The sequence below is a fragment of the Vidua chalybeata genome, chromosome 22, assembly GCF_026979565.1.
Source record: "Vidua chalybeata isolate OUT-0048 chromosome 22, bVidCha1 merged haplotype, whole genome shotgun sequence".
Lineage (NCBI taxonomy): Eukaryota > Metazoa > Chordata > Aves > Passeriformes > Viduidae > Vidua > Vidua chalybeata.
This window is the reverse complement of record NC_071551.1, coordinates 7,578,869-7,701,657: the sequence shown is the minus strand read 5'-3', so window position 1 is coordinate 7,701,657 and position 122,789 is coordinate 7,578,869. Positions and strand designations below refer to the sequence as shown.

The 122,789-nt window shown below is 47.5% G+C and overlaps 5 protein-coding genes across 10 annotated transcripts in view; 1 reads left to right on the top strand and 4 right to left on the bottom strand.

Moving 5' to 3' along the window:
• Positions 1-11,445: 11,445 nt before the first annotated feature.
• On the top strand, positions 11,446-41,570 carry CLSTN1 (calsyntenin 1). 4 transcript variants are annotated; one of them, XM_053963023.1, is made up of 19 exons: positions 11,446-11,628; positions 20,484-20,606; positions 24,374-24,403; positions 25,765-25,960; positions 27,469-27,677; positions 27,922-28,071; positions 28,167-28,352; positions 29,458-29,706; positions 30,562-30,683; positions 31,434-31,596; positions 32,701-32,751; positions 34,481-34,638; positions 35,237-35,385; positions 35,851-36,077; positions 36,419-36,589; positions 37,159-37,304; positions 37,941-38,076; positions 38,333-38,517; positions 39,163-41,570. In XM_053963023.1, exons 1-19 carry the CDS (start codon positions 11,562-11,564, stop codon positions 39,355-39,357), a joined length of 2,913 nt encoding a protein of 970 aa, XP_053818998.1. In that variant the 5' UTR covers positions 11,446-11,561; the 3' UTR covers positions 39,358-41,570. The 4 variants fall into 4 exon arrangements, with proteins under 4 accessions (XP_053818998.1, XP_053819000.1, XP_053818999.1 ...); XM_053963025.1 differs by lacking the exon at positions 32,701-32,751; XM_053963024.1 differs by lacking the exon at positions 24,374-24,403 and having other exon boundaries at positions 11,447-11,628.
• An 83-nt stretch (positions 41,571-41,653) lies between these two features.
• PIK3CD (phosphatidylinositol-4,5-bisphosphate 3-kinase catalytic subunit delta) lies at positions 41,654-65,479 on the bottom strand. Of its 3 annotated transcripts, none has more exons than XM_053963020.1 (24): positions 65,400-65,479; positions 59,766-59,839; positions 59,256-59,419; positions 57,663-57,891; positions 57,017-57,246; positions 56,053-56,232; positions 55,297-55,446; positions 54,931-55,020; positions 53,112-53,333; positions 50,222-50,318; positions 49,795-49,925; positions 49,121-49,180; positions 48,788-48,955; positions 48,221-48,342; positions 47,918-48,061; positions 47,236-47,335; positions 46,450-46,628; positions 46,153-46,262; positions 45,830-45,908; positions 45,410-45,577; positions 44,956-45,079; positions 44,651-44,796; positions 44,310-44,442; positions 41,654-43,776 (listed from the first exon to the last, which is right to left on the bottom strand). In XM_053963020.1, the coding sequence occupies exons 3-24, from the start codon at positions 59,394-59,396 to the stop codon at positions 43,639-43,641; spliced, it is 3,141 nt and encodes a 1,046-aa protein (XP_053818995.1). In that variant the 5' UTR covers positions 59,397-59,419; positions 59,766-59,839; positions 65,400-65,479; the 3' UTR covers positions 41,654-43,638. The 3 variants fall into 3 exon arrangements, with proteins under 3 accessions (XP_053818995.1, XP_053818997.1, XP_053818996.1); XM_053963022.1 differs by having other exon boundaries at positions 56,107-56,232; XM_053963021.1 differs by lacking the exons at positions 59,766-59,839; positions 65,400-65,479 and adding an exon at positions 60,366-60,635.
• A 15,191-nt stretch (positions 65,480-80,670) lies between these two features.
• On the bottom strand, positions 80,671-81,429 carry LOC128799099 (forkhead box protein E3-like). The gene has a single exon (XM_053963204.1). It carries the CDS (start codon positions 81,427-81,429, stop codon positions 80,671-80,673), a length of 759 nt encoding a protein of 252 aa, XP_053819179.1.
• A 686-nt stretch (positions 81,430-82,115) lies between these two features.
• TMEM201 (transmembrane protein 201) lies at positions 82,116-106,459 on the bottom strand. The gene is made up of 11 exons (XM_053963031.1): positions 106,386-106,459; positions 101,115-101,235; positions 100,420-100,614; positions 98,845-99,021; positions 97,843-98,246; positions 97,271-97,474; positions 88,820-89,037; positions 88,220-88,291; positions 87,046-87,327; positions 86,769-86,900; positions 82,116-86,339 (listed from the first exon to the last, which is right to left on the bottom strand). The coding sequence occupies exons 1-11, from the start codon at positions 106,457-106,459 to the stop codon at positions 86,242-86,244; spliced, it is 1,977 nt and encodes a 658-aa protein (XP_053819006.1). The 3' UTR covers positions 82,116-86,241.
• A 3,733-nt stretch (positions 106,460-110,192) lies between these two features.
• SLC25A33 (solute carrier family 25 member 33) overlaps positions 110,193-122,789 on the bottom strand; it is a 14,059-nt gene continuing 1,462 nt past the window's right edge. The window contains exons 2-7 of the mRNA XM_053963042.1: positions 117,468-117,647; positions 115,110-115,187; positions 113,919-114,019; positions 113,070-113,136; positions 111,389-111,669; positions 110,193-110,751 (exon numbers count right to left, since the gene is read on the bottom strand). Coding sequence (XP_053819017.1) covers positions 110,549-110,751; positions 111,389-111,669; positions 113,070-113,136; positions 113,919-114,019; positions 115,110-115,187; positions 117,468-117,647 — 910 coding nt within the window. The 3' untranslated portion in view covers positions 110,193-110,548. The remainder of the gene's footprint in view (positions 110,752-111,388; positions 111,670-113,069; positions 113,137-113,918; positions 114,020-115,109; positions 115,188-117,467; positions 117,648-122,789) is intronic.

Here is a 122,789-nt window from a genome sequence, read left to right as displayed (position 1 = left end):
TCCTGCTGTATGTTGTAAACAACCTGGCTGGTTTCCTTTGTAGCCCGAAGAACTTCAGTTTGGGGATTGTTTATTTTGAAAAAGAGAAAAAAAAATTGGAGCTTTATAACCTGGCCTGCTCACAAGCTGCCTCATGTATCAGCATGAAATGGTTCTATGCACAGAGCTTTTTGCTGCCTTGACATTTTCCAGGTTGACTCTCCTTGGTACTAAATGGTGCTCTGTGGCCAGAGGCATGTGAAACTCAGAAAATATACTTTCAGCCTTGTTTTACAATTGTAATAGTGACTCCAACCCAGATGTGGACTGACGCCTCTGTACTTCAGTTTTTCACCAGCTACAGTTCCTGCTGCTCTCTGCTGATGCAGTTACAAGTGCAGCAATCCCCACAGGGGCAGGAGAGGATCCTGTCTGTCCCATGAAATGGAGTGCAGGGAGTTCCTCGATCAAGGAGGGACACAGGAGCTTGTGCTGCTGCTGACTGGGCTCTGTAATCCCTGTGCAGCTTTGCCTGTGACCGCCTAATCGGAGGGCACAGTGTCAGTGGCCTTGACTGTGATTGGAATGGACAGTGGCAGCTGAGCATTTGCCTCCAGCCCTTTGTCCTGTGCCTGGAGCAGCCCTGCTGTGTGTGCCCTGCTCCTGTGTGCAGCCAGGGCCTGGGCTGTGCTGCTGCCATGCCTGCAGTGGTGCTGCCTGAGCACAGCAATGCAGGCCCTGCCTCCTGCCAGGAGAGCAGCTCACAGCGTGGTCTCGGTGGTGGATTTTTTAATGGCTTGATTCTGCAGAATCTCTGGGGTGTGTGGGGAGGGAAGCCGGGGCAGGTCAGGAAGGGATGAGTTTCTGTAGGTGGAAGCACAGAGGAGAATTCTGCCGCGCTGTTGTGTTCTCATAAGCTTCTTTGAGCCTGCAGAAAGATGATAATTAAGCTAGACAGAATCTTAAGCTTTTGCCTTGCCTTGCCAGCAGCACTTCAGAGTCTCCCTCTAAAAGGAGCTGTGCCTTGTGCTGGTTCTGTACATGCTTAACTGCTCTCACACCATATGGGTGTACAGCAGTGCCTTTGTTTTAGTCTGACCTTGACCTTGGAGGTCACAGGTTTCTGAAAATATATGGGACGTGTGGACTTAGCCTGGCTGTTGTAGCTACATCATCATTTTTACCTGATTTTTTTTTTCTGCTCTCTAAATGTAGCCAAGTCTAGATGCCAGAGGATTGGAGCAGTGCACGGAATTAAATTAAATCTTTTCACTTTCAGTGCCATTGTCAAAAGGAGGAGGGGAGACTTGGATAATTGAGAAGTGTTTAGATAAACTACATCCCAGTAACAACGAGGGTTTTGCAGAGACCAAAACCAGCAGAGCTCAGAGTGTACCTGCTCTAGCAAGTAATAGACTAGCCTGGTACCACTGCATATACAAAGATTGCCAGCTCATATCCTTCTGCAGAGAAGGTCCTTGGGGGTTTAAATAGAGAATTTTTCAGGAACAGCACCTTGACTTAAGTACTGGTGAGATGGATCACAGAGAACGAGATCTTTGGAATAGTCAGATCCTGGACCTGGTCATGCTTAAAGCTGAAAGTCAACACCTCAAATTCTGCCCTGACAGAAGGAACATTAAATTCAGCTGTGTCAAGCTGCTGCAGAGCAAAGACTCAAAAATACTTTTGATACACAAGTACTATTAAATATCACTGAGGGATCATAACGTTCTATCTTCTAGATTGGGTTGTGGCTGAGTTGAGCCTCAGTCACAATTAAATTGGTTCTGTAATTCTAAAATGACACTTACTGACATCTTTGCAAGAGCGGCCACACTGCTTTTGTGATGTGTTTGAGTGTGTTCTGTCACCTGGGTAGAAAGAAGAGGTTGTGTGTGTTGTTTTTTTAGTCTCCTGTCTTGACAAGAGTGCAGAGTTGGTTTCTGTCTGGACCTGAATAAGTCTTTGTGAAGGTTATTAGCACCATTCTTGCTCAGAGCTACTAAAAAGAGAGGGGAAGCAGTAAGGGAAGAAAGAGAGAGATTAAAGGGGAAAACCCAGTGGGTTATAAATGTATTTTCCTCTGTGCTGGAGGTTAAATAATATTTTATGTGTGCGACAGATACTGTGATTAAGGAGCTGTTAGGCAGAATGAGAGCTGGGAAGCAAAGGGAGCAGAGATGCTTGAGGGAAAAGGGTACTAAGATGTTCTAGTGCTGAATTCTCTTGTGCATATCTACTGTGTGATATGTGGCTTTGTGTGCCTTTCAGTGGAGGAAAAAAAAAGTATATTCTACAGACATTTAGGGTGTTTTTCCCTTTTGTTTTTTCGTATCTTTTCTGTCTGAGATGTGTCACTGGTTACTAGTGACATTGCTTTAGAAAATAGTCAGAGGCTCTAATCTCTGCTGCTACTTCAAGGTCTAGGATTAGGACCGTAGAATGGCATATGATAATCTTGTACATAAATCATGGCTATAACAAATGGAAGAGGTTTATCCTGTTTACTCTGCTGCAGACAGACTCGCCCCTCTGCGTCTTGCTCAGTTTGAGGCTCCTCAGTCACTGCAGAACCTCTCGAGTTTCAGCTGTCATCATATACCCCTCATTCAATCCAGTGAAACCTGGGCACTCAGACTGGGTTTTAGATCAGGTCAATAAATACTTGACCTATGCTGGGTTGTATTTTAATGTTCCAGAGACGCCTGTCATTTCCAGAGGCTCTTCCTCACGCCGCACGAAGCTGCCTGTGTAAGCTGGGCTTCAGACAGGATGATATGCCTGTCTCATCTCATAAGCTTTTTACTTCCACTCAATGGACAATGTCTCATTGAAGCAGCAGTAAACAGGGAGCAGTGTGTGCTGTTAGCATGCACTACAAAGCTCTGTACTTCAGTCATTTAACACAACATGGGATTTAAAGCTCCCCCTGCTTCCTTTTGCAGAAGACAGTGTGTCATTCCACTTCTTCAGCTGATCCACTTCTGACAGACAGCAGTGGATAGAGCAGAAGGAGAAAAAGTAAAAAGTCTCATTTCGGAGGCTCTTTGTCCAGACTGAAAATAAGAGAAAGCCTGCAATGTTATAAGGTCCAGGTGAAGTGGAAATTCATGAATGTTTGTGTGAGTAGTGGGATGGTCCTTGAGATCCTGTGGGGTCCAGCAGAAGTAGATCCCATGAAAGAGGTGGGCATATAATTTTGCAAAAGGTGAATCACTGGAAATGTTTTATCTTCCCTCACAGAGCAGAGGAAGCCATGGAGTTAACAATCTAATGGACACATTAAAGCAGCACACTGGGATGGGGTAATTATTCTAAATCCCTCTGATTCATTTGCATATATTAGATTGGTTGGGGAGGGACCTGCTGAGTACCGAGGTTTGTTCTGCCTGGTATGTGAGCCTTAACTCAGTGGATGTTTGTTTCCTGCTTTGTTAAGACCAAACAGCTCTTTGCTGTCTCCCTTTTAAGGATTAATGTGTTCATGAGATCTGTTCAAAAGCCACAGAATGGAATTCTGCTGTTTTCCTGCTGGTGGTGGGTCAGTGGCTGAGGCAGTGATAGCGACAGCACTTTCTGTACGTTCCCAGAACCGTGTCCCACTGCTTCAACACAACCTCCCACCCGGGACGGCTCGCTGCCAGCGTTCACCCATCTGAGAGCAGCCAGCTGTGCCGAGGGCAGCCAGATGTGTCCCGGAGGGAGGCTGTGTGCCAGGGGCTCCCACAGGGAGGCCGTGGGGCTGGCTGGTCGGGCTGGCTGGTGCCTGATCCCCGCTCTCTGTCCGAGCAGCGCGGGCCGGCTTTGCGTGCCCTTGCCCGCTCTCGGGGCCGCTCTGGCGTGCGCAGCAGCGATCACACTGCCGATCAAAACATGATTAGCAAAGCTGCAATTAGAGAGCAGCCAGGAGGGCGGTGGCTTACTGCAGGAAGGGTCAGCACTGGTATCTGTCAGAACAGAAATAAATATGGGAGATGACAAAGGATTTAGCTGCACTCGTGTCTGAGGAGACTGTAACTTAAATAGCCAGGGCACTGCCAGGAAGAAGCTGGGAGCACTGGCATTTTAGACAAAGAGCAGGGGGGCAAAGAGAGGAAAAAAAGAAAACCAAAACTGGGTTTTCCTCCTGGCCAGATACTTTCAAAAGGGACTTTTAAAAACTAAGAGGTAGGTTATGTAGGTAAAACATTGCCTCAGGGGGCTCTGGGAAAATTATCCACAGTGCAGATCCTGGAAACTGATTCAGTGATACCAACCAACATCATGGGGTTTGTGCAGAGGGACTTGTTCTTGGGATTGTGGCTGCAGCCTCGGGTTTCCTTATTGGTAAAATGTGGTGAAGCATGTACCAGAGAGCAGGAAGTGAGGAGTGCCTGCTGCTGTCTGTGGGAAGGAGCAGGCACAGCGATTCTTTGGGTGACACCCCACTTACTACACACGAGCTGTACTGCAGCCAGAGCTGCTGGACACCTGGACACGGGACTGGGAGGACAGGCTGCTGAGGAACCTTCCACCAAGTATTCTACTGTTGCAGAATGATGCTCCTTCTTTTCCTCCTTTCCAAAAAAACAGAGAAGGAAACTGCTGCAATCTTTCTTTCCATTGTTGGGCTTTTTTAGCCATAGCAGATGAGACTGACTGGAGGTTCAAGATCTGCTTTTAGAGAAAACCACAGAGAAACAGTAACTTGTTTTTAGAGGAACAATAATTTGTCCTGAAGATAAAACCCCAAATCTTAGAGGTGCCTGTATGGACTTAATTAATTAAAATCTACCCACCTCGATGTTTTACAGCACTAAGAGTGCTTGTTTTGTTTTGTTCCTTAATATTCCTTTGCAATATCTGCCAAGTGTTGGCTTGTGGATGACCTGTGCAGTTGTAAATCATCTTGGTTGACCCTCTATCACTTTTGTTTTTGATAAATGGCATTGAGTTTCACAGATGACAGTGGGAGATCAGAGGTTTTGGTACCAGGGAGGCTTTGAACGTGTGATGGCATTGGAAGAGCTGTGTGTGGCAGTGCCAGTACAGTTCTTATGGCCCTGCTGCTTCAGGCTGATTGTCATGCTGGATACACAACTAGAGGATAGTAATTTGGTTCATTTTGGAATCTCTGAGATAGGCTACAGCCCAACAAGAGGCATCTGCTTTTCTTTTTGCTGAAGAACACTGCTGGAACTTCTCTGTATAAGAAAACCCGTTGCTTGATTTTATTAATATGTGATGATTTGGCTCCTTTTACCTACAGAAAATTACTTTTCAGAATAAAATGCAAGAATATTGGCTATGAAAGGGGAAAATAAAGAGTGTAATTGTGTTAATTATCAGAATACCAGACATGTAATTAATATGCCACAGGAATAAAGAGCAAATGTACTAATAGCATATAATTGGACTTAAACTACACCCTTGGTAGAAGTCTCTGCAATGGAACTGTTGTGTTTGTGCTCCTTTTCAAATTAGCAATAAGGAATAAATTAACATCCATTTTCTTGCCCGTACAAAGGCAGAATCATATTGTGGGGCCGGGTAATGAATTCAGAGAATGCCTTTACATTCCCACATGGCTCTCGGGGAGGGGAATACTCATGCACATGGCTCTTCTCCCTTGCAGGGGAAGGCAGAGAGGAAAACCTCATTGTGTGACCAGATGTTTGCAGAATACCATGAGCCTAATGAATACAAAACATCTGTAAGCTGAGAAATTCAAACATTGTCACCAGTACCTGGTGCAAATATACGAGTTGGTTTATCCACCCACCCTTTTATACCAGGTGTGTTACTGGACTGTGTTGTCAGACAAAGAAATGGGGTAGGGGCAAGACACTGTCCCAGAGGGGCATCTGTGATAGAACTGGGGAAAAAACCCATAGTTCAGCAAATAGTTATGTTAATAAAGCCTAAATATTACTGAGGTCCTTAACAAGTATTGCTTTTCAGGTAAAGACTTGAAAGCCAGTCTGTTCAAGATATTTCAAGGTATTTTCAGTATATCTTGATTCAAGGTATTTCAAGCTATTGCAGCACTTGTTAATTTTCCCTCCCTTCTTTGTTCCCTTCTTTCCTAAATATGTAAATGGAAAGCCTAGAAATTCTGTCTTATTCAATTGTAATGCACCTGTCACCACAGTATCCAGACACCTGCCTTTTGCTTCACAGAACTATTGTGAGGGTGCATTAATTAACGCTTGTAAATGCTCGGAGATCCTGGGATGGAAGGTGCTAATGAGTTGTAAAATATTATAATGATGATGCAGAATATTCAGTCTCTCTTTGTAAGGAAGGACTTGCATCTCCCCTTTATTGCTTTAATGTTTCTGGATGCATATTTTGCTACAGAAGGTAAGTCTGAGCAGGAAGAAGAATTGAACAAGATAGATTGCTAATGCTGCTGGCTTTCTTGTGAGGGAGCTGGTTGGTTTCATGTACTTCTTTGCTTATTGAATTTTCTTTTTGTCTCTCTGATGAACCCCTACTTCAGTGGCTTGTTGAGAATTCTCTGAACATTCAGAAATGTCAGGGGAGAAGATTTTCTTCTTCAGATTGCCAAGGCCTTCATTTGCATCCCCTAAATCAATTCTCATACATGATCAAAGCAGTTCTGGAAATTTTCAAGTGTGGGGAAAACCAGTCCTGTAATTTTTTCTCCTCTAAAATATACATTCAGGTTCCAAAGCATAAAAAAATAATAATAAAGTCTTAATCTACCGAATCTAAAAACACTCAAGTTTTATGCCTGTGTTCAGAGTGTGTATATTGGGGACAGCAAAACTAGAAATTATCTAACAGGTCACCTATGTGTGTTTTGTCTTCCAGCTGGCAGGGGCATTGCTCTGGCATTGTGTTGTGGAGTTTTCTTTTGAATGACCCAAAAGATACCACTACTGTCTGTTGCTTTACGAGAGTATTCTGGGGTTTCATAGACCTCGTGCGGAATTAATCCTTTATATTCACCCTGAATTATCTTTTTCTTAGCCTCATAATAGTTTTCTGCTTCTTCAGCCATGTCAGAACCAGAAAACACCAAAATTCAAATGCCCCAAGTATTTCAGGATTGTCCTATTTCCTTTTCCAGTGGGGATGGGAGCAGCTAGAGTGGTGCTGTTACAGCTTCTCAGAAGCTGCTCTCTTGTTGCCCTCATCTAATATTCAGCTTGGGTGTGCATGCAGCTCTCTCATGAGTTTAATTACTGCATAGTCTCTGTGGCAATTGGTCCCTTCTCAGAAGTGGTTTCAGGGCAGCTGTGATAAACTGGTGGAGGAGATAAAGCTGGGTTTTAACTTCCCATTAAAAGAAATCATCATCTGCAAACACACTACTATGCAGACATTAATTGCACTGAGATGAAAAACAAGCCCACACTTGGTTCCAGACTCTTTATTTAAAGATAACCATTTTCTCAATGCAGTTCTAGACTATTTGAAGTTTGGGCCCTTTCCCTATGCATATTCCTTTAAACAAGAGTCAAGTCTAATGTCCAGAAGTAACAGTGAATATTCTGCATGTATTCAAAATCGTTTATGATCCTGAGCTCTAACAAGCAGATCCAGATTTGATGTTGATGCACCCGAGCATGTCCTGCTGCTCCCTGTATTCAGTGTGCATCGCCTGCCTTTCAGGAGCAGGCAAATGCATTCATTTCTCCCTATCACCCTATCTTTCCTGTTCTGGCTGCTCAGCTCCACTCTGACAAGCACAATAAATGTGTCCTCCTGGGTCCTTGCAAGCCAGGCATTAGTCACACTGTGCATTTCAAGGACATCAGGCCGATAGGTTTTCAGCTGAAACAGAAAACATGTTCTGCCAGGAGCCATTTGTTCCAGTTTTGTTGCTTACCAACAAAATAAAGATCAATGGTTTTTTGGAACCAGAGAAGCAGGTCAGAGAGTAGGAGGGAGATAAGTGGTAAAATGAAGTTGCTGAAGTTAGTTCCCTGAATTTCTCTGAAATAATGGCATGTGGCATTTGGGATAGAGTGAGGATCTCTGTCAGCGTGGGAAATGCAGTTTCCTCTGGCAGACAGGAGGAACAGGACAGGTCTTGCCTAACAGCAAGCAGGACTGGTGCACAGCAGGTCCCACACTGGGTGATTGAAATCAAATTGAGTTTTGTGGAACAAAATGAGAGGATGTTGTATTTGCCGCACTTCCAGAGTAAGTGCCAGTGGAACATCCGTGGTGACAGGGATCAGGATTTCATGTGGCTGCCTCACCTCGTGTGCAGGGCCTGTCCTGTCTGTATCAGCCTCTCAACTGCCTGGTCAAACCTCTGTCACTCAAGGAAACAAAGCCATTGAATTGATCCTAAAATACAGGCTAAAGAATTGTTTGCTTTACTGAATCAGTGCCTTAGTCACAACTTGACTCGGAGGAGTTTTGCTTAGAAAGTGAAATGCCATCAATGCCTTCTCCTTCCCTGGAAATTTCCCAGTTTCAGCATGACTGATTCAGCTGATTAATTCATCTGAGCTGGTAGTGTCATTGTGTAATAAATAAGGTTTACCCAGACATAGCATTTCATCTCTTAAAAGTGTCTCTTCTTCCTAATTCTGCAGAATCAGAACAACTTAAACAAGTCCTGATAGTAACACTGAAGTCCCCTTCTCACTGTGGTCCATGGTGCTCTGCTTTCTCCTGTTAAAATGCATGATACAGCCCAAGTGAAATGCAAAGCTCTTTTAAAATGTGTTTTTGCCACACCTAATGATAACTTATTTTGCAAAAAATGTTTAATAGAGAATGTGTATATGAATGCTGACTGGCCAGACATTCAGCCCTCTTCAGATACCTTTATATTGACATTAAAGCTCTGTCCATAGTTAGATTCCTAATCAAAATCCAGTATTTGGGTGAGTACTGGATGTGTGTTACGCCGTGTATTCATCAATGGGCAATTATCTTTCAACTGACGAGATCTGGCCTAGCAAATCTTTACTAATGGGGTGGTTCTTACTCAGTACATTAGTAAGCCTAGTTTGAGAGTCACACTGTGCTGGACAATCCTACTCTCCATACAAAAGAAAAACACATCATGTAGCACCCTGTCAGCTGAAGCTGCGTTGGCAGAATGTAAAGACTCAGCTCTCTGGCAACAGATGGGCTCCAGGCTTCTTCTGACATGATCTGCCATCCAGCATATGTTAGCCAGGCTGAGAAATCAAGGAGGTTTAGACTGAGGCTTTAGCTTTATTTAAAAAAAGGAAGATGTCTTAGCTCTTGACAGAGCAGCTGCCCTACAGTCCATGGAATACATGTGGAGTAACTTGGCTAAGGGAGAGCTCCAGAGCACAGGATGGAACTGGGGATGGTCACAGCCTCAGGGTGTGGCTCTCCAGGTTCCTGTTCGGCTCTGCAGAGTGAACAGCGAGTAAAAGGTTGGTTTTGAGCATGGAAGAGGAAGGACATTTTTCCTTTGGGCACCCAAATGCAGTGGCTCATACAGCCCAGGTTCTGTCACCTCGTGAGGCCCGAGTGGCTCTCCAGGGCAGTCAATAGGTTGGTTTCTCACCTTTGCTTTCTCCCCCATCTCGGGTGTGGGGTGACCGGGTAGTGAGGCCTGCGCTTGCCTCAGGAGGGAGGAGGAGGCTTTTCCAGCACAGATCAATCTTGGTATTTAAACTGCACAGGAAATAAGGAAATACCACATCTCTAGGATCCTGAACATTCTGGACTTTATTTTTATTTCACTGTGGGAGTGAAATGGCTAATAGGTACAAAGCATGAATAGTCAGATCCAATTATAAAATAAGTTGGTTGCATTTTAATTGTCAAAACTCAGATCACGGTATTGATTATTTTTTCCTTTGTTGAAATATTTTCTCATTGGAATTTTGGATAGTAGAGCAAAGAACTTTATTATAGGACAAGTTCTGTGCAACTTAATGAAAATTCTTAATTTAGATAGCACTTGGAAATTTTTCCAAACAGAAGTAATCTTTTGCTTTGATAGAAGTCACTGCACAAAAAAGGTTTGTTACTCTGCAGGGCAGACTCAGCGATGCACCAAGGTGTGTTTGTGTTTGGACACATTCCTGCAGGATTGCACTTCTAGAGCTGGGAAAACAGCAAGGTGGGGGTGCTGGCTTAATGGTTGGATTTGATGATAATAAAGGTCTTTTCCAACCTAAATGATGCTGTGATTGTTTGTACCCGATGTTTGTAGCACCAGGTGTTGGCAGTTTGTTCCATCCCAGCTGCTGACTGGGTCTGTGCGTCCCATTCCCAGTGTGTCCCTGTACCTGCCTGCCTCTGGCACCAGCTTTGGGTTGGGTGAAACCCAGCGGTTTAATCTTTTTTTCTGAAAAGATGTGCCAATGTTAGGGCGAAAGCATTCAAGTAGCTTTATATGGGGTTAATTATTTCTTAAATAGCTTCATACGGGGTTTAACGCTTCCCAACGACTTGGGGGCTTAATCAGCATTTACTAAATCAGCTGTGTGAGGCTTTGGACGGGCACCAATTTAAATGAGCTGTGTGAGGCTTTGGAGGGGCAGCAGGTCCCCTCAGCTGTGTGACGCGTTGGGGAGGCCCCTCTGCTCCCTGCCCGGTTCAGCCCGCGGTAAGGAGCCAAACGAAGCCCAGAGCGCCCGAAGCAGCGGCGGCGGAGGCGCTCCGGGCCCGGCGGGCGGGAGATGCCCGTGAGGGAGCGGCGATGCCCGTGAGCGGGGACCATGGCAGTGCCCGTGAGGGAGCGGCGATGCCCGTGAGGGAGCACCGCGGCGATGCCCGTGAGGGAGCACCATGGCAGTGCCCGTGAGGGAGCAGCCGTGCCCGTGAGGGAGCACCATGGCAGTGCCCGTGAGGGAGCGGGATGCCCGTGAGGGAGCGGCGATGCCCGTGAGGGAGGACCATGGCAGTGCCCGTGAGGGAGCGGCAGTGCCCGTGAGGGAGCACCATGGCGATGCCCGTGAGGGAGCGGCAGTGCCCGTGAGCGGGCACGATGGCGGTGCCCGTGAGGGAGCGGCAGTGCCCGTGAGGGAGCACCATGGCGATGCCCGTGAGGGAGCGGCAGTGCCCGTGAGCGGGCACGATGGCGGTGCCCGTGAGGGAGCGGCGATGCCCGTGAGGGAGCGGCGATGCCCGTGAGGGAGCAGCAGTGCCCGTGAGGGAGCACCATGGCAGTGCCCGTGAGGGAGCAGCAGTGCCCGTGAGCGAGCAGCAGTGCCCGGGAGGGAGCACCATGGCAGTGCCCGTGAGCGAGCAGCAGTGCCCGTGAGGGAGCACCATGGCAGCGCTGCCGCAGTGCCCTCAGCGCCGGGGGCGGGGCGCGCCGCAGCCCGCGGGGGTCCGCAATGGGCTCTCCCGGCGCCCCCCGCCCCGCGCCGTTGGTTCGCTCCCTCCCCCGCCTGGTGCCCGGCGCGGGCCCGGCCGCCATTTTAGGAGCCGCCGGCGGGGTGGGCGGGGGAGGGAGGGGAGGGACGGTGAGCGGAGCGGGGCCGCGCAGCGCTTCTCCTCCCTCCTCCTCTTCCTCCTCCTCCTCCGCGGGGCCGAGCCGAGCCCTCCGCCCGCCGCACAGCGGAGCCCGGACCAGCGGGGGCGCCAGCCGGGGCTGCGCGCTGCCGTCCCCGCTCCGCGCTGCCATGCCGGCCCCCGCCGCCCGCCTGCTGCTCGCCGCGCTGCTCTGCGGAGCGGCCGCGGCCGCTCGAGGTAACGCGGCTGGGGCGGGCGGGGGAGGCTGCGCGGCACCTTGGCGAGGGCGACGGTCCGGGTCGCCTGGCGAGCTGCGCCGCGGGCGGGCGAGGGGACGGTGTCCTTGGCGCCCTGCGCAGGGGAGGGAGCGCGGAGGCGGGCGGACATCGAGGGTAGGGGAAGGGGGGAGGATGGAGCTGGGGCCGGGATGGCTCCGCCGCGGCCATTGCACCTGCAGAGGGGACGAGGGGATGGCGGCTCGTCCTCCCGGCTCACCTGCGCCCAGCGGCCCCGAGCCCTCCCAGCCGCGGAGGGCAGAGCCCGGCCCGGCCCGGCAGGGGATGCGCGGCGGCGGCGCTCGCTGTGTCCGCCCGCCTGTTACATAACGGGGCCCGGGGCGGGCGGGGGGCGGCACTTGTTGCCGGGAGGGTCCAGCGGCCGACCCGGCCGGAGCGGGGCCGGGCAGAGCCGGGGCGAGAGCGGGGATTAAACCCCTGGCAGCCGGGCCTGGTTGGGCTGGCGTGGGAAAGCTCCATGCGGGGATGAGCCGGAGCAGCGCCTGGGCCAGACCGTGCGGGTTCGCGATGTGAGCGCGGGCCTGGTGGCTATTGATTGATCCCGAGGAGCAGCAGCATCATACGCATTGCGGGGCTGCTCCCCGGCAGGCTTCAGTGAGAGGCTCGGAGACGCTTCCTCACCTGAAGGTTACCCCTGGCATCGGGAATGCTGCTTCTGCAAGATTCAGCTGATCGCATGATGAGATTTAAGAGCGTTGAATAGCAGCGTACATTAGAAGTACGGCTGTAAAATGGCTTATAAATACGTTGAAGGGGAGTTCTTGATCTGAAAAACAGCTCGTTATGGATACATCTTGCTGCAGTTTCCCAGTGTGGGAAGAAGGAGATGATGCTGTAGTATGTCTAGGAAGTCCTGTGCCAGCTGTTCTGACAGTGGCCATCATTTGCCTGTGTAAGATCCCTCAAGTACAATCTGTTCACCAGCGTTTGTGGTATTGCTAAATGTAGTATTTACCACACCAGTACACAAGCATAGTGTCTTTGAATTCCATCGTTTGAAATTAGGAATAAGATTAAGATCAAAAGCCATTTTCCAAGAAGGCTGCTTGGAAACAAATGGCAGATTTAGGCAGCATTACCCAGGACAGCGGTGGTAGGCAGATTTTCTGCAGCTTGTTGGAGGCAGTACCTGTTTTCAGTCAGACCTACAGAGCTGCTGGACTGCAGGTCCTGATCTGTTTAACTTCATCACACATAACTGAGTTACAGAATGAGGGCTGGTCCCACACAGTATGTGCAGTTGCCTTAGTCCTTGCAGCGTTTTGGCTGCTGTAGGTAGGCCTGGTAATAATATTACGCGGAGATGCACTTAGTGACAAGTAAGCTCTGGAGGACACCTGGAAAGCTGCAAGGGCTGCTCGTTTTGTTTCCTTGTTGTTAGGAAAGGTATTTGTTTTGAAGCATTTATGGTAAGCTTTCCATTTTGTGCTGTATTGCTAGTTCTTTTTTTTTGGTTTGTTTTTTTTTTTTTTTTTCCAAGTACAGTTGAACTTGCCAGTTCTGCCTTTCCTGTCGCTGGAACAGGGGAGTGAAAAGTGTTTTTTTTTTTTTTTTTTGATGATGGAAAGGAAGGGAAATAGCATTTTGGGGATGTGATCTTGCACAAAAGGCAGGTGTGAGCTAGCTGACCTACCGTCTTCCCTGTAGTTATTTTAAGGGGTGCAGAAAGTGATTTTGGGTTCTAAAGAGGCATTTTCCTGTCCAGCTGGTGCAAAACTATTAATCTAATCAAATTTGTTTTGTAATTGATCAAGCTGGCCCAAATATTTCTAAGCTTGTTGCGGTGGAGAGGCCGTACCTAGCCGTGCATTCCAGCTGTGTTTGTGGGTGAAGCAGTTGGATGTCTCTGAGCAGAGCAGGACGGGAGTGGAATGGAGCAGTTCCTGGGGGAGGCGGCAGCGCAGCTCACGGCTGCTGCTTCCATGGGCCTGACCAGGCAGAGTGGTAGAACCTCTGTTGTCTTGGGGCCCTTCCAACTCGCTATCATTTAGGAAGGGTATTGATGGAAGTAATACTATCTTGAAGAAACTTTGCTGATCTGTGATTATTTCAGGAAGTTATGTGGTGCTGTGAATGTCTTAAATCCAAACCACAAACCACTTTGTTACTACCACAGTCTTGCTGCAGATGTTTCTTTGACACAGGAACAGCCTTTTTAATATAGGGCTGGGGATTAGGTAGGTTTCTTTCTCCTTTCTAGAGGCAAGGAAATGTAACACTACCCTAAAGCATTATGTAGAGACAATTTGGCTATTTATGTGGCCTGTTCTTTTTTGTTCTTCAAGTATTTATGAAAGTAAGAAGCCACTGAGAAGAAACCTCTGAGAATGAGAGAATTAACTAGTACTAGACCTCTCTACAATGTATAGTGATTGGGAAAGCATTATATACAGCCATCTGTTCACGTAAACAATTTTAATCTCTTTTTCTGTATGTGTTATTTAAAATAATGCACTGCTGTGGAAACTGAAATGGAGATGGTCTGGGCAAGCATGGTTTACACTGCATTTTAAATACTCCTGTGCTGGTTGTCTTCTCCCATGTTACCAGGCTGCAGGTTGTGCTGTCTGTGCTGAGGTAGCTGGAAAATTTGTCAACAGAAACTTCTCTAGACTTAATAAATGTATCTTTGGTTTGAGGTCGTAATGTTACTGCAGACACAAAATAACCAGTTGCAGATAATTGCAAAGATTTTTTTAAGGAGAAGGAAAGAAGCTGGGCTCATGGGCTTCAGTGTGCCATGAAAGTTAGAAGGGTTGAAGTCCAGGTCAGGCCACAGCTCTGCATAATGTGACCATCCCACAATTTAGAATTCTGGTATTCTGGGTAAAGCAGTGTTTCCTGCCATGAAGCCCAAGTATATGGTAGCTGAGTGGCTTGTGGCTCTGAAACTGTTATGCAGAGAGGAAGAAAATTCTATGGTCATTAAAGTTTTCTGAAGAAAAACTCTTCTGCCATTTTTCTGAGCCTTATCTCATTCCCTTTAGTTCCATTGGGAGAAGTCTCTCTGAAACATGGTTTGTGGTGTCAAGGGCCACATATCTTGTAGCATTATCTTTGCTGTCAAAGACAGAAATGACGCCTCAGCATGAGAGAGTTCAGTGAGGCGGAAGCCTTGGTCTTAAATAAATCTTGTTTTGCGCTCTAATTTATTTGTTTTGTACTGATTGACTCACATTGGCTCCTGTAGGGACTAAACCTCCTTAGGAGTCTTTAGAAGGGATTATTGGAAACCTCAGTGCCTTTGAAGAAGTGTCTGTCTGTCCTTTGTTTATAGTATTAGGTCTCATCTCACTTGCTTTGTATCTGATTGAAAACAAGTTGCAGCTACTGCTCCCAGTGGGTTTCTCTGATTTTAAATAGAGTCAACAAGTAGAGCCAGAAGTGCCAGCTATACTGGGGTGATGTTTGCTGTATTTCTAAATACTGTTTCCTTTCAAGGAGCAAAGTTTGTAAATATGACAACAGCTAAAAGGAAAGGGGTTTCCACTCTTGCACTATAATTAACAACATTTAAGATAACATTTATTAAATTAGTGTTTGTAGTTAAAGGCTTATGTTTTCTATTTCAGTCTTCTGTTTAGTGTAAAACATTTTAAATTTCACTTGAAATTAAGGCTTTGTTTCTTAATCCTATTTAAACTGTTTTGTGGTGGAATCTTTGTTTTCTCTGCCAGGCTTTTATCCAAATTCAAATTTGGTCAGTATATCCTCTGTCTAAGGTCTTTGGTGCTCTGAATGTTTCTTCTGTTGCAGTTGTGGATAGTAAAAATTGCAAATAGGTTCTAATCAGTCATTTGCATGTCTCTTAGTTTCATCAGGCTTATAGCAAAACTTCCATGTATCTTTGTACAAATAAAATCAGATTTAGACAACTGGTTCAGTGGAAAACATGAAACTTTCTGTAAGTGGTGACAAACAAATGATTTTTCTCTGGGCAAAATACAATTTAATAAAACCCTGTTGAATCCCTACAGCTATTGGTTTGAATGTGGTCTTTGAAGAGTTAGTGTTAATTGTACAGGCTGATAGTGTGGGCAACTGATAGGTTATAAATGTTATCTTGTGCTCCAGTGTATGGCAGTTGAGCTTCCAGAGCAGGAGTTAAAAGTGCTCCTTAACTGTGGCAAAGAATCCAAGACAGAGATCTGAAACTGTGGGATGAATTTCAGCCACTGGGTTTTCCTTCAGCCAGGAGCCATAGAGGGTAATGGTGGATGTCCTGCCCTTACTTAATCTGTGTCCTGGGGCATCTCCTGGATATTCCAGGTGAGTCTCCTGGCTTCACTCCCTCGTGCTTTGCTGCTGCCTTCGATTCCCAGCAGTGGAAATGGTAGCTTGTCTTGGAACCTCATACTGTGGGTAAGTTCCACGCTATCGAGAAGGTCAGCATTGGAGCAGAACTTGTGTCCAGTTTTATCCCATTGTTTGGACCTGGTTGTAGGATGATGACTTTTGATAAAATTCTAGGTTTGAGAAGACCTAGTTAAATAAACAAGTACAATACATCTTTTCATTATCACTGGTTTATTTCAAGTTGCTTATATCCAAAGTTAATCCTGGGTCTTTTTTCGTGGAGACTGGAGGCAGGAGCTGTGAGTGGCAGGCTGGGCAGGACAGAACACACATTGTAATCAGGCCAGGCTGCGCCTTCTCTTATTCAGCTTTGCTTTCAGGGTGGAGAAGGCATATTTTATTGTGTAGCTCTTCACTCCTTGGCTGTGGTTAGGTACTACACAGATTTGTTCTTTTAATGCTATGGCTTGAAATTTCATCAGAACAGTACTAAATTACTGTTCAAGGTAAGACACGTTGAAGTTTTTATTGTCTCACTGGAAGGCGTCCTTGTGATCTCTTGCATCCAGAGGAAGACAATTAAGCAAAAGATACACAGTAATCAGTTTTTGTCAGACCATCAGGACAAGTAAAGGACTCTTTACTAGTTCATCTGTGTTAACAGAGACTATAGTTCTCTTTTTGTGAATTTTCTATGCATTTTTCATGAGGTCTCAAAGGTACATTTTCAGAATGAGGATTTTGTGGTTACTGTCAGATTGAACAAATAGCTTTCAAACTCTAGTACTTGTTATTGAGTTTAATACGTTTAACCAGTTAATTCTTAAGAATTTTTTTTACATTAATCATCTAGATTCAGTTCTAACAATATGCAACATGTCTAGAAATCATTTTATATTAGAGTAGTTAACTAGAAGAAAAAGGGTTCCAACTACAGTCCGTTCTGGGTGAGGTGTGTTTAATCTTTGGTCATGTATGTGCCATTTGTATGTGCTCAAACCCATTTGAGTTAAATAAACTTCTGACCACTTGTAAGAAGAAAATGGATGTCCTCAGAAAGGGCTTTAAGTACATTTAATTTTAGTATTTGCTTTCAAATTACAGAGCTGAATTAATCTGATTGACTTAATAGCCTGTGATCAGAGTTTCCATACTAGCCCTAAACCCAGCTGCCCTGCCTACCTGTTAATTTACATTTGTTAATTCTTTTAGGCACCAGGAAAAGGTTGCTGCTGGTTATGTGCTGGATTGTGTCCTGCAGCATCAGCCATCGCTCTTGGGAAGGAAGCATCCTTGCTTTGAGGAGCATTCCCTTTGCTGCAGAACAGTCAGGCTGGTCTGTTCTGGTTCAGGAGACAATAGCAGATGGTATTTTCAAACCTGGTGTTGGAGGCACACGTGCTGTTCCTCCCCCTGTAGCAGCAATTACCTGCCGAGAGCAGAGCTGGGAGTGGCTGGTGCTCTCCTCGTGGGACGTGTTCTGTCAGGCTGGGCAGCAGGGAGGGCTCTGCAGGAGCGTCTCCGTTCAGAGTGACACCCGGGAAATGCCTGTGCTTAGCTGGCCTTGGAATTTCTTTGTGCCCACTAAAAGGCAGGCAGAAGTCTTCAAGCTGCCTGTGCCAGCACGGCTCCCCCCACTCGACTAGATTAAATGCTCGTTGGGATTTACAGCAGATTCCAGCTGAGGCGCTCACAAATAGTGTGAATATTGTATTTCAAGGAAACTGGTGTGGTTTATCCCAGTTAAATGGCAAGAGATTAACAGCTCAGGGCACTTTGTTAGTGTCGAGCTTGGGATAGGCTGCTGTGCTGGTTTGAAATTACCAGTCTGTCTTTGAACAACTTCTGTAGATTGCAGGAGTTCTGTGACAATTAAACTACCCCTTCACAGTCCAGCACTTAATGCTATTTAAGCAGCTGAGATCACGATAATACTCAGTTCAGTTTGATTGAAGGGAAGCAGTGATGTATTGCTCATGAGCTGTACTTCATATTTCAAATGCTAGCTCGAGAATTCCTTCCAGTGTGTGGTTATGCTGAAGTCAGTAGATCGCAAATACGGATAACGGGCCTTTCCTGGATGTTCAGCAGTAAGTTTGGTGTTTTAAAATCCAGTGATGTTTAGCCTTCATACACACAAAGGGATTTAAGCTTTATGTTTTAAAATCTGGTGATGTTTTAGCCTTCCAAAACACAAAGGGGTTTAAGCTTTATGATTTTATTGTCTGCAGCACAATAAAAAGACATGACTTTGCTTTCAACTGGGCCTGTTGTTTGAAGGTTCACTAGACTCTGCAGATGCTCAGCATACTCAAAATTCTGTTCATATGTGGTTACAGTACTTCAAGGTTTTATAGAACTCCCTACCCAGCAGTAGTGGGATTTAGGAGGTTGCTAAATTAGGAGAAGATTTCTCAGAACATTAAAAAAAACCTAAGTATTTTTGTAATCCACATTCAGAAGCATTAGAATGGAGATGGAGGGTTTTTTCTGGCAGAGATCTGTTCTGGCATTTTATACCACATCCTTGCAAGGATGAAGATGAACGGATGAAAGGACTCAGATTTTCAGTTGGGGTATAACTGTCCTGGATGTGCTGACAGAAAAAAATACAACTGTGACCTCCTTGTACTCCTGAAGCCAAAGCTGTGTTGGTGACGCGGTTTTCTTGAGACCAGGTTTGAATTGTGGCTGGGTGTTCCATGGGAGCCTCAGACCTGAGCAGTTCCTGGCACCTTCCCTCCGAGGGAGGAGTGAGTGCTAGCAGCTCTGAGAGGAGCAGGTTTGTTCTGAAACGCCGTGTTCCTGGGAGGGTGCTGCAGCACCGGGCTCCTCTGGGTGAATAGAACAGTGTGCTTGGCATTTACTGCCTCTGGGCCGTGCTGCATACTGGGAGTGTGCCTGTGTGAGCCTACCGAGGCAATAAAGAGAGTGTTGCCGTATTAAGTAAAACCACATGGAGTAATTAAACACAGTTTGCATTAAAACAGTTCCTTGTGAGATCTTTCTTGCTGCATTGTTATGGATGAAGAGATTATATATCCTGACTGCTGTTGCTACTAACTAGTAAAAGATTGCAGATGAAAGCATATTGGGAGTGTTATGGTTTCCTGTATGAGTTCTCTAGGTCTAACCATTTATTGAAGTGTCCTTTTATCACTGTTTTTTAATTGCCCTAGGTAAGCATATGGCACATGGCACAAATCCATTTTAGTTTGTTGAAGAGGCAGGATCCAAGAGTCTGGGTTAGCCTTCCATCTCTGCCTGTTTTGACAATCTGCTTATATAATTCTTTAGAGGTGAAATAGCAGGACTCAGCTGTGTGGTAGTGTTCAAGCTGTAGTGTATATTTTGCTGAAATTGCACAGGCATGCATTTCATATGTTTTAAGTTCTTGGTCTCCTGCAGACCAAAACCTGGGTGATGTTGCCTATGGAATGCTCTTTGGTAGGTTTGTTGTAACCTCTAGCAAAGCATTTCTTATGTGCATCGTTTGCTGAAGATTACTTGGTTTTGTCTGGTAAGGGCAGTTTTCAGTCCCTTTAAGATGTTCTTCAGTAGACTCTAAGCAGCTGGATACATGCAATTTTCCAGAACTGCATGTGGGAAAATTGCATGTGCTATTAAGGAAACTTCCAGGAGCCACTCATGCAGTCACGCTCTACCACCTGAACTGGGAATCATAACATAAAGCCAAATATTTAATAATTAAGGGACTCTCCTGCTGGTTTGTCACACAGTAGTTGACAACCTAGTAGATAACGTGATTTGATCTTGCATCTTTAGTGATGTAGTAGAAAAAACTCCTTTTGAAGCTGACAGGGAAAGAGACTGCATTTCTTTGCAGCAGACGAAGACCAGTCAGTCATCTTGACACAGGCTCAGGTGAACAGTTTGAGGCTCTTCTGTGCAGAGGTGAAGGATGCTCTTGTGTGACATTTTTTAGTGGAGTTTCCCAATATCTTGAAACAACTACTAAAGAGATGAAGTTTGACCTTTTTTCCACGTTTTCTTAATGATAGTGAAAGCCCCTATAAGGACACAAAGCTGACATGAGAACAAGTCTTCCTGTTCTGAAGAACAGTCCACCGGCTGTATCTCAAGTTTTCCGTGGTGGGGGAAGCAGAGTGTAAACAAACCCTGGTGTTTCGTGTTCCCTAGTGTGGTGCTGACTGAGGTTTTGCTGGTGTCACACTTGGCACCATGGCAGCAGCTCCCCATCACTGTTATCAGGTCTTTGAATTGCACTTCAGGGGCATCTTAAATCCCAGCATAGTTTGAAACTAATTTACATTCTCTGAGTTACTTTTGAAAAGCCTACAGGGACACTCAAATTTCCTGAACGTACTTAGCCAGGATTTTGTCTCAAATCTTTTCGTTTATTAAAACCTTGATTCAGAATTACAAAAGAGGAAAATACTGAAATTAGTATTATGAAGCATTTTTTAAAGATACTGTCAGTTTCAAATGTTTTGACTTTGCATTTCGTTTTCCTTTCAGTTAACAAGCATAAGCCATGGATTGAAACAACCTATCATGGCATAGTTACAGAAAATGACAACACAGTGCTCTTGGACCCCCCTCTAATAGCCCTGGACAAAGATGCACCTCTGCGTTTTGCAGGTAAAGAATTAATCTGCATTTCTGTTTGAAGATGTGGAAATGCTTTCCTGGGGCAAATACTCTGTGTTAGTGTGCTTTCCCTAACAGTAGCATAACATTTCAAGGCTTTTAGATCCTAGGAAATGTGTGTGCATGGACCAGTGTTTTATTTCAGGTTTGCAGCTGTATCCAAGTGTTCAAACCAGAAAGTACTTTGCTTCTTTCAATTTCATGTGTACATGGTAATTTTTCTGGTGGTTTATTTTTGTTTTCGTAGTGTCTATCCTTTTTCTCAATCCTCTAGATTCCACATTTCACAGCATTCAGCGTGGGAGTTCTGAAACAATGATTTTCTTACCATTCTGAAGAGAGTTTTGGTTTCCTTAGCATTTTTAATTTGTGTCTTAATAAAGTGAAAATACTAATTAGTAGAATTAAGATTGCATGTCTATGATAAGTTTGCTTAACAGTCTAGGGTATTTTGGAACCTGAACAACTTCCTCTGGCTGAAGAAAAGGCTTTTTCTCCTCTAGCAAAGAATATAGAAAATTATACACAAGATATTTGCCAAGGGTGGGCTAATTGTCAGGGCTGACAATTTTCTTATAAACTTCTGCAATAGATTTTTTTCTGAAAACTTTTGTTTAGGAATACTGTATTCATTAATTGGATGCAGTATTATGGAAAGTTATTTTTTGTATTTTGTGTTAGACAGATGTATTTGAGGAATACCACTAAGCATCTGCAGGTATTTAAATTACTTCTAGTGGATAACACAAGCTTAAATTGGATATTTGGAGAAGCTTATTTGGTTAAGCAAAGTTTGAGAGTTAAGAATCCTAGTGAAGTACCTAAAGGATGTGACATGAGGCATTTTTGGGAGCATTGCTTAGCCTGGCTTTATGGAGGAAGAGCTAGGAGAGTAATTAAATTAAGAGCCATTTGAAAGGTTCAGCAGCTGACTGCATTGAGTGCTGCAATTTTATGGCAGTTTGGTCACAATTTTCTTGAGGTACTGCTTAAAGTAACAGTTTTGTTGCATTATCATAAGGCTGTAATTATCTCCAATGAAGTTGAAGATAATGGAAAATTTGCTATTCAGAAGTTGAGAGATAATGCTAAACCTCTGAAATTCAAACTTCCTCATGTATTGGGTACATATGGCAGAGGCTCTTCCGCTATCTTAACTGGAAATAAAACTGCTGTCTATGGACAAAAAACTTTCATTGCCAAATGAAGACACTTGTGTTGGGACACACAAAATCTGTTAATTAAGAAGAGGAATGGGAAGCCTGAATTGTGTTCTCAGGGATGAGGAGACCATGAATCACCTCTTGCAGTTCTTAAGTGCTTTAAATGTAGGTGCTAGTAGTTCAGCAGCATTGAACAGATTCTGAGAATGGCAGTTTTATACTTCTTGGATAGGAATGTTTTCAAGAAAGTACTGTCAGAGTATTGTCAAATATTTTGCTGTGTTTGCAGAGGAAAATCCAATGTCAAAGCATTTCTTAAATGAGACTTTTCCCGTTGGGTTGATCTAAATTGTATTTAGATCTGCTTTCATTAAATGAACATTTTTATCAACTGGAAATCATATAAACAGAATATATTTGTATAAACAATATATTTTGGCTTTCAAAAATGGACATTTCTTAAACAGCAGGAGCAGACCAGTGGATTTAAAGAAATTAAGTTTTGAGTATGGCACCTGAATGTTGTAAAGAAATTCTCAGTATGAGACTGTAGGGTTTGAATTGCATAAATGTTGAAGGACGGTGCCGTGGGGCTCTGTGGAAGTGTTTGTGGGCCATCAAATGGAGCAGTCCTGCAGCCTGTCCTTGAGGAGCCCCGGGTGGGTGAGTGCTGCCTGTTCCCAGCTCTGCTGGAGCTGTGCTCACGTCCTGGCACAGATCCTGCTGGTGCCCAGCACGTCTGGGGGGTTCCGTGTGAGGAGCCCACGGGGCCAGTGATGTGCTTTCACAGCAAAACAAAGCACTGCTCAGGATTAAATGGCTGCTTCAGCCCTTACTGCTCTACTCCTACTTATAAATCAAATTTATTCATGCTTCAAAAGGCTGGATATTTTAATTAATTGTGCCCTCTAGCTGAGCTGTGAAACTTCTGAACTGTCTGCAGATTTAAAATACTTTAAGTAGAGCTTTCTTGCTTTATTTCAATTTCGAGCGTGTCAAAACATCTCGAAACTAGTTCATTTAGATGCTTTGTAGTACATGAACTGTGGGGCCAGTAAAAGTAACATTTATTGCTTTGCTCACTCCGTGCTTGTGGGTAGGATCCTAAAATTCGGGTTTGCAAAAATAAGCAGGGTTATGTAGATGCTTATTTCTCGGGTTATTTGTATGGTTTTAAATCCGAAATGACACACTTTTGGAAACAGGGTGGATATAGTCATGCCTTGTCAAACTGCCTGGCACATAGGGACAGGATGGAATCAGTCTTCTGCACCATCACTGTTATAGATCTGCTTGAGAAGACAGTGACCATTCTTGTTCCTCAGTGACTCTTTTCTTTTACAAATTGAATCACGTTGGAATTTGAGCCTAAGTGGTTTTGCTGAAAAAATAAAAATAAAGGACAGTTACATTTTTTATTGTACATTTATTGTTTGTGCCTAAAACCAGTCTGATGGCTGAAGCTCTCAAGCTGGGATTCCCCTTTACTGTGCATAAAGGAACTGAATTTCTATTACATTTGAAACAGGCTCTACTATATCTGGATGCCTTCACACAGCTGAATGTGCAGCAGAGGGTCTCGTAGCCAGATGTTTGAAGTGTTTCCCTTGATTTTTTGATGTGCCTATAACAGGGCTTCAGTCCCTCTTCCCCCACCCCTAGAGAAAACCACTTCTCAGCCACAGTCCTTTATTTCCCTCTTGCTATTCTGGGATGCAAGTAGTATTTTGTGGGGGTTAGGAATTTTTAATTTAAAGCATGAATATGGGGAGAGCTTTGAAAAGGATCTTGCAGAATCTCTATCGATTATTTTAAAAAATCCCCAGAATCCATCAAGCCCTTGGGGTCCCTCTCCCTGGAGGCAGCTTCCCGTGTTGGGGTGGGGCAGTGCTGATGCCACCAGCCCCAGCTTGCTTGGGAAGGGAGCTCTGCTGCCATGGGCAAGGCAGGGCTTGCCTGGGGGCAATTTCTAGAAAAGAAGTGTCCTGTAGAGGAGATGACACTGTAAGCAAACAGATTTTGCTCTTCTGTGGCTCACTTGCTTAGCTGTGCAAACCTAAGAGGAAATTTTGTTGCAATAGAGTTTCATCCATTTTTTTGTCAAGTTTTATGCTATACTGCTAGGAAAACATATAGCTCCCCCTCCACATTCCTTAAATTAAAACTTGTGTTCATCAAGATTACAGTTTAATGTGTATCATTTTTAGTCACAAATTATGGCAATACTTTATACAGAATAATGTAAATAAATTCAGATAAATTCTACTTTATGGGCAGTTATTCATCAACGTACGCTTTTGAAAATACCTTGTTTAGCAGTTGGTATTATTAAAAAAAGAAAAGGAGAAAACAAAGCCTTGATTGTATGAAATATTTCAAAATTCTCAAAAGGAAATCCTGGAGTTAAAAGATTAAATCATATTTACCATAACTAAAGCTCTAAAATTGTAACAGTTACAGCAAATCACCACTGGAATTTTAAAATACAGTTTTTCCAAAGCTTTTCTGTGTAATGTGTGCATCTTTGCCTTTTCCTTATTTGCTCCCATTCAACCTTTCCTGTTACTGACATGGGTTTGTCTTTTTTCCCTTTAGAGAGTTTTGAGGTGACAGTCACCAAAGAAGGTGATAAAGGGTTCTTTCTATCCCTTTTATGAATATTAACCTACTAACTTTGGTTATGAAATGGGGAATCAGCACTGAAACAGAAGATCCTGTCATGCTCTTTTGTCCCATTTATTCTCCCAGTTTTTTTCTATTTTAAAATATATTGATAAAAAGTGTTATGTAACCAAACCCTTGGTTAGAAATATCTGTAAATCAGACATCCATTTGAACCATTTGGGGTTACTGTAAATTGTGTGGACACTGAAGAAGTTGTTTGGGGAAAATTAGCATTTTCTGATATTTTCACTCGTAGATCACTTCTTTGGGACAGCTGAAGTTTTCCCCACGTTTTGTGATGTCGAAGTGCTGAAGCATTACAGCACCTAGCTGCAGCACACACCCTTCAGGACTGACTTCAGTGGTTTAAAATATGAATCACCCCCTTTTTTAATACCTCTAGACATGTTTTTGTTAGGAGTGTGTTGTTGATACTAAGAAGCCACTGCAACTATAATAGCAAAATAGTGGGGTTTGTTGGTGTAAGAAAATCCCCATCAAAATATAACAAGTTGCAGAGGTAAAAACACAGTGTAGGTGGTCAAACAGTTTATTGAGTGGCTTTTGTTGTGTGCTGGGCTCAGCCAGCTGTGCCAGCCGGAGTTGTGATGTGTTTAAAAATGATGTGCTGGGGACTTGTCTTCCAAGTTTGTAGGGTGAAGAGTTTGACTAGAAGGAAAGCCTTCTAAAACATTTCCTGAGAGCCTCCTTGACTAACATTTGGCCTGTGTTAGTAGATAGCTGTTGAAATGGATGCCTGAGAAGTTGGTATTTCTACCTTTCTCATTCAGTAGTTTATTTTGATTCCCTGATTTTAGCCAGGTACATTGCACAGGAAGACTTTGTCCTTTGATCTGTTGACAGAATTTCTGTAATTATGGTGCTGAACCTGTACTCGAAGCCTTTTCATCCCTTGACTTGTAACTGTGCATTTTAACCTCTTGCTCTGGTCAAAGTGAACCAGCTGCCCAGCTATTGCCAGTAGCTTGGCATAGAAGATATTACCAGTGGCCTTGGCTGTATGCTCACATAAGATCTACTCTTGCCCTAGAGCTGTCTCAAGTACTCCTGTGAAATGCCTGTCTACATTTCTCTTTTTCTCTTTTGTACTCCTGCATGAATGGATGCAAAGTAAACAAGTTGCTTGGAAGGCAGACGTTTGCTTCTTTTTACTAAAGTTCCCAGAATTCACCCATTTTAAAGCACAGTGCTCTTGCTTTGTCCACAGACCCTCACAAACCCCTGGCTGCAAAATATTTGGTCATTTATTTTAGAAATGTATCATCATGTTGACCAGTTCTAACCTGTCTTTAACTCTGTAGGTGAGATTTGTGGATTTAAAATCCACGGGCAAAATGTTCCCTTTGAAGCAGTGGTAGTGGATAAATCCACTGGTGAGGGAATAATACGCTCTAAGGAAAAGCTTGACTGTGAGCTGCAGAAGGACTACACGTTCACCATCCAGGCCTACGACTGTGGGAAGGGACCAGATGGAGCAAACGCAAAAAAATCCCACAAGTAAGTCAGTCTGGGCTGGGCCGAGGGGAAGTTTGGCTCCGAGGGGTCTCCTGCTTGTGGTGGTTTACGGTCTGTGTGCTGAGAGTAAACATGAACCAAGTTTTCATACAGGAAGGCTTTCTGTGGAACCACAGAAAGGGTCAGCTCGGAAGGGACCACACTGGGGCTTCTGGTCCAACCTCCCTGCTCAAGCAGGGCAGTCATAGTGATAAAAAGAGCAGCAAAATGGACAAGGACTGCTTGGACATCCCTTCATTTGTATTTTAGGTGCTACTGCTTTATCCTTTGGTGTCTCTGGATTTACATTATAAAACCAGGTGGGGATAGAAGCAGGGAAACTGCTGATACACTTAAAATCTGTCTTGAGTTGATAGAGTTTGCACTGGGGTACCAGGCCTCGATGTTGTTTTGGAATTCAGTTTCTAAATCAAAAAACCTGGTTCAGGAAGTCACTGTATTAAGCTTAACAAAATGCCAAAGCATTCATGTTTCTATCGTTTCCAGACAGCCCCACCAGAGAACCCAAGATCAATAGCATGGGGCTCATCACTGCCTACATTAAAGAATGGGAACAAAGCAGTCTTTAGCTTATCTTTACCTAAGGAAAAACCACAATATAAAATAGTCTCTAGAAACCCACTTGAGAATAACTGTTTGACACTCTGGTGTAAACATCTGCAGAGCATGTGGGAGATGAGCAGTTGTGTGAAGCAACGAGAGGGGCATAAATAAGACGAGGAATAGAGTAGCAGAGGTCATCTTGGTGACAAACAAAACCTTGCTATTCTATAACTCTGCAAGGGTTTGAGTTTTATTTGTAAATAACCAGTGGTAGTAAACAAAATGTATTGAATTATAAAAAACCAAAACTGAATTATATAACAATACACCGGAGAAACCCACTGCTTTCCTAGTTAGGGTAGTTGAGATTGTTGGTTATTAGTCAGTGGTTGCTTGTTTCTGAGAGCTGGAATGCTGAAGGATGGCTTCATGTGAAAAAGAAGATGATTTAGCAGAATCTGTAGTACCCTAAAAGCATTTCTTTGAACAGGAGAAAAGTGACAGCCATTCAGAACCAGGTGCAAATATTCCTATTAATCAAACCCCAAACCTTCACATTCATGGAAGTAAGTGGTCTGGAAGAAGAAAAGGCAAATGTAAAATGCAGATTTTTCCTTGTTTAAAGTACCCAGGAAACAGACCTTCAACACAGGTTTTCCTTTCTTATTCCTTGGTTAGACCTATCTGTGTAATTCTTGCAACAGCTATTCCCTGGTAGTATAAATGCCATTTACCTTAATTTCATGGTGTATTATATGGTATGGGGAGGCTGGGTCGAGCTTGGTAGGAGGGAGGCCATTTGGGACCCATTGCTCAGGAGCAGTGCAGTTCCAAGCTGTCAGGCTGACAGGCTGACATGGCTCTGGTGGCAGAGAGGGAGCTGCTGTATCCAGTGCTGGCTGGAGCAGGGTTTGCAGCCCCTGGGAGCTCTCTGTGTGTCGTTGCAGGGCCACAGTCCACATCCAGGTGAACGACGTGAACGAGTACGCCCCGGTGTTCAAGGAGAAGTCCTACAAGGCCACGGCCATCGAGGGCAAGAGGTACGACAACATCCTCAAGGTGGAGGCCGTGGATGCAGATTGCTCCCCCCAGTTCAGCCAGATCTGCAGCTACGAGATCGTGACCCCGGATGTGCCCTTTGCCATCGACAAAGACGGTGAGACACGGAGCCGGGCGCGGGCTGACTCGCACTGGCCTCCCAAAGAGCAGGAGTCACCCTGCCAGCAGGGCCTGGGCCTGGAGTCTGGCACTGCAAAGTCAAACAGTGCAGGGTAATTCACTTGCAGATGTGTTTATTCAAGTCTGTATGAAGTACATAAATGGTACCTGGATGCGTTTTATGCAGTAATGACCCTGAAGAATTGTCTTGATGTCTGACAATTGCCTTTTTTCTGTGTCAGGTTATATAAAAAACACAGAAAAGTTAAGCTATGGTAAAGAACACCAGTATAAACTGACAGTAACAGCCTATGACTGTGGGAAGAAGAGAGCTGCTGAGGATGTGTTGGTTAAAATTAGCATTAAGCCTACGTGCAAGCCTGGCTGGCAAGGTTAGTTTGCTCTCTTTCCTCTCTGCTTTTAGCATTTGCTGGTATCTTCAGTTAAACACGACACATCTTTAATATTGTTTCTTTTAAATACTCAGGTTGGAGCAAAAGAATAGAATACGAGCCTGGCACTGGTTCTTTGGCTCTGTTCCCTGGGATGCATTTGGAGACATGTGATGAGCCAATAACCTCAGTGGAAGCAACAGTGGAACTAGAAACCAACCATATTGGTAAAGGCTGTGATAGAGACACCTACTCTGAGAAATCCATCCACAGGCTCTGTGGTAAGAAGGCTTTTGTTAAAATAAAAGTGGTCTCTCTTGCTTACTAGTTTTACTTTGAATTTTGTGTTAGACCAGAAATCAATGAGTAGATCTGGTCTTCAATTGCACATAGTTTCCTTCAACTCATTTCCTCACTGGTAGCAAAAGGCATGAAATTGCCTGAAGGTGACATCTACAATAATTCTCAAATGTGGTAAAGAATCTCTTTCTTCTGCCTCTCTGCTGTCTTACGTAGACTAATAATGTCCCTTGCATGAGATTCATATTCAAGAGCTGGAAGAATTTGTGTGGAAAGGTATAGCCTTTAAAGCCTCTGTTTTTCTGAGCATGATATACGTAATGGCTGCAATCTGAGAAATAAATGATGAAAAACTAGAGAAAACAAGAAATAGTGGTTTGGAAAAAACCCAGTTAACTTGTATCAGTTAAATTTGTACTGTGCTTGCCCCAGGAGTAAAGGCCCTCAGCATCCACTTACACTGCAGTTAAAGGTCTTACAAAAAGCCAGTGGAGTCCTTTGTAGCCATATGGAAGAACTGAGATTACAGGATAAATTATCACTCGTGATTTATGTATTCAAGTGCAGTTGAAAGTAATTGAAAGTCTGAGTAGCATGTAACCCCAGAGAGGCAGGCAATTCTGATTGAGGTCAGTGTGGTGTTCAAGGTACCTGCTGCTGACTGTGCTGCGGGCAGGCAGCGAGCTGGGAGGGGGTGCTTGTGCACTATCTTCAGCTGCATCACTTCTGGTCTCACACTGAGTACAGTGTCTAGAGAAAGGCATCGTGCTCGTGGGGCAGAGGGACAAATGGCATTAATGAAAGGGTTCCTGAGATAGAGGCAAAATACCATTCTATAGCTGTGGAGGTTGAAACTGTTTTGCTTATTATGAGATTAGTTGACTACCCAGAAGTGAAATTTGTGGAAGTTACCATGGTATTAGATGCCTGTAATTAGTGCCACATTATTTAAAAGGAGAATTGGGTGATGGTAGTGCATAATCCTGACAGTTGGTGCTGAGAAATTAGTGCTGAGATAAATAGTTGAATTTGAAACCAGTGCTGGTCTTTTAAATTTCTGTTTTCATTTGAGCATTTGTGTTGTAGGTGCTGCTTCTGGCACAGCTGAGCTGCTCCCCCCTCCAAGCAGTGCTGCTAACTGGACTGTGGGGCTGCCCACGGACAATGGCCACGACAGCGACCAGGTCTTCGAGTTTAATGGCACACAGGCTGTGAAGATTCCAGATGGTGTTGTCACAGTCAATCTGAAAGAGCCCTTCATGATTTCAGTATGGATGAGGCACGGGCCCGGAACCAAAGAGAAAGAGACAATTCTGTGCAATTCAGACAAGACAGGTTTGTCAATACTTCAATTATAAGCAGTCTTTTTGGTTGGTCGGTTTTTTATGTGCTCTGGCAGCGCATGTGACAGTGTTTTCTCTACCTTAAAGTTTTCTTGGAATGTATATGAAGTTGACTTTAAAAATCACTGTTGTGCTTATGTTTAGGCTCGGCTTTAGATTATGTAGCTTCAGATTGGGCAGACTTGTTTTTCTAATTCTATTTCAGTTTACATTATGCACTTCTTTTGCTGTGGTAGATTACTTATTCTGGCACTGCAGCCTCGAGTTTGCATCTCCAAAGATAGCCTTGTTCTTGATGCTGCCTAAAAACATTAAGACACACATATCAGGTCTAGTGACAGCATTTGGTGCTGTATCTTTATTTTCCTTAGGAGGATAGAATTTCTCTTTCTCCAGAGATGAAGCTTTTTTTAATTCTGTGCATAATTTCAGTCTCTGCTTATGACACAGAAACAATAATTTGGAAAATGCCATTAATAAGAAGGAAATGTGATAACCCTGATTCCATAATTGCCATTTGTATCAAAAGAAGCTCTTCTGTTTGCAAATAGAGCTCTTTTTCTCCTGCTGGCAGGTTTTATCTCTGGCTGCTCAGTGCTGTGCTTTGGTTTAGGTTGGGTTTGGATAGAGACTTCTCTGTCTGTTCTGCAGCCTCATGGGTTCTTCAAGAGTGTTTGCCCTCACTACTGCTGCAGATGTTCTACATTCCTCTTACCACACCTGATTTGCTTCTGCATTGATTGCTGCCTGTCAGTGACTTTGATATTTCAGTGTGAAATTGCAGAGCAGGTGGATTCTGTCGGTAAGGTTTGCAGGCATTAACGCTGTTAATTGGACTGCCGCGCAGATATGAACCGGCACCACTACACCCTCTACGTGCACAACTGCCGCCTGGTCTTCCTGTTCCGCCAGGATCCCTCTGAGGGAAAGACCTACAAACCCGCCGAGTTCCACTGGAAGCTCAATCAGGTGAGGCTGCAAGGCTGATGGGTGGAGTGCCAGAGTGAAAGCCACCGACCAACGTCCCTGGCAGTGTACTTAGTAATAAATACTTGCTGCCACTCCACACTCCTGGCTCCTGTTCTGCAGAACCCAGCAGTGCTTGTTCTACTTGTGATCAAGTGGCAGGTTCGGCTTCAGCTTTTCATCTTGAATATAAAGTAGAAAATACAGCATCAGTCTTACAGCTGTGACATCAGTTGTCTTCACTAAATGCACTCTAAGGTGGAGTGCATGAGAAAACAGGACGTATTTATTCCAGGTTGATTATAGCATTCAAGTGCTTCTGAGCTTGTGACATTTTCTCAGCCCCCTGGATCTGTGATAAATAGTCGTGGCTTTTTAACAGTTTCTCTCAGCAAATACCTGTCCTTTGTCAAGTAAGGTTGTCTTATAACAGTATTTCAGGATGTGCATGCATGTAGATATGTATTTTTAGATTGAAATATGCTGTTATTTAGCATAAAAATTAAAGGAAAGGAAGTATATGCAGCTTCCTGTATTGGCAACAGAATAAAGGAACTTTTTATTAATGTTTGGCAGTCAGTTTGCTTTTCAGATGTGTGCCATGTGTGTGAAAGATCAGCTGTGTCTGTACAGGCTTGTGTTGTAGGTCGTTTGTACATCTGCATGTATGTTTATGTAAAACATGGCACCAGATCAGTTACTGAACTGTAGTGGGAAAAAAAAAAGACAGAATTTAAAAAACTCTCTATTCAGGTGTGTGACAAAGAGTGGCACCACTACGTTGTCAACGTTGAATTTCCCGCGGTGTCTCTTTACGTGGATGGGGTTTCCTATGATCCTTTCCCAGTCACTGAGGATTACCCACTCCACCCTTCCAAGATAGAAACACAGCTGGTGGTTGGAGCATGTTGGCAAGGTAACTATTGGCAATTGTTAATACTTCTAATTAACTCTTTTAATGAAATCTTGGTGGTTATCTAGAAGCACCCAGCAGATCTTTTTAGTGCGTGAAATGTAATTTGTTTTGCCTCTTGCAGATGGGTTTTGCTCCAAGCTGGTATCACATATTTCCTCTGAGTAATTTTTCCATGAGTGTTTGTTTTCTCTTTGGCCACAGGTGTGTGAAATACAGGGCTGCTCACCAGCCTGTATTCCATCAACATGATTTTTGTGGTGGCCATGGGGAATACTGTTAGCTTTGAACAGTAGTTGTAGCAATACCTCATATACTTCAGATTACCAAGCAGAACACTTCATGTCAAGTAGGTTGAAAAGCATCTTGTAGGAAAAGTGTTCTCATCAAGGGAAGCCTGTCCAGCAGACAGCTCTGCAGAGCAACACAGCAGTGCTGTCTCTTGGGTATTTTACCATTTCTACTTAGAAAAATAGACATCTGCTTTATTGTCTGTGCTATTTAAGCTGCTCTAAGTTATATATACAGCTCCTCTCCAAGGAGAAAAAGATTTTATCCTTCTGAAGAAGTTCTTTTAACATTTCTTTTAAAAAATTAAAAGCCGATTTTCATTTTTGGTGCTTCCATTTGATAAATTGACTGCTCAATCCATGTGATTCTATTATTGATAAAGGAATCTGTGTTGATAATGGCTTCTTTTGATCAGCTTACAATACCTTTTGGTGATTTACTGTATTAGTCTGGATCTCACATTAATTTCCCCTGCAATGGAGCCAGTTGTTAGACTTGTGTCATCTTACTAAAGGTGGTTTGTGTGAGGTTTCCTCTCTTGGTTCTGCAGCTCTTGCTGGTGTCACTGCTGCTTGTGCGTGGGGCTCTTTGGGCTGTGGTGCCATGACTGTTCTTGTAACAGCACAGTGATGTGTCTTCCCCTGCACTGCAGCTCTTTGTGTTTCCAAGAACTCATAATCCTTGAAGAGCTGGGTCCAATATAAGCAAATTTTGGGGGATGTGCTGCTTTGTGTTTTCTGGGGTTTGAAAGTTTGCCAAATTATAACTACTTGGTCCTTTCCCTATTGTCCTATTCTTTGTCTTGCTTTTCTACAGAATATACAGGAAGTGAAAATGACAATGAAACTGTGCCCGAGACCTCTGCAGGTTGCTGGAGATTTTTTCCCTACTGTTTTATTTCATTTTTAAGCCAAGACATTGCTTCATCTCGCACACAGCATGAAATGCAGGCATTGCATTTGGGCCATTGACCTTCACATAATCCTCTCCTAGGCTTGTGTCTTCATTGTGCTTCTATTTGCAGAGCATCATCAGCTGACTTCTGCTTGGGTTTGGGTTTTTTTTTTTTTTTTTTTTTTTTTTTTTTTTTTTTTTTTTTTTTTTTTTTTTTTTTTGTTTGTTTTGGGTATTTTTTTGGTTGCATCCAAATGTACTTCCATGTACAAATCTGCAACGGTTGTGATTGCAGTGAAGTGGTGAAAAAAGCTGCTGTTGTATAATATCAGCTATAATCTCTTTCATCCAATTTTGTTAAAGCATAAACACACGTCATCCTATATAAATGTATGTATTTATGCATGTAGGTATGTGTCTTTACTATAGAATTTATTCAGTATATTGGACAGGAGCTCTGGAACTCAGGTACCTTTGCTCCTCTCTCAAAACAAGACTGATCTCATATTTAGATCAGGCTGCTCATAAGCACAGACCTGTAATTCACAAGGGATACTCACTTGGTCAGATATTTATACAAAATTCTAATTGTGAATGAGCAAAAAAGCTTTGGCTACCAGGTATTTCACATTTGCTACAGGGTTATTTCATCATAACAAATTTTATTGATAGTTCAGTGGGTTTTTTGTCTTGAGTTGAGATACTTAAAATTAGTGTATATTTTCAAAAGTGAATTCAAGATATGTACCCTTTCTGTAAAGTTTAAGAATTGCTGGAATAGTCTGGATGTAACTGGCAAGAGGTTTCTAGCTGTGCACCACATTTTAATTTGGCAAGGAGGGAGCAGCATCCAGGGGCTCCAGAAGCTGAAGCTATATGAAAATTGTATAAATTGTAACAGGACATTTCACCACTGAATATTTGAGTTGTACCAAGGATCTTTTATCACTTAGAACTTCCAAAAGAAGCTTAGACATCTTTCTAAAATCAGGTTGCTTAGTAAGTAATGGGCTTGAAAATAGACATTTCCAGGTGGTGTTTTGTGGCCCCAGGATTTAGCAAGATGGACTAGCTGATCATTGTGACATCATCTTCAAAAACACTGAGGAATAAAGAGCTTGTCAGGTTGTCCTTATCAGACTTAACTCAGCTGAGGTACCTGGGTTTAACTGCTCACTTGAATCTGCAGAGAGAAGATGGCACCTGTAGAGGGGGCAGGTAACTCTTGGACACCTCTCTCAGAATGAGCTGAATGAATTTACAAAGCTCCTTTCTACCCTTGGAGCGTAGGGAGAACCTGCAGTGCTGGTTTAGGTGGAGATCCCTCACACCTGGAGGGATGCTGTCCTGTGTCCTGAGTAGGAGGAGGTGTTACCTCAGCAGGAAGATTGAGGCTTCATGGCTCATCCCATTGTGTTTGATTTCTGAGCACCACTCGCTGTATGGGGCTTCTTTTGAGCCGTTTGTCATGGAACAGGCAGTTCAAGGTGGCCACAGCTGTCTGAAGGCCACGTGCATGGTGAACTGTTTAATTCTTTCTTTATGCCTGACCATAACCACAAGGTTAACACCCAGAATGGATGAAAACTAACCCGCATGTGTGTAATACTGTATGTGTCAGCTGGCATACTTCTTGTTTTACAAAAGAAAAAGCAAAAAGAATCATAACAAGTAAAGGTTTTTCCTCCCTCGTGTTTTGAAGGTGGTGAACTGCGCATGGCTCAGTTTTTCCGAGGCAATCTGGCAGGGCTGATGATCCGTTCTGGTAAACTGGAGAACAAGAAGGTGATTGATTGCCTCTACACCTGCAAAGAGGGGCTGGATTTGCAGATGGCTGATGGTGTTGGCAAAGGTGTGAAGGTAAATTTGCATATAAACAAAGGGGAACATATTCCTTCCCTGATAAGAGTTACAAGTTTTACTGACAGAGTTAACAGGGTGTCCCAGATATAACCAGCTCATCTCTTGTGGCATTCTGCATTAATGCTACATAAAACTTGTATAAACCTGATCTTAGGAATGAAAGTTACTCTGCTGTCTTTTAAGTCTTGAAGAGAAGACTTACATATTTGTAAGCCTCTGTTTTACCAGCTATGCAGATTGTCTAATAAGAGATCTTTAACAAGCAGCTTTATAAAATGAGATTATGTGGCTTTTTCAGTAGCAAGGTTGTGTGAACAGAGCTAAATTTCTCTTATATGTTAGCTGTCTCTCTTCTAGAACCAGAACTATGATATGTGCTTAGATTTTTTCTTAAAGAATGAAGCACAAATACATTCTGCTGGGGTATGGCAGTGAGTAGGGAACTCAGCCTCTGTGCCACAAGGCCAGGAAATAATGACCCTGTTGCTTTGAATATGGAAGCAGTTTTCCTGCATTTACCATGAACTCCAGTTTGAATTGCCAGATAATGTCACTCAGTTGGGCGTTTTCTTACGGTTTTCTCCTTTTTTTTCAGATCCACATGAACCCGAGCCAGTCAACGCTGACCATAGAAGGGGATGACATTGACAGAGTTGACAAGGCCATGCAGCACATTTCCTACCTGAACTCCCGCCAGTTCCCAACACCTGGCATTCGGAGGCTGAAGATCACCAGCACTGTCAAGTATGTCCTGGTGCAAGGCTGGTGGAGCCTGGTGTTCATGGATCTCACTTGGGGGAAACAAAGGAGTCCTGGGCTATGTGACCATCCCACATTTCAGTACAGCAAATGTTTTCCACACCAGAGCTCTGCTTTCTGCCAGAGAATGGAGCAGGGAGAGCGTAAGATGGGGAGGAAAGTACTGCCAGAGTGATGGGAGTGTCTCCAGTGTCACAGCTTCATTTAAGGGGTTACCTGTGGCTCTAAGTCAAAATGTAGAAATGAGGCCAAATGGTAACTGTAAGAAAAAATTAATTGTAAGATTGCTCCCTTGGTGGCTATTCCATACTTTCCAGGGCAGCTGATGAATTTATCTAAGACTCTTGTGTCTGAGACAGCTTTTCAAAAATTTATAAAGCAATTACTGTGTGTAATTGTGCTTCCCTCTGGAATAACCATCTTGACTGCAGAACTGCTTCTGTCTCTCAGGTGTTTCAATGAAGAGGCCTGTGTCTCCATTCCCTCTGTGGAGGGGTATGTCATGGTCTTGCAGCCAGAGGAGCCAAAAATCAGCCTGAGTGGCATCAACCACTTTGCCCGCTCTGCCTCAGAGTTCGAGAGCTCCGAGGGCATTTCCCTCTTCCCGGAGCTTCGCATCATCAGCACCATCACCCGGGAGGTGGAGCCCGAGGGAGATGGGGATGAGGATCCTACAGGTAACAGCCACTGTTGCCCACCCTCACCTGACTCAGTGCTCCTGGGGGAGCATCTTCCTCTTGCAGAGAGGTGTGGGCTTTTAATACAGAATCCAGGAAGGGCGAAAATGGTGTAGATCCTCTCTGGTCTGGGCTAACAAAAACTTATGTGGAAATTATAATGAGTCCAGGCCATTTTTCTCATGTAAATATCCCTTGATTGTATTTTGTATTTTATTTTTTAAATCATTATTTTGTGAATACTTGTTCTCCTCAGGCCTAGATTTTAATATTTGTTGTGGTGTTTCTGCTTAAATCTTTGGCTTTTTCTCTGAATTATGTAATTTTTCTCTAATTTTTAGTCCAAGAGTCTTTGGTATCTGAAGAGATCATGCACAACCTGGATATGTGTGAGGTGACAGTGCTGGGAGAGGAACTAAATCAGGAACAAGAGAGCCTGGAGATTGACATGACACGATTGCAGCAGAAAGGCATTGAGATGAGCAGTTCCAACCTGGGCATGATAATCACAGGTAGGGCTTCCTGCTGCTGCTCTTGGGAGGGTCTGAAGGGACTGACAAAGGGAGCAGTTCTAGTACTCCAAGTACTTTAATTTTTTTTAGAATTTCAAGCTTGGACTACCTTTAGAATTCCGAGCACAGCAATTCTGTGGAAAGCTGTGATTCTAGAAAATACAACATTCTAGAACCTTCCTTCTGTTCTTTACTCTGTTCCAAATAGCAGATCACCTCTGGACTGTGGGACTGCAGTTAGACTTTGCCCCAGAAAAGGCTTGTTCCTTTCAGGGGTACTCCAGTGCCTAGGAGCATGCATCATTCTTTTCTGTTATGTTAAAGTATTCCATAGAAAAGCTCCCAGAATCCTTTCAAAGACTCGCTGGCTTTAGGATTTTATCACAAAAGCAACCCGCAGGATTTCAGTGGAGCCACACGTGTGTGTCAGTGGTGTTACCATTTCTGTATCCTTGAAAATCTGTTGGCCAAGAAACCTTAGGTGGAGCAAGGGAGCAATATCTGTCTGGGGTATGAAGTGGTGCCAGCCCTTTGCAGAGCAGCTGCTGTAGCTGTGTCTGTCCCCACAGGGGTGGACACCATGGCTAACTACGAGGAGGTTCTGCACCTGATCCGCTACAGGAACTGGCGCACGGCGGCTCTGTTCGACAGGAAGTTCAAACTGCTCTGCTCCGAGCTCAACGGGCGCTACGTCAGCAACGAGTTCCAGGTGGAGGTGGGTCACTGCCCCGAGGGGCTTGGGAGCCTGCTTGCCTCAGCTGATAGACAATTGACCAATTATTGATTTAGGTTTTGTCCTGTAAAATAAGTATTAGGAAATGTGAGCATTTCAGGCAGTATTTTATATATAAATGTGATTTTTGTCCTGTATTTCAGCTTATAAAGTATATAAATAAATTAAAAAATTGTAATTTTATTTATAAATGAAATTGTTTGTAGAAGAAATAGTGTGGCTAATGGAGATGTGAAGGTGAAAAGGTTGCATTGAAAACACAGAATTATTAATTTAGCAAATGGAGTGAGAGTGGTGCTACCACAGAGCTGAGTGGCCTTTGTGTGTCACTTCTGGGATGCCACAGATGGGCGTGCTGGGCCCTTTGCTGTTTCGCTTGTGATGTATAAATTTCTGATACTAAGGGATTATGTTAAAGCACAGAGAGGCTAAAATTGCATTTCCTCTGCAGCAGGGTACAGGTTAATTATTATTTAGTATGCTTACATCAAATAGATGGAAGTACAGCAGAAAATGGCATTAAAAGCACTAAAATTTTAAATTTTTTCTCTTTATTTTTATCTCTTTAGAATGAAACTATTGGGTTTCTGGAGTTTAACACTTTCTGTTTATCTCTAGGTGAATGTTATCCACACAGCCAGCCCTGTGGAACATGCCAATCACATTGCTGCACAGCCACAGTTCATTCACCCAGTGCATCATTCCTTTGTTGATCTCTCTGGTCACAACTTGGCAAACCCTCATCCCTTTTCAGGTCAGGATTCTCAGCCATTGAAGCTGGTTTTGTCTTTCAGATTGATGTGATTATATTTAAGGAAATGAAGCCTAGTTCTTACTTTCCTACTGACTTTTTAAATGGCTGTAGACAAAGTGCCTTTGTATAATATATATGAAATATAATGATATACATGAAATAGTTGTGTAAAGCCGTTTCCTCTGGCAGGTGATGGGGAGGGGAGCAGTTGTTAGCCCAGTGTGAGAGTTACCCCTGTTGTGTTTTCTGGCTGCAGTCGTCCCCAGCACAGCCACCGTGGTGATCGTGGTGTGTGTCAGCTTCCTGGTGTTCATGATCATCCTGGGCGTGTTCCGGATCCGCGCCGCGCACCAGAGAACCATGCGGGACCAGGACACGGGCAAGGAGAGCGAGATGGACTGGGACGACTCTGCTCTGACCATCACTGTGAACCCCATGGAGGTAACCCTGGGCTGCTGCTGGCCTCTTCCAGCTGGGATTGGCCGTGGGCACGGGAGGAGAGCAGAGCCAGCCCTGAGCACAGGGCAGAGGCATTACCTGGGAATTTAGAATGAATGTGCCAGATGCCAAGAGCAGTTGGCTGGGATCATGCAGGGGGTTAGAGTTTCGTGATGGAGAATGGCATTTTACAGGCCAATGTCCAGCACTAGTGTTCATCATGTGCACAGTGCCTGAAACACAGCCTGCTTTTGTCTAAACTTGCAGGAATTTATTGTCATAACATCTGTGATTATGATGTTTCCTTCTCCTATGGCTGACACCTGAATTTTTAGAAAATTTGGAACAAGAAAGATGTGTGACCTTCATGCTTTATGTCCTATTGTAAGATCCTGTCCAGTAGAATTTGCAGTACTGGATCACCCTTCAGAGCCACTTTGTGTAGAGTGCCAGGATTGACAGCAGTGTCTCAGAACTCTTTTACCATGTGCTACTTCCTTTGTCTTTTCTGGTTTCTGCCTAATTCCTGCTGAACTTCTAAATCCAGCAAGGAATCTGCAATAGCTCTTCCTCAATATAATACCTTGAATAAAGAACAAAAAGAATTTTGGCCAGTATGGTAATGACAGCTAATTTTTGTCTGAACAGACTTATGAGGATCAACACAGCAGTGAAGAGGAGGAGGAGGAGGAGGAAGAAGAAAGTGAAGACGGAGAAGAAGATGACATCACTAGTGCAGAGTCTGAAAGCAGTGAGGAGGAAGAGGGAGAGCAGGAGGAGGACCAACAGAATGTTAACAGACAGCAGCAGCTGGAATGGGATGACTCTACCCTCAGTTATTGATTCTAGCTGCTCCCTTTGTCTTTATGTTCCCGCTCTAGAAGACTCCACTGTAACACACTCCATTGGTACCAAGGATTCATGGTGTTTAAAACAAAAAAAATCATTCTGGCCAGTAGATTGACCCCCCACACAAGCCGTGTTTGTGTTCTGTCAGCTAGTTCCTGATGTTTAGGGTTGTAGTTAGCACCTCTTCCTTCAGCCATGCCTCAGTGACTGGATTTTTTTTACACTCTGTGAGGAACCACCTTGCACTTTTTTCTTCATGTCATCTCAGCTAAGTGACTCTACAGCTCTGTAGCCATTGCACATGAATTTCTGAACTGTCTTTTTTTGCTCAGTGAAACAAACTTGGCTTTGTTCCTTTTTCTCTTTCTAAAAGATGCAAAGATTGCTTGTTGACAAAGGGTAAAGCTGCTCATTTCAGCCTGTTGATTTCTTTTAATTTTTTTCCCCAAATTAGTGCATGTGTAAAGTGGCAGAATGAGGTTAATATGTAGAAGATTAACAAGACTTTTTAATATTTTGTAAATATACTGGAATTATGTAATTACGTCATTTGTGGTAGTGAAAACAGGGATTGGGGTTTAAAACATGCTAAAGTGAAAAATCATGCAGCATGAACTATTCCAAGTCTCATCCTACTGCAGCAGGAGCACGGGCACAGTTCTTAGTGTAGATGTTCAGTAACTCTGTCTTGGCCTTGACTGCGATGTGTGCTCATGCCCCGCTCTCCTTGAACTCCTTCCTTTTCTTTCATCTCCTTTTTTTTGCAGAGGGAACAGACAAGCTTGTGAGAAGTTGTAAAGGCTTTAGGAGCCTCGGCAGAGGTTCAGCTCCCCTGTGCACTACAGTTTGTTTTTAGTTTTATTTTTATCTCCAATTAAGGCTTGCCATAAAGGCTTTTAAGTTATTGGGGAAATAACACTACATGTATGGTGGGCAGATCTGTGTGCTGTGGCTGTGGGGTGCACACAGCTCCTGGTAGTTCTGGGGAGAGTGCCTGGAGTCCAGTGTGGGCTGTGCACACTGCAGACAGGTTTGGGTGTAGGGGAGTCTGAGAGCTGGGCACCTGAGCACCTGGGCTGCCAGTCTACATGGATAGGGATTTGGGGGTTTTTTGTTGTTCATTTTTTCTAATTTGGAAGTGGGAGGGTTTGGGGTGTAGCTGATACCACTGAACACTCCTGCTCCTTCCCTGCAGCCCCTTGTACAGTAATTCAGATTGTTGGTGTTTTAAGCCTTTGTTTACACTTAGTAATTGTGTTTTCCTGCTGGTGAAAAACTGTAGCATAAATCATCCAACCAGAAAACCTTGGGAATCATATTAATTCATGTGATCTGGGTTGTTTCTGATCCCAGTTCCAATTTGGGATTGCAGAGGGCAGCAGCTGGAAGGTGCAAACAGGGGGGGGGCTGTTTTTTCTGTCAGGCAGGGTTGTTTAACTTTATTTGGTCTGATGCAGAGTCGTGAATAATGAATTTCTGCTTGATCTCTGTGGAGGTGGATTAAAGAGTAACTTGTTCTGCCTGTAACAGGAGCCTGGGACTGCATTCCCTCCTGAGCACGGTAAGCCAAGCGCCAGCGTTTGCTCCTGGGTGTGGGTGCAGAGCCCAGCGTGCCACAGCCAGGGCAGGGCAGGGCCAGAGAGGGGCACAAAGGCTCCTGAGCACCAGAGGGATAAAGGATCAGGGTTGACCACGTGTTTGTACAGCTGGATTTCCAGAGCAGCCCTGCTCTCACCTACCGGGCTCGATGGGGGTTTGCTCTGGGGGAACCTGACTGAGGAGTGCCTTTACAATAGAGATGGACCTGGCAGCAGGGGAAGAACCCACACCAGAGCTTACTGTTTTTTGGGGTTGTTTTGTTTTGTTTTTTTTTTTTTTTTAATGTAAAATTTTAGATTTCTAAAATGGGAAAATGGTTTTGACTACTTATGTGGTAATTAACTGCTAGTTTTAAGTAAACTGGGAAACTTTTAACTTATGTCTGACAGTTGTCCTGTGTTAATGTGTAGAAGACTTATCCTTCCATATACTGTTGCTGTAGCTGCTGTATTTTAGACCAAAACTGATCATGACTTAATGGTAATACTGAGGGGTTGTAATGTCCTGATGCAGTTTGTAGCCACTGTGGGTATAACTTTTCAGATGTGTATATTGGTAACAGGTCAGTTTGGAAAGTCTATAAGCTACAATAAATTTCTGGTTCTAAAGGTTGTTTGCATTTTTATTTTCCTGAGTGAAACAAAATAGAATCCACTTATATAAACTGTGTTAATTTGCCTCTGCTGGGGGAGTAGGAGAGTTCTGTGGTCATTGTTCTCAAGCACAGAAGGACTTGGCAGCATTTGTGTACAATTTGTCAATATCTTTTATTTCTTATTTACAAAACATGTACCTAATGCAACTGAAAAGCTAAACATGTAAACATTCTCTTCTTGCAGAACCACGGTTTGGCTTAAAAAAATACTTCTTTTTCAAAGGCAACAGAATAAGCACAATCAGTTTGTACAGAGTTAAAAAAAAATAATGACAGAAACATCTCTAAATAAATAGAAATAGGTCTATCATTCTGAGCATATTTATAAAAATGAGAAGCCACTTGTAATGAAATGGAACATTTTTGAAAATTCTAAGTTTCAATCTTTAGCACAGTTCAGCTTGCTGAACCATCAGGTGAGCTGCTGCTGCTTTGTGAATTTGGAGTCAAAGGCTCTTTGCTGACCCAACAGAGCTTCAGAGATTTATCCAAGATACTCTCCCAGGGTGTACAAGGAAGAAGGTCCACACGATGACTCAGTGAATTTTTACTGCTCGTAGGTAAGTCCAGTTTTCCAGACTAAGTAATCTCTGTAAAACTGTGCTCAGTTCTTGCAGTTGATACTGATACACCTTTGTGTTATTGCACTTCTCAAAGTGAGGGACAGGACAGGAGCCACTGCTCTGAAATCTGTGAGGGCCTGGCCTTTCTGCTGTGAGAGTTGGAGGGACTGAGGAGAGCAGGGTGCCAGTGCAGGCTCTGGCACTGTAAGAGAATTGCTTTTGCAGCTCTGGAATTGTAGTGTCTTCCACAAGAACCAGATCGGGGCTGTGGTTTCAGTGCATCTCACCTTGCACAGCACCCAAGATTTTTTTTTTGCATACTTTTTGCTCTGTAAATTAGTTTAATAAGCAAGGAAATAGCAATATTTGCTCTCTAAAATGGAGCAGAGGCACAGGACTCACTGATCAGCCTGCACAGAGCTCTAAATCCTGCAGTACTTCCCTCTAGTACCAAAGCAGCTGTTAGAGCCTGAGTGCTTCAGTCACAGTATCATCTGAAGGTGGAGGAAAAGGGGCTCTCCCAGGGTTAGATTAAATTGAAATGAGGTGTCTTCTGTGCCAGAACTGCTGCTTCTACCAACAGGTGCTTGAGAGGCAACAGGGTTTGTATGAATAGATCCAAACCAGAACAGACCTCACAGCTTAACATCTTTTATGAAAAGCAGTAATTACTTTAATGTGAAAATGCAATCTTAGCGTTTTCAGGTTTGAAACCAAAATAAATGCAGAAATGCAGGAGTTACTTGAGGCTCAACTGAAGCCTAACTTTGGGAAGCAAAGTACCTGATCCAGTGGCCACCTCAAAGCTGCTTTTGTGCCATCAGTTCTAGACAGCAGTAGCTGAGTTCCAGCTCAGTTTCAGAACACTTTGGCCTCTGGAGCAGACAGAAAGCAATATAACAGCATGGATGTTTTTATCCTGTCTCAAGGCAGAGTAAAACCATTTGTCCAAGTCAGCTTTGGTGTGCTTTGACCCACCTCAGTGGACACTGACACAGGGCAGGAGTGACCACATGCTGAAGTTAATGCCTCTAAGCTGTAATAGTGGTGTTCTAGAAGATAGGCTACAGGCATTGGGGGATCTCTGCTCAGCTAAATTTTCCAGAAAATAGAAATACAGACATTAGCACACTGGAGGGATGTTACAACTGCCTCAACTCTTCCATTGAAACATGTATTTGAAGCTCAAGGAGTTCTCAAGGGTACAGTACCTCTACCTACCTTTACTGTATGCAGTAGTTTTATTGCCTCACGTCTCTCCCTTGTCCCCCAAAGATGTACAGCAGCCACAGTGGTGTGGCTGAGGACAGGCCAACAGTTTTTCAGTCACGCAGCAATGTCTGATCTCTGGGAATCAGAGGTGGGGGATCTTCCACACTGCACCACTGTTCAGTCTTTAGGCACCTGTCTGTCAGTGCTGGGGCTGTTCCATTCTCCTGGGCAGGGGCAGCTCCTGCTCTACTGCCTGTTGTCTTTGGACACGTTGTGTGCCAGCCAGTTCACTTTGGTTTTCCAGCTCTCCCGCAGGGCTTCATTAAACTTCACTCTGAAGTGCTTCAGTGCCTCCTCATCAGTCTTCCCAAGGGCCAGGGAATCCTGTAGGCAGGAGGCACAAATCAGTGCACAACTGAACAAGTCACTGCTCAACCAGTAAGATGTTTATTCATAAGAAATTACTTCACTGAAAGGAGGAATGGAGTAGCCATCAATTATTTTTAATTGTTCCTGAGGTTGCAGGAGGCTTTTTCTCTGATAAACACTTGCACCCTCTGCTTCTGTTGGTGCAGGGAAAGAGCAGAATCTGTATTGCTCTTGTACAAAGTGTTCTGCAGCTGCCAGGGATGGGTGGTTATGACTCAGGAGGCAAACTAGGAAATGAGAACCAAGGGCTGTGCCTCCTTCCCTGCCAGTGGGCACCTGCTGCCTTCATGGTGAAGAACCTGAAGAGGTTTCTGAGCACCAGGACCTGGCATTTCTGATGTCCTGCACAGGGGCATTGGACATCCACTCACCGTTCTGGAGCTCATCTGCTTCTAAGAATCTGGCCTTGCACAGTGAACTCCTCCTCCTCACCCAGCCACAAAAGCAGGTGCTCAGTTTCAACCCCTTGCGTGGGCTCTGCCTCTTACCTTTAGGTACTGGATGTCTTTGGAGCAGCTGAGCTCTGGCAGCCCAGCAGCCTTCATCAGTGCAAAGAGGTGCAGGAAGAGGAGCCCGTGGCGCCGCAGGATCATGTAGGCCCTTTCACAGTAACCCCTGAACCTGCAGGAGCAAAGACCAGCCAAAGGAGTGAGGACTGCAAACTCCACCATTTTGTAAAGCGTTTTAGCAGTCTGAACCCTGCTCTCGCCAGTTAATAATTTATTTACTTTCATCTGTACAGGCAGCTATAAGCTGCATATTGGTGGAAATAAATACTAAAAATTCAGAGTTTCAAAAGCTGAAGTCAAGTTTAACTCCCAGCACTTACCTTTCAAATTTCTCATTGTTGTTAGTTTTTCCTTGCTGGATGACATGCACAAAGTCGTAGGTTAAGATGAAAGGGACTCGTTCTCTATTAATACCAAATTTAGTCTTGAAGTTCCCCAAAAAGTGACCAAAATCAATATGGAAGAGCTACAAAAAAAAAAAAATATTTTCAGGATATTACCTCTTTCAGCTGCTCAGTGTTGAGTTCTCTTCAGTCAGTGCACTGAGCAGATGCTGGCCACAGGGTTTTGGGAGAGAAGGGTGGCCTTGCCCAGGGCTCCCCCGTGCCCAGGTGCTCTGGGTTACCTGCCCCGTCTCCCGGACCATGATGTTGTCGCTGTGCCGGTCCCCAATGCCCAGCACGTAGGTGGCCACGCAGTACCCAGCACAGGACAGGGTGAACTCCTCGATGGCTTGGTCCAGGGCATCTCTAGAGAGGGTAAGAAAGAGTGAAAGGTAATTTTACTTTGGAGTCCAGTACTGCCCCATGGGGAGAGCTGTTTTCAGCTGCAGGAGAAGGGAGGGAAGCTTGTTTGGACTCCTGTAGTGCTCTCTGGAGGCTTTACAAAAATGAGCTGCAAGAACTGTCTGTAACTGAAGGGCTCTGAAGAACGTGGTGTCCACGATCTCAATGGAAAGGAGATCCACACGAGGCCTCCAGGTGTGCCAGGCAGGGGAGCAGCCACAGCCCGGGTGGGACAGCCTGGAGGTGTGCAGAGCTGAAGGAAAAGGAGCAGGGAGGGAAAGGTGAGCCCCTCACCCCGGGTTCTTGGACTTGAGCCAGTTCAGCAGAGCGTCCTTGTTGAAGGCAGCCGTGGCCACCATGTTGCTCTTGTTGAGCTGGATGTTGGCGATGGTGTCCGAGTGCATGACCACCTCAATCAGCCCCGTCTTGTCTCCTGTGGAGAGGCAGCCATAAGGGGTCATCCTGCAGAGATGAAAGAAACCCTTCCACTGAAATCCTGCCCACAAAGGCGTGGTGGTGATTTAAACCTTTCCCTTGCCTGCCCTGTCCCCTCCCTTTCTACTCTGCAGTTCTGCTCCCCAGCCCCACAGCAGCTGCCCAGCTGCTCCCAGAACACCAGACAGAGCTGCTGGGGGCAAAAGGAGCTTGCAGAGAAAGCAGCCTGGCCACCCCTGAGTGTCAGGGCAGGAGGACAGCTGTGTGCACTCTGCTCACCTCAGGTCCAGGCCCTCCTGCTTCCACAGGATGTCCATCAGCTGGATCATCTGCAGAGTCAGCATGTCCTGGCGCAGATCTGGGCAGCATTACAGAGGAAAAGGTATCCAGTTACCACTGCACTCAAATCTTAATTAAAGGGGAAGCAGGTGAAATATAGACGGGAGTTAATATATATTTTCAGATTACTACCAAAAAAGTCCCCCCAGAATATCCAAGTTCCTAATTTACACAACATCTTAATGGTCCAGATTTAGGCCCACTCACCCCAGTAAATACTTGAGACTAAAAGGTATCTTTTCACAAGCATAATAAAGACTTACCATCTCCATTTTTAAAAATTATACCCACTCCACCTCCAGCTGTCTCTTCATTATTAAACACAATCCACAAAGGTTTCATTTTGGAGTCCATGAAGGTGCACTGATCCACACTAGAGAAAATAAAAATATTACCCTCAGTTTCCATCTATTAAAATATCAGCCATGCAAGCTGCCAGTCCTACTGATGGACTTGGGACCTCCATGAGGAAAGAACCTTGGGATGACCCAAAGCCTGGCTCCAGTGTGAAACAAAGCACAGAATTCACACAAATTCAGAGGTGCAGATCTCTCCCTTACCAGACTTCAGCGAGGATAATGTTGGGGTTCAGGGGGCTCTGGAGGTGGGAAAGGGCTTCCCTGTAGGTTTCCTGCTTCATGCACATATGCATCATCTCCTTGGTTTGAGGCTTGGTGGCCTTCTGAGAACTCACTTTCACAAAGTCATTCAGAGCTTTCATCTTGTTCAGTGCTTCTCCCTGAAAAAAGGGAGGGATGAAACAGGGTTAACAAATAGGAAATTCCTGGAGAAAGTTGAAAAAGCATTAAAATCTCCTGTGAAATGTAAACCTTGGTTCCATCTCTTACTTCCTCTTCAATTTGTAGCAATTTCACACACTGCAGCAAAACAAATTTGGTAGTATCTGCTTGAGGAAGATCCAACATTAATTGTGGATACTGTGCTGGGCACAGATGCATTGCAAGGTAATGACTGCAGCAGGAATAAAGCACATGACCAAACACCAAAGGAAGAAGTGAGGTGCCCTGGCTGGCAAAGCGCAGAGGATGAGCCCTAGAGCCCAGCATTAAACTTAAATGCTTTTGGGGAGTTGTGGTTGTGATCAGCTCCCACCTCACCCAGCTGATCTAACAACAGCAGTGTCTGCACATTTCAGACCGTTCTGGACACAGACTGTGGGTGAGCAAGGCACGAGCAGAGCCACACGTGCTGGGGATCTCCAGGACACACCAAAACCAACAGCCCTCCCCAGGCTTTCCTCGTAGCACTGGTAACATGAATTTGGGAAAGCCAAGAGCTGAGAACTAGCTTCCCAAGCCAGAGGGAAGGCCCAAAGCAATCTGTACCTGCTTCATCAGCACCTTCATGTGGTGGGTGCTGCCCCGGCAGTACGCTTCCAGGATCAGCCCAAACCTCAGGGACACGGCGGGCACGTGCATCTCTGACCTGGGCAGGGAGCAGGCAGGAGGCAGTTAGAGCAGAGCTGGCTCCCTGCAGGGTCACTCTCTGTCCCCTTCACTGTCCCCTTCACATGGCACCAGCAACGGGGGAACCACAGCACAGCACTGGCTGCTGGTTAGACCCTGTGTCGTGGGGAAGGAAAAAAAATGCCCCCACCCCAGAAGGTGATGGAGGAAAACCATTGCTGGAGGTGATGAAACATCTTTCTGGGTGATTCAATCCCCAACCCCTCCTTTGGGAACATCACCTGGGGAGCAAGAACAGCTCAGAGCTTATGGCTCAGAGCTGGCAGGTGGCCATGGAAGCACAAAGCAAATTCCAGCTCAGAGGCGTGTGTGTATATACTCACAAATATATAGAAATTCTGAGAACAGAACCTAACCCAAACATCACCACTACGATGACAAAACACAAAAAGAAATTAATAAAAAAACAATAGTGTGTCCTCCTGGAATAATTCTTACTGAGTAAAAAAGTAGCAGTTCCCACATCACAAAGCAATGAAGGACTCAGTAAATGCTGGTTTCCCTTGATTACTGAGAAAAAGCCTAAAACATTTCTCTTCACCTCAGGTGCCAGAAGAGGAAGTGGCCGATCTTGCGGTTGGATAATGCCCTTTCCAGCAGGAACTTGGTTAATTCACAGTCTAGGTAGGATTCATACTTGAGCACCTGGACAAGCTGCAGCAGGTATTGGAACACATCATCATCCCTGTGGACAGAAAGGAACACGAAACACAACCTTGTCTTCACTGCCATAACTGTTCTTGTAAGAGCTGCAAAGACAAGGCTGTCACTCCTGTTCACAGCCCCTCAGCAGCCCTGGGCAGAAATAGAAAGGGCTCTGCTCTCCCCTGGGGACAGCACTTACGTCAGCTTCTTCAGGGAGTTGATAGCAAAGGAGCCAACGTAACGGTCAGGAAAGCTGAAATCCAGCAGCTCCAAGGCATTCAGGACAGGCAACTCTGGCCAGGTCTGAAGCAGGGAAATCATCTGTAATGACCAGAAAGAAAAGAGCTAAAAAAAGGAACAAGGTTTTTATGACAATCTGAAATTCTACAGATGAAAGAGCAGCTCCTTACGGAGGGTCACTATTTATAGATGCCTCACAGCAAGTTTGCAGATACCAGGTCAAAAACTGATCCTTTGAGGTGGCTTGTGCTGATCTCTTACTATCATTTAAGAATATTCAATCCAGATATGTTTTTTTCCAAGAATTATACAGTTTGTTTGGTTTTTTTTTGCCTCCAGTTTCTTGAAGGGATAAACAAGACCTTGCTGGCTAGTAGTGAATCTGGGACAGCCCCCAGAACCAAACAGAGCCCAGAAGAGCCAGACCTGTGAAACATCCCAGCTCAGCCGGGCTCCCAAACACAGCACAGGAACATAAAAGATGGACCCAAAAAGGAGCCCTGGCTGCCAGCCCCAACATCCTCACCTGGGCAACATCCTCGTGCTTGTTCCACTTGGTGATGACGAGCAGCTTGGCCAGGGCCTGCGGGTACTGGTCACGGATGTCGTACCTCATCTTCCACACCAGGTCCTTCTCGTGCTCGTACAGCTCCGTGTGGCTCCTCCGCTCCAGGATCTCCTTCAGCTGCAGCTTCTGCACAGCAAAGAGCACACTCTGGGCTTGCTCAGCTCACAGAGACCCCGCAGGGCTGGGGCACGACCCAGCTGGGGGAAAAATGCTGGGAGGGGGTAAGGTGGAAACAACCAGTCCACAAAACCAGGCTGGCAGGCAGCTGAAAACTGATGCCAGAAGACTCACCTCCTCAGAATCCTCTGGGGCAGCTCGGGGCTGTTCTCCATTCCTTCCCAACTCCAGCAGCTGGGACACAAATAAAGATAAATTTAAAAAAAAAAAAGATAGGGTGAGAAAGGCTCCTCACTTCCCCTGTAATTGCAGTCACCACCACTTCAGGCATTTATGCTGCGATGGAGGTCAGTCACCTGCCATCTCCCCTTCCTCCCTGGCACAGCCTCTGAGCCAGACCCTGCCTCCTGGGGAGCACAGAGCACATCTCCTTCCTCCCCTCTACAGGCACATCTCTTCCTCCACTTGTCTGGGCAGTTGCAGTGACAGATGGAAAATCCCCACCTCACACACAGCATGTTATCACTCTGCTGCAAGGGAGGGAGCTGCCTACTTTCACTCATTCCCCCTTAACTCCTCTTCCTTCCTACAGAGCCTAATGCAGTCTGAAGGCAGCTCAGTTAAACCCATTTTTTAAACAAATACTCATTTATTTACCTCAGTAATTCAGAGCTTGGATAAGTATTCACTCAAAGGTCCATTAGGTAAGAGGAGAAAGTGAAATTTTCAGTTAACAATATCTCTTCATCAAGTCTGCTTGCACCCAGTCCCTGTAGATGGCTGCCCCAGAGGTTCCCCACTGGAAGGGACAGCCCTTTTTTCTTCCTCAAAGTTTCCCTGTGCCCCACCTGCTCAAAGGATGGGTAGTACACAGGATGTGCTGCCACGCTGGGGAAGCAGATGACCAAGGCTGCTGCACTCTCTGTGTTGGGGTTGCACTGCACTGTGCCCATGGGGTTCAGAAGTTCCCCTTTCTCATCTGAAAAACAAAGTACACAAAACCCGTGAGCCCAAATGGTGCGAAGCTTTGGTGCAGAAAGCAGAGCAGAGACTGTCCCTGGGCACTGCCTTGGGCACTGTCTGGCCACGAGCACTTCACCCTCCTGAGCCTTCCCCAGTGAGGGCCAGGTGACAGCCCCAGGTGAGCAGCGCCAAGCTCAACAAAGCCTTGCCTTGGCAGGGCTCAGCTGCCATCACAGCACAGAGCAGTGGCCACCCCGCTTCTTGGGGGAGACTGAGGATGCCAAAGGACAGCAGCTCCCTCTCCTGCCATACCTGGGAAGGAGGACCACATGTGCAGGCAGCACTCCCCTGTTTTCAGCTGGTCCTTGTAGTCGAAGAGCATCACGTTGACCCAGGCGATGGGACAGTCCTGCGGGGAGAGCACACTCGTGGGGAAGCACTGACACAGATCCCCCTGCAAAGGGACACCCTGCCTGCTCACCTGCTGAACTCTCCACATTTAAGAGTACAAGGTGGCATCAGGCACTTGCCAAAACCTGGGGTCTTTTGTGTGGTGCTGAATGGCACCAAACGCTCCCCACAAATGTGTCTGAAACTTCACCACCTGATATCTGGCAAAGCTGAAGGGTCTCTAATTTTCCAATAGGGCTTTGCTACTCTACACTCAATATTTGAAGGAACTATTACATATTTCATATATTTCACAATTTGAGGGCAGGGGGAAGAACTTTAATTTTGAAACAGGGAACACAGAGTAGGCACGATTTTGGAAAACGAGACAAAGGATGCTGGAAAGAGTTCATAATAGGAAAAAGAGGCTTGGCTTCTTTGTACAATAATAAATACTATCTATAAAAAACAAATTTTATGCTGCCAATCCCTCACCACACCCCCAAAATAAACCCCACAAATCCCACCCAGCCTCATTTTGGAGGAGGAAGACTCCAGCAAGTAAAGTGACTGGGACATGGCCAAGACAAAGAACCCATCCCCTGCCCTCACCCAGCTCCCAGCCCCAGAGCAGACACATTCCAGGAGTGAGCTCAGCTTTCCTGCAGTCAGGTTCCCCAAATGGAACACTTTACCTCATGCAGCAGCACTCAGATCACACCATGGCCCAAGCACAGAAAGCCACTGGAAAAGGGGTTACATGGCAGAAATTCTGCATCTGCACCCACAAACAGGGCCACGATGGAAGGAAGCACAGAGACACATCTGGTTCCACTGGGGCACTCCAGACAATGCAGCAGCCTCACCCCACAGAACACCCCAGCACGTGGGGGAGGTAACAGAGCCCCCATTTCCCTCTAACGTGACAAAATGAGTCACTTCCAAGCGGCCCCTCACAAGCCTTGGAGCTGATTTGATTACTCCAAATATCTTCAGTGAAATCACATTTGAGACATCAGCTTCCAGACAACAGGGAAAAGCCAAATAAAACACCACTGCCAGCAATAACCTTTTCTAACAGAGTAAATGACATCTAACCACAGCTCAGAGCCTGCCAAAACACAAGGCAAGATCTCTGGTGGATAAGGTCCAGCAAAACAAGGATCCAGCATTCTAAAGACAGCCATCTCCTGCATGATTTAGAGAAAGTCAACCCTCTGGGTGACATTAACCCTCTGACTCATCCAGTCAGCCTGCAAACATGCCTGCTTTTGTGGTAGTAAATTATTTAGTCCCAGCTATCTGCTCTGGACACTCTGCATATAAGCAACATGTATGGAATTAACCTCTGAGTAAGGGGAAAAAATAACAATCAAAACAAACAAACAAAAATCAGGGTGCACTCTGTAACCTGCCCTTACCAATCATTTGAAATTATTTCTGGGCACTTCACTCAGAGCTGTAGCTCACCATGGGGAAAAATTCCTTTTTGCAGTGCTCAGCTGTATGAATGTTGTGATTTTATACTAAAAGCTCATCAGAATGCACCCACCTTTTCCCAGCACCAGAACACACAGGAATGAGAACCTCCTAACAACTCAGCTAAACAGACTGATTCTGTTTTGTCAATCAGAACAGCAAGATTGCCTTCTGACTGCTTCAAAACTGAAAATTACTCCAGTGTTACCACAAACATCCAGCCTGTGGATGAATCAGATCTTCTGTCCAGCAAAAGCCTCCAGCAATAGCTGGGGTTCTGCTATTCTTAAATAAAAAAGAAACCCAACAATAAAACTGTTAATCCTGATCCTGGCCTCAGAATGTTTCCAGTCTGAAGTCTTCAACCCAGAAATCAGTCCCCACAAGCAGGATTCACGAGCTGGCTGCTGCTCCCAGACATGACTGCACAGTAACCCTGAGAACCCCACTGATGTCAGCACAACAAAGCTCAGTGAACCTCCCAACAGTGAGGAGGAGTGAGCAGAACTGAAATCTTGTGTCACACTCATCAGTGCCTCATTCCTCTAGCACAGATGGCATGAGTAACCCTCTCCTTAAGGCACGAGAACAGGCTTTGTGGTCACAGAAACAATAATTTGCAGAGGCACAAATGCCTTTGCTGCTCATAAAGAAAAGAGCTTGAGGCTTACGTTACAACTCTGGGAAATCAGCAATTCAATTACAGGCTGCAGTTGGATCTGCTTTCAGTTACTGAATCATTAATGGGCTAGAAGTTTTGGAAAGTGAGAAATATCACTATCTCTGATTGAGATGCTCAAATCAAGAGCTTCCAAGGTGATTTAACACTTTCTATGGTCAGTTTGCAACACCTGAACCTTGAAGAATCTGCACTTTAATTTTACCTTGCCTAAGGCTTTGCCATAACCAATGTTTACATTCCTCAGTTCATTCCCCCTCCCTAGCTGGTAATTTGCTCCACTGGGGATTTGCAGGAAAGACCTTGTTGGAAAGAAAATGCAACAGAGGTGATGGTTTAACCTCAACTACAAAACAAGGAAGTTGCAGAAGAGCGAAACAGGGACACCAAGATAAGTGATTCCTCTTTAGGTCCAGTCAGATGCTGGGTATGTTTCTCAACGGTCTTTCTAGAGAAATTACATATAAACAGCCTTTCTTACAGGCAGCCACCTCTCAGCTTCCTGTTCCTGCTGAAGAAGTTATTGGCCATTGCTCTGTAAGCTGCTTTATTAACGTGAAGTTTTTGGAAAGCAAAGGCCACTCGGTTCAGGTTGGTGTCCCGTGCTCTGCAGCCCCGGCCAGCCTGGCTCAGCCCCAGGCTGGCTTCACTTACAGCTTTCTTGGACTTCTTCTTGGTGGAACGAGCCTTCTTGGCCTTCTCGACGACGGCGTAGAGGGCGAGGCAGAGCCGCGCCATGCGGGGCAGGTCGCAGACGCTGATGTCGAAGTCCAGGCGCTGCCTCCACACGGGCTCCGAGCACACGCTCACCTCCGAGCTCGACACGGTCTTGCACAGCATCTCAGAGCCGTGGAACAGCCCTGCCTGCACCACCAGCTGAGGGCAGGAAGGACAGCACTCCGTGAGCCCACGGGACTTGCCTTGTGTGCTGGAGGGAACGGGACAGGGCAGCTGCTCCCCTGAGCAGGGTGTCCCACTCCTGAGCAGGGTGTCCCACTCCTGAGCAGGGTGTCCCACTCCTGAGCAGGGTGTCCCACCCCTGAGCACAGTGTCCCACTCCTGAGCACAGTGTCCCACTCCTGAGCAGGGTGTCCCACTCCTGAGCAGGGTGTCCCACTCCTGAGCAGGGTGTCCCACCCCTGAGCACAGTGTTCTACTCCTGAGCAGGGTGTCCCACCCCTGAGCAGGGTGTCCCACCCCTGAGCAGGGTGTCCCACTCCTGAGCACAGTGTCCCACCCCTGAGCAGGGTGTCCCACTCCTGAGCACAGTGTCCCACCCCTGAGCACAGTGTCCTACTCCTGAGCACAGTGTCCCACTCCTGAGCAGGGTGTCCCACTCCTGAGCACAGTGTCCCACCCCTGAGCACAGTGTCCCACCCCTGAGCAGGGTGTCCCACTCCTGAGCACAGTGTCCCACCCCTGAGCAGGGTGTCCCACTCCTGAGCACAGTGTCCCACCCCTGAGCACAGTGTTCTACTCCTGAGCACAGTGTCCCACCCCTGAGCACAGTGTTCTACTCCTGAGCACGGTGTCCCCACTCCTGAGCACAGTGTCCCACTCCTGAGCACAGTGTCCCACCCCTGAGCACAGTGTCCCACTCCTGAGCAGGGTGTCCCACTCCTGAGCACAGTGTCCCACTCCTGAGCACAGTGTCCCCACTCCTGAGCAGGGTGTCCCACTCCTGAGCACAGTGTCCCCACCCCTGAGCACAGTGTCCTACTCCTGAGCAGGGTGTCCCACTCCTGAGCAGGGTGTCCCACCCCTGAGCACGGTGTCCCACTCCTGAGCACAGTGTCCCCACTCCTGAGCACAGTGTCCTACTCCTGAGCAGGGTGTCCCACTCCTGAGCAGGGTGTCCCACTCCTGAGCACAGTGTCCCCACTCCTGAGCACAGTGTCCCCACTCCTGAGCACAGTGTCCTACTCCTGAGCAGGGTGTCCTACTCCTGTCTCTTTCCCAATTCACTGAGACGCTCAGTTCTGGAGTCTCTCTCTTTACTCAGCTTCAGTGAGGGCATTGTTATCTCCTCACTTCATGCAGACTTGCATATTGATTAATGTGACACATTCTTGCCCAGTTTCCTCCCTTTCCCAAAGGGCAGCTTCTCCTCATTTTCCTGCTCCCCCTTCATGGCAAACACCCCACATATCCCAGGCCTCTGCTGCCTCCTGCCTTCCCTTTTTCAGTCATCCCTCTCTTCTGAGCTGGGTTTCCCTGCCCTGCCCAGCACTGTACATTACCTCAGGGCAGCAGCTCTGTTTGCTGTGCAGCAGCTCTCCTAACGCTGGGCTGCTGTCTGCCCACTTCCCTCCCCATTCCTGTTGTGCTGCAGTTCAGAGACTGCCCAAGGGCTGAATGGAGCCCCAGAGCAGCAGGTGAGATCACACTGCCAGCCAGTGTCCTCCCCACACAAACCAGAGGGGTGTGCCTGGGAAAGCACAGATACAAACCCCCCGAGTGAGGCAGTACCAACCTTCATTCTCTCATCCGCATTGACCTTGCTGCCTTGCACCAGCTCGATGTAGAAAGGCTGCTCTAAGGACCAGAGAGAGCCATAGTTTGGCTGGAAAGAGAAAGGGGTTCTGATCAGAAACAGACACAACAAAGGCCTCTCAAGTCAGCCCCAGAACTCATCTCCCATTCCATGCTTTTGGGTCCCGCAGAAAAGAGCAAGAAGCCTGGGACAACCAGGGAAGCTGTGGAGGGGGCTGGAAATTCCCACCCCAGACCCCAGCTGGGAACCTGTCCTGAGAAGGGCAGGGAGCACCCACAGCCACGACCAGCACGTCCACCCACCCACGAGCCCAGGGAGAGCCCAGGGGCCCCTGTCCCCTTTTACCTTTTTCTTGGGGAGCGGGGGGGGCTTGGAGGCCGCCTTTGGGGGGCTGGTGATGCAGTTGGTCTGCTCGTCCCTCATGGCAATGATGGCAGAGGAGTGCACCATGGTCAGGTGGGGGGTCAGGCCCCGCTGCAGGCAGCTGCGGATGTGCTGAGAGGGGACAGGGTCAGCCAGGCCACCCGCCAGAGCCACCAGCCCAGGCAGGAACCCCTGCAGGGACCCAGGGAAGGACACAGCAACAATCCAACTCCAGCTCTCAATTATCTCCTCTTGCTTTATAAACCTGCAGCTCGCTGGCCTCATGTTGCCAGAACTGAGAATATGAAGTGCCTTTTATAGCTGGCATTTCATCAATGGACTCAAATGGCTGCATTAAGGGAAAACACTGAGGAGGATTCAGCGCTCCCAGCAGCAGTCTGCCCTGCCAGAGGAGCACATGATTCAGGATTACTTGCCCAACTTTCAATGGGAGAACCCTCATCCCACCATACAAGCCAGCAGATATTTCCAGAACCACAGTCTGTAAATGTATTTACACAGCACTTGGCACCCAGGGACAGGCTTAGACCCTTGGCCCCCCAAAAATAAGGATTGGTTAGGTTGCTGAAAGTAGCCTTTGTCCTGAGTAGCATCCAGGTGCTGTCTCTGATGTGCTGCACTCCTGCAAACAGCACTGTAAACATGTCCCAGCCCACGCCCCCAGCAAGAGAAGGCCATGTGGGAACAGCCACTGATAAAGCAAGACACGAGGCTCACCTGGAACTGGCACAGGGGGTAGTTCCCATAGAGATATTCACATTTCCCATTCACCTGCAGGGTGTAGTCCTCTGGCTTCTGCACGGTCTCGTGGCGGAACACAGTGGCCTGTTTCTTAATGGCATAGCTCATTAAGGTGATGGGGAACTCCCAGGGGGAGATCTGGAACGTGAAGCTCTCCTGCAATCCCAACAACACAGCAAACTGTCAGACAGCAGCACAGGGCTGGAGGGGCACAGACAGGGAGCAATATTCCTGCTGCTGGCAACGAGGAGCAGCATGGGAAGGTACAACGACACACACACACCAGCCTATGATAAATAGGGACGTTTGCCAAACTGGGCAGGAGCAAGTTTCAGCAGTGTAAGCACAAGGCTGGAAATCAGGAACTTCAGTTTTCAGCAGAATCACCAGTTCATGTGGTTGCCAGTCATTAGAAACCTTCCCACAGTCATTCCAGCAGCAGGGCAGAGGCTGGAAGGGTCCCCATGCTCAAACACACTGCTCTGAAGGCTGTTCTCCTGCCAGGGTGACCTTGCTCCAAGCCCAGGCACAAGATGCAGAACATGAGCCAAGGCAGGAGGCAGGAACAGGGGCCCGTGGGCAGCACAGAGCAGTGCCTGCAAGCAGCGTTTGCTGAGCACGAGCTCAGCAGGCTCCTGAGCTTCCAAAGCAGTGTCAGGTATTGGATTCTGTGCTCCTTTCCTACCCAAACCCAGAAAGGTTTCCAGCCCATGTGCACGCAGCAAGCTCAGCTTCCAGCTAACCAGTACACCCAGTGCACTTTCAGGAGGGAGAACAGCTCCCTCCCAGCCATCTCCACAGGCAAAGCAATCTGGGGAGTGAGCACTGAACACATGGAAACGCTGTCCAGGCACACATTACTCTGTCTCCACACGCGCAGAGGTTTCCAAAGGAAAAGCATGAACCACCAAACACTGTGACAGAAAAGTTTGTGCTTTACCCCGCCAGACTGGAACTTGATGTTGACAAAAATGTTCTTGGTGGGGATTTGCAGAGAGCCAGTGCCGAGGCCCTTGGCCATGGGCTCCAGCTGCAGGGGGAAGTTGTACTCCATCCACGCTGCCCAGCTGAGCTGCTGCCGCTTCGCCGCTTTCTCCTCGCAGAACTGGCACATTTTGGCGCGGAAATCGCTCACCTCCGGGTCCTGCACAGAGTCAAACTCGTGCAAACCTGGGTGCAGAGCAAGAGAGCAAGGCAAAATAAGCATCTGCAGCCAAGGGGGGAAATGAGCCTTTTCCTCAAACGTCTGTGAAAGTCTCCCTGAGCGCGTGTTTAACACGTGGCCCAAAGCAGAGTCAGCCAAGCTGCCAGCAGCCCTGCTGGACGATGTGCAGTGGCACTGTCCCCGCAGCCCAGGGCTCTCCAGCAGGAAGCACCACCTTCCCTGGCCGTGCACAGACAGAGCTCCCTCTGCATCCCCAGCAGACGGATCCTGCCGGTGTCCCGGTGCCCCCGGCCCCCAGCACGGCCCCGCGGGCAGCCAGGCCACCCGGGACGGGCTGTGTGCCACCCGGGACGGGCTGTGTGCCACCCGGGACGGGCTGTGTGCCACCCAGAGCCCCCTGTGCCCCTGGCGGGGAGCTGACCTTTGCCGATGAGCAGGCTGATCTGGGAGTTGATGACCTTCTTGGCCCTGTCCCCCTCGCGAGCCACGAGGCGCAGGACGGGCAGGAAGGGCTGGATGTCGCAGAGGCGGCGCTGCTCGTCCTCCAGCTCCTGCTGCTCGGCCGTCTGGTTGATGCAGGTGAACACGTAGGCCTCGGGGTCGCTGAGCATGTGGAACAGCGGCTCATACTGCGCGTGCTTCCAGAGCACCTGCAGGAGGGTCCCTGCTGTCACCTGCTGCTGCCACCTGCTGCTGTCACCTGCTGCTGTCACCCTGCTGCTGTCACCCTGCCACTGTCACCCTGCTGTCACCTGCTGCTGTCACCCTGCCACTGTCACCTGCTGCTGTCACCCTGCTGTCACCTGCTGCTGCCACCTGCTGCTGTCACCCTGCTGCTGTCACCCTGCCACTGTCACCCTGCTGTCACCTGCTGCTGTCACCTGCTGCTGTCACCCTACCACTGTCACCCTGCTGTCACCTGCTGCTGTCACCTGCTGCTGTCACCCTGCCACTGTCACCCTGCTGTCACCTGCTGCTGTCACCTGCTGCTGTCACCCTGCCTCACCGTGCTGCTGTCATGCTGTGCTGCTGTCATGCTGTTGTCACCCTACCACTGTCACCCTGCTGTCACCCTGCTTCTGTCACCTGCTACTGTCAATCTCCCTCTGTCACCTTGCACACTGTCACTCTCCCTCACCCTGTTGCTGTCACCCTCCCTCTGTCACCCTGCACATCGTCACTCTGCCACTGTCACCCTCTCTCACCCTGCTGCTGTCACCCTCCCTCTGTCACCCTGCACATCGTCACTCTGCCACTGTCACCCTCCCTCACCCTGCTGCTGTCACCCTCCCTCTGTCACCCTGCACATCGTCACTCTGCCACTGTCACCCTCCTTCACCCTGCTGTTGTCACCCCCCACCCTCAGCACACGCTGTCACCCTCCGTACTGCCACCCAGCTGTCCCCAGGGCCTGTGCCAGCCCTCACCCTGCACACCGTCACCCTGCTGCTGTCACCCTCCCTCTGTCACCTTGCACACTGTCCCCCAGCACACAGCTAAGGCAGAGCACAGCCCAAGCTCCTCACAGCCCCCTGGCCCTGGGCTGCTCCTCAGCCAGGTCTGGTGGCTCCAGCTCGTGCTGGGCAGGTTTATTTGGAGGAGCCTTTAACTGGCTTCCTTTCTTCGTGCTTGCCTTTTGTTTCGGGCAATGTTAATCCCTCAGCCTGAGCATTCAAACAAGTGCCACCTGAACATCTCACAGTAAGCACCTGCTGACTCTGGTCCTGTGAAACTCAGCAATTACTCACACTGGAAACAAAACTGGGTTAAGTAACTTGCCCCCAGTAACATGAAATCTGTCAGGATGCCAAGGATGGGAGCCAAGAGCTTCTCAAGTCTTGTCAACACTACCCAGTTCCCAAAGATGCTTATCCCTGTGGATAGCACTCTCACATGACTTCATATCCCTCTTTTTACTCTCATCCTAAGTGCCTGCTGTTGGAGGCAGAACTCTGGAGTAGATGGGCCCCTGTAGCACAGACCTGTCACCCAACAGCTGGTACAAGGCTGTTACCTGCTTGATGGTGCCCAGGCTGGCATTGCAGGGCACTGAGAGGTTTAAGTAGATGCCTGTGGGCAGCAAAAAGTCCACCTGGATGTTTTGGTTTTCCCCCTTGGACCAGAATTCCGTAGGGCAGTAAATGCCTGGGGGCATCCTGCTCACTGCTTGGCTACCACCTGCAAGACAAGGGAAAACTGTTGCTGTTGACTACATATCATTTGCTCAGTTCTGTAGAAAATTAATGTGCAAAAGAACCCAAAGAAAGGAAGGTCAGCACAGCCTTAAAGCTCAGGATAAATTAGTAAATTAGTAAAATTCCAGTTCAGTGCCTTTGAGCCACATGTAACTATGGCATTTGCTTCTATTTCAGTACAACAGTTTCTTAATCCCTTCTAGGCCGGGATTAACATCTACACCTGCATTTGACAAAAAAATAAGAGAATGAGCTTCTCTGGAGAACAAAGACATTGTCCCAATAGCTCATCTATGACCAAGGAGCCAAGAGAAACAGTAAGTTCCTACCCCTGGCTGTGTAAGGCAATCCTCAGGCCACATGCTCCAAGCTCCAGTTTGTTTTTCCAGAGCTCATTTCCAGTCTGCAAGAGGGAAAAAGAATTGTTGCTGGTTCCAAGTATGCATTCATTTTTATACATACAAACAAATAATACTCTGCTGTACATCCCCCCTCTACAAGTATAGAAAAATGAAGTTGAAGGGTGAGGCAATCAGAATAAGTTTGTTAATTCCATCTGCAGCCTGTCCCTTGGCAGGATGCTACAATTTATCTTCAGCACATCCAAGGAATGCAAAGAGAAGGAGGATCTGAACGCTATCAGGTACAAACTGCTGTTTTCAAACACAGGAGGAAACAAAAGGCATTCACCAGCAGCCTGTCAGACATTTCCCTTCTCAAAGACCTGTAACAAAGTCTCCATCCATTTGCCCACAAGCAAAAAGCCACAGCAATAAAACCTCCGGTTTCCTGCGCAGATGACAAGTGGCAGAGCCTGGTGTCCCCACGTGCTGGAGACTCTGGAACTGCTGGCATTGGCTCCCAGCAAGAGACGGGGAAGTGGCTCCAACTAATTCTCTGCAACCACCCCAGCAGAGAACCCAGCTCACCTCAATTCCCTCGCAATTGCCCTGGCAGTTTTTCTGCCAGGTCAGCAGAGGAACATCCCAGTGGCACAGCCTGGAAGGTGCTCCAGAGCCCCGGCTCCAAACTCAGCCCTGAGCAAGTCTGAGTCCCTTCTCCTCAGCCCATGAAACCAGCACTACATTTCCCCATTCACAACTTAAAATGCAGCTTGGAGCCGTGGGTGTAGGGACTTTGAAAGGAGCTGAGCAAAGTGCTGCTGATTCCCAAACCACAAAGTCCTGCTGGCAGCTCCTCAGGAGCCAGCCCTGGGCTCCAGCACAAGGAGCCCAGCATCTTATCTGCCAGGTCCTGGGAGCACACCACTTCCCTGTCAGCAGTGAGGTCAGGATTCCCAGAAACATGAGCTGTGTTTTATCTGTCCTGCTTCCTCAGCACAGAGGCTGCATCACCACAAACCACCCCCGGCCTTGCAGGGAGGGCAGCAAAGGGGGAGGAGGCAAGGCTTACGAGTTTGAATAAAGCAAAGCAAGCTGGCCTTGTTCTCTGCCCATCAACAATAAAAACAGCAGGTTTCTGGTGTATCTGCTACCCCAGCCTGAATCAGCAAACCACCACAACTCTACTGACCAGCAGAGACAGAGACACAGCCATGGCTGAGCTGCTTCCTTCTGCTGAGGATTTCCATCTGGCACCACATCCCAGAGAATATGAAGTGCCTGCCTAAGCCATGAGCACTACAGTGTCAGTTCAAGCTCAACACCTTGTCTTTCCAAACTCCCTGATTTAGAGGATGCAGGATTTTTTTCAACAGAACCTGGCATGAATATACCAAAGGAAGAATAACTCTGGACTTTCATGGTTTCTAATACATCATTTACCAAGTCTCTCCCCTTCCCATTGCTAAATTCAGAATGTTCTACTCGTTGGAGCCCAGATCTGATGTGACAATTCTTTCATGAGGCCAGCTCTGGGGTGTTCCTGCACTGCCTGACTTCCCTCTTCCCCTTTGCCTTGGGAAACTGAACAGAGTTCTCCAACCTTGTTTGCACTATCTTGCCCTCATGTATACAAGTAATTACAATTCCCTTTTCTCTGGGTCCTTCTGCCATTTGTGAACAGCCAAGTGCAGCATCACTCCTTTTTGGCAGGGTTTACTCTACTGGAGTAAATTGAGATATACTCTCACTGCAGCAGTCTTCCAAAAAAAAAAAAAAAATTCTCCAATAGAATTGTCAATTTTTAAAGCCCAGACCTCTTCATCACTGGGCAGGAAAAGCAGATGAGACAAAATTTCACTTTTTAGATGAAGGCAATTCCTTCCCCTGTGGCCTTTGCCTCAGTTCATTATTCTTTACTCTGCAGGAAAGCTACAGGCTGCTCTCCCCTCCTTAAGGTTTCCCCTTGCAGCAGTCAGTGTGCAGGTAATAAAAGTGTATCCTTAGCAAAGAGGGGAGCTGGCCGAGGCAGAGCTGATGTCCACATGGGATGAGTCCATGCACCAGGACAGAAATGAAACCTCAATTTCACTGGATGCCATGTAGAGAATAGAGGCACAGCATCAGCAATAGGAGGGAACACAGCTGAGCAATCTGAGGAAAAGTAAATTTGTGCAGAGTGTCAGGGTCCAAGAGACACATCTGAAACCACCCAGCCAGTATTTAACAAGCCAGCAGCCGACATAAAACCTACTAACACAAATTTCCTCTTGTGAAGTTTATCAACCACAGCTCTGGTGTTTACAACATACAACTGCTTTGGAGAGGAAAAGGCAAAAAAAAACAAAAAAAAAAAAAAAACAAAAAAAAAAAAAAAAAAAAAAAAAAACAAAAAAAAAAAAAAAAAAAAAAAAAAAAAAAAAAAAAAAAACAAAAAAAAAAAAAACCAGCAAGATCAGACATGGAGCAGCGTTGCCCAAACCTCTGTGAGGCTGCAGCATCAGACAGACATGGAAGCTGCAACACCCACAAACAAATTGCAAAATTACAAAACCCCAGGACTACCAAAATACCTCTCGAGCTTATAGGAAATGAGCAGTGCAGAGCTCACAGGTAATGTGCTGCGTGGGAGACTGCAGGAAGTCACTTTCATTGCAGGCATGGGTTAGGCTGGGGGAGGAGACCACGGAATTTTGAGGCACACACGTGTTTGACATGGCTTTAGCACACAATCAGTACACTCAGCAGAGCTGAACCAGCTCTGAGCTCTCACAGCACTTCAGTGTGCTCTGAGAGTGTTTTGAGCTTGGTCTTGATTTTTTGGTTGGGGTCACAGGGTAAAACAAATCCACACTGCAGACAAGTCATTTGAGCGCTGACTGACAGTAAAAGTACCCCCCAAATTGCCCTTCAAGACAGACTGGGAAGAATCCTGCAGCAGGTAAGTGTGTCAAGCTGTGCCTGCACATGGGAGCTCGGAGAGAGGGGGCTCCCCCCTGGCAGGGGACTCCCACCCAGTGCCAGTCACTTCATCACACAGCAGAACCTCGCTGGAGCTGCTTCCCTTTGGTGCAGCAGGTCAGACTCTGCTCTTGTGCCCACAGATGTTTCCATCACAGCTTCCTGCAGCCTCCTGTAAAACAGGATCCGGGTCTCAGCCGTGCCATGGGGCCATCTCTGCTCTCCTTCAGCTCTGGGACAGGCACCTTCAGTCCAGACCCAGGCTGCACCACAGCTCTGTCTCTGGTTCCTCCTTCAACACACCCACGAGGGCCAAACTCAGGTCATGAACTAGGCAGGAGAACACTGGGGACCCCTTAGAAAAGTGTGGAAAACCATCCAAGCACTGAACAACCCCTAAAATCAAGAGCCTGGCTTTTTAACTTCCTCAAACCCTAGTTTAGAATATTTGAATTTCCTTAACTCAGTTTACAACCATATGACTTCTACCTCTACCAAATATAAAAATCAAATAATTTTTTTTTTCATATTATCAGCTTCCATTTTGTACACTGATCTCTCCTATCCTGCCACATAGTTGCCTGCACTGATTCACTCATTCTTTCAACAGCAGCTCATTGTTCATCCAGCTCTACATACCAGACACACAGTTATGTTGCTTTGACAATGCCTTTTCTTGGATAACCCTTGATTAATCTGACTTTTACTTACACAAACCATTAGATGGATGTTGCTGTACCATGAACTGTCCCTGGCAAGGGATGAAAATGCCCACAACCTATCTCTTCAGGCCTCTGAGACACTACAGAGCATCCCCTTCCCTACCAGAGGTGCTGATACAAACCAGCACTTAATTAACAAAAATCAGCAACTTCTGTGCATCAAGATGTCACTGGAGAACCATGGATTTTCCCACCTTCCATGGATGTGTTCTGGTTATGTGGAAACTGCAAGGATCAAGCTTTAAACAACCACTGGGGCTAAAGAATCCCTTGGCTTGGGCCCTTCCCTTAATGAAATAAAGACTCCTTTGAGCTTTTAAATTGTTCAATGCCCACCTTACACACACACACACTCCCACAAAACAGACTCACAGTGAAAAGTAATGGAAGCAGAACTACACTAATGTGATCTGAACTGGGGATAACCTTGTTTGTGTGCAGGGCTGATGATGAAAGGGGTTGTCAGCAAGAGAAGAGATAGGAAAGCAGAATGTACGTGTGGTGATAAAAACAGGCTGCAGTTTTTGGGCCTCCCAGCTCCAGAAGAGCATCAGAGCAATACGCCATCGTTCAGGCTCAGCAGAACCTTAGATCCAACCAGAAGCAATAGCCAGAGGGAGGGAAAGAGGAGTTCAGGTGAAGCAACTTAAGAGAAAAAGAAATGTAAAGCCATTCCTCATCCTGGAAGTAAAACAGTGGCACCACAGAGAGACATCACAGAGTGAGAAAAGCATCTGATGGGAGACTTGAGAACCTTGGTGGAAACTTCCAATCAGCTTTTAGGCAAGTTCACAGTATTGCCCGAGGAACTACCTAGTGGGAAACCGTATATTCAGTGGTTAAAGCAAAAGCTTAAAAACCAACACTGTGCAAAGCTCTGCTCCCAAACCTGACAATTGTTTGCTGCACAACATCAAACAACAAACTCCTCCGTGTTTCAGCTTTCTCACATGCACAAGTACAGCCTGTAACTCATGAGGGGTGTTGTAACTCTTAAATGCTGGCAAAGTGATATGAGATCCTTGCACCCTTGCTATTACTGCTAACACAGGCAGAGCCTGGGAGTTGGAGGAAGTTGTGATAAACGAAAGCTTCCAGATGAAGAAGTTGCTGAAATCAGGTTTTTTCAACTGTTCCCAACGGCTCCACAATATCAGAAACCCGAGTCCATCTTGTTGATGGAAACAAAAAACAAGTCATGCATTTCTAATGACTGCTATCATGACATTCAACCTTCAGGTTCCCATCTCAGGCACATACAGCGTGCCGTGCTCAAGACTCTCTTCTGGGAGCTCTTAAAAGACTCTCATGCCCTGCCAAAAACATGATCCAAAGCTGACCCACAGCAGAAACCCACACGGCTGTGAACAGCTGAGCCAGGCACCACAAGCCCTACACCGGAGAAGGTCTGGATGACCAGGTGTTGCCACTCCCCAAGCCCGGGAGTGACAATTGTGGCGACAACGCGCCATGTGCCAAAGCCACCTGAAGGCCAGGCAGGCACCGGCAGCACCCCGCGGGGTGGGCAGGCAGGTGATGAGTGGTTACTGGCCAAAACAGCCGGCCCACTGCCTGCCATCCATCCATCCATCCATCCATCCATCCATCCATCCATCCATCCATCCATCCATCCATCCATCCATCCATCCATCCATCCATCCATCCATCCCAGCCACCAGCACGGGGGACACAGCGCCAAGGGCGGCCCCCGGGCGGCTCCGGCCGCGCAGCCCGCAGGTCAGCGGCTCCGCCAAGCCCCGCTCTGCCCACGGCAGAAGCGCTTTTCCCGAGAGCAGCGCCGCTCGCTGAAGGCGCCCGAGCGGAGCCGGCATTTGCCGCAGGCGGCCCCGCAGCGCCGGCCGCGCTCCGCGGAGCCCCCGGCCCGCCCGGGCCCCGCTCCCGGCCCCGCTCCCGGCCCCGGCCCCGTCCCGGCGCTCACCTGCGCTGGCGGCCGGGGGGTCCCGGGGGCTGCGGGGCTCCCGCGCTCCCGGCCCCGCTCCGGCGCCGCCCCGGCCCCGCCTGCAAAGGGGCGGCGGAGCGGCCGCGCCCGCCGTGCCCGCCCCGCCCCGGGCCCGGCCCGGCCCCGCGGGTCCCGCCGGCCCGGTGCCCCCCGCCCCGCCCCGCACGCACCGGAGATGCCGGCGCTGGCGGCCCGGCGCACCGGGCGGCCGGAGCGTGACGTGGCTGCCACCCTCTGCCGCACTGGCGGCGAGCCTGAGGCACACGCGGCTCGCTCCGGGGCCGCGGGGCCGCGCAACAGCCGAGGGCAGGTCCTGCGTGCCCGTCTGTGCGTGAAACTGCCCGCACGGGAGATGGAAAATGGCTCGGGATTCGCTCCTTCCCTGGAAAGCGTTCCTCTGACAACCTCTGTCATGCAGCTGTTCTTTCTTCGTCTAGAAAAATGGGAAGCCTAGAAATTGGCTGGCACCGAGTCTGGGAGAAAAAGAGGGAGAAGGGCATATAAAGGGAAAAGACATGGACTGTAGGAGAAAAGGAGAGAGCCCCAAAGAGAAGGGGAGAGACCCTGGTGGGACTTGCAGAGTGCTCGCAGTGGGTAACAGTGCAGTAAGGGTGGGGAATACCCCAAATCCCAAAGCAGAGTCAAGCGGATTTGGGGGATGAGAAGAAACACCTCCAAGGCAGGCAAGGTGCCCGTGGGTCCAAAGTAGGAGCAGGGCAGGTTTTAACACACCTGGTGCTCCACTGCCACCTGCTACTCATGGGAACGGGACCAGGCCCTCCTTTAGATGCTGGATACCAAGGACACACACAGGGTTATCCACTCGGTTCTTTCTCTCCCCAAGCTGTTGTACAGGTCCATGGACTGCAGGGGAAGCCCACCCAGGCACTAAAGCACTGCAGGGTCTCATCCCACCACTTCCCCATGGCTCAGCCACTTCTCACCCCCCCGGGGCTGCCATCACCCCTTGCTCAGTGCAGCTCTCCCAACTGTCACGGGAAATTAGTGGTTCCAAAGCAGCAGCAGATGGGACAAGAAATGTTTCCAGTGTTCAAAGACAATCATTCCTCTCTGTCTCATTAAATTTTCAGCAGCAATTAGATACTCAAAAGCCATGTGCTCATCTGAAAAGTCTCCCTCTTTTCATACATCTCCTCTGAAATGCCCACCATACTTTGGGTCACAAATGAGAAAATAGTGGGAATGTGGATTTGTGATTTTAATTATTTCACTGCCACAGATGGAAACAAACAACCCTGGTACAGTGCATGGTTTCTGCTACTGCATCACCTCGACTGGTCCTGCAGTTTTATGACTCCCAGAATCACCATTTTCCTAAAGCTTTTGCTGAGGTGTGATTAAGGTACAAATTCTTTTTTTTTTCCCCTCTATGTTATCATCCAAGAAAAGCTCATTATTCTTGCAATCTGACTCATTTTTTTCCCCTGAACATTACTAGCTGGCAACACAGATATCTTGCCAACAGTACAAGATGTGACTGTTGAAACATTCATTGTTCGACTCCATTTGAATCTACTATCAGGTCTCCATGTGACCTTTTAACGCTCAGAAATTGTCTATTTTAAATCATCGGCCCTGACATGTGTTGAAGATATTTTTAACAGACTGTTTACAGGAATTCTGGTTTCTGTTCTGTTTTTTTTTCCCCTTTTCAACAGCTTTTCTATTCATCATCTCCAAGTTTCACATGTACAGCTGTACTGAACACCAACAGGGCATTTGCCCACATGGCCTGTGAGAAATTGGACATCAGAAACTGAAGGGAAGGGAAAAAGGAACTCAGAAAAAATAGCTGCAACCTGCTAAGATTAAGATCTGAGACCTCCAGGAAGAATAGAAGGGAGGGTTACTTAGTTTTTATTCTGTGTTAGCGAGAATCAAACAGGGCTAATGTATGTGAAGAGAACACTGCCAAGAAGGGCAAGTGGAATTTTTTCAAATGCACCCAACGTGAGGGACATGCAAGGCATGCCAGTTCACAACATCCTCTTCTACTCCATGCCAGTCTGGTTTACATTTACCCAGATGGTTCATAAAACCCTGAAAGGTTAATTTTGTGTTCTCAGCTCTCAAGCTCTCCAGCTGCCTGTGGGCATGTGCTCTATGCCACTTAATCTGGTGAATCTGCGGAATCACACAATTCCACGCTGCTGCTGAGTCAGGGGGGGCTTTGTCCTGCTTGGGGAACGATGCAGACCCCAGCCTAACAGCCACCACCGTCCCACGATCAGGAAATTTAGCCAAGGATGAGACGTGGTCAGCTTTTACAGGAGAAACAGCAGGAGGGAGGATGACAACGAGCCACGGAACCACAACACCTCGGTATTTCCAGGATCACCCAGCAAGAATGCTTCCACCCAGAGAGACAAACACCCTGACTGCCCTGCTGGGTCCCAAGCCACAGAGATGCTGGCAGATGTGGTGAATAGTGACACTTCTGAAGGTGTATTCCCCACTTCCAGACGGGGCCAGATGAGTTTCCCTCGTCCTTCACCGGCACAGGACAAACAAACAAACAAACAGAAAAACAAACAAACACAAGTCGCTGCATTTCATTGCAACACAAGGCAAACAGGAAGCCCAAGCAGCCTGATGAGAGTTGAGGCTCTCTACTCCATGTGGTTAGCACTACTCAAAGTTAACACTGCTCAACAGGGAAACCACGCCGGGCTGCAGACACGGCTGGGAGCCCGCTCGCGTTTAAAACTCAAAAGATTGGGGTTCTTTGTTTGCTTTTTTTTGCAGCAAGATCTGAAATAGGATCACAGCCACCCAAAGTGCAGCCCTGATCCACACTGGCTGTCAGTGGTGAGCAGTGGGGCTCACCTGCCTGAGCACAGCCACGGGCCACACCAAATGCTCTGGCCAAACCACACTGCTCCAACATTTGAAGGTCACTGTTTGGTTTTGCATGTTGCACAAAAGCTCTCGGTGCTGTAGAATAATAGTGCACTGCTACAGGCTTTGGAGATTTATTTAAACACACACACGCATCTATCTATCTATCTATCTATCTATCTATCTATCTATCTATCTATCTATATTTGGGGCACCCAGGTCCTCTTGCAAGCAAGCAACATACATGTCAAGGGACATTAGGAGAATTAGGATAAATTGCACTAAGTATTGTAACTGCACCTCACAGAGCACAGGAACAGGGTCTAGGGCATCCCCCGAGCCCCCAGCTCTGCTCCCTGGACTGACCACTCCATACACCCCTAACCTGTCACATCCTGACACACAGACATCCTTCACCCACCCCCAAACCAGTGCTGTTCCCTCTCTTCTCCATCTGCACTCCAGCAACCCTCTCAGGAGGGCATTGCCCTGAAGACAAACGTGACACAGCTCAGTCTTTGGGGCAGCTGAGGACACTGTGGTTATAATATGAGTTGTTTTTCTTTCAGGAACAAGGCCACAGTTTACTTGTTGATATTGCCACAAGAGAGATTTCAGAGACTAAAACCACAACAAAGCTTCAGCACGTTTTTCTCTTTGGTGACCGTGCATTCAAACAAAAATGCCATGAAGCAAAACCTTTCCACAAGCTGTGAGGGGCTGATGGTGAAGTATTAGGGTGTGGAATTCAAGGACCCGAATAGCCTGTTTGTTTGAAAATCTTCTGAAATGGTGTCAATCTTGCGACCCCAAAATGACAGAGAGAAGGGAGAATGATGACAAAGATACTCATCCCTCTTGCTGAAGGCCAAAGTGGCCTAATTTGGTGTCCTTGCCCAGATAAAAATACTGTTTTATTTGTGTGACTATGTATTTAAATGAAGGATACTGCGGACTTGAGAACAATGTGTTCCTCTCTGGCTCCCCATAAATGTTTGCAGAGCAAAAATGCAACAAGGCATGACCTGAGTCAGCTGCAGTGGCAGCCGAGGTTCCCCTCCTGACCATCAGCAGCACCACAGGCTTCGACAGGAGAATAATCCCGGGAGGCAGTTCTGCTTCAGAGCTATCCAAATGAGGGCTTCTTTGGTACCTCCTTGCTGTTTCTTCATCAGAATTTCTGAGTTATAATCTCTGCCCATGCCAGAGTTCCATGCTGAGGCAAAAGGCAAGTTCTTTGGATTGTGGGTGCAGTAAGGAGCACATCATCCCGAGAACAGAGCGGAAGGCATCAACCAGACGTGAGGCAGGAGGAGATGCTGCTGACCCAGTCCTGCAAGGAGCTACAGACAGCTACAGCTCTGTCAGGGACACTGTGAGTTACTGACTGCAAAAACCGAGGAGAAAATTGGGGAAAACTCCCCACAAATAAACAAAAATGCCCAGCAAAGTTACAATCTGCAGCGGAAACCCGAGGCTTTCAAGGACGGGTGAGGGGCTCGTGTTCTGCTCCTCACACTGGTGCCAATGGCACAGCTTTTACTGCGCTCTTTTTCCCTGCATGCAGAACACTGGAAATGTTCCTTCGTGCTCCACAGGACATTCTGGGGAGCTTTGCTGGTTGTACAACCCGGCTGACGTCTTCAGCTGGTGGAGCTGCACAAGTTCAGAGCAGCAATGTCACAACACCCCACGTTTTTATCACTTCAGAGCACGGCTGCAGCACAAAAACAGCATTTCCCCCTCTCAGGGAATGCCACTCAAAAGCTCACTTCTGTTGAAGATGGGTTTTTGATACAAAGCTAAAAAATGTCAAACACAGATGCCAGAAGCTCCATCCCTTTTCTGACTATCCGTTCTTCAGGAGGGACAAACAACTTTCCTTTCTCTTGTTGTTTTCTTTTTTTTGCAATACAAGTGAGTGATCTTTAAAACCACACATTTCCATTATGAATTGTAACTGCCTATTTAACTAAACCACGCTATTTATTCTTGAAATTACTGTTAGGGGATTCTGGATCCTTTTCTTTGCTACCAGAAGGAGAGCAGCACCCAGTCTTCCCACACTCAGAAGCACAGCTCAAGTTCACAAAACCAGACTTCAGTGATAAAGTCACAGTGCTAAAAAGAAAGCCCTTCATCCCGTTTGGGAATTTTGGGGGTCTTTATTAATTGTTTCCAGTGAGACCGGATCTCTCAGGCTCGTGTGTGGGTGGCTGGCTGCACCCTGAAGACAGATGCAGGTGCCTGCCTGTGCTAAATATTTTGCACAAACTCAAGAGTTTGTTGTATTTCAGTGGTTTTTGTTTGTTTAGCTTTATTTGACATCTAAAATGTGTATTCCAAACTAAGCAACATTCACCACCCAAATGAATACACACTCTGCATAAAAATCAGAATATATGTATCGTGTTACCAAGTGAGGCAGATGCCAGTGACAAATGCTTTAAGAATTTTTTAGCAGCCACCTGAAAAATCACTTAAGAGTCAGAAATAAGTAGCAAAGGCCACTGCATGAGTCACCAGTGACAACAAGGAGACAAGGAATGTGAATGGAATTTTTCTTCTTTATTTCTAAAATGAGAGATGGCTCTAGCTGAAAGAAAATTATTTTTACTGTTACCAGAGGAAAATTTCCATTTGCAAAAAGGGGAATTTCCACCTGAGACATATTGATGAAGACTCATTTACATAGCTAGAGGTAACAACTCTTACCATGGGAACAGTGATGAAGGAAAAACAAATTCTTTTCAGTAGCAGGAAAGCACAAAATTTTTGTCCTCAAATTTTGGTCTAGAAATAGATCATGTTTGTTTTCATTAAGTCTTTAAAAATATTTACAAAGAAGAGAAGATGTATTTCACAGAAGGGAGCAGTCCAGCCAGCCTAAACAGAACCAGGACTGGGAAACTGCAGGACAAGTACTGACTATGTTAAACACTTGGATTATGTGCTACAAGGGCAAGTGTGGCTCAAAAAATAAAGTAAAAGGCTCCATTGTCTGTTATGAGAGAATAACCATTAAAAACATGGCAGCAGCCAGGTGGGAGCGAGGGTGGGTCTCCCCTCAGCAGCAGGAGGCCCCTGAGCACCCAAGTGATTTTTCCATTTTCCCAGAGTGGCAGCAAGCTAACACACATTACAGAGCTCGGGCACCTCTGCCCGTACAACCACTCATTCACTGGGCTGGCAAATCGTGAAGGTCTTGGACTGAATTTGATACAATTCCATTTTCACCAGGCCCCAATAGCCAGGGTCTGTATTACAATGCCCAGCTCACAGCGACTGCCCTTGTATTCTAACAGGGAAAATGTCAGTACGATCCCCACTGCCTGGATGTCCCTTTTCTAAAGGCTCTCTGCTGGGAGCTGCTCTGCAGCACCACATGGACCCAAAATCCAGCTTTTACCCTGGCACAAAGAGGAACAAACCATCAGACAAAAGCAGCCATAAAGCACCTGCAGCCTGTGGTGCCGGGGGGCTCAGCAAGATGATAACTTTGCATTGAATTTCCTATTTTATTTCCTTGCTACCTGCAACAGGAAAAAACTCAACCTCTCATTTCCTTCCTCCTACCCACTTTCTGTTGGGTGTTTTGAGTGGCTGGTGCAAACTAGCTGCAGTCAGGAGCCAGATTTTCAATTTGCTCTTCTTTAAAGGCCGCAGGCAGAGAGGCAGAGCAGAGTCTGCTGGCTGAAGTGACAGCATGACAGGGGTGAGGAGAGGGCAGTGACAGCCACAGAGCTCACAGCCACGAGGGGAGAGATGCTCGGACAGAGCAGATCCGGGAGCACAGCACCGTCAAAAAGGAGAACTCCGAGCACGACTTTGGCTTTCTGAATTAGCCTTGGAGATTTAAGGGGAAAATGTAACGAAATCTTTGCATCCCCTTTCCATGAGCACCAGCTCCACAGGTGTGTGCTGTTCTGGACAGCACAGTAATGCTGCCAAGCCACACTTTGTGGCTTTGGGAATGGAGTGACAACACACACCCCATGCTTTGGGGTGATCTGGGGAGCCAAGGTACTCACTCAACCCTCTAGAGAAGAGTTTGCCTTGAAAGACATTCCTCTCCACCCTCAGCAGCCCCCAGCAAAAATACTACTGACTACACATGCGATTCCTTCGGTGGCAGAAGCAGAAAACTTTCAGAGGCCCTTTGACACTAAAAATACATTCTTCCCCTCCTCGGACTTCTCCTTTACCAGGAAGATTCCTCTCTCCGTGCCATTCCCCAATCTGTCACACTTGTCTCTTGGCTCCCACCCTGGAGCCAGACAAATTGAAAGCACAGAGCTCCGGATGGGCCATAAGGGCTTTTACTGCGGCGGCACCCACTCACAGCCCATTCCCTGCTAACAGGTCATGCCCTGACTGCTCCTCCCTGCACATTATTTATTTACCGTTCTCCTCTTCCTTCAAAGCTTTATTGATTGCTGCTGCTCAGCCCCGGTGAGGACAGACACCAGCACCCCTGGCTGCTCCTCAAACACCACACAGTTCTGTCACTGTAAGGATGCACAGGGCAAACCTGGAGATCCGAACAGATTCCTCAGATTACCAACTTACAAACCCCTCCAAATCCACACCTCTTGTTTTCACTGCTGAATCAGAACCGGCAAAAGCCCGCAGGGATTTGAAATGTGCATCCCTCCTCTTGGCAAAATACAAATAACAGGCATCTGATCTCATTGACCAGCGTGGCTGAGCTCTTGTCCCCCAGGGCTCTCATCTTTATAGAATCTTTGTCTTCCCTTATCTCTGACAATGGGCACGGCAGAATGTTTGGTGATAACAGATTTATCACTGGCACTGGGAATTGCTCAGTCCACAGCACCAGAGCATTTTCCCCTACTCCTCTTCCTGAACCTCTTTTGTGGGGTTCCAGCTGACCACAGGAGGAAAGGCAGCCAAGCATCTCCTCAGCTTACAAATGACAAAAAATAGCACATGAAATCCTGCTAAGTTGCAAAAAAGTCAAGATGACAACACCCAATAATCTTGCACGGGAGAGAGCTGACAGAGCAAAGTCCCTTCAGTGCCCTTCAGCCACTTTGGGCAGCAGTGACCAGCCACAGCACAACCAAACCTCGATCCATTTTTTATCACCTCCTTGATGCTCGGTGTTTCCAGCTCATCACCAGATGATTGTGCCTGTCACCTTGGCTGTACTTTGGAGACCTTGTAGGTGCAAGCTGCTGCTGGTAAGCACATGACCTGCCCTCGTGTGAATTAGCAAAGACTGAGGGAGCCCAGCAAACTGGTCCAGGGAAAAGTGGCCTCCTTCCACTGGCAGCTGCAGGAGACGGTGTGAATGGTCCAGCAGTGCTCCCACTCATTGCCTTGGGATCAGTCTCACAGCAGAAAATTAAATCCAGCCACACTGCTCCTCTTATGTCGCAAAAAATAGAAGAAGAGGCTGTAAAAACCCCCCAGCCTGCTGCATAACGATTCTGAATACAAGGTTTTTTTCTCTGCTCTGAATGAGAAGTCAGCAGCTCTGATTTCATGAGCGCAAATTCCCCCAAAATTTCCCTGAAACCTTCCATTACAGAGAGGCAACTGAACTCTAGTAGTAATTTGGGCTGCTAGTTGTTTATTTACCTCAGTTAAGATTACCTGTTACATCTTATCATGGGTGAATGAATCACCCTCTACTACACAAGTGCAGCTGGCTGTCCCCAGGAGAGGAGCACAGCAGCAGCTCTACAGATTGAAAGTGCTCCCTGCAAAGGGGCTTCTCCCAGCACTGCCTTTTCCCTCCCCTTTTTGGCTGGTTGCCTTAACTGAAGAAAAATTTCTGGTGGGAGGACTAAGAACAGCCAAGTGAGAGGCTGTTTCCTCTAACATACAAGACAGTTGTAGCTCCTGTGCTGTCTGTGTGCACCACAGGTTTACAAAGCCCAAAAGGATTTGCTTAGGTAATGCAGAAAAATCTCTCTGCAAGAGCTTGCAGAGCAAGGAGGGGATTCCTGCCAAATTCTAAACAGAGGTGCTGGGGAGACTCGTCATGGGAAACGGAACCAGGAGGACAAGAACACTTGGAATTAATCTGGAAGACATGAATGAGTGTCACCATGAAATCACCAACAACCAAGTGACATTTAGCACACGGTAGAGACTCGCTGTCAAATCTTATTAACTGCATCCTTGTATCACAGCAGACAGCTCTGCCCACAGATCAGAGACCACAGCATTACAGTGCAAAAATCATTCATGAGCCTGCTGGAGGCTCTGGAAGGAACCGTAGAATGAAGGAGAAAAAGGAATCCTAATGGAAATTTATTCCCATCATTTAGAAACCTGGACTAACCAACATTCTGTCCAGTTCCCTTACAGCCCCGGCACCAATTCCTACACGGAAAAGTCAGGCAGCCCTTCCCGACAAACATTTGCAGGAGCTGTTCTCACTCTCTCTCTCTGTGTCACTGGCCATCCCTGGCACCACTGGTAACTGTTGGAAAGCCACAAAAATGGCACTCAACCTGCAGGAGCCTCTGGTGGAAGCAGCTTCAGTGCGGGGATGCCCTCTCCCTCCTTGTCCTGCTCTCATGTGCATGCAAAGCTCATTCATTATTTTTCATCTCTCCCCAGCCACTGAATAAAGGGGCATCTCACCCAATTCCCCATCCTCAGCAAAGTCCTGTCTTCCTCTGCTTTGGCAGCTGCTTTTCCTTCTCCTCCCGGCCCATTTGCCTGCTGTTGTCTGGCTAATTATTTTTACAAGGCTCAATAATTACTGCAATCTTCCCCATTTTTCATCTCCTTCCTGCAGCAGAGTTTGGCAGGCAGGGACCTCCTGCAGCAGCTGTGCTCCTTGGCTGCCCACCCACCTCCTGCCGCGAGCAGCAGTGCCAGAACAAGGCTGTGCAACCTAATCCTCTATTTGCCTTTCCCTGGGCTCGGCGGTCATTAGCCAGAGGAGCAGCTTTGGAAGTCACTTAGCAACGTGCCAGCAAACCAAAGCCCTGATGTCACCAGCAGAAATAGCATCTCAGAAACACCCAATTGTCTCATGCCCTGAGCCAAAGCATGCGGGGCCAAGGACCTCCATTCCTCAAAAATTGCTGCTTCTGGAGCAATTGCTGAGTTCTGAAGCAAATTGCTTCTGGTCTTTGACGTGCTGGCAGATGAGGCAGCAGCACAGTGATTTCAGATTAAAATAATCTCCCATTCTTCAATGATCACACTGGCTAGAGGCTCCTGCTGCCTCTCTAACGTGTAGCACTGAACAGGAGCACAGATCTGACCCTGAAGTGAACAGGCCTACATGGTAGAGCAGCCCCCTCGACCCTTCCAGTTATTCACCTATGAAAATTAATTACAGATTTTAGACAGCTTTCTTCACATTTTTGCCATTTACTTATGGTCAAAGAGGGAGGCCATTTCCCTCCCTCAAAACAGCAGGGAGAAAACACGGCAGTAAATGCAGAAATTGCACTGACAGTAACTTCTTGGTTTTTTAAGAATGCTGTCAGGTCCCTAAATAGAGAAGTTACAGCTCTTGAGAATTTTCAGTTCTTTGTGAATTTTCGGATCATAATTGACCCTGGCTCTCAGTTTGGGAACCACTTCTCTGGGAGCTCACTCTTGTCCAGCTGTGCAAGCTGCCCAGGGCCATGGGCAGAGATGGAAAGAAAGGGAGGGCAGCTCCTCACTGGTGCTCTTCAAATCAGATCCTTCCTTATTTCACACACTTGAGCAAAGCTGGACTGCACGGTGGCTTTGCAAGCCTCAAATCCCAGATTCTGCAGGAAGCAGCACTGGTGTTTTAACATTCAGCATTATCCTGACACCGAGTACCTCTGAGCGATTATCACAAGGCTCCTAAGAACAGGACAAATTCTAGATTTGTCCATTCAAGAGCAGCTGAGGAAAACAACTCAGAGAGGAAAAAGAACAGATAGTTCTGCTGCTGCACAGCACTGAGCAGGGCATTTATGGGGAGCACACAGATACCACAGCACCCCCTCCTCTGTGGGACAGATCACAGCTGGGGAACACACAAACACACCCTGCCTTTTCCAGAGCCTGCACCCAGACCTTTTGCAGGTGTTTCCAGGGGTTTCTTCCAGGCAACCAACCGCCAGCCCTGTCCTGGTCTCTTTCAACTTGTTGTTTCTAAGAGCAGTGGTGTGAAAAAACAGGAAGCCACGCAGAGAAGAGAGAGAATACAGATTGAGGCATGAAACTGCAGTAGCCCCAGCTCCCCCAGCACTCACCCCACCCCCTCTTCCCTTCCCACCCCCTCACCACAGGCCGCACTCTTGATGAGAAATGCTCAGCTTTTGACGGGAAACCGGGTAGGAGCTGGGCGGCCGGAGAGCCTCGGTGGGAGGGGAAATCCAGCAGCACCGAGGGCAACGCAGCTCCCTGGGCTCTGGTGGCCACAGAGCACCAGGAGCAGCTCCAGTCAGACTCTGCTCCACAGGTGCCTCCATCTGAGGCTTCAAGGAAAAGTTTGTAACTCCCTTGTCCTCAGAAGTTCAGATTTGCTGCTTCAAAGATCCCCTGAGGACCATTCTGCAGGCTGTCTGAGCTTCTTCTATGATTTGCTGCAATCCAAACAGGTGTTGCACCATTCTATGCCCATGTAATTGTTTAAGGAATAAGGACTCCGAGTCACATCTCTCTGTTGAAGAAAGCCAGCAGATCCTCTTGTCCACAGCTCTCTATTCACAGCTGTCCCAGCTCACCCCACGCTGGCAAATTGTGACACAATTTTTTTGTTTTTCAGGACTCTTCATTGCTCACACCCTTATCTCTTCAGTCTCCAACACCAGGATGAGACATTAAAAGGGTGAAGATGAAGAAAGAACAAGAAGTTGGGGCAGAAACACTGGTAAGGGACAGAAAAGTCAAGCAAACCACCAAAAGCACACCAGCACCTCAGCTTCCAAAGCAGAGAAAATATTCCCAGCTTCACCAGCACGTAACCATGGCTGTGCTATGTCAACCAACCGTTTGGATAAAAGGGGAAAGCAGGAAATATCTTGGGAATCCTGGTATTGCTGAAAGCCAGGACAAAGCCAAACACCACCCACAGCTTGGCCAGTGCTTCTGGAGACCAGCACTCCGAAATCCAGGTGAATACAGGTGGGATGAGCCTGCACAGCCTGGGCCACAGAGGGTGGCAGTGCACAAGGGGAAGGCACAAATGGCCTGGCACATCCCAGAGCCAGTGACAGCCCAGGATCAGATAGAGGCATTAACACACGGAGACATCAGCACTGCACCGTGCTTGGGTTTGGTCAATCAAAATCTTTTACATCTGTACTAACCCAGCACCATGCAAATAAATTGTCCTGCTTTTCTGCATAACACGTAAAACCACTGTTAATCACTAAAACCAAGGACGAAGGAGTAAGGACAGGCATGAGGCCACACAAAGAATTAGAGAGTCTGAAATCTACTGGTGGGAAAGGGGAATGCTCTATTTCCTTAGTCCTGCCCAAAGCCTCTGTACTGCTCACAAGGGGATGTGCTGGGCTGGGGTTTATTTATAAAACCTATAAGAATGGTGACCTAAGGCTATAACTCGGAGAAAAACAAGCAGAGGTCAGGTTTTCTAAATGCAGTCACAAACCCCAGGGAGAATCTTACCAGCAAGGACCCTCGGCTTTCAGAGGGAAGCAGAACTCAGGAGAGGTCCCAGCACTTGTGAACTGCCAAGGAAACTGTGCAAACCATGAGCCATCCCCTGGTTTAAGTGCAGCCCCTGCTGCAGCTTTCTCTTCCAGCCACAGAAGCAAGGCAGGGTCTGCAGGGAGCTTGAGGGTGCCTGAATGAGCCTGAGGGGGATTCCCAGCACCTCTCTTTGCTGGCAGAGGTTCCCAGGCTCTTAGATTTTTTTGTCTTTTTAAATCACTGATGAAGAAAGATGCTCCTACAAGTGGTGATTCAGAGCAGGGCCTTTATCTAAACGCTCTGAATCATTCTTTGTAAGAGACCATCCCTGGTGAGTGTCTGGTTTAACTCTTGTGTGGCATCGGCACCAGAACACCCATGTAAGAGACCGAGCTGTTTGCTCAGCTCATTATCCAAGCCTGCTCCAACAAAAAGCCGAGGCCGGCGCAGTTGGAGGAGGAAGAGCACGCAGTCTGCCACCCAAACGTCTGGCCCACAGATAACTCAGCCGTGGCCATCCCTGCTGCTGCCAGGAATGCCACGAAGCCCTCCTCACCTCAAGGAGAATTACCCACGATGGGGGGGACGCTGCTGGGGGGGGGGGGGATGGGCAGGAGGAGCCCCCGCAGGTGCAAACGGCGCTGAACTTTCCCATCTCCGCGTGCCGGCGTTCAGAATCTCTCCCCGGCGTAGCGCCAAGGCGCATTTATAGCTCGGCTGTCCAGAGCGGACGCCGGTATCTCACAAGGAGCCCCTCTCGGCCCCGCGAACGCCCATCCCCGGCGGGACGTGGCACGAACGCCCCATCTAGTGGCAACCACCAGGGGAAAAGCTCCGGAGCCCAGAGAGCGCGCAGAGAAGCGCCCGTCTAGTGGCAAGTTGCTGTAAATGGCCGCAAATATCTGCAAAAAAAAAAAGCGCTTTATTTATGTGTTTCCCCCAGTCTGGGCCGGGCCCTGCAGCTCATCGCCGCTACCGCAACACAAAGCGCAGAGGGGCGAAAAATTCCTCACTCTGAACCCACAAAAGCCAAAGCTGCCCCAGCGCCTCGCAGCCGCGGGCACAGAGCCCCTCAGAAAACACCCCGGGCCACGAAATTCACTCTACACACTCTTATAGTCTCTTACTTTTAAGAGGAACAATCCCGGCAGGAGCGATCGTCCCCTGAGGGCACATAAAAGCAGCTCTGTCCATACCTTTGCTGGGATCTCAGCCGAGCCAGCCCCCGCCGCTGAGGGCACCGGGCCCCGAACCTCACGGAAGAAATGGTCACCACTCACTCGGTCCTTCCCGGCCAGGGGCTGCCGAGCCGCTCCAGAAACAGCCCCTGCTCGGGCACAGGGGACCCAGTGGGGACCCAGGGCAGGAGATCCTCCCGATCCCCCCATTCCCCCGGGGGCGGCGAGTCCGGGTCCATCGGCACAGGCGAGCTGCAGGTGTGAGGGTGAGGAAGGTGAGGAGTGTGAGGGGGCGCCGCCCACAGCCCTCGGCCTCGGCACAGCCTCAGCTCACCTGGGCGCAATCCCTACCCGGCCCTTCAGCACTGGGCACAGCTGTTACTCATCTGCAGGAGAGGGTTTTCTTCTTTAAAACAAACAAACAAACAAAACAACCCCCGGAAAAACAAACAAACAAACAAACAAAAACCCCAAACCAAACCAAACCAAAACAAAAAAAAACCCACAAAAACCACTAAAATCAAAAAATTCCCAAAGCCACCACCAAAAACCCCAGCGAAGCCCTCTCAAAAAGCCCCCTCCTGGGGCCAGTTTCAGCCTGCACTGCACCCACAGGGCTCCAGTTCTGAGCACTGGACCGGGGCAATGGAATATATAACTGTATTTCCAGCACTGTTCTCATCATCTTGGTGGAATTTAAATATGACGCTTAGAATCACTTTAAAAGTATAAAAGTTACAAAATAACAACTATCAAACTGAATTTCAGTTGTATCTTCTTTCGACATAATTTAAATACTTTCAGAAGGCAGAACTCTTAGGAAATACTCTTTATTAATATAACATACAACAAGTGCTGCTCCTCACCTAACAGTATTTGAACTCTCTCATAAACTTAAAACATGGCTCTTATTGGAAGCACATCTTGTTTCTGGACCCTTATTTTGAGAGAAAAGCATAAAAACTACACCCCCTGAAATCAAAGGGAAGCGATCCTTACGCGGTAATTACAGCATAGTTTATAAAAAAACACATTAACAATGAACGTATGCAAACATACATAACCAGCAACAATATAAAATAACCCGTATGGAAAAATCCCATATAAATTCACTTTAAGTACAAACCCACAAGATTTCCAGTATTAATCCAAGTATCTTTGGTGTTTGTTGGTTTAAGGCATTTTCCACCCAAAGCAGACCTATATTGCTTTTCCACAGACCTTAAAAGAAAAGCTGCAGAATAAATTAAGAACACTTGAAAAATAAGTTCCCTGCACGAGGCAAGGACCGGGCTGTGCAGGAGTCCTCGTGTGCTTTCAGACCCAGGGGACGCGCGGTTTCGCTTGCTCGGTGCTGCAGCTCCCTCTCGGGCTGCCTGGAGGCTCAAACACCAAAATCACAACTTCCCCCCGATGCAAACCGCGGCAGCAGCGGACAAAGCGCGGTCCGCTCCCCTCGGGGCGGGCCGGAGCGGGACAAGGGGCGCAGCTCGGCCGCTTCCCGCGGCTCCTCCGCGCGGGTTGTGGCGGCCCCAGGGATGCAGCGTGGATGCGGCAGCGCCCCGAGCCCGCCCGGAGCCGGGCGCTCATCTGAAGGCGGGGGACAGCCTGGCGCCCGGGTCGCAGGCGGGGAGCGGCAGCGGCGGCCCCGGGGACACGGGCGGGCCCCGCGCCGGCAGCTCCGGGTACCAGCGGGGCAGCAGCAGCGCTGCCCAGGGCCCCTGCGGCCAGCCGGAGGGCACCGGGCGGGGCGGCGCGGGCCACAGAGCGGCGGGGCCCGGGCAGGTCTCGGGGAGCTGCGGGGGCTCGGCGGGGCCCGGGGGGATCCCGGAGGGCGGCGGGGGCCATGGAGCGGCGGAGCCAGACGGGATCTCGGAGGGCGGCGGGGCTCGGGGCGCGGCGGGGCCCGGGGGGATCCCGGAGGGCGGCGAGAGCGATGCGGACGGGCGGCGGCAGAGGCGGCGGCGGCGGCGGCGGAGGTAATTCCCCCCCGGGAATATGTCCTGGAAAGCGGGGTCCAGCGCCCACTCGCCGGCGCGGCCGTGGCGGCAGGGCAGCCGTCGGAAGCAGGGGTTGAGGCTGAGGTTGTGGCGGACGCTGTTCTGCCACCGGCGGTTGGGGCCGCGGTAGAAGGGGAAGCGCTCCGCGATGTAGGCGTAGATGCCGCACAGGGGCAGCCGCTGCCCGGGGCTGGCCCGGATGGCCATGGTGATCAGTGCCACGAACGAGTAGGGAGGCCTCTGCGGGCACCCCGCCGTGCCCGGCTCGGTGATGCTCTCGGTGCCCGGCCCGGTGCCCGGCCCGGTGCCCTCTGCCCGCCACTCGCCGGAGTCGGTCTCGGCCATGGCCCCGCGCTCCGCTCGCCCCAGCCCCGCGGGCCCTTTTAAACCCTCTCCCCGCCACCCTTCCACCCCCCGGCCTGGCCCAGTCTGGTCAGTTCGGGGTCACCGCCGGGTCAGGACGGGGCTGCGGGGGCTGCGGGCACAGGTCGGGGCAAAGCTCAGCACCTGGGCATCGCCGGGGTCGGTCCCTGCAAGCAGAGCCGGTGGAATGCCCATCGTCTCTTACCCGCGGGATGAGCTGCACACCCGCCATGTCCAGGGGCAAACACAGCCTTGTGCCCGCACCCATCACCCCGGCCCCGCCGGGACCCGGCCCCGCGGCACTCGCGGTCCTGCCGGTACCCGAGGGCGATGGAGAAGCTGCTCTGCTGCAGCAGCGTGGATTCTACCTGTGTGGCACCTGTGCAAGCACTGCAAGTCATTAAATCCTTCAAAATACACCCGTGTGTACAGAATTAATAGTGAGCTGTTGCCAGTCATTTAATTAAAATACATCTTCCTTTTAAAAAATGTTGATTTGATCAGTTTATGCTGCCTGCTTCCTAAATTACATTACAAAATAAAAATATAAATAAAGGACCATACAATAAGAGATAAACACTCTCAGTCATGATTTCACAAAGAAAAAAAACACTAAAATGCCCAATGAACACAGAAGTATGGTGTGCATATAACTGGACCACTCACACTAAGGTGAAAACTTATCCGGTTTTATTTTTTAAAGAAAAATATTCCTCTTTAAACACAAAGCATGAACTAAAAACCTCCGAGGAACAGCTTCTCCCTCCTTGGAGCATGTTTAACTAAACTGTACAGTGAGAGAGCTCCCCAAAGAAGTACACACACATAACATACAGTCTTTCTTTCACAGGAAATAAGGTTTAGGACTTGAAGTTGTCCTCCTCACCCTCTCTAGATACCCATTCAATCAAGAAATACTTTGTACCTTACTCCCACCCCAGGACACAATGATGATAATTTCTGGATGCAACATATATTAAAAAAAAAAAAAAAAAAAAAAAAAAAGTATGGGCCAAATTGGCCCATTCTAGCCTTTTAACAAATGTCTGTGAGAGAGGTTAAGATCATTGTTATTTCCAGGAATGGTGCTTGGAAGAAAAATATAGCAGCATCCACAGGCAACAGAAGCCCTTCAGTCCAGCTGCCCTGTTACAAGGAACCCAGCCAGTTCAGCAGGGATTTACAGATGTTCCCAGCACCCAGGAAGAGGGAGTGGGAATCAAACATTCACAGGCCTCATCTGTTGCTTGAACAAATAGCCTAAAATTCAGTGAATCTGGCCTACATATGCCAGCAATGAGCTTTTCCCCTCCAGTGACCAATTTAATGTCTAAGACTTTATGTAAAAAGGTATGACAAACTTCAGAAACCAGCAACTTCTTCTACCCACTCCCTCTATCCCATCAAATAGATATGTGCATAATATTTGTCACATCTGCCTAACTCCCCGGACTGCGGGACTGGAACCAGACTCCAAAATACAAATTCTTTCTAATTCAGAACAGCAAAATCATCTAAAGTATCTGCAAGGTCTCAGAACATGCCTAACAAGCCCATAGCCAAAGAAAAAGAACCTGGACATTTTCAATGGAAAGTAGGAAATGGAAAAGGTCTGGAAATAAAGCTCATTTATACTTGACCTTATCATTAATTGTTGGTATGATTAAGTCATGTTCAGATCTTTATCAGGGCATTTTGTAAAGATCTTTCCCACTCCATACACTCCAACAGTTTTTACAGTAGGAAAAGTATTAGAAAAATAAAATCTCCCCTCTGAACAACACTGTATGAAGATCAACATCATCAGTCATGGATATTTTTACAGGGGGACCAGATAAACTTCTGCTTCCTCCAAACCAGCTTTGTACAGAAAAGAGCAGCAAGATAGACACAGTATCCACGAGCTTGATTAAGGCCAACAATATAAAGACAAACATGGGCTCAGATCTTCTGAAATGAAGAAACCTTGCAAATGTTTTTGTACATCTGCACGCACACACACACACACACACACACACACACACACTCGTGTGCTCCTCAAGCAAAGGCTTCACAACCGTGAGAGCACCACGGGAGAGAGTTCTAGCACCAGAATGAAAAACTTCCCTCTTCAGTAATAAACCCCAAAGTCTCTCTATTGCTTTGGACAAGGTCACCAAACCCCCTTCCAAGAACAGTTTGAGTGAGCAGCCACAGAAGTGCAGTGACAGGTTACAGTGTTCCTGCTCTGGAACGCGGGTGGGAAGAGGTGTGTGGAGATGCTGCAGCTCTTGGGTTGCTGGAGAGGAGGAGAAGGTTGCTATTGCAATCTGGTCGAGTGTGGTGGTGAAACTCAGTGCAGGCTGGCAGGTGAAAGTGGGAGGTTTGCATACACGGAGTCACAGTGCACATCTGCTGGGTGATGAAGACAAGCAAAGCCACGGCATTTTCTGGCAGCTCGTCTCTCTGTGTAGGAGGCCTCTACGTAGGACAAGGATCCGTGAATGGGATGTCACACGCTGCACCAGAACATCATGAAACCCAGGGAGCAGAGGCTTAAAGAGAAGCTTGGCAGCTGCTCTGCCATCATCCTGCCTGTACACATGCTCGGGTGAGCGTGCAAAGTCTCTAAAAGGGACAAAAATCTCTTTACTACAAGGTTATGGGTCCGGTTTGGCTACAAGGAACAATTCATGCAAGTTACAACAGAATTAATCAATCTGCAGCGCCTCTTTCTGCTGCAGGCCTCTCCTGGCTCTGGGCCATGCCCAGGAGGTGCTGGCTGTGCAGCCCTTCCCAGCTCTCTGAGGAGGCTGAGGGAGATGCAGTCAGCAGCGACCTTTCCTCAGCCCCTCGGATCAGCACGTGTGTGTGCAGCTCTGGCCTCCCCTGCGAGGCACAGCAGGGACCAGTCTCAGCCACAGGGAGGGCGGGAGCAGCAGCTGGGAGTGGGCAGCTCAAACCATGCAGGGAGACTTGGAAAACACAGAGACACTCAGTTTTTCAGCACTTGAATCAGCAGCAGCAGCAGCAAAGCCCCATTTATGCTGTCACACGCACGCTGACCAGAGTCTGGTTAGGGCTCCCATGGTCTACCAAGTGAGGCTGGGTAGGAACTCAACTAAAACGTGCAACAAAAACAAAACAAAGTGAAAGGAAGGGTGATCGTCACTGCGAGGTGTGGCTCCAGGCTCAGAGCAGAGTATGGCCAGCAGCAGATGCACTTTGCTCTGTGCACATGCAAGAACGTAAGAGAGGAACAGAAACGAACTGAAAGGGAGGGAAAGACACAGTAACCACCAATCCAGGACACAAACACAGGGCACTGGGGTGGGGGAGTGAAATTCCAGGTAAAGGAGCCCAAAGGAAGAGACAACAGAAAAACTCCTAATAGATCCGAGTCCTGCTTCAGGAAATACACAGCTAATACACAGCAAGTCAACTCTCTTCTCACCAGGTATTTTTGATACATTGGTAAATCTTCTCTCTGCACTTGGTTTTTGGGAACCAAAACATCAAGATCAGGATTTCTTTTTCTTCCCTAACCTGCACTAAATGACTCTGAGTGTTCAGCACAATATTCTAAATGGCCCCTGAATTCTAAGCAATGCTGAAGACTTACCCAAAAGCAGAAATACCCAAACTACAAACTGCTTTTGAAAATCTACTGCTTTCCTTGGGCTAGAAAAGAAGAATCTATCCAGAAGGCTGAATTGTCCAGAAGCAGGTTTGGCATTTCTCACTGAGAGCACCAGGGCATTTTACTAAGTAAGAAATATTTTAAACAGTTAGCAAATCCCAAGGTCAGACTGAGGTGTCAGGTTTCTGGATAGATGTATACAATCAGACAGCTCCTCACTCACCTCCAACAGAACAGATTTGTGCGATTTACAGCAAGAACAGGCTCTGCCACTCACTGCTTCAGTGAAAACTCCAGCAGAGCTGTGAGCTGAAGCCCTTTGACTGTGATGCAAATCACACTGAGATCCTTTCTTTTTACCCACTTCAGAGTAACACAGTTCATGCCTCCTGGGCAAAGCAAAGCACGGGCTTCCAGGTTCTGATGCAGCCAGCACAGGGTGTCTGCCTGGGGGCTGTGCTGCCCTGCAGCCACAGAGCTGGCTGGACACAGGCACACACAGGGGCTGAGAACCAGCCTGGCCAGAATGGAACTGGTCAAAGTGGCCTCAGGGCCAGGTCCAGCTGGAAGCACAAGGACATCTAAGATGCAAGAGCATGACAGAGCGGCCAAGGTCACCCATGTGCTTAGGCAAGCTTAAGGCAACTAAAGAAAGTCCACTGACAATTTAGAGGAGAATGCCAGAGAGAAGAGAGAAGAGGAACCACTGAGCAGAGCCTGGGGATGCTGTTACAGTAGCCAAAGCCCAGCACCAGCTACTAAGCCATCCCTCTTCTTCAGCTCATTTGCTCTGATTCTCCCCATTTTACCAGCACCATCAGCACGAGGTCAATATGTCAGAAAGAAGAGCTGGGGGTAGGTTCCTAAAAATGCAGCTCACACATTTTCAGGTGTCTCAGGTCAGTTCTTTTGTGGGCCATTGGACTGGCCTCCTGCTTTGAGCTGGAGCTGGGAATTCTGCCTGCCAGTCCAGGGACAGTCCTGGGATATGTTCCACCTGGAAGTGATGGCAGCAGCTGCCCAGGTTCATTTTCATGCCAGTTGAGTGTACAGTAGTTTTTTGATGAACAGCATGCACCGGTGGCGTGGCCTTGGCCACGAAGCCATGGTTGAGTTGTTGTCTTCTCCTCAGGACCAGGTGGAACCAGAGAGAAAGGGAGTGCTGCTGGCACAAGTCAGCGCAGGCTCCTGTAGACATAGGCTGATGTGAAGACAGCGTTGAGGGTCAGGCTCACGGCCAGCAGGCCCCGGAGAGCAGAGGTACCAAAGCGACCTTGGCAGAAGGGGAGAACACAGGGGAAAAAGGTTATTGTAGAAAGAGATGTTAAGGAAGTGATCAGTAAAAGTGAACATATGTTGTACTGTTTCTCTCTGGTCAGTGTTTCAGCACAAGCAGAAATTGCTGAAGCACTTTTCCTGTGAGGAAAGACTCCATTGGTCTCTTTTGGCTCGGCTCTATTTTAATCTCATCTCATGCTCTTGACACCTGCATCCCCATGCCTCTTCTTCTGTCTCAGTTTAGCACTTTGTCAGTGTTCTTCAGACAGTCCAAAGAACAGGAAAAAGCTTTGTTAAGATCTTAGAATAGCAGGCAGAAGGTCCATTTAGCAACTACTTATTTATTTGATTTCCAGGAAAGATCTCAGCTACCCTCACAGAAATGCTCACACGTGCACGAAGCAGTCACCAGACTTGTACTTACCTCTCCAGCCTGCCAAATCCTCCCCTTTGGTAGTTGTGTCTACCACACAGGTAGATGAGTGTGACGAGTGATCCTCCTTTTTGATGGAATTATCACTGCAGATACTCCCCCCTTCCACAGCAGATCTCATATCTGCAAGGAGAAAAAGACAGGAAAATTCACCACCCGGGCTTCTCCTGAAGGCTCCCCATCCACCGTGGCCTAGCTGCTGCAGGGCTGTGGCTGCAAGGCAGCTCCTTCCCAGGAACGCCCCGCCGGGAGCGCAGCGCTGCCTTACCGGGCACGCCGAGGCTCTTCCTGGGGAAGCCGGGCAGCTCGGGGGCAAAGGCGTTGCTGTCGGAGTGGGTGTGCTCCTCGGAGCCGCTTGGGGTCAGCAGGGCCTCGTTCTGCGCCGGGAACAGCAGCAGCTTCTGTCCCTGCAGGTTGAGGCGAGCGGGGCTGATGAGCGGCCGGCGGAAGCGCAGCGAGCCCGAGCTGGAGGTCACCGAGCCGGCCACCGACGGCGCCGGGGACGGCATGCGGGAGGGGGCACGGCTGCCCGCCAGCAGGGAGAAGGGATCTGCAACAGAAACACCCCACCGACAAAACCACCGGGTTATCATCCCGCTGCAACAGGCACGGTTCTCTTGAACAGTACTACCAGGAAAAGGAATGGGAGTTGCAGATGTCCACGGTTCTCTTGAACAGTGCTACCAGGAAAAGGAATGGGAGTTGCAGATGTCCACGGTTCTCTTGAACAGTGCTACCAGGAAAAGGAATGGGAGTTGCAAATGTCCACCAATGTACTGAAATCCGTTATTTATTTTAGTCCCCACACTGCAAAAAACACAGAGAAATCCCACAAGTACTTTAGTACGCTCAGGAATGACTCAGGAATCAGGTTATCAGGAGCCTGGTGAGAGCTTTGTCTTTGCTCAGCTGTGCCCATCCAGGAGAGCCTGCACAATCCATTTTGCAGGTGAATGAATTGTACTGGCATGTCCCCCAGAGCTGCAGTACTGAGGAGCAGGAGGTTTGCATCGGCCCGGGGTGTGACTGTCTCTGCAGCAGCACAAACAGCCCAGGGACCGTCTGTGTCAGAAGGGCAACAGACAGGTCATGGAGCAGCCAAACCCACTGCACCCGGCTGGGAAATCTACAAAAGAGCTGCCCTGGAAGCAGCTGGTCTCCTGTCCAAGCAGGCTCAACTCTGCTCTAATCAACAAAGGGTTCCTTGTTTTGTCTCAGTGATGTCACCTGTGAGCTCTCCCAGGGAAAACATCCAACACACAGAGCACCTGATTTTAACGCCCACTTCTAGCAGGGACTCTCCCTGCAGCATTTCTAGCAGCAAAATGGACATTTTCACTGGAATGCGGGCAGGGAGGAAAGAATTCAACCAGACCACGTGTTTCAACCCACTCAGTGCAAATCCTGCAAATACTGGTGTTCTGGAAGGCCTGGAGCAGTACCTGATGTTGGGCATTCCTTGGACTGGGATGACTGCGAGGCCGGCCGGCTTCCACTGAACAAGTAACCAGAATCTAAAAGCAAAAACGAAACCATTTGAACCCAACTGGCTCAGCTGCTGCCAAACCCCAAACCCTAATGCTGCATACTCCTCTCTGCCCCAGGAGCAGCCATCCCTCAACAGGACTGTAACGTGTGGATCCAGCTGCATTCCCTCTGCACAGCCCCTGCACCCTCCCTGGATCCCTCCCAGCCCATTTCCTCCTGCACCAGTGCAGCCCTGTTCCCTCTGCACAGCCCCTGCACCCTCCCTGGATCCCTCCCAGCCCATTTCCTCCTGCACCAGTGCAGCCCTGCTCCCTCTGCACAGCCCCTGCACCCTCCCTGGATCCCTCCCAGCCCATTTTCTCCTGCACCAGTGCAGCCCTGCTCCCTCTGCACAGCCCCTGCACCCTCCCTGGATCCCTCCCAGCCCATTTCCTCCTGCACCAGTGCAGCCCTGCTCCCTCTGCACAGCCCCTGCACCCTCCCTGGATCCCTCCCAGCCCATTTCCTCCTGCACCAGTGCAGCCCTGCTCCCTCTGCACAGCCCCTGCTCTCACCTGCCCGGGCCAGCGAGGGGATGGTGCCCAGCGAGAGCGCCCTGTTGAGACGGCCGGGAAGAGAGGACGAGGCAGTTCTGCGTGGGGACCTGAAGAGCTGCTGGTTCGTCAGGTGGAGGATGCTGGGTGGTGTTGGCACAAACAGAGACGTGGCAGGTGAAGGGAAGGCTGTGCCAGGGCTGCTGGGAAAGACAGTAATGGAGTCCCCAGAGAGGTACCTGCAAAGGACACGCATGGCAGACACTTAGCAATGAGAAATCCCAGCAACTGCCTCTCTTGTGCTTGCAGGAACACCTGGTTTGTTACCAGGTTTGCACTAACCTTCCAGTGCAGGAGTGCTGAAAAGTTTAAAGGAATGTTCCTACACTTTGGGAAAAGAACTGCTCAACCTTACTTAAATTATTGTGCACCAACCTGTCCCACAATACAGGGTGGAAAAGCTTAGGAATGCCAGTGAAAATACCCTGGATGAGAAAATTACCCAGAGAATGCTTTAAGAAGTCCAGAGGTTAAAATACAGGAATTTTGTATTATTTTTGACAATTGAATGAAAATACATGAAAGAAAGTCTAGAATATGAACCAGAATCTCTGTTCCTCTGTAAGATTTTTTTAGCTAGAAACAGGTAATAGAACTGTCAAATAAATCATGATGAAGAACTGAGTATGAAGTGCACATGTTTTTAAAAGGAGATATCTGACTTTGCAGATACAATTTAGCAGATACAATATTTGGAGGCTTAATCTCACTTGGAATGGAAACAGAGACAGATGAGAGCAGCAACATGGTTACATGGCTTTTCTTCTGTCAGAGGAAAGCCAGGAGGAAATCAGAGGGTGAAGAAAATCTTAGCCTTGCACTGTGGGGTGATTTATGCACGTGTCATTCTGTCCTGGAGATAAAAGAGGTGATGCAGCAATATTATGCCATGCTAACTCTAGAGTGAAGATTACCATTTAAAGTATCTTATAAACTACTTATCTGCTAGCAGCAGGCAGCCATCACCAATCCTGACCGGCTTAACGAGGCTGAACACGTGAGCCAAGCAGGGTCCTGGTGCAGGACATGCCTCTATCAGCAGCCAGGGATGTGCTGGTCTTGCAGCCCCAGTGGCCCAACCTCTCCAGGCTCCAGAGGACCTGCCTTTAAAGGGGGTCCTGCTCTGCATCCACCGGGAGCCCTACTGAGCACCCCCACACACATCTACCCCGCCACACACACAGATGGATGTGCCCAGCTCAGCTTTGTAAGAGGAAATGAATGGGAAAGGGAATTAGAAGTGCAGGACTGGTATGAATCATAGGAGAAAGAGTGATACCTACCCCTCACTGTGCCATGGCTGTGGAGGGCCAAACCAGAGCAGCACCTGTGAGCAACATGGCTCTTTTGTCCTAACTTTGCACCTTCTGTGTCTTTGGGCTAAAGGATCCAACTTTACACACTCCTTGCTGCAGCAGAAAACAGCTTAACTGGTTTATTGGCTTTTGGAAGTCTTTCATTTAATGGGCTGGGAGATATTACAGTAATTTATCACTCATAACCACAGTCCTAGGACTGTAACTGTTTTGGATCAGTTCAACCTCACCCAGTTAGTGCAGCCAGATCCTCAGGGCAGTGAAGAATCACTTGTCTTGAACCATCCAGAAAAGGAATTTTTCTGACTAACAAAGAGGAGCCTATTAATGCCTTAGGACTGAATTCTGACCAAAGTGTGTCCTAAACTTTGATCTGTTCTGAACAAATTCCTGCTAAGTGTGCAAAATCCTGTTCCTGTTCTCTGCACTCTTTAGTGTTTGCCACTGCCATGTCAAGAGGGCTCGATGCTGCTAAAAGCTCTCATGGGAATGTGCTTCATGCCTGAGAATGGGCAGCTGAACTAAAACTTCTTCCAGAAGCAGATAAAAAAAAGGTGAGGCGATCAAGAGGATCATAAGGCAGGAAGCAACCACATCACAGCCCTGGGAGGGAGCACTGCAGCTGTGCCTTTGCTCCAAGCCATTTGTCACGTGGTAATAGTGGCTCTGGCAACAGTAAAAAAAAAGCAACATAAAAAAAAAGAAGGAAAAAAAAAGGCTCTGGAGTCAGATAGTTTGTGGAAATAGTCAAGGCCTGGAAGCCGTTTATTTCAGAACTTGATATTGTGAACATCAAAAGTTGGGTATCTTAATTAGTGTTTACAATGATCACAATGTTACTAGACAGTTGGGCACAACTCTGCTACACAGATACTTTAAAAATAAATAAATAGATAAAGAAGAGTATTACATGGTCTGGGACTGTACACGGTCCTGAAGAAACACCTCCTGCCAGGAGAGCCTCCCCTCCTCTGTCCCAACAGCTCCCTGTTATCCACAGACACCACCACACGTGTGTGCCTTCTTAATTCACATTTTACCAGAGATGCTGCATCATCCCTGGGACAGACAGAGACAAGGGAGGGCACGGGGCAGGCCAGGCTGCAGAAGGACCCACTCCTCTACCAGATAATTCAGCCCATGAAGGAAGAAGGTGAGATGCAGTCACAGGCAGGCAGCTTGGGGGACGTGCCCAGCTTCATCTGCCCTGGCAGCTGGGGAGCCAAGTGTCAGCCAGGGGGTGAAATGTTTCCTCTGGACTCGATGTCCCCTCGGAACTGAGCTGCCCATGGACAGCAGGCACCTCTCTCCCCAGGGTGCAGAACAGGTCCCTGTCAGCCCAGAACAGGTTACTGCTGGGAGGCAGCACACTGTGTGCCCTGACACTGCTCTGCTCTGCTCTGCTGCACCTCCTCACTCAGGGCCACAGCCTGTGCCTCCTGTCAAACTCACAGAACCACGAGTATAAAAAACAGGCACAAGGACAAGGGAGAGTAGTGCTAAAATGGGCACAGCTCTCAGACACATTAATATTTTGATATGTGGCTTAGAGAGCTAGAAACTTCAGCTGCCAAGAGTAAGAATTCTTGTCTCTTGCCTGTTGTCCTGCTTTGGATGAAAAAGGAGGGTTGAATTAGAGCTGCCACGTCCTGCACTAAGACCTTCTAGAGTACAGATGCTTGGCATCAGTTGTACCTTTCCTCCCCAGCTGGTGGCACAAAGTGGGGAGGTGTGTGTATGTGCACATCCTATGCCTACGCAAATCCAGACTTGCAGGCATGCCAGAAATGTTCAGGGAACCTCCTCCTGCCTGTACACACAAGAGCTTTGGTCCCAAATGAGGCTTTACAGGGGATGGCTTCAGGACTGAGTACTGTCCCTTTCCCTGGAGAGCACCTGCCATGGCTCAAAGAGCCAGTGTCCTTGCAGGTGACAGCACACCTGGAAGGAACTGGCAGGTTGCATGTGACAGCACACAATTCCAACAGCATCTCTGAAAACCAAAGCAAAGCCATGTAGCACAGCTCCCTTCGCCTTTCATGGGTGCAGTCAGTCTGGAGCAATTATCTGGCTATTAATTATATTAATTTTTATAAGAGCATTAAATACTTTGTCCACATTACATCAATACATACTTCCTATAGTATCTAAGCATGATTATTAGCTTCACATAATTTCAGCGCACTTGAAAAATATTCATAAAGCTAAAATAATAAGCCACGACACTATTTTTATATTCCCACATGTTCTCACCCTTTGACACTCCCAAGCTCACTAGGGCATGCAAAGCATGGATGTAGGAAAGGAGGAGTTAAGAGAAAGAACTGGAGATAAATACAGTGTGTTTCGAATGGTAAAGGGCCACAAAGGCGTCAGTTTGCATGCACTGCTGTCACTGAGGGCCTCAGGAAGAAGAGAAGCAGCAGCAGCAGAGATGCTGCCTTGGTTGCTGCCTCTGGGCTCTCCCTGCAGAGCCTGCAGAGCTGCTCAGAAGCGTTAGCCCAAGTGTCCCCCGTGCCCTGCCACGCTCAGTGGTGGCACAGGAAGGACAGAAGCGCTGGCCTGGCAGACACATGGGCACTGCTGTGCCATGCTGCAGCCATGTTCCACCAAGCAAAGCAACACAGTGTTGTCCCAAATCTTGTCCAGGGAAAGGCACTTAATGAACCCACACTGGCCCCTTTATAAATCTGGCTCTGCTGGGCAGGGTACAAGATTTTGAGTTGGCACATCAGCCATGGCTACTCAGGGCCAGAGCCAGGCACTTGGGGATGGAGCAGATTTGATTTCAAGTGACACACAAACCCACTAACAATCCTTCAGCACCTCAGCTCTGTTCTGCTGCTGTCATCCCCTGCTCCAGACACATGGTTAGTATGAAAAAACAGCACCTCGAATTAGGGGCTTTTGGGCTAAAACCCTCTAATATTGTTAAGATATTCACATGCTCTAGCCTGCATGGCTGAGAGAATCCTCAGGCAAAAAAACAGCACCTCGAATTAGGGGCTTTTGGGCTAAAACCCTCTAATATTGTTAAAATATTCACATGCTCTAGCCTGCACGGCTGAGAGAATCCTCAGGCAACAAAACAGCACCTGGAGACCACCATGTGTTCCTCTGTGGCCTGAAGTAAGAGCCCAGCAAAGGGAAAACAAGAAGTTCAAAGCAGTGACCAAGTGGTTCTGGATGATTTTGTGTCAGCTGTGGTTGTTAGTTGTTACCAAGCCTTTGTTGGCTCTTATCCCACCCAGCAGAAGGAAATGTGTCACAGAAAATAGCACCTCAGCTGCACAGGACAGCACCACTGTGCACCAAAAAACACATTTTCTCCTGCTGGACTCACTCTGGGGCAAGCAATCATGCAGTTAGATTATGTACCTCATATCTACATCTAGATGACATATCTAACTGCTGAGTGAAAAATGCAAAGCACCTTCCCTACAGAACCTATGGCATGGCAGTGTCTGGAACAGCCTATTTGGCTTTGAAATCAGCTGTGGCAAGAACAGTCTCAGCAAAGGCAGTAGTGGTTTGACTGTGTTTTTTTTCCACAGTCAACAGCAGAATACTGCTCACTTACAACTTCTCTGCAGGGCTCGTTGTCTGGGACTGACTGAATGCTACATTTTATAAATCAGAACACCTCTGGACAAAACCCACCCTTCTCCTCCTTTCTTCCCTTACCCCTAAAGACCCATCACCCTCCACCATCAGCAAAAGCAGGTGAGACAAGGAGAAAGAAAGGAGGCTGTCAGCATCAGAGTCTCTAAAACACCAAAACTTCAATTGCTGCAAGTTTGGTTTTGAGGCTCTGAGGTGGTGGTTGTTTTTAGAAGCAGCAGCACAGACATGCTGAAGCACCCAGAAGTGGGGAAGATAAGCTGACACCTGAGCAAAAACAAAAGCTTCTTTGGCATTAAATGAACCCCACTTCAATATGTACTCTGTTATTCTGTTTCACCTTTGAAATTTTCCCAATTACGAGCACAAAAGTTCTTCAATTGTAAGTTGTGAACAAAGCACCACAGAGATCAGCTGTACAGCTTGGCCATGAAACAAAGTAGCTTTCTGATGTTCTGACATATAAATTAGTGCAACTAGCAAATATACTTCATTTGTATTAATCTGCATAAAGTGAAGACAAACGGATGTCACTTGCAGTTAACATATCTCCCACATTAAAGGACTTTAAACTCAGTATAGATTTGCACTTGCTGTGCAAACAGAGCTAAAACATTCCTTAACAGGATTATTTAGGCTTCACAGTGTAAATCCTCTCCTTCCCACAGTTCTAGCAACTGCCTGTTCCCAACATTTAGCGTGCATCCTCCCCATCCCATCCCTGCACAGGGAAAAAGATAACAAGAGAAAAGAATATATATATTGGTAAACCAATATAACATTTTAGAGCAAAATGTCACAAAAGGTGCCTGACCCCAGGGAGCTTGAGGATGAGTCAAGTTTAAATAGAAAGAAAAAAGCAAAGTGCTCCTAAAAAGGGAGGAAACCAGATATTTAGAGGAGATAGGAGATGACAGGAAATGGGACACAGTGAAGCTTAACACAGCCTTGGCTTTCAGCTCCTGACAATAAAACATCTGAAGAGGCTGCCAGCCATCTTTAGAAGCTGCCACTTAGAGTTTCCTTACTACTGGGCAAGAGAATTTGGACAGATTAATTTCATTCATATTAATAAAAGGACATTGCTGACAGAAATCAGGCATGACATTACCATGACCATTGCCACAGAATTTGTCAGCTTCTCATAACCCTCCTTTGAGCCTTCTCAGTATATCCTTCAAATATCAAATTCCTCCCATTCCTTGGACACATCTCACAGGATGAACAGCAAGAGGAACTTTCAATCCAAATTGTACAGGTAAGTGCAGAAGACAATCACAGATAAAAGTCTGTTCTTACATGTATTTCATGAGGAGAATTTGGAAGTCCTGAAGAGGAAGAAGGGAGGAATTTTTAAAAAAGTCCAGATGCCTTATTTCACCTATTGGCCAGAATAGCTCAAGGTTTCCCATGCCTGTGAGCTGGAAGGCAAATGTTTTGGGTCAGGACTTGGGAACGTGGAAGATGGAACCAGACTTTGCAGGGGCTGGATTCCTCTTGTGGGTAAGCAAGTAAACAACCCTCAGCATCATTGACAAGCACCAGAATGGAGCCAGGTTCTGTTAACTGCAATATCCAGCTCCAAGCATCTGAAGGCACCAGAAAAAGATTCCAAAGGAGAGCCCAGGTGGGCAGCAGGGCTGTGTGGCCATTCCCTTGCTAAGTTACAGGCACACAGCCAGGAGCTGCACCTTGCCATGACTCAGCCTGGCTTATTGTTAACGAATTTCTGAGCTTTTGGCAGTGCTACCTTTATGCTTTCACAATGAACACCAGTTTGATGAACAGTAAGTATGAGCAGCTAGGAAATAGCTTTTGTTTCCTTTAAAAAAGCTCCTCTAATTTCACCAGCATCTGTAGCACCCAGTAGTGTCTGCATTTTTCAGCAGGAGTTGCAGATATTCCACAGTGAGAGCTCCACTCTGATTATTTTATAGTTTATACACTGGAAGATCACCAATTAACTTACATCAGACTATTAGGGTGGTGAGTTCCACTGTGCTATTCTGAACAGAAGAAAATAGCAGATGTTCTGTAAAAGTGCTATTTCCCCTTGAAAAGCCAAAGTCCATATGAGAAACTCAGTGGAGTGCCTTTCAAACAACCATGCAGAATAATCAGACTGCTTATCCTAAGAGGCCCCAACAAGTTAATCCTAAAAAACCCAAACAGCTCTAAGTTCCTTCCTCTCCACACAATAATACCCAGCCACCACAGCTTTCAGCAGAGGAGTGCCAGGCACTCAACTCCAAGTCACAATTTCCAGACCCTTTTTTCAGCAGTATTAGCACAACGCCAGACTGCAAAAAGAACCCCTGCAAGTAACCCAAAATATCCATCTCTGTTGCCATACAGTCCCCCAGCAGAGCTCCCACCCCTTCCAATCTGTGTTCTCAGCAATGAACACTGACTGAGTAGTGGTGTACAATGAAAGCTGACCAGGTATCACAGCATGAGACTGTCAGTCCCATACTTCTCTCTCTAAGGCTATAGGAATGGAGGAACAGAGGCATTTTTATCCAGCTGTCCTTATACACAGATGTTGCTTGGGGAGCAGGTGGGTAAAAAACCCAAAGAAAACTGGCATTGAAAGCAACAACCACTGGTAGATCTGAAAATTTAACCTCAAACAGCTGAATACCTTCAGATATTAAAGACACCCTGAGCTACATGACTTTTTAAAGCACCTTTTTGAATAAATTACTGAAGTTTCAGTCAAAAGCACTTGAGGACACTTCTCCATTTGAAACAGGAGCCAGGAGAAGGGCAGAGCGAGAGGGTGCAGGTAAGTGATGCTACACAGTGGCAGGCAAGAAAAACCAGGTTATGGGCTCAGTGTGGTCCCCTCCTCGTGTGCCTGGGCACCACAGCACCTGTTAACGAGGACTCCAAATCCAGAGGCAAGTTCCCATCAGTTCCAAATTAAAATGACCAGCACCATTAGGAAAGAGAAGGTGGCCCAGGCCCCATGGTGGATCAGGGCAGAGGGTTCCTCTGTGAGTGGCTAAGGATGGAGAGGCAGTGAGAAGAACCAGGAGGACAGGAGGAGCCAGAATCTCTTTGGCTGGAGGAGCAGAATGGGGAGGAGGCTGCATTTATGGAGCAGTTTGTGAGGCAGCTGCTGGAAGAACTGACTTTGGGGAAGCTGGATATTTGTACTGCTGACGTAGGATGCAGGAGGAAGGGAGAATGGAGGCAGCACGAGTAGCTTCCACGGCTAGCAGTGGAAATGCTAGCACAGTGGTAAGCAAGGATGGGGGAAAATTATATATATATATACACACACATATATATACGTGCATATATAAATATATATATTTTTAAAAAAGGGAAGAAGAGCTCTTCATTGCTTATCTAATTTTAAAAAAGAGACACAGAGGAAGGGAAAATAACAAGAGGAGAGAGAAGCACCAGTCGCAAAGAGTTCACAAGGCTTTTTTCCTCCTTCCCCCAGCGTCACTGCTCTGGCTCTGACCTTCGGGGCCGGAATCTCCGCTGGCCCGTTGACTTCCGTGTGGCCACGGCTGCGGTGAAGCCCACCAGGCAGCACAGGGACGTGGTGCCAAACTTGGCCGTGTCCAGCCAGCTGGGCGTGTCTGTCTTCAGGTACCGCTCGGCCAAATGCAGGCTCATCACTCCGAACCACAGGACTGAGGCAAACGCATCGATTCGCCGGAGCCTGCCACGGGACAAGAAACCAAACAAGACTTCAAACACCACTGAAGCACCTCGGTCCTGGGCAAGGGCAGGGAAGGTGGGGAGGGTAGCCAGACTGAGCAGGCTCTGTACTGCCCCTCACTACAGCACATCGTGTGCAGCCCTGCCTGCTGCTGGGCAAGTGTCTGAGCAGATCAGTTCCATTTTCTGCCAGAGCTGCACAGGCAGCTTTTCATTCACAGCAATTCAAGCTTAACCACAATGAACCAAGGCGTGCAGTACTACACGTGCCATTCTGGAACGTGTTTACCCCTCGATCACCGAGGCAACACAGGGCTGGAGAGCTGCTACTAAAGCAGTTTGAGCGAGACAGAAGCCGAGCACACCCACCTGATGCGCCCAGCCAGGAACATGGCCAGCAGGCAGGTGAAGAGCCCCAGCACAGCCACTGCCATCTGGTGATTCTTGCCGTAGGCCCACGCCGCGCTCAGGCTCTCCAGCAGGCGTTCTGGGAGCAGGTGGAGCAGCTCCCGCCAGCCCCGTCCCCAGCTGCCACTGTCACTGCCACTGTCACTGCCACTGTCACCGCGGGGGCTCGTGCCAGTCCTGTTCCGCACGGACGCGGGGCCGGAGGGGACAGGAGCGGGGACAGCTGTGCTGAGGGAGAAGGGGTCGCCTGACCCGTACAAGGCCATCAGAACCAGGAACACGCAGCTGAGGAAGGCCAGGAACCGCAGAAGTACCACCTGAGCTGGCGTGGTGATGGAAGTGCAAGAGGAGGAGGAACACAAATTCTGCAGAGGAAGGGAGAAACACTTCGTCAGAAGCTGAATAAACTGCAGCAAGGTTTTGAGACGGTGCTGTATGAAACACTTCCAGACTCTATGGTTTACTGGACTGTTCTGCTCAAGTCCTTCTAAGTCTCTGTACTGGGCTGACACCACATGGGATTATTGTAGACTAGCAAGAAGCAACTGCAGAGACATGAGCAGAAGCCAAGGTCAGGCAGGGCAGTGAAACAAGGAGAAGGTCATAATTCAATTCCCATTGCTCTTTTTTTTTTTCTTTTTTCTCCTTGTACTCTAATTTCCTGAAATGCACTCATAAATTGGCTTCCCTACCTCCCTTTCTCTGCCTGTCCCATTATTTTCCTTCCACTTTATTATTACATTAGACTTACCTTCTGGCAACTGTGCTGAATGACACCAGCAAGAGCAAAACCTCAAACTAACATTACACGCATCTGTGTGCTCCTCTAAACGGCTGCCACGCACCCAAGCTCCCAGGGCTAGAGAGCCCCGGGCTGCTGCCTCCCTTTCCCAGCGGCAGCTGCAGGTGCAGTGGCAGAGCCGTGTCCCTGCCCCTGGCACTCCCTGACGTGTCCCCACGTACCTGGGCGTAGCTCTTGTCCGTCTCCCGGCGCCTGAAGTGGTGGCTGAGCAGCAGCGCCCGCAGCTGCCGGTTCTGGTGTTTTATGTAATACTCCACAGCAGCCTGGCACGGGCGGCACAGCTTGTAGGTCTGCTCCAGGTGGTGCTTGTACACCTCAATCTCCTCATCGTACTTGCCCTGGAGAGAGAAGAGCGGGGGAGAAGTAGGTGAGAAGTGCAGGTGCCTCACCAGTTGTCACGTTTGCTATTGACAGGCAGGCAAAGCATCACGCCAGGCTCACAGGGACAGCTCCCTGAACCAAGCTGCAGGCCAGGCTCACACAGAGCTGGCCCAGCCTCCATGTCCCAGAAGTGATGGCAAAGAAGAGCCCTGGAGAAGGCTGCTGTGGCCCAACATCAGGATGTTGAATTTCCATGCCCGATTTTGCTGTCTTTGTTGAGATCTTATGAATTCCACATAGGTGAGACAAGTGACTAGAATTGCTCTTCCTCTCCTCAAAGGAGGGGACACAAAATATCTCTGGCTCCCTCACTCCAGGCTCATCCCTCCCTGGAACAGCCAGCCCTGCTGTCACTGGCACCCTTATCCAAGCACACTGGATAACACAATCCCAGGTTTCTCAGCTGGCACAGGCACTGAAGCCCACTGGATGCTTAAAAAGGGGCCAAAGGCTGGCAGTACTTGAGCAACTGGATAGGTCTGGCAAGAGGCAGGGACTAGAAATAAAGCTGAGAAAAGGGCACCAGCCAAAAATATTATCATTAAGCATGATCAAATTTCAATCTGTTCTCCAGGAATCACTCTGATTAAACTCATTATAATTACACAAAGCAGACTGGATTAGGCAAGCCAGAGGATGGACACATCACACTACAGCACAGTCTAACCCTAAGGCTTGACCATGGTTAAAGGCCAAGGAGTGCAGCATTAAATTCTCTGCACAAAACTTTAGGAGGCCATAAAACTGTGAAGGAGAAATCCCACTATCCCATCCTCCATGCATACTAACTAATGGGAAGGCCAAGAAGTTGCTCAGCAGGAAGCCCTGTTGCTGTAACTGCAAAGTCCCTTTGCCCTCCTAAGCACAGATGTCTAACCAGGGAAATCGTGGCTGCACAGGATTCCTCTCCCACTTCACTTGTAAATGCAGAGCAGCACAGCCAGGGCCTTGGGAAAACAAAATCTATTAAGGCTTTATGTTAACTAGTGGGTTGTTGTGCCTCTCAGGTCCCATAAACTCAGCCATGGGAAGTACTGGAGTTGTAAGATGATCTCAGAAATGTCTTGGGCTCAAGCCTCAGTTTCCAGTGCTCATCTAGAACAGGGGAGCATTCCAGCTTTGAAGTAGAATTAGGTAAATTTACAGCACTAATCATTGAACTTCTCTGCACTGGAGTGCCACAGAGTGCTTCTGAAGACTGTTGGAACATCATTCCACAGCACACTGAAAAACTGCTCTCTCTCCTGCTCACTAGGCTGCAGCATGGAATAAACAGAGCAGGAATAGCAGACACACAGATGGGAATGCCTTGAACAAACACTCTCCAGTGATGGCAGTCCCTAACGAACACTTACCTCCTCCCTTGGTGAGAATGAAGCCAGCTGTTTGATTTTCATGGTTTGATGGTTGTTGCATTTCTTGCAGAGCAGAATTTGGCTGCTCACCCACTGCTGTGGTTTGGTAGGGTCACAGAAAGTCGGACTGCCCGACACAACGTGGTTAAGGTGTTCCATGTACTGGGCAGGGATGGGCTTGTTGTAGTCTCCATTCTGACAAAAGTAGGGGGAAAAGCAAACATTCAATCATAAAATCAAAGCTAGGTTGACAGTAAGATTCCCAAAGCTCTGTCAGCAGCTCTGCATTTCATTAGCATTCACCTATGTAACAAAATAAATAAATAAATAAAGAGGCAAAATGCTTCAAATCTTGCCCCCATCTCCAGTGTCCTGCACACCTATCACAAGTAGCTGGTGGTGCTGGATTTCAGCTATTTAACAGAATACAAAACCAGAGAAGAATTGCTCCATACAGTAAAACAAGTATTCTTAAGGGATAGGTCAAGGCCACTTTTACCCTCTAAAGCAAGAGAGGAACATTTGTCTCGATCTCTCTGGTCAGCACGCCCCAGCACAGTGGACTCTTCCTGCAAGCTGAGGTGCTGAGCTCGCGGGTGCTCAGCACAGAGCTGCCAGCTGGCCACTCAGCTGCACTGCAGCTGTGCCGTGCTACCTGAGGCCCAGATCCCGGGGCACGTGCCAGCCTCCCGTACCTCCTGGAAGCCGTTGTACTGCTCGCAGTTGGGGCAGTCCCAGCAGTTGCGGTTCCCGTAGGGCACCACCGTGTCCTGATTGCAGAACCAGCAGTTCACCGTCACGTGCGTGGGCTTCTTCCTGGGGGGAGAACACACATCTCGGGCACGAGCACTGAGCTCAGCTGATGGAGAGGAAAGTAATGGCTTCCAAAAGTGAAATGCAGGAAAACAGCCAATCTTCCCATTCTTAATGGTATGACTTGGAGTAGTCCTTTTAGCAATGAAAAGACGGAATGCTAAAGCAGAAATAAATTCTGCCTGACACTCATCCCTCTGTTCTAGTACCATGGACATGCCAGATCTTTAATAACAACCTTGTGATTTACCCACTTCAGTGTTTTTCAGGGGCATATTTGGGGGTGTGAGTCCTCTCCATAATCAGCAATGCTATTCTATGAGAAGGTGCAGTAGAATTGATGCTTAATACACAGGATTCCAGGAAAAGGAAGTCAGGATCCACAAGAGCTGCTGGTGACGGTGCTCAGAAACCCAGCAAATGGGCATCCCCTGCTTTTGTGCACTAGAACTGAAGGGATAAAGACTAATGACCTTGATCCACGAGCCCCCTGTTTTCTAAAGCAATCCTGTTAAAACAACAGCCAATACAAACAGCTGTGACGTGGCCCCACCAAAACAGGTTGTGACAGATGTTTGAGCAGAGAACTTCAGCGGCCCGACCCCTGAGCCTGCCTGCTAGAGAAGCTCTGCATTTGTCTCAAAACTCAGTGCAATCCCCAAGAGGAGCTCCCTGGCAGGTCAAGGCAGCACAGCCCAGCTGTCTGGGTTTATCAGGACCAGTCCCAGTCACACTTCCGAGGGAGGGCAGCTGCCCAGGACTCGCTATGGCAGCTATGCAGACAGATGGACCCAGCTGCCACCAGCCCAGCTCCACCAGGGAATTAATTAATCTGTGTGGCTCCACTGCAGCAGCAGAGAGGGCAACAGAGCAGGGGAGCAAATAACAGTAGCCAAAGTGCTCCCAGCTGAGAGCAACTTCTCCCAGCTCTAGGGAAAGTTCTCTGCTGCTGAAACATCTGAATGCTGCAGAAGTGTTGTCTGGCACCCTGCAACCAAACAGCCAGGTGGGTCTTCTCTCTCAGCCATCACCTCTGAAGCTGGATCTCCACAATTAACATTTTTCCCATTCACATTTCCATAGACCATGCCTTGGAACTCAGTTCATAAAACATCAAACCCTCAAGCAATGTCTGAGCCTCCTGTTTAGGCACTAACAATGAGGATATGCTTGAAACGAAGCACTGAAAAGTCAGAATGTACAGAGGATTCCCTGCCAGATGCTGAAAGAAAATGGCTGGAGCTACTAGGATGACAGATTCTCATCTCAAAATAGATGCAAACACCCACACCCCTCTTAAAATGAATATTCCCTGCTCAACTTTCTTCACTGCCAAGGCGGCTCAACTGATCTGAGATAAAAATATCACTGCTAAAACTAACAGGCAAATAAACCCCCCAAACCAACCCAGAGTTTAAAGCAGACAAATCTAGGTTGATAGCCTGAGTTATCCATGAGCTCCCGCTGTCCAAAAGCCAAGCACATGTCAAAACAGCCAGATGGAGGATGGACAGCAGCACCTGTTGTATTAGTGCAACCTCACTGTCACAGGTGTAAAAGCTGTGCAAATACAACACGTAGGCCCCAACCAGCAGCACACAAACCCTGCGGGGCTCCTGGGGCACAGCCTGAGCTCCACCCTCTGAAGGAGGTTATTGTCCAGGCTCTGTAGAACCTGCCACAATCCCTTCCTCTGGCACCCATGGAGACAAGACACACCACTCCTCAGCCTCTACCCACCCCCAGGCTCTAAATTCCATGACATGACAGAGGTAACAGCACTAATTTCAAGGATAACAGAAGTGGAAAGCACAGGTGAAGAAATGAATAAAGCAGCCATGCTATAAAGCAAAATCCATCAGTGCCAAACCCTACCTGAGAACTCGCTAATATCAGAGAACAAATCCTCAGTGTACTCGAGGCCTTTCCATCCTTTTCCAAGCGGGATCTCATTTCTTGCTCTTGAGGCTCAGGAAGTACTACCAAGGATTAAATAGCAGCACTTCGTTTGCAATATATGCAAAACAAATGGCTAAACCCTGGATTATTTAGGATAAAAGGCAATAATACTTCCTTCTGTGAACCTATAATCTGTTGCCATAGAAATAGGTGCAAAAAATCCCAAATTCCCAATCTGGTGGATGCAGAAGAACAAGGGGAGAAAAAGGTTGTTTAGGGAAGTACATGTACATAGGGTGCTAATTTTCTAGTAATTGGGCAGGACTGAAAAAACAAAAACCAAGTTCTGCATTTGGAAAGACTCTCAAATACAGATTTAACTACTTTGGAGCTATATTTACCTTGACTGAATTCAGGCAGCAGCTGAGGGCAGTGAGCTAAAGCACACGCTGCTTCCAAAGTCAGATCCTGGTACGAGACTGCCAACACAAATCGAGCCTTTACCATGTGCTCAATCCCTTGCAAATCAAAAGGCAAATCATTCCTGAGGAGTTTATAATCTACCACTGTACTAACCTGAACCAGCTCCACTGGACAGAGAACCTCCCTGCAAACTAAAACCTGAGCAACAAGAAGTGATTGAGTTACTTCAGGCACAGAGAGATTCCACTCACAGCCGATGTGCTGTGCTACCTCCCTGTGCAACCTGCACACCCAGCCAAGCTCAGGAAATATTCCCAGGCTTGGACAAACTGTTTTGCAGGTAGAAAATATTTGCTTAAGACAGAATTGAGGGCAAAATACCTGCAGTAAACTCCGTTATGACATCAACACCTAAATGTCTGACATTGCTCAGATAATATGACACCCTGTTTCTTTGTGAGAAGCTGCTGGATTCCTTTATGTTGCTCACAAAAATCAGGCTGTAGCTCTGCAGGTCCCATTGACAAACACTGGTTAGCAACTAGTTTGTGTCTGTCATGTAACACAAGGAGGAACTTAGGCTCCTTCCCAGCACTCTTCCCTTCTCATTTCTACACACATTTAAGGTCATGCTGAAGTCCATGCTTCTAATGGATTGCCAGAACAACGGTCTACCTTGGTAAGTGCTGGTGATAATAAACTGGATTTGTAAATATTTTTATTTACATCTATTCCCCACCTCTATAAGTCAGAAGATGAAGATGTTTACTTTTCTGTAGTCTTGAAAGAGACTCGGGTGGATGTAGAGTTCTTTGCTGGGTTACCAAGGATTAGAAGAAAAACCCAATTCTCTATTAAAAGTATTCCAAGCACCAGTCTTCATTCTGGCACAACTGGATTACAAAGCAATTATTCAAATGGCTATGCCAGCAAATCTGAACAAAAAGTACACGGGGAAGAGGAGCTGTTTTGCACAGGTCAGTTTTGATCAAGCCACATCTGGTGGCAGTTGGACAGACCAAGACCTGGCACGGCACTGTTGGCACACCGGGGTTCAGAGCTCCATCCCTGGCAGGGAAACCCCTGGGTGGCACAGAACAGCTGCCACACTCCAGGCTGTGCCCAGGCCCATCACCTGTCAGTAAAGGGGTCTGTCAGGGCAGACCCAACGCTAAACCCCATTTTCCAGTGCAAGGAAAACACATCACAGCTGCCAGATTCCAGCAGGTGAGCTGTAACATAGGTGCATTTACTCAGAAGTAGCAGCTAGAGACAAGATTTAGCCCCAAGACCAGATTTCTAGTACAGTGATTTAAGTTACAGTGCAGCCTGTCCTCCCCCAAGAGCCAGACTTAGTGTCCTCTCAACCAGGAAAAAGGTGCCCAGTGCACTCAGGCAGGGACACCCAGTGATAACCACAGGCTCTGTTGGTATCTGGACATCAGATTTTTTATCTCCTTGACAAACAAAAAGCAAAGGAAGCATCGTAACTGTGTCTCATATCACGTCTGTGCCCCTTATTAAGCTGTCCTCCTTGATGACTATGGAAGATTCATTAAACCAAGGAGAATAAGAAATTCAGAAGGACCAGGATGGTATTGAGAAACACAAACATGCAGCCTCAAAGAATGATCAAGGTCACCTGAAAGAATTTACCGGCAGTCTTCAAGGACTTGGGGAAGAAATGCTTTCCATTCCAGAGACCTTTTTTGATGAACCTGAGCAAAACAAACCCACTCTCCTCCCTCAAAAGGCGTGCTAGCCTCAACTGGGTCAAAGAAATCTTGCCTGCTTCACTGGGATTGCTTTAGGCCACTTGGATTTCTGGCTACCCTAAATATATCACAGAAAGGCCAAGTCTTGTATATGGACTAATGTCTCATTGATCATTGATACGGTTAAATAAACAGCAAATGCTTTAGAGCAAACCTTAGGCATCACACTGAGGGTGCAGGGAGATGCTTCTCTTGCAAAGCATTAACCTGAAGTGGACCTTAACACAAGGAGCCCTTGGGACTGGCTTGTCTCCAATAGAAGCACTTAATAGATGAGCAGGCTGCAAAGTCTATTGCTGCTACAGGGACTGAAAAGCCTTATATTCCACACATCCCTGCATTCCTTCCATGCTTTGCTAGATTAGAATCTGTCAAATTAAGCTTTTCTCCTTTCATGAGATCTGAATCATGACATCTCTCCTGATGCTTTCCAAACCTGGTTTTCAACTGCTCTGATTTTGTTCTAAGATCAGGAACGTTCTGTGCAATTAAGAAACAAGTAACCAAAGAATTTTGGTCCCTAATCAATAATTTTGACTTGTATAGAATCTCCCCTAGTTCTAGCACTGTGCTAACAACGCTGTTATTTTACAAACCTGTTCCCCAGCAATCCATCCTTCACCCCACATCCACCAGCCACAGGAGCAGGATCTTCTCTTTCCCTGCCTCACAGACGCCGGAGAAGAAGCCGGGCAGAGCGCGATGGGCCAGAGCCGCGTCCGCGGGCAGCGCCGGGCGCGCTCACCGCCCGCGGGATGCTGTGCCCGGCGCACAAAGCCATTCCCGGCGACAGGGAAGCACGCTGCCAGCCGTCCTCCCTCGCATTCCTGCCGCCCTCCCCGCGGGGGCCCTGCCCGCACACCCGCCCGGGCCCTGCCGGGGCTCTCCGGGAGCGGCCCCGCCGCTCCCACACGGGGCGGGCCCGGGCCCCGCGTGGCGCCTTCCTGCCGCGGCGGGCCGCATCCCGCCATGGCCCAGCCTTCCTCCTCATCCTCCTCCTCCCTTCCTTCCCTCGCTCGCTGCCCGCCCCGCGGCCCTGCGCCTCGCCGGCCGTACCTCCGCGCGATGCGGTAGAGCAGCAGCCCCGCGGCCGCGGCGCAGGCGGTGACGCCCAGCCCGGCTCCGTCCATGCCGCCGCCGCCCCGGCGCTGGCGGTGCCGCTTTGTAGGGGCGCGGCCGCCCCCCGGCCCGCCCCTCGGCCCGCGGGGGCGGCGCGTGACTCACGGCGGGGCCGGAGTCGTGCGGCGGGGCCGCCGTGACTCAGCGCCGCAAAGGCCGAGATCGTGGCGGCGGGGGCGGCCCGGGCCCGGCGCTGCCCCGGCCCTGCGGGGGCGGCCCGGGGAGGTCGTGCCTGGCCCGGCGTGCCTGGCCCGGCGCCCGGCGCACACCGGGGGGGGGCATGGCTTCTCCCGCATGCAGCCGCGGCGCTGTCTGGGACAGCAGGGACAGGCCCGGTGAAGGGCGGCCGCCGCAGCGCGGCCCTCACGGGACACCCGGAGCTGGCGGGGACACGGCCCAGCCCCGGCCCCGCACAGACAGCCCAAAATCCCTCCCCGGGCAGCCCCGGAGCTCCGGCAGCCCCGGGGCCGTGCCATGCCCGGGGAGCCTGGGCAGTGCCCAGCACCCTCTGGGAAAGAAGGGCCTGATGCCCACCTAAGCCTCTCCCGGCACAAACCAGACCCTTCCCTCGCTCTGTCGCTGCCCGGGGCGGGCAGAGATCGGTGCCCGTTCCCCCAGGAGGATGCTGCAGGCTGGGATGAGTCCCTCGGTGTCCCCCGGGCCCCAGCTCTGAGGGGAAAAGGCTTCAAACCCCTCCGCAGACCCACCCCCAGCAGCACAAGGGTCAGTCACAAGGCAGGGAACTGGCACTCGGTCAGGAGCTGTCCCCTAGAAAGGGGATAAACCCCATTTGTGCTCTGATCCCTCAGCACTGGCGTCTGCTGTTCTCACAGAACTGGAAACAGTTGGTAGTCTGACAATCGTGCTGTGCTTTTACATGAAAATAAAAGGTTAAGACCTCTCCAAAATATGAGACTGACCCAGCCTCAAATCGTGTAGCTGGTTTTTTTTTTTTTTTATTAAAACAAAAGAAAACCTTCTCAGCACAATAAAATCTATTAAAATTCAGGAGTTCCAAGTTATGTCAGCATCATTTTTTAAAAAAGGCATAAATGGAAAAGCTCTTCATAGACAAATATTTGTGCTGGGAGTAAACTGTACTTTTAAGCTTAACTATGGTTGGGCTCTTCATTGTTCCATTTCCATCTGTACAGATTTAACCATGGAAATTAATTCTGTGGAGTAACAGTGAATATTTCATCTTAACAAATTTAAAAGGCAGATTGTTTTCCCCTCTCTCTTCTATTGTTTAGTGCAATTACTTAGGGATTGTATTAGGAGACCAAATGATAGGCAAGGGAGGAAGAACAACCCACCCAGTCGCTTGGCCAAGACCCCCTGCGTGTCCTCCAGGACTGTGCTGCAGAGCTGGCCCATTTTCCCTGCCTTCCTGTCAGCTCTGTCTGTACTATCAGTCCAAGCAGAGGTGCGTTGTTTAAAGTTTAGTTTCCTCCTCAAAGGAGCTAACGAGGAACTTGTGCAAGGGACACAAGCACGGAATCAGAGATATCTAAATGAAGGCAGTAAGTCTTACAGTGTAAGGACTTGGGAAATCCTCGAGTGGCCCAGAAATACTTCCAAAACGAAATGAACCAACACGAGTAGCTCGTACTATTGCAGCAACAGTATGTGTGTCATTTCCATTTAACTGTTAATTTATGAATGGAAACAGGCGCAGTCCTGGTAAAGTGAATGGAACCTTTGTGATCACTTCAGATAGCAGTGGTTTCATCACCTTACTGATAATTAAGCTACAAAGGGTCTAGTAATGAAGCCTTTACCTACCTTCCATGAAAATGACTTTCTGCAGAAGCTGGAGAAGAGGAAAGAACAGTGAAAAATTCCTTTAGATTGACTTTGACAAGCAGAGGAAGGTTGTTGGTTATTTTTAAATTCAGGTATCGTTTTGGAAAAAGCTACTTCAAATTCTGCCCTCTGGTAATAGGCTTATTCCATACTCAGTGACATCAATGGGATTGCTCACAGAGCATCACCTAAAAATGGTAACTCTTTACAGGGTTTAAGGAACCAAGGGCTAGTGAATTTTAAAAATTCTATTACAGAGAGGAAGGAAAAAGGATTTAATTATACTAATTCTGAGACTCTATTATCTCCCAATATAGCTTATTAACCCCTGGTCAAATTAAGACTAATTCTGTCAGGATTGGTAGCGAAGCTTAAAGGACAAAACCAAAAATCCTGCAGAATTCCTGATTTCCCATCAGATTTAGTTAAAAGAAAAATTTGCTCGCTTTCTCTTGCTTTCTCTCTTACCAACTCCCAGACTTCTTAAAAGTGTTGGAGTTCCCTCCCCTCATTCTCAAAAGACATCAGCAGTCTACACATTTGACTAACATTTTAGAAGCGAGCTAGTGCACTGGAAGTATAGAGGAATGCTAATTTAGGAAAGAAAATATCAGAAAACGTTTCAGAGTAGCAGCACAAGTGTCCTAGTTCTCAAAAATAGAAACACTGTTTGACAGTTTTACCTCCTATACAGAGCCTGAAGCTTCTGCTGCTCATCATCTCCATAAAAAAAACCGTGTCAGTTTTTACTCAACTGTTTCCTATTTTAGCTTAGGAGGAATGTGATAAGTTATTTCCAAGAGGACACAATAGAAATCAGTTATTTTTTGCAGTTTTGCCTCATAATGAGGCACACACACATTCAACTCTCTCTGCACTAAGCTCCTACATCACGCTGATGTCAAACCTGACCTCAAGTACCAGTCATCAGCTGGGGTCTACTGGGAACAAATAGGAAGGTTTGAATCCAGTTATCAGCCCATCCCATTTCTGCCACAAAATCCCAGCCTGGAGACTCCACCTGATCACAGGCAGCCCCACTCCCTGCCAGGCTGACTCCTAATGCCTCCCACACTCCTCCCAAGCCCGGGCAGCCTCTCTGCTGGGAGCAGTGCCTGAAGTCAGAGCTCTCCACAAACACTCGTTCGTGCTCCAGGGCTCAGCACCTGCTCAGATCATGAGGAGCTCGTTGTTGTCACGGGCAGGGAAGGCCAAAGCCGGGCTCAGATGCTGCAGGGCTTGTCTCAGCTGCCAAAGCAAATGACACTAATGAACAGAAGGGCAGAGTATGGCCAAAGCAAAACACCAGCCTACATGTCAGTTCTAAAATACCTTTTCCTGCACTATCAGTAGCAATTCATGTGCCACACTTTAGTCACAAGGTGCTGCTGCAATACAATGGGGGTGAAGACTATTAAAATGAAAGCATATTCTAATGTTTTTGAAAGAACTAATCTCAAGTGTGCAGGATATTTGATTTATAAGTGAAAGATAAGAATTGTATCATGAGAACTGTCAAAAGTCTTTCTCTCACTGAACTTTCACAGAGCAGCCAGGCCAGTCACTGGCTGTCCTTATGCTCTCAGGCCTGCACCAAAGCCAGGACTAAAAGCCACGCCAGATCTGTCCATACCCAGTACCATAATCATATGTCCCAAATGCACAGGGGACACAGAACTGTAATTACATTCTTACTACAAGCCTCCCTCCATCATATTGCCAGTGCAAGCAGCTTTTCTAAGAGATGCTGGAGTGCACAGTTCATACCCTCAAAACAGAGGAACAAGTTTGTCCTACTTGAACAGCCCAGGGTGTTCACACAGCAGTGAACGATGCACCCCGAGAAAAACAGAACTACTCTCAAACTTATTTGGGCACTTAGGCTATTACAGTGCCCAAAAGCAATATGACCCAGTTGTAAGAAGACAGTTTCAAATGTCCAAGCCAGTTCTCCTGTTTTAATACAGTTTTAATGAACATAAGTCCAAGAGATCACTTGATATATGAGGTACATTCCTTGACCACATATGGCTGTGTTTAAGGAAAAGGACAAACATATAATTAAATTAAATAGTGTAATTTAATTTAGTAGTAGTTTAATTATCAAGTTAAAAAAAAATTATAATTAACTATTAACATTTATGACTTGAGACCTTTTAGAAAGCATGAGTCCAAAAGGAAATATCCACAGTTGGTCACAGACTTGTAGTGTTTCCACCAGCAACAGTCTCTTAAAGGACTATTTGTTCAATGAAGAAATTGGTCTTCAGTCTGTAACAGGAACCTTGGCTCTGCTACTTTGCGTGGTCTTCTAAGAGATAGACAATTAGCTCGTAGGTGGACAGGACAATGGCTGTGTTTGGTATCTGCCGGATGAGCTGGGCAAAGAGTCCTCTGTAGAAGGCCAGGTACCCCTCTTCCCGAGCCACCAGCCGGGCTGTCTGGATGAAAGCCTTGTACTTGGTGCCCTCCTCTCGCAGCCGTGTCCGGATGACCTCTGCACAACAGGGACCAGAGCCCAGAGTTACCAAGGAGAAACGTGCCAGGACCAGGAAAGCTCCTGCCTGCAAACCCCAGGGACAGGGAAACCTTCTGGACCAGCTGGCAGCCAGCACATCCAGCCATGGAGCCCTGGACACACTGCCCTTCAGGCAAGAGGAAGAGTTAAAGAGGAGTTCTCTTTCATGTGGAATAAATGAATGATTGGCTCATTGGAGCTAATACAGCTCTAAATGCTTTACTGATGCTCACAGAATCAATATTGCTCCTTCTACACAACCGTGTCATTCACATCTATCCAAAAAGACTAACACCATTCAGTCCCCAAGTGCTTCCCACAACCCCAGAGGCTGTGGGGACTTACCCAGCTGAGGCTACTAGGGAGAACAGAAACATTAGGCAATCAGATTTTTGGTGGTTTTTGAGTTGTTTTTAAACTAGCAAGTCCCAATCACCAACCACATGTCTAACTAGGAAGAGTGGGACCAGTACTGAAAATGCCAGTGCAGAAACCAAAGTAACAAGCATTTGGCCCTTCAAACAACTAAGGGTTTTACAGCCCTAGACCCAGCATTTGTCTTGGATTCCAGGCAACAGCTGTTGTACTGCACTCCTAAATGGAAGGGTTAACATACCATGAGGATAAGCAATACAGGAGGCACAGCCCTTGGAAACAGCAGCAGCAACCATCAGTCCAAAGAAGCTTGTCGAGGTCCTCTCGGTCCCGTTAGAAGAAGGGGGCAGTTGGACTTCCTTTAAGTGCTTTTTTAAACTTTCATAAATAGCAAAGCAGATAATGGTCTCAGAAATCCCTGCATAGGAGGCAGTCAGGCCCCTATAGAAACCACGGACACCTTCTGTCTGGTAAACATATCTAGCACACTGCAAAGCATTCATTGGTTTGGAGCCCCTCACTCTAAAACACAAACAGAACAGAGCATATCGTGAGCCAAGAAAAATAATTAAAACTGAAAAAAACCCTTATGGCTTTCAATACTTTTTATAGCTATGGAAATAGTTCTCTAAGTTTTACTCCAAAATTCTCCTAGGAAAGCTGCACAGAGCAGGACTACAATGCTAAGAGTACACACTTGGCTTTGCTACTTCACTAATATACACTCGTAATTCCTTCAGCTCAAGTTCAATCCAATCTGTCACAGCTCACACCAAGGCCTTAAAATACAATAAGCACTGAAGACACACTGCTTTGTGTCAAACTGGTGATTCCATTTAAAGCCATCTTCAGCAGGCCAAGAGACAGAAGTCTGCTGCATGAGACATGATCCTTCATTTTAAGAGGCAGCAGTCAGTTCAAAGGTGCCACCCTGCAAAGTGCTGGAATTAAGTCTTATAAATTATTTATAAAGTTGTCGTGCCTTGTAAGATCCTTTTTATCTGACCTAGCATGTCCTTGCAGGAAGGAATTTCCATTCTAAGCAGTCAGGTTATTAGCAGAGTCCCTTATTGCTTTGATATCCACCAGTGGCTGTGAAGCATTCAGCTACAAGAAATTGCTGTCAGATTCCCTCTGTCTTCTGGATGTGTAGTTAACAGTAACACAGTGGTGAAGGAGGCAAAAGAACATTAAACCACTGCAGCAGATCCTTACTGCCTGTAGAAGTTTTATGAAATAAACTGCTGTGTGTTCATCCCAATTTGAAGGCAGCATCCCCCTTTCTGTTAGAGCCTCCTGAGCAGCTCACCTGTCTGACCTGGGACCAGTGACCTTGCTGGCTGCAGTGACACACACCTGTCTGACCTGGGACCAGTGACCTTGCTGGCTGCAGTGACACACACCTGTCTGACCTGGGACCAGTCCAGGTGATGCTGCCAGAAGAGACACAGACTCCAGCCTCGTGCTCAGCCTCCCACACGAGCTCTCACAGCCCTTCCACAGCTTCTACCACTGCTGTATCACAACATTCTGCCCTCAACACATTTATCCTCATCTTCAACCCCAGAATTACAGAGGATTCTGCAAGCAACACAGAGAAAAATAATGCTATGCTAAACTAAAGATTTACAGTGAAACCAGAGGCTGAATCTAACCCAGCACTCGAGGCAACTCCCACATCCTCAATAGTTTCTGTGCATCAGACTGAAGTAAGACACCCAGAACATGAACCTTTAGTCTGACCACACAGAAACGTGGCTTGAAAGGTGGAACTGACAGTCAGGGGAAAGCTGGGCAAGACCTATCAAAGTACAAAGAGCCATGAGTAAAACCACAACGGTTCAGTTTTCCAGAGGCTCCTGTAGCCACCCAGAGGCTCCTGTAGCCACCCAGAGGCTCCCATTACCCCGTCAGTCACTCACTTCCGTTCCAGCTGCATTCTTGTTTTCACCATCCATATAGGGTTCATCAGGGAATTTGTGATAAAGGCTGAAAAAACACGACCAGAAGTGCAGCTGAAGCCAGGCCATTGCATTGCCATGAACCTTACACCCTGTGCAGTGAGACACTTTCAAAAGCCACGCAGGTGCACAGCTTCCAATTTCATGTTAAAATCCAGGAAGCATCAAGCCACGGATTCTTCCTTTTTGCACCTATTTTAATAAGTGTGTCATGCTCCTAAAGGCTGTTGCAGACAAATCCCTTCCTTACTGGCTGGATTTGGAATTCCAGCTCAAAGGAAACCCGTGGGGACACGAACCTGAACTGGACTCGCGTTCCCCAGGGCTGTAGGTGGTGCCATTGAGCTGCTCATTAACAGAACCCACCATTAAGGGCTTACTTTGGGAATTAAGGGCTTACTTTGGGAATGATTATTTTTAGTGACCACTCTGGTGACTGAACTAGGGGAGCTCTTCTGCAGTATTTTTCCTACAAGAACAAACTATTTTTTCCCAGCCTGGTAGGAAAAATACAACATCCTGAAACAATTTGGCAGAACAGTATCAGAAAGTTTAATGGTGTTTACTAATATTTTTTTCCTTGCATTAAGAGACATGACCAGAGCATTGCAGTTGAAAAAAAAAAATCCTAAATTAGTAAACAACAATCTAGAAATATTTCTGTGCTGAACAGAAAAACAGCTCCTCTGTAGACAAGGCCAGCTAGGAGCTGCCATCTCCTGGCTTTTGGCCTATACCACCTCAGATTAAGGGCACATTTTCAGCACCTGCCACACACTGGCCTCTGTTCCTGGAATTGCAAACACTTACCTGCAGAACCTGCAGAACAGATGTGCACAATGTTGCTGTTGGGCACAAACATGCTGTTAAACTGCTCTTTGGCTTTCGAGTAGCATGCAAAATAGACAGCTCTGTGGGGGGGAAAAAAAGAAGAAAAGCAATGAAAAACAGACAATGTCAAACTGGACAATTACTGCTCTTTGCCCAGCCCCCTGAAAACCAGAACTCTCTGAAGAGGCCTCCAATGACCACTTCCATCTGCATGGACACAGGGGTTTTTGTTTTCTTTCTTCCCTTACCCCACAGTGCCAAGTTTGACACCCACAGGGCAGGAATATTTTGCTACGGGAGGCACCATGGTGTTGCAGACAGCACGAGTGGGTTGCATGGAAAAGCAGAGTCCTGGATTCAGAGCCCTGCTGCAGAGCTTACCTGCTCAGAAACAGGATTCCCTGCTTCTGTGGGGGGACATCCCACCTACCAGGCAGGAGGCCAGAGAGGGAGTTCACCTCTCTTCAGGTCCCTTTCTGACTGGGAAACTGGTTCAGTTTCAGGCAGAGAACACACCTGCCAATATCCAAACTGCTAATGAGTTTTATCATTTCCTAGACAGAGAGATCCTCAGCCCTGCCAAGAACAGGACAGTCACAGGGAGAGACCTCTGAGGTGCTGTAAGACTTCCAAATCAAGCAAGCTTTGGTGCTGCTGAAAGGGGGACACACACCCCTTTTTTTGGGGCTGTGTGGCAGCAATGAGACTCCTTCCCCCTCAGCTGCAGTTTTTCATTTGAGAAGAATTTAGGCAAGCAAGGCCCAGAGAGCAACTCCTCTCCCCTGGCACGCAGCTCCCACTCACTGCTAGGCAGGCTCTGCTATGTGTCCAAGGGAAGCAGGACATTAGAATAAAGCATTTATTACCCTACAGACTTTTCTGCTCTGCTTTCTCTTCCTTTTTAAGCACAGAAGTGGCTCTTGCAATGACTTGGAACTTAAGTATACCTGGCATTTAAGTGCCTTGTTTACTCTGCACCTTCCAGTGTCATAGAAGCGTAAATCAGATTTTTATCAGTATTTCTTGGTGTGTGCACTGAGCAGAATGCAGGCACATATCTCAGTTTATAGATGGGATAACTTCATGGCCTATTATTCTGAATCACAAATGCACTGTAACATTTGTGTTGGCACCTTAAACATGGCTTTTAGCAATAGTTTAACTATTTACCTTGATGGTGCAACTCCAACCAAGTTTGGACCCAGCCCTCGGAAGAGTGACCTTGGTCCTTCTTTTTCCAGAATTGACCTTAAAATAAAAAACAAACAGGGAGGGAGAAGACAGTACTTGGGTTAAAAGTTAGTTTCTTGTTCTGTCAGGCACAGAGCCAAAAGAACTACACAAAAACAAAGACTATGACTTGTGGAGCTGTTAGATTTTAATCTACATGATATACTTCAAAATAAGTGGAATTATACACTGAGTAAAAACCAGTGTACCATAAAATTCGGTGCTCTAAAGGCAAATGGGTGTCAAATGGCACGAGGTTATAATTTCCATTCTTTGAAAGCTGTCAGGAATTGAATTGAAGTTTCATGGAGAATCCAGTGATAGCTGACTCTGATGAACAAAGAATATTTTTTGCTTCTCTGTATCTAAGCAATTCAGAAGTTTGGTTCCCGTACAGTCCTGTACAGAGACATGGAAAAAGAAATCCTTTTTCCTTTCACAATTAGCCAGGGATGTGCCTTTTCCCCCAAGAAAGCCGAATGTGGCAGTCCCACGACAAACAACGTGGGTGCACAGCGTGCCAGGCAGCAGCTCTCTGAACTGAGCTCAGCATGGCAGAACCAGGCAAGGAATTCCGGGTGGCTCCGGGCTCCGTGGGCACCCCCTGCACCCACCGGAGCTGCCAGGCTTTCAGTTTGCTCCCCGGGTCACTGCCACTGCTCAGAGTGCTCCCCGCAGATTTCAACCCAACCTGCTTCCACAGGAGGAGATACATGAGCTTCTGAAACACTTTTGTTTTCTGCAGCAGAGCTGAACTTTCTGCATAAACTCCAGGGGTGAGTGTTTCCAAGGAGACAGATCCACCAACTCCTTGTTCTTTGTCACTTAACAGTCACGACTGCAGCTTCCAGCTGGGCTAACTCATCAGAATCTTAAATGGATTAGACAAAACCAGCCTGTCCTTCTGGAGTGCTTTCTATCAGCAGCAGGCTGAACCTGCCCTCTGGGTTTTCCTTCCATTTACAATAGTCAAGGCTTTTCATACTTAACACCTTTAACTCTCACAGAGCAATTTTACTGGCAGGGCTCCTTCCTTAGCTATACAACTTTCCCAAACCATGAGGTCCAAGTCCTGTCCAGTTTGGCAATGAGCAGGACTAAGAAAGGGATGAAAGAGTAAAAGCAAGGGACCGAACTTCACTTCTTTCTTCAAACATTTGCATTTTCTCAGGTCATAATCAATAGCATTATCTGCTCCTCACAGATGCTGCCTGCAAGGGAATGACAGCAGAAATACTTTTCTCTCACTTCTCAAGCATCTAAAGTAATCAGGTTGAAAACTTGGCAATACACACAGCTGAGCAATTCCTGAAGTGAAATTAAATCAAGAACCCAGTCACCAAACTTAGTGAGCTTAATAAATATATTAAAAGGCTGCCCAATTTTAAACCATTTCTTCTGTCCCTAAAAATAAAAAGACAAGCCCAGAAAAAGATGGGCCCAGAGGATGAATTAAAAACTTCCTGCCTTAAAAGTTATCATTTTCTTTAGTTACAGCTGCCTAAAGTCCAGTCCTGCAAGGTGAAAAGATAGCAAAGGAAAGGGCATTAAAATCAAAGCAACTGCCACTGCCTTATGCATTCAGTCACGAATTGCTCTAGACTCACCCCTGAGTAGACAAAGAAATGTTTGGCAGGGGAGAGCAGGCTGTTTACAATACAGAAACTCAAGTCCCAGAATGACTCCAGCCAGAGAGCTCTGCAGAGAATTTGAATTAGCACTCCAGTGTTATATAACTGTGCAGCTTCTCCCCAGGCAGTCTGCCAGGCGTGCTGGCCTTACATAAAATCATTCAGCTCGCACTGCTGGTCGGTATTTTCCTTGGCACTCCTGCCACCTGATCTCAGCAGGACCTCTGCATCACCCTGGGCTGCCCAAGCAGCCAAACAAACTCAATCCTTCTGCACGAGGGCTGGCCATAAATCCATGGTGCTTTGGTATTAACATACAGTAGCTGAGATTGTCATAGATGCTGGTAGAACTTTGAGCAGCTGTTAGATAATTTCACATTTCCTCTTCTTTATGAACACACACATCTGAAAGGGAGCAGCTAGAGCATCAAACACTGCAGTCTGAACCACTCAAGGCTTTTAACAGACACTAAGACAGGTATAGCCAGGACTGATGCACAATAATGACCAGCAAAGACAACACCTAATAGCAGAGGACAGCTCAGTAAGCCAGCGACAGCTGAGAAGATAAAAGCCCCCAGGACCCCCACAGGTCACTGTATTTCAGTGAAGTGGAACTGGGATCAGTGTGTCAGGAATGGTGAATGAGAGGAGGAGCAGCACTCACTTGAGAACACTGAAGAGCCCGGGGGACACAGACGTTGGCCTGACCATTCCTTCCCCGCTGATGGTCCCCAGCTGCACCTGGGGGTAGTAGACAGTCCTGAAGGCCAGTTTTGAAGATTGAAGCCTCGTCTTTATCACCTCTAAGGGACACGTAAAGATGGCTCCAACCGTTCCTCCACACCTGCAAAGAACAATCCAAAGAGAAGGCAGAATGTGACAAACGTCGCTGCATGGACCTGCAGGAGCACAGCACAGAAATTCAGTCTGAAGACTGGAGTCGTCACTCCCCATGGACAAGCCTTGGGAAGCAGGCAGCTTTGGCACCAGGCAGGGCAGACTGTTCCCCTGCCCTGGGGGAGGGATGAGACCCCTAAACACAAAGGTGATACCAACAGCAACAAATATCCCTGACTGGCCGTGGGGTCAGGGGACCACTGACAGGTCCCACGTCCTGCCACGACTTGGGATTCTGCCTGGAAAAACTTCCATGGCATCCATCTTTCAGAGGCTGCTGTCCTAAAACAGACACAGCCTCGGATGGATTTTTCTTATGGGAAGCAGGAAGCTGCCAGATGAGAACAAGCCACCGGGGATTAGGATTCTACAGAATGAAAAAAAATAATATTCTTCACCATTTCAGTACTTATGATTAAAGAACTGCCTTCAGAAGTAGCAAATATCAAAACTACACTAAGCTAGGCACTCTCAAGAACAATAGATATCAACTTCTTTTATAGGGGAAGGAGGGAAGGAAGCAGCAAGGGTGAGAAGAGGGTTGGCAAACAGAGTAACAGGGCAGAAAGGCTCCTAAAGAACAGACCTCCCATACTCTGATAACAGAGGGACAAAAATGAAATATTATACACACGTGACCCTATAATAGGCATATACTCATCTTAATACAATAAGACTAAGCCTCAAAAAAAGCACATTGGGCCAAGAATATAAAGTGTATGAGTCCTAAGTTTAATTTTTATCAGTGATCTGGAAAGTGACAGGTCAAACTATTTCTCTCTCGGCTGCTGTTCCTCTTAGGTAATTGAATGTTCCTTCTGGCAAACTTCATGATTAAACATAATGCTGAGGTTGGCTAAAAGGTAATATATCTACATTTTATTACTCAAACACACTGGGATTTAGAAAGACTTAACTAAATATTTCAGGTTTCTTGCAAGGGCTTTTACTACAGCTCAACTGACTAGGAAATATTTCCTTTGTTTGCACAAGTGTCAAAGCATGTGATTGCTTCAGAAACCCATGTTAACTATTTTCCTTAGAAAACACCAGGGGTCAACAACTTAAATCTCTTAATCTCTTTGATGTTCATGTGAAATTGCAATTTTGGTAGTTTTCCATGAAAGGGAGATGAATTTAAAAAACCAATTGTACCCTTTTTCTTGTGTATAAAAACCCACATTGCTTGCTAAGGAACATTGCATGCACTAATTTGGGAACAGAGATCCACAGAAGGACATTAATAAAGGTATTAGTGGGTATTTTCTAAAGCCCCTTCCAGACATAGCTACCTTACCAGGAGAATCTTTTTTTAAACACAAGGGAAAGGGTAATAAAAGAATGGCAAAAAGATCCAAGCGGTAGATGCACACCAGCTCATGAATGCAGCTTATTTTGCCTGCTGAACCAGTGCATTTCATATGAACAGAAACCATTCTCTGCCAAAGCCCCAAAGTCCCCACACGTGCATTAACAGCGTGGCCACCCAGGCTGTGCAACCACAGAACTCCAGGCTCTTTACCAGGCTCAGAAGAACACCCCAGACCTCATGGCCAGGGAACACAACTTCATCACCACGGCTTTTGGGTTCTGCAAGATTCTGTCCAAGGTAGGAGCCCAAAGTGTGCTTTTCAAATGCAAATGCACCCACCAGAGGAAACTGCTTTCGTGGAGACTGGCAATATGATTTAACAGCTTTGTTCAGTTCCTCTTCCTTGCTGAAAGGGATGGAAACCTCAGCTAGGGATAATCCGCACGTCCACAATGACAGGCACTGCAAGCAAGAGCTTTGCCTTCATCCCTTGGCAAGCTTTTGGATGTTGACCGGGGTCACTGAGCTGATCATGGAACTGAGTGCACAGCAGCTGGAGCTGTGTCATCTGGCTGTGAGACACCAGTGCTCACAGACCTCGTCAGGCCTTGATTATTCTGGTACTGAAGCGGGGCTTGGAGCTGAGCCCTCTGTGGGCCCACACAGCTCAGGAGGAAATGGCTCCAGCTCATCCTTCTCTCCTTTCTCAGATGCCTCCCACATTGCTCACACTTGTCTGAAATGACATTTCCAGGGGAAGAGACCCATCAGGAATGGCTTCTCCAGCAAAACCTTTCCTGCTCCCACAGCTCAGGCATTACCTGGAACAGACAGAGTTCCCCCACTGCTGCCTTTCCAACTGTGTCTATCCAATACAGACACACATATGTGCAATTAACTCCTGACTAATCAACACACTCCAGAGCAACTGCAAGTCTGGGGGAACTTCATTAAGGTAATTTGATTGCCTGAATTCCCAATTCCTTTTTCTACCAATGCTCCATTACTGTGTATTCGGTCTTCAGTCCCCATTTATTTCACATTAAAGCAATATTTTGACAGTAACAATTCATAAATTCAGAGCACTGAAACTTTATTTTCTATTTCTGAGCTACCAGCTGCTCAGTCTAGTGACTCCTTGCTCCAATTTTTTAGCCTCTCTGGCATATCCTCTCCCACATCAGCTGTCTTCTTGCCTTCCTAGCTCACTCCTTACCTTTCAGCCTTTTAGTCTAACAATCCAGTTAATCTATGCAGCCTTTAATATTTAAGTACTCCTGCTAATGCATGTGTAACCCTCTGATACCCAGCATGATGAGTTAGTATCTGCAACACCAGTTTTAACAGCTCAGAGTTTATGTTGTCAGTGGAACATTTAAAAAAAAAAAAGTTATCTAACAGCAATTCTCAGAGTGCCAGCAGGGTGCACACATTATGTCCCACTTATAAATACACTGCAGATAGTTCAAGTAAGGACTGATGTATTGGGCAGTTTTTTCAGATGAGATGATCTTCCTTTGCATGGGAATTCCACACATCATCCCCTGGGAAGATGCCTGAAAAACAACACACAAAAGAAACACTTTATCTTCCTAGGGTGCTCCAAATGCCTACATCTGGGAAAAAAGGAGAAACAACCTCAGCTACATAAACAGCCATAGACCCTGAAACATTCAGGGACATGGAGCAGGATAAATTTGATTTGGGAAAATCATGAACTGCAATCAAGGCAATCCTGCCAAGCCTTCATGCTGTGAGTCAGGGTTTTTTTGCTGCATCAGTGCAGAACAACAGTTCCAGGGATGTTAAAGCAGTGCTCACTGCACAAGCCTCTTGCAAAAATCCTGAAACGGTGTCTAAATCTATCTGTCCTCAGTGAACAGCATAGAAACCCCCTGGAAACAAAACACCATGGCAGAGTGTTTTCAACAGGTCAAACATGTGATCCATGGAGACACATAATGTACTCTCTACCAACAGCTGAAGAAAAATCATTTACTTCCATAAAGAGACGATGTTTAAAAAACATGCAGAGGACAGGCGTATCAGAATCCAATTCCAATTCTTCTCTTGCTGACAGGTTTCTATCTGTACAGAGTCCACCCCCAAAGTATCCATCACCTGCATTTGAAATAAACTCTCAGCACCCACTAGCACAATTGACAGAGATGCCAAGAATCTTAATTAAGACTCACTTCATCAGTCCTAGATTTAATCACTGAGCAATATTCTTAATACAAATATCAAGCCAATGCTGAATATTAAAGGAAGTCCTGCAGAACAAAGTGCTTCCAGTAGAGCACCACTGACAAGATCACAAAGATGATGGAGCTGCCTGCTTACAGCCTGACCCATTTTGCTGTGTACTTGAAATATTGATTTTCTAAAACACGCCACATGCTCTAGCATGACACGCACAGCAGAAACAGCAAAGCAGGTTCCACCTTTGAGATTTCATTACTGCATTGTCCAGACTGTGAACAAAACAAGCTTCTGCATCCTCAGATGCCAAAGGAAACTGCGTTTTAGAACAATACAGACTGTTCCTAATGCTTTAATGTTATTAACCATTCATTCAATTTCCACCTAATCATGTGTTGTCAGGTGCAGCTATTCCTGTAAGCATTTCCTGTGTTCCTTGAGCTGCCACGCTGTCAATGAGGTAGGGGATGCCCAGGAACCTGAACCAGGAGCGGGGTGGGACAGTCAATCCCAGCACAACTCCCACTCCTGGACCACACACACATCTTCACGTGAACACTTCACAGGTGGAAACATTTCCTGAACTGTCTGTCAGCATCAGCACATTGCTTCACACTGCCACTTCTCAGGAAATCTCTGTAGTGACCAGCGTTCCTCCAGCTGGGAAGGCAACATGGAGTAACCTCTCTTCCCAAACAAAAACAAGCAACAACTGCAGGGACAGGAGCCCTGGGCTGTAAACACGCTCGTGTGTGCTGTGCAGCTGGGCCATCATTGTCTCTGCTGCTCCTGAAACCTCCCCAGCCCTCAGAGCCACGTTCCCACCACAACACCACGAGGACCCTTTGGCTTGCTGCTGCTCTTGGAAGCCTGAAAAGGAACTAACAGAAACGAAAGGGCCAACGAGCCTGTCTGCCTGAATAACCTGGTTAATAGGAAACCATCCATTTCAACAACTGGAGAGCACTCTGCAACACTCAAGTGCATTTCATCACTCCCAGCCTCTGAAGTGCTCAACATTCATTCTATTCTGGCCCCTCAGGTTATCTCTGGCCTGCCTGCTTTGTGCAAACACAAAGATATGAATTACTTTTTAATCTGACGCCACAGCCCATCCCTACCTTCCCAGGAAACCATCATAATACCAAGAATGCCTCTATCAAAATTATTCCAAGTGAATGGGTTCCTTTTACTTTCTCTGCAAAAACCACTTTAGAACTGAACAAAGTGCTGGGATCCCTGCAGAAGGCAGGGTACAATAAATCACCAAGGAAGAGGCTGACTTCCAGCACTAGATTAAAACACCGATGAGTTTAAAATTCTTATTTATTTATAGTCTGAGGAGTTACATGAGGACACCAGAAGCTCTGGATGGGCGCTGTTACTATCCAAACAAATTCCACGTGTACACTCAGGTCCAGCTTCTGTCCTAGGCTCCAGGTACTGCTGTGATGCAAGGGGGGAGGCAGAGGGGACAGAGGACTCAGTGCAGAGTCTGCAAGCCAGCAGAAGGGCAGTGTCTCTGAAAAACTTAAGATTTGTTTGGTTTAATATTATATTAAATAAACCTAGTGC

Bases quoted from the DNA above. Each gene is read 5' to 3' on its own strand.
- CLSTN1 (XM_053963023.1), top strand. From the start codon at position 11,562: ATGCCGGCCCCCGCCGCCCGCCTGCTGCTCGCCGCGCTGCTCTGCGGA. The intron at 11,629-20,483 runs GTAACGCGGCTG...TTTTCCTTTCAG, and splicing joins AGCGGCCGCGGCCGCTCGAG to TTAACAAGCATAAGCCATGG. The intron at 35,386-35,850 runs GTATGTCCTGGT...TCTGTCTCTCAG, and splicing joins AAGATCACCAGCACTGTCAA to GTGTTTCAATGAAGAGGCCT.
- PIK3CD (XM_053963020.1), bottom strand. From the start codon at position 59,396: ATGCCCCCAGGCATTTACTGCCCTACGGAATTCTGGTCCAAGGGGGAA. The intron at 49,926-50,221 runs GTATGGCAGGAG...TTTGTTTTTCAG, and splicing joins CATGTGGTCCTCCTTCCCAG to ATGAGAAAGGGGAACTTCTG. The intron at 45,080-45,409 runs GTGAGGGGCTCA...TACCCTCTCTAG, and splicing joins CTCAAGTCCAAGAACCCGGG to AGATGCCCTGGACCAAGCCA.
- TMEM201 (XM_053963031.1), bottom strand. From the start codon at position 106,459: ATGGACGGAGCCGGGCTGGGCGTCACCGCCTGCGCCGCGGCCGCGGGG. The intron at 100,615-101,114 runs GTACGGGAGGCT...TACTTTTGTCAG, and splicing joins AGTACAACGGCTTCCAGGAG to AATGGAGACTACAACAAGCC. The intron at 98,247-98,844 runs GTACGTGGGGAC...CTTCCTCTGCAG, and splicing joins CGGACAAGAGCTACGCCCAG to AATTTGTGTTCCTCCTCCTC.
- LOC128799099 (XM_053963204.1), bottom strand. From the start codon at position 81,429: ATGGCCGAGACCGACTCCGGCGAGTGGCGGGCAGAGGGCACCGGGCCG.